We start from the raw sequence: 144,179 nt of genomic DNA, 5'->3' as shown, positions 1-144,179 counted from the left end.
GGGGATGTAGTAGTGTGTTTTAACAATGTTCCAGGAAATTTTACTTTACTCCCTAGTCAACTGTGAACCTATTTCTTATAAGAGGGTTGGAAGCAAACTTTCTGAACAATCTTAAAGTGTTCTTTCCAATCCTTCAAGACCAGCACATTGAAATCACTGGAGATAGTGAGAGAAAGAAACTTGAAAGTCTTAGACAATTCTCTGAGAAATTGTAGAAATCATAAGTAATCAGAATCTAGTCTTTCTCCCTAGACCACTGGTGATTTATAAAAGTTTTATCAAGCTTTCTATATTAAAGCCAGCCATCATTTCAACTCTGAAGAAATATTGCTAACATACAATAATGATAGCATTTTTAGTAAACTACAGGATACAACTTGACCTTCCACAAAAGAGTTGAGACGAGTAAGGGAACACTGCATGCATGGCTTCTGTATTCTAGTTCATGTCAAGTGCCAATTATTTTTAATTACAAAAAGGCATACAGAAAGCAAATATTTGTCCTAGGTACTTTTTTCTTCCACTAGCTTTCCTAATGATCACTAAGGAAGAGACACAATACTGATTCAGTAAAAGCACTCTGAATATTGATTACCTATTATATTTATGATACTTTCAAAACACATTTACTAGCCTCTTAATTTTCTCCTCTATTTTCATCACAGAGATACAAAACTCTGTTAAACAATTTCTATAATCAAGACAAAGGATATAACTTATAAAACTGCAAAAGACCAAGATGAAGGCGTGCAAATTTAAAATATAAGGATATTGTGATGTGAAGGTCACTTAACAGATGACAAGCCAATTCCTGCATAAGCTAATTAATCCTGGGTACTGTGCCTACAGTTATGCTACCAAGTAAGACTGCCTAATATTTTACACACTGGCCAATCAGCTAAGTTCTCCTTAGATAACTCAGTCTTAGGATATCAGCACGTACACTGTAATTTACTGAGAATGCCTTTTGTAAAAGGAAAACAAGATTTCTTTGACAAAACACAAAACACTAATTCTTAATATAAAGCTAAGTGAATTTAAGAAAATATACTATTTTAGAAATGGAAAGACAAAATCAAAAGCTTTTTCTGTTCACTCAGTTTCACTTCAGGTCCCCAAAACTCATAAAAATGACTAAGTATCTCTACATTCTAAAGAGAGCTACCATTCCAATAGCTGTAAGACTTACAAAAATATAACAAAACTGTACCATTGTTTGAGTTCCTCCAAAAGGAGAGTCTGAGAAAAAGATTTATACCGAAGTAATTCATTTAGTAGTTTATACAAGAAAGCAGGAGCAGGAAAAATGAGATGGGGAACATGGAAAAGCCAACATGTGGCACATTACTGAAATTGCTGCCATGGGCGATGACAAGATTCATTCTGCAGGAACCTCTGAGAAACAGATAAAATGCTTTTGATGATGGTCCACCCAAAAGAAGGGGGTCTGGGCATTTATCTACTACTGGTTTGCCCACTGCGTTCAGCCAGGGCGCACTTTCCGGGATGATACGGCAGGCTGCTGGTCCCACAGAGTTTTTTCTCCCTCTTATCAGACATTTGGCTGCCAAACTGCAGGACATATTTTCTAGACTCCTTCCTCTAAAAGTAGCCACATGACTAAGTTATCATCAATGCAACGCTATCAGAAGTAATGGGCACAACTTTTGTCTCACTCACTAAAAATGAAATTGTTCGCCCTGGATTTGCCTCTTTCTTCTTTTCTCTACCTAAGAAACAGAAATATCCATGACAGGTATTTGATCATGCCGGCCAGGGTAACACCTAGGTGACAGTGGAACTATGACAGGGAAGGAACTCCGGTCCCTAAATGACCTTATGAGGCAAAGCTGGACTGAAGTGAGAGAGTAACAAATCTCTGTTTTATTTAAGTCAGTGTTTCTCAGCATTTTTTTTTCATTATTCTTCCTCTGAGGATAAAAAATAAATGTATTTAATTTTAACTTAATTGAATTTCTTCATAATGAGATTAAAAACTAAGAACTAAGATTTTGTTGAGCTTTAAACGGCCACAGATCATTTTACTACCTCAGACGTTTTTTTATTCCTCCCTCCCAAGACCCAATTTTCACTACTATCGAGAAGCCATGATTTAAGCTATTGCTAGGTCTCTTTGTTAGAGCAGTTTAACCTTCGCCCTCACTAATATAGTGAAGGAACCCACTATCTGTAGCCCATGACAGAAGTCTTGCCATGATAAAGGTCACTGGAGAATCAAGAGAGAACTATAAACATAGATAAATAATAAAGCCAGGGAAGTAAAATGGGTATTGTGGACTATAGGTTTGTGTTCTCCTAAAACTCGTAAATTGAAGCCCTGCCCCCAATGCTACTGTATGTGGAGATAGGGCCAGTGAGGAGGTGAAAAAGGTTAAATGAGGTCATAAGAATGAGGCCCTGATCCAACAGGGCCGTTGCCCTTATAAGAGCAAGTGCTACCAGAGCTCGCTCTCTCGACCACGTGAGGACGCTTGAAGATAGCAGCAGCCACCTGCAGGCCAGGACGAGCGCTCACACCAGAAACTGAATTGGCAGTGCCTTGATCTTGGACTTCACAGCTTGCAGGACTGTGTAAAAATAAATTTCTGTTGTTTAAACCGCCCAACCTGTGATATTTTATTATGGCAGCCGAGGAGTCTAATACACTGGGCTTGGACACAGTTTTCCTCATCTTTCCTTTTTTCGTAACCCCACTTGGAGGAGCCAGAAGCAAGGGGCAGGAAAGTAAAATCAGAGAAAGAGGGATGAAGAAACTTTCAAGGGGACAAGAAAACAAGGTTTTTATTTAAACTAAACTAGACATTTTAGAACTTAAAATGTAATCAAAAGCTATGGATTTCATACAAGATGTCACCCAGAAGTGACAATGGGATATCTACAAAGGCAATAGGGGAAGAAAAAGAAATCTGTTTCCTGCATGTACTGTATACCAAGTTCAGGACACCAATACACCTAATTACCCAATATCCAATTAGCAAAGCATGTAGACTGCAAAAATGTAAAAAAAAATGAAATACTTTCTCCCACTGATCTTTAGCTGTTATCAAATCTACCTAATCTAATTGTGATTACACTTTTCTTATTTTCCATATAACTTTTACTTCCCTTCATAGATGCCTACTAGGATTCTAATGTCTGTCCATGGAGATGATTACTTAATAGACCAATCGCCACTCTGCAGCCACTGAAAGAATTTAGCCTCCATTGCCACAGCGGTTGTCTCATTCTCTTAGCCTGAGATTATTTGTCACTCAGTAATTAACTAACGAGGTTTTCTATGAATAATAGAGAATGGTTATTAGCATCATTACTTCTTTATCTACTGAAGTCTGAATGCTTCAAAGTAATAAAAGAATTACAAGTAGCATCTTTTAGAATACCTATATTTTTAAATAATAGTATGTAAATTAATAATAATTTATTTTATAAGACCTTTTATATGTTTCCTAATTGCAGAGGGAGAGAAAATTGCTTTTTTAAAATGTATTTTTAAAGAACTTTCTTTTTTAAGTAAAATAGTGATTTTTTACAAACTGCTATTAGTTGCAGAATTGGACATGTTTTCCTCCACTTATTTATTTCCCACTAAAATTTAGTAATACTATTCTTCCTCTGTAAAGTATAGGTGGTAAGGAGTAAGTAGAATGAAATATTTAACATTAAGTTCTCTGCTTCTCTTTCCTTGGGCCCCACCCCAATTCCTATAAACATAAAGGCCTTTCTCAGTGTAAGGTATTTCCAGATTTAAATGAGAGCAAACAGAGAGAAAGGAAGAACCACTTTTTAAACAGAGGTCTTAAAAACCAAAACATCCAACTCAAAGATGTCATCTGTGAAAACACTTAGATCTTAAAAGCTCACAACCTAAAAAGATAATTAACAACAATAACAACAACAACAAATAATGACCCAGTTACTTCCAAATCACCAAGGGTTTACAAACTCTTCAACCTTCATATCAAAACCTCCCTCCATCTGAATGTTGCTTTTCTCTGTCCCAAGATGAAATACATATCCCCCTGTCTCCTCTGTCTTTCTGGTCCTGTGTTATAAAATCCCATTTCCCATCTCTGCAGTGGCTCGTTCGGCTGCTCTCCACAGCCTTCCCTGGCTTGCTGGCCCTTGATGTTTTCTCCTAGGAGTCTTCTGTCAAAGGCTGAGATGAGGGAGTGCTGGGCACAAGGCCGACAGCCCAAGGAAGGCAGTGGCCTATGAGTTTCTCATAGGCTGGAACCAAGTCTTATTTGACCTATGTTTCATAGTCCCAGCATAGCAAGTATTAATGAAATTTGTTTTTGTTTTTTTGATTTTGCATAAATTGAGTCACTGGGTGAAAATAAGGAAGATAAATTTTGTCTTCTCCCAATGACAGACGACTGTCACAGCACGGGTTCTAGGTATTCAACTCTCTTCCTCCCCACTCCCCACCTCCAGCCTGGCTAGCAACCAAGGCAGCTCCCCGTCCAGCCATCTGATTGACCTCAGGGGCTGCCAAGAAGGGCAGAGGCTGACCACTCCCAAACTACCGAACTATTCTTTGCTCAACGGTCCCTCAGCATGGCCTGATGACACCAAGAAGCTATCTCGAGTCACACTAGATATGCCAGCCATTTCCAAACCAGCAGCCTTCCAAAAAGTTCTCATTTAGATGAATGAAGCAATTTATAAGCAAGAAGGGAAAGACAGAAAGAAGGATGAGATAAAGAGTGCTGTTTCAGCTTTTTCGGGAGGTCCAGTCCATACACCAGTAGCCAGCCTTGTCAAGTACTCACTACATTTACTCGGATAAGCTGTTATCCTGCACTGGAAAGTACTGGAAGTTTTTTTGGCCCATCGCCATTCATTACCAGGAAGAAAAATCACCCTCTTATTTGAAGCTCTTTTTTTCATCATGGCCCATTGGCCATGACTGATGTTGCTTTAAGTAAAGCAGTTAAAACTGCTTAACCTCAGAAAGCCTCATACATAAAAAGTGCTTCCTGTAGTTAAGATAAAATCCAGAGGAGGCGGAACTGAGACGAGACAATCGGTACCTTATTTGATTTCCCCTCACCACCTTTCTAGTAGCTAAAAATATAAGATCCTACTCTCAAGATACAGTTTTTTATACCTCTCATTACAAAAATGTCCAAGAAATCATAACAATACTCTTATATACTCTAAATATACACAATATAGTTAACATCAACCCACCCTTTATATTAGGATCATAGGATATAGAACTTATTTCCATTATAAAGAATAAATACATTATTTTATAATTCACTTCACATTAAAATATTTCTTTAAAAAATCTTATAGTATCATTTTATACTTCAATCCCTTTTTCAATACTGTCCCAATCATTCTTAAATGATTAAATATGTTTTACTAGTTCCAGTTCCCTCAGCAACTATATTCTTTTAACAATCAATTTTTGTACAAAGCATTCTGTAATTTTTATCTTAAGATAATAGCTTCCATTGCAACAAAGTCACTATTTCTCTCAACATACTTGAACTTCATGTGAGGATGGAGCCAACGAAAGGAGGAACACCCTCTGCAGCTTATTAAGATTTAGCACTTCAGACATCATTTATAAGATGGCCACCCGGCATCTTTCATTAATTTGGTCACCACACAATTGCAAAGGCCAGGATAATAGTGGCACATATAAGGAAAAAAAGTTAGAGGGAGTTACTTAAAATTAGCCTAAGATGCATGAAGTAAACAATTTTAAAAACCCATAAATAGACAGCTAGCTAATAGTTATTACATTCAATAATTTAGCATGATATGCATGACGGTTTTGACCTCCAAAATAATTTAGCGCCTTGAGCTGAGATTAAATGCAGAACATTAATTTTTCCCTCTGGTTGTCAAGCCAACCAAGAGACCCGTCAAATCCATTTAAATAAAGCCTGCATCATGTAATAATATTAAAGGGAATAAAATATTAATATGGGCCTGTGGTAGAACATTGGCCAAAAGAACTGCAGTGAGGAGGTGCCTTTAATTTATTACCCTGACAATCTGTCTTTGTACTGAAACTAGGAGTTAAAGCACCATCTAAGAATTATTTTTCGTGGCTAGAAGCAGGACTCATTTAAGAAAGGTTACAGGTCCTCCAAATGCTGAGAATTTTTAGCATCTCCAAGTGAGGAAAGTCATGAGTTCCATTTTAATTGTATTAATTTGAAGAGATAGCAAAGTGTAAATGCCAGGAATCAGGTGTCATAAAAATGAAATTTTTAACTAAAAGGGGGGACACTACTTTGTTAAGTGAGGCTTAATGCGCTTTCCCCAGCAATAAAAGTGTATCTGAATCAATGTATTATTTGTATGCCACATACACCAAACCTAATCAGTCCTTCTTCTACCAAACATTCTGATTTTTATCTCTGAATATTACGCTTTTTGTATCATTTTCCAATGGGTTTGCTTTCTCTGAAGAATGGAGGTTTTAAATACATCTCCTTAAAAGTGATATCCCTGTAAAACTACCTTATTTCGTTTAAAGATTTTAGATTTATGAGCATGGAGGTTATAAACAGAGATAAACAGTGTGGGAAATATGTGTGTGCTTTATTGTACTCAAGTAGTTGCTCTATAGACCCAAATACTCACTAATAATTCATTTTACTAAATGAGAAAACTGTTTAAGGGTTTTTTTTTAAAAAAAATAAGTTTTGTTAATATTACTTTAAACACACCAAACATGTTCTTTACTGCTAATTATGGTATTTTTCCCAGTTAGACCCCAAACTAAATGAAAACCAGAGGCTGCATTCTTGCTTCCCCAACATCCACCCCACAGATCAGTGTGTCTCTTTAAACTGAGCTTCCACTGACTTCAGAGAACCTCTGTGTGATGGAACCAGGCGTAACACATAGGGAGAAACAGAAATCTGCCCCAGGAAAAGAACTTTTTAAAATTCTAATCAAAGAACTGAATTCTCCAAACAGGGCAAGAGCTCAGTAACAATCAGATTAGAACTGAAGTTGCAAATGTTAGAACCGAAGTCAGAGAGCTCACCTCGCGTGGAAAGGGGGAAACAGCGCAGCAATGACACAAAATCTTGCAGCAATTAGAGGCACAGACTCTTAAGACAACTGCAGATCTCTCAGGCTCACCTAGAGTCACTTGATAAAATGCAATGAACACCATTCTGATGTCTCCAAGTGAGGCTGTAATATTTTAGGACATAGAAAGCCAGTTATAAACTCCCTGCATTAACTAATTTGAGCTACATCTATAATATAGCAGTAAGTTTGCTAATTAAACACAATTTGAAGGAACTGCACATTTACTTCACATCCACCTCTGGTATGTACCCCCTCAGGAATGCACCCAGGACTGAGGACATATGTCATTATTGCACTAAACGTTTCTATGGTCCCTTAGCTCATATAATAAATGATCACAGTGACAATCAGCTCTGTGAGGTTTTACTCTTCTTTATCAAAGCCCCCTGGGCAGGGTCACAATTAACCCAAGAGAAAAGGCAAAGAAAGATTTATTAAGTTTAAGTTATTTACCCAGATGAAAGCTGAGAATCATAGAGCAATGCAAAAAGTAGTGCTGTCTCTAAAGGGTCATTAAATCATCTCCTGGAGCTAAGACAGGCACAGAAAGGTATATATGTGCCTATCTTCCTGGGCTGGCATCCTATAGAATCGCCAAGGTGAGTGTATACTCTTTGTAGTACAGCTTTCCTTACAAACTTTCAAGCAAAAAGTCCTTTCTAGGCTCAGAAAGTCTTAATGGGGATTATATTTGAAATATCTGATTATCTGTGGTACTTTCCAGGAGAATTTTCTGTCCATCAATAAATATTTATTAAGAACCCAACACTGCTCTTTGCACTGTAAAGATACAGATATAGCATACATTTGCCTTGAACTTAGAGACCTCGTAATCAAAAATGGTGGAAGGGTAGGGTTGCCACATAAACTACAGAACATCCAGTTAAATTTGAATTTCAAATAAACAATCAGTTGTTTTTCAGTATATGTATGTCCCAAATATTTCATGGGACATACTTAGTAGGCTAAAAATTGTTTTTTTTATCTGAAATGCAAAGTTAATTGGGCATACTATATTTTGATTTGCTTAATCTGGCACTCCTAGGAGGGGAACAGTGATGGGAAAGGAAAAAGATGGGGGAAAGCTACTAGATTACAGTAGCCAAACAGAAATAATGCCATTTATGGGACAGGTCAGCTGAGGAGCACCTGGGAATGGTGCCAGAGTTGCTAGGATATCCCAGGACACAAGTCTGCAATGGTGCAGAAACCCGCATGTCTGTTAACAGAATGAATGCATTCTGATATATTCAAACAATGATTAGTATAAAGCAATGAAAACAAGAGAACTACAGCTACTCCAGCTCATAAATATAATATTGAATAAAAGAAGCCTGACACAAAATAATACCTTTTTAAAAATATGTTTATATTGATTAGAGAGAGGAATGGAGGAGGAGAGAGAAAACATCAATGAGAGAGAAACACCATCGATTGGCTGCCTCCTGCACGCCCCCTACTGGGGACTGAGCCCGAAACCCAGGGCATGTGCCCTGGCCGGGAATCGAACCGTGAATCCTGGTTCCTGGGTGGACACTCACCCACTCAGGCACACCAGCCGGGGCAAAATAATACCTTTTATATGACCCCCTCCCCGTCGTAAAGTTAAAAAAAACAGGTAAAATTCAAGTATAATTTTTAGAAATCCATAGTGAGATGGAAAAGTTAAAAAAGTAAAAAAAGGAAAAGCTTTGAAGTGATTACCATAAAAGACAGGATAGTAGCTCATTTGAGGAAATGGGAAGTGGCAATGATTGGGACAGAGTACAGGAGGCACTTCTGGGTGGGGAGATGCTCTTCATGTGATGTCCCAGAGCCAAAGTGAAGAAGGCAAGGTAGAGGGAAGGGTCTACTGTTTTAAATGCTGCTGATAAATAAAGTAATATATAATTACAGCCATTGGATTTGACATTATGCAGGTCAGGAATTATCTTGGATTATTTGGAGTGAGTCAAGAGGGAGAGTGTGGAAAAAATAGGAGATTGCTGGTATGGAAGACTCTCTTAAGAGGTTCAAATGTAAAGGAAAGGACACTTGTGGGGCTATAACTGGACAGGGAAAGGGTTCTGTTTCGTTTTCAGTTTTTAAATTGTGAGGTAAGAAGTAATAATCTGCTTTAGACAGGGAAACTGATGAAACAGAAGAGAGAAGAATTGCTAAGACAATGTCCCTGAGTAGGCTAAAGATGATGGGACTTTTTGCACAGCAAAGGGGTAAAAAGAATCTGTAGAAGAGAAGGTAGAGTATAAGTGCCCAGATGCAGGTAAGTAAGTATCTGTGGTCATGGGATGTCCCAGAGATTCTTTCCTGAATATAAAAATAAAAACTGAAGATGGGACTGAGAATGGGAAAGGAAGTATTAGAATCTTGAAAATAGAGACGGTATGAAATAGCCATCTAGGAGAGAGCCAAAGAATTAAAATACTAGGGGAAAACAGTGTGATTGCCAAGGGCACTAAGGGCCCACTTGTGGTGAGTGATCAGGAGTGTAAATTAAACACAGACAGTCTGGCTGTGCACATGTTTCTCCAGCAATTAGCAGCTGCAAGCACAAGTGGACAAAAAGTAAATAGGAAGGACAGATGAACTCTGAAAAAGTAGAAGATTGTACAGCATTCAAGACTGCTCTCCAGAACATTCCCAGATTGGAAATAAAATTTTAGACTTAAGAGTAGTAATTAACTATAAAAATAAGAAAGCCATCAACCAAACTAATATAAACCAGACCTATAAAAATCCACACCTTGACACTAATAATCTTTACAAGGTAATAGGATTTAGTGGTATTCAGACATTACTGCAGGATAATCCTTAATAGGAACTAAGGGTTCTAGGGGGAAATTCTGGGGTCTAAGAGTTCAGTATATCAGTTCTCTCATTGACTTAATCCATGATTTCTATCTTCTAAGGAAAGGATTTTTTTCTCCATCTATAAAACACAAGACTAATAACTTTTTTCTTATTAAGTGAACAAATGAAATATTTGCCAGTTTTGTACTACCTGGATTATTATTACAAGGGCTACATTTAATATAACAAAAAAATATGTATTATTAATAGCAGCACAGGTTTGATTATGGTAAATATTTTAATAAATTCACATAATTGCCACACTTACTAAAGATAATAAATATATAAATGCTGGAAGTCTTAACTTTTCTGCACAGAAAAATAATTTCTAGTTTTTTAAAGTGGATTTTATGTTATATAACATGTTTTCAAAAATCTTAGAAACACAGTGGCTCTTCTGCTTGTATGTGGAAAAGTGCCACATTCTACATGAAGGAATAGTCCATACTCATTGAAAACAAAATGTAATATAGATTAAATTACTTTCTAAAAAATTACTGGATATATTTCATTTAATTGAAAATGTTTATATTCCACTCAAAAAATGAAGACTTTTTGGACATACAATATGCTTTTAGTGAAACATATTTAACTTTAATTGGTTCAGAAACATGGAGATAATGGATGTTTTCTTTAAAGCTCCTCACAGAATAATTATATCACTAGAAAAAGGAAAATAAAATACTTCATTTCAGTAATCATTTCAGTAATCCTGATTTAGGTATTGAGAATCTGTTTCTAAAATCCCATTTAGAGATTTGTTAAGAATCTCAAATTACATTCCTTGTAGTAGAGTTAAGGTTCACAGTATCCAGTGTCAAACATTTTGCTATCTTACTCTAGTAGTGTAAACGCTTGTGTGTGTGTGTGTGTGTGTGTGTCTGTGTTCTGTAAGGAAGGATAAAACATAGCTACTGGCTGAAATATAGATAATTGTGTACTTTCCCAACAGGGAAAGAACAAAACTAGTACAACTACATATATTTGTAATAATCAGGGCTGGGTCATTTCACTGAGAAGCATTTTTATAAAAAGGGACAGATTATCATTATTCCAAAAGAGTGTTTATATGTAACATAGGAAAACTAACCAACATGCACTCATTCATTCACAAAGAACAGAAATTTCCATTTCAGGACTGGTTATATAATAGTAAACGCTGAGAAAAGAAAGATAATTGGTATCTAAAGCATTATTAAAATTTTTAATTAAAATATGATAGACTTGTGTTCCTAGTAAATAATAGCAAGACAGTTAAAAATGAACTTTCATTGAATGGATGCCAGTGGTTTTACGTAATTCCCTATTTTGAATAGCTTTTTTTGCCTTGTAATATAAAGCATAACACAAAGCCACAGTCTAGTCTTTGAGTTAAAACAATTTTATAAAGAAGTAAAACAAGTGAAAATAGTCTCAAATTCACCAGCGGCAAGCAAAGGAAGAGGAATAGATTTATGCTATAAATGTTGGGCAATAGAAACATAGAAAGGAAAATAAATCAGAAATTCAAAATTGCTTTGAATTTTTAAAATATGTGCATAAAGTGTATATTGCATTTCACCTGGATGTTTGGGCAGTGCCACATAATCAACACATTAATATATCCACAGCAAAAGCTATGAGCATTCACTACATGTGTGATAAATAAAGACCATAAACACTATGTGGTACAAGACTCTGAACAGATCCCCATTCTCCAAAAAAATTATTAAGGAAAGAACGCAAGCTAAAAATAATCCAAAGAATGCTACTAATCTTGCAGTTTTAGACATAAGCAAACTGAAGAGGTGACTAGGCAGCTATAAGAAAGACAAGGGAAGATTTTTAATAGTATAAATCCCTACACACTCTTAGGGGATCTCAGAGAGACAAGACTAGCTAGTAGGGTTCATCATCTTCAGTTGGAAAAAATAGCCAAAATTAATGGAAGTAGACCCTAGTAGGATGTCAGGAAGCCAAGCCACAGTTGTCCAGAACAAGGATTGTAGATTTCCTTTCCTACCTTTGAACCCTGAGGCTTCAGAAAGATATAACAGACAACCAATCCTCCAAATGTAACAAATCAAACAACTGTCCAAAAGAAGGGAAACAGGGCAAAGAGAATTTACCTGTACTACGTAATAACAGAAGTTTCCAAGCAGAGTACTCTGCCAACCATGAACTGGATACAAGCATGGGGTGGGGCAAAAGTAGATTTATATTTGTTCACATGGAAAATAGTACATTAATAATAATACGATAATAAACTCTGTGTTTCATGTACTCACAACTGTAAACCTACTTTTGCCTCACCCTGTATGTATGTCATGGAGACCATGTAAACACAGTATAGTTAAAAAGAAAAAATCTAGCATGTGAATGACAGATAAAGAGTTCAGTCATACAGAAAACATAACCCAGAGAACAAAATTGATTCCCCACAAGTACTTTACAATGAAAGAATTTTTTTAAATTCAATAAAATAAGAGCTAAAACACAAAATGATAAAACAGAAAAAGGAAAGTTGAAGAGCTAAAGGAAAAAATTGTAAACAAAAAATCTCTATCACTAGAGATCTAATAAATAAATTAGAAACAGGACGAAAAAAGCTAAGACTGAAATAGCATTGAGAATTCTTCAAACATCATTTAAATGCAAAGAGGTAAAACAAAATTACAAGAGGCTTAAAGTACGTTGAAAGAAATTGATAAATGTAAAGGACAGATAGAAATGGTATGCAGAGAAATAATACAAATACATTTCTCTAAATTTAGAATAAAACAAAAATTTAAAAATATGCCTTCTAATATTAAAAAGTTACACAATAATCAAGACTGAAATATATTCTCATTAAGTTATAAAATTTTAAAGATAAAGTTAGAATTCTTCAAGCATCCAGGCAGAAAAAGTCAACATTAAAAGAAAAGAAGAAGTCACATTGGCTTTAGACTTATCAACAATAACATTGCAAAAGCAGAATAATGGAAAATATTAAAAATAAAATAAAATAAACTCCAGGGACAAAAGCATGGCCTAATATAATAATGACCCACTAGTTACTCAAATAAAAAAGCAATCAGCAGACATTCTCAAGCATGCAAGACCACCAGTCTTTCTTGAATAAATTACTGAAAATTTGACAAATAAAAGGAAGAACCAAATATAAAATTTGAGAATGTAGAAGCTTCTTTAAAAGGATTCAGAATTAGCATTGAATGTAAAATACAGAATTAAAAAAAAATGTCTGGGAAATGGTGGTTATCAAATATATACAAGTGTTCTAAAAATTCTTAACAAAATGAAAATAGCATAATTCAAATCAGTAGGATCAACAGAGGGAGATGAGACAAAGAATCGCTCTGCTAATCACTTTAACTTTCATAACAGGGCCAATCTATGCTATCAATTTAAAACCATGTTATTAAGTTGAGAAAAAATTATTCAAATTTCTTAATGGATTTCTTAATCTTTTTTATTAACATTATAATAGTGTTAGGGGCTGATTCCTATTTTGGTGAAGAAACCTTTATCTTTTTTAAGCAGGACTCAAAATTCACTAGCCATAGAGTAAAGGACAATAAAGTTAAAAGGACTGATAATACCAAGTATTAATATGAATGTAGAACAAGTGAAACTTTCTTACACTGCTGATAATGTAAATTTGTACATCTCTCTGGAAAACTAGCCAGTAGTATCTACTAAAGCTGAACATATGCATATTCTATAACCCAGAAATGTACTCTGGTATATAAGTACAACAGAAATGCATGTGTGTGTTCACCAAAGAAAAGCTACAAGAATGTGCATAGCACCATTATTTACAATAACCCAACTAAAAACAAGCCCAAAGTCCATCAATGATAGAAAAGAGATAAGTTGTGATATATTCATCTGATGGAATATTATTCAGCAAAACTATGACTATACACACCACCACCATGGATGAATCTCACAAACTAATGTTAAGCAAAAGAAGACAAGTAGAAGCATATATGTTGTATGAGTCCATTTATATATAGTTCAAAATAGGCAAACTAATTGATGGTGTCAGAAAGAGTCATGAGTACTTTGGGGCAGGGTAGATAGGAGGAGTGGGCAAAGGGGCATTTCTGGGGTACTGTTAATGCTCTACTTCTTGATCTGGGGGCTGGCTACATAGACGTTTTTTATTTTATTAAAATTTACCCAGCTGTACTTTTTGAGTTATGCACATTTCCCTGTGTATATTGTATTTCAAAAAGGTTTACTTTTGTTAAGGCTGAAAATATCAAGTACAGTAAAGCTCTGATGCAAATGGGCCTCTTATCTAGCCCTGATGGCAACGGAAATGGGTAAAATTACTTTGGAAAATCATCTGACAGTAACTTCTAAAGTTGCATATATACATACACTTTTACTCAAAAATTGCCCTCCTAGGTTTATGTCCAAGAGAAACATTTACATTGGCATATAAAATGCATGTACAAGAATGATCATAGCAAAACTATTAATGTACTGAAAGAAAATCCAACTATTGACCATATAATGGAAGGTTCTATTGCAAAGAAAATAAGTACACTGCTACATTCATTAAAACTCTACACTATTCAGAAGTGAAATGAATATATTCATGTTACATGTATTCATGTTACATGTCATGAACCTCACAAACATAATGTTGACAAAGGAAGCAATACACCAAATAATTAAAACAGTATGATTCCATTGATATAGAGTTCATAAACAAGCATACTAATCTATGCTTTTACAAGACAAGGTGGTGGTTAAGTTTGGAGAGAGTGGTAGTGCTATTGATCAGGAGAATTTACAAGGGAGTGAGGTTTCTGAGCCAGCGGCAATGTTGTGTTTCTCGACTTGGGTGGTATTTACTCAAGTGTGATAAATCATCAAAGTGTACACAGATGGTTGGGCTGTTTTTCTACATGGATATTGTATTTTCACTTAAAAAGGTTATTAAAATAAAACATAGAAAGATTTTTTTAAGTATTTCTGCTTAGCACTCAACGCCCATTTCCTCAATAGACAAAAATATGTTTACTGCTTCTCTGGGAGGAAGAAACCCAAGGCCTCCATTACTGTGTCTCTATCTACATCAGGTTTCTCTGACTTTCTTTACTCCAGGAGTTATTTTACGATCCTATCTCTACATTCACTAATTTATAGTTTAAATTAATTTACAGTCTAACATAATCTTGTTACATTAACGATACCATATAAAGTAATATGGGGAAGAAAGAGAAAAAGGAAAGCAAACTATAATTAAAATTTGTTTGTAATAACTTAGTTATAAATATATACACCAAATATCAAAGAAGAAAATATGGCTAGGTGCTACAATTCTTATCTCAACAACTGGTGAGGACCCCATAGTTGATATTTATGACTCGCTTCCTGCACCATCCATTACATGTCTCGTCTGGTTTCAAGCACCCAACTTGTCTCTACCCAGCCAATTGACCCAAATCTTTATTTGTGAGATATCTGAGCCCATGAAAACTAAATGTATAAGGTCTACTATTAACTCTTATCTCTGATTATAGCATTACTAGGAGGCATCCCAGCATATGTCCTTGATTCCATCCATACCCCTGCCTGCCACCACGGTGTGAAAGAAATCCTATTTCCCCTTGGCAGTCAGAATTCACTATCCAACTCTACACCATGTTTCTTTTTATATCTGCTCACCTGGTGACATGAGAAGCCCAAAATCACCAGTTGCTATTCTCAGCTTCTAATTAAAGGGCTCTTTCTTATGTCCCCTGGTGGAAACATGTCTCCCTTGCGTACTAAAAGTTCTAAACCAGAAGAATTCAAAGTCATGGAAGTAGGAAAAAAAACTTTTTGTAACTGGACCACTTATTGCAATAGTGAAAAGTAGCATTCATATTTAACACCCTTTGCCCCTATATTCTTGTGTTCTGACTAACAGAGGAAAAGCATTATTATTGGTCATTGATTGAGATCTCGTAGCACATCCTGTAGGGCAGCAGCCCAATTTCTAAGGCTTTATATCCTAACTTGTGCTTTAACAGTCTTTGCCGTCACCTTCAAATCCCATGAGCATCATCCGCCTGCTCTAATTCTTAAGGTGCAAAGTGAGTTCCTTGGTCAGAGAAATGCTGTTTGAAATAACAATGCAAAATCCATGTCCGCTGCAATGCTTTCAGCTGCAATTAACAGGAGACTCAACAAAAAGGTGGTATAAACAGAAAAGACATTCATTATATCATTTAACAATAAGTTAGGTGGTACGTTTGTTCCAGAATTGATTAATTCAACAGCCCACAAAGCTCTTAAGCTTCTTTCCCACTTTGTTTTTTTAGGTCCTCATATGGCAGAAAGCTACATTCATATTCAGAAAAGGAAAAACCCATGGGATTAATAGAATTAAAACATGTAAAGCACTTAGATTGGTGCCAGGCATATAATAAGCACAGAGCAAATGTTCACCAATATTTTCATCCTCATCCTCATCATCTTTACTATTACAGTGGCACCTGGGTTTCCGAATGTCATCCGTTCAGGGGACCGTCCGAGCTCTGAAACGTTCCAGAACCGAGGGGCCCACCACCGGCCGCTGGGCCCAGGGCCTTGCCCTGAGCAGAAGCCGTGGGGCGTGTTCGGCTTCCAAGGCATGTTCGAAAACCGAAGCATTTACTGCCAGGTTTACGGGGTTCATAAACCGAAATGTCGGTCAACGGACACGTTTGAAAACCGAGGTACCGCTGTATTACTAAACCAGTCCTTGGCAAAGAAAATGGAATCGCCGTGGGTGTGCCAGAGCCCTGACGCAGGCCGGGAAGAGGCCCGCCTTTCCTAAGGAGCGTGGCTGCGTGATGCCGGCGCGAAGCTCGGTGCCAACGGCAAGGAGCAAAGTCGCATCTGGCAAAGCCCTTCGTTACTGGCATGGACACTACACTACCGACATCCATTACTGAGCTATATAATGTAGATAAGTTCATTTCTCTCTAATGTCAGAAGGGGGAGGTTTGTGTTAATAAAGCTTGAGAACACAATGCCTGACAAACACACACATACACACACAGCAGATAGCACAGTGCCACTCATTCAAAGGATGAGAGGTAGATAATCATAATATTTGATTAGGCAAGAAACTCTGACCTCATTTTCTCCACAAAGAAATCACTGACGGCTATTTTTGGAATAACCTATCTCCAGATTTCAAGTCTGTTTAAAATAGTTTTCTAACACATCAAGAATCTATGCATAGTTTATTCAAAATTTTCTCCCCGGTTTCATCTGACCATCTATTAAAGAACCATACTACCCATTGTCTCAGTGGTTTCAGAACACAAAATTGCTGATTCAAGAAAAATTTATACCGCCTGAGTCACGTGTATATAATGAATAATAGGTGATAAATGATCTGGTGTTTTGGATTATTATAAAGTTTCAGTTGGATCATTGGGAAAAGTGGTATTAATCTTTATGCAGATTTCACACAAAGCAAAAATCAATAAAAAATTCAATCATATGGGAAAAGTGCTGGAGTCCACATGAGGCTGCTTCTGGGTTCTGTTCCTTGCTTTGTTATAGAGTTATCCCCTAATTGCTTAGTTGAAGCAAAATGTCAGTAAAAGTAATATATGTAAATAACAATGCACTAACATTTATTAAGTTCTTGCTATATGTTATCCTCTATTTTAATTACTTTATATCATCTTACTATAATCTCATCAACAAACTATAAAGTAGATGTTATTATCAGCCTATTTTATAGATATGTCAGAGCAAAGGTGAATGATTTATTCAAAATAACTCAGCAGGTTAGAGTTTACAACCCAGGCAGAGCCTCCTCCCTTAACTATGTCCCCAGAAACGAGGACATCTACAGTGGTGTAAACTGGACTTGTTTATTGTACTATCCAATCCCAACCTCAAACTTCAGACATATGGTTTTGAGGTCTTGCTATTATTAAAATGACAGCAAAGCTCTACCAGGACTGATTATATGCACAACTGGTCCACAAAATTCCCAGACTAAAAGCTGCAATATTATTAATGAAAAAATTATTTTCAAACAATGGTCAGTTTTCCATAGCTAACATAATGGATATGAACTGACTCATCCAAATGATAACAGCTATTTGAAATCCCTTGTGGGAAATTATTTTGTTCTTATGCTTTATTAGTGGAATGTTTCTACATAGCATGCCCAGCTCAAAAGAAATATCCTATTTCTGAAAATTTAACTTGAAATCACCTTTTATATTACACGTCTGACAATGACCTCAAATCTTCTTATGCTTTAAAAAAAGGTTTTCTGTTATAAGTCTCAAAACATGTAACAATGATTATAGAATGTTTAGGGATTAGGTTTCCACAAACATCTATTGAGAGCCTATTTGTGCTACACGTTGTACTAGGCACCGGGGAAAGAATGAGTAGAAAAGTCCTTGCCCTCATGAAGCTGACATTCTAATAGAAAATGCAGACGAATAAAAGAAGTGAAACTATGACTCTCGGCTCTTACGCCCAAGGCTCCATAACCCCCAAACACTGCTTTGGCACTGTTGTTGAAAATCAATTGCTTGTAGATGTATGACCTTTTTTTCTGGACTCTCAATTTTATTTGTGGAGGAGAGACTGTCCGATGATGTGACCGCTGTGGACCCTTAAGCTAGATCCAGCTAGATCCGGGCCAGAACAGACATTGGTTCCCAAAAATCCCCTAAGAGAGTGTCTGATCAACCCCTACCCTATGCTTCCGGCATGCTGGGTCCTGGAACAGACCTTTGCCCTCCCCTGGACAGAGAAGTTTTCCACTTCTCTGGGGCAAGTCACACCCCAGGACCATTATCCAACCTGCCCTTTGCAATAGAACCCTGTAGTAGCTGCCAAGCAGCATGGAGGAGATCCATGTTGTCTTGATGCTGCTCAAGAAATGCCTCATATGTAAGTCCCCTTAATAAACTCTTGATGTAAAAACAAAAAAAGAGAGAGAGAGAAAGAAAAGGAAAAGAAGTACACAAATAAATTAATTAGATATTGTAAGTACCATGAAATTGATGATAGGGGTCATGGAATATTGTCAGAGAAGATCATTCTCACAAAAATAATATTAAAGGATGGAACGACACTGGCCAGGTGAAGAGCAAGTAAAGAAAGATATAGAGTGACAAAAGAGCATGCACCAAGGTCCTGAGGCAGCAGAGAGACATTTATTTTTAAACACAAACATGTAGATATAATTATTCTAACTAAGCTCATCTCACCCTTCCTATTATTCTATTTATCTGTCTTCTACAGTCCTGAACTGCTGATATGAGTCAGTCACTATGTTCCAGTTCCCTGACCAGGGGCTAAGTTATGATATATATTGTAAATTCACAATATAAAAGGCAATGGGTTAGCCACTCAGGATGCAAAGATGAGTTTGATTTTGCACCAACCTTTGTGAAGGTCAAGGGCATCTACTAACAGAAAACCCAATAAACTCAGGCTTGAGTAACAAGTGTTCAGGGTACATGATTGCTCAGAGTAATACCATAAAATTATGAAAGAATGACTAAGGAAGGTCATCTTCCTTCCTGAGCAATGCATCAAGGGGATTTTTAGTGTCTTCCTTTCTGGCGCGCTATAACCTAACTTAGGAGCTCGGTTGACTCAGCCTACAAGTTCCAACTCTTTTCTGTCAGAAATCTGTCAGCATGCACACTACTGTCTTTTAGGGTGATCTCTGATAGGGTTGAAAATCTTTCTAAACAAATCCTGGCATCTCTTGCTCTCATAGTTTTAGCAAGTTAATTACTGTTCCATAAGATGTGATTTCCTGGGATTCAGTGAGCTGACATAGCTTCATGTTAATTTATTCAAGGCTGAACGGTTACATTGATTAGACAACTCCACAGCATCAGGTCTCAGTGCTTCTGGAGTTGCTCTCTTTGAATTTCAATGCAGTTAATGACAGAGGCCTGAGCCTGGTATGTCCTCTGCTATCGCCTTGGTGGAAAGTTCAGTACACTTTTTTAAGGTTCTTGTTAGAAACAGGTTATCCTTGTGCAGTACTTGGAAAAGGACTCCTAGTCTCAGTAGTACCAAAGGTTAGGTGGAACAAGCTTATTGTGTGGTGCAACTTACGACCTTTCCGGAGAAGGGCTCTGTGTTTAATGAAGAGTATTCCATTAAAAATGGCATTTTGAAGAATGATGGTGGCATGGTGTGCACCTAGCAACTGACGCAAGAAAGCACTAAGGTGAGTTACTGACATTTCTGCATGAGCTGCAAACAGAGTGATGTAATATATGGAGGCAAACTATAGACCAAGACAAAGAGGAGAGCTGAAGAAGGTAAGGCTGCTGACTGGCAAATGGCTCACCCTGCCACAGTTTAAGTGTTTCAGCTTAGTGACTTCCTTTCTTCTTTCAGCACTTTTCTTCTTTCATCTCAGATCATGCTCAAGAACAGTTTTGATCATTTTTAAATGCACTTTTAAAAAGCATAGAGAGCTTCAAAACATTATTCCTGAGAAAATGCACTAGGATTTTTGCACTCAGAGAATTCTTGAGAGAACAGAAAAGATGTCTAAAAAGATACCTAAAGAAATAATGACTTAGGACTCTAATATATCTAATGTGCAATTGCCAGTGGTGGCTCACAGTAATTTTTGCTGTGATTCCCTTCCATTAGTTCAAATATTTTTTTAAAAATTGCTCTTCTCATCAACCTTGGTTAGTGATGCATTAGAGGAGTAAAGGAAGTAGGAAATTGGTGTCCAGTGTATGGGAAAAGAGAAAGCAGTTAGCAGAAGGGGAAACAGAGAAATCAGTGTAAGAAATCAGGGCAAGCAGTGCCCAGAACATGTAGTTCCCAAGAATAACCAAAGGTGTTAAGGAGGGGTAAATCTCCTACACTACAAGAGGTGGAGGTTTGAACCATTCTAGCAAGATATTCAAGGAAAGGGGGCTTGAGAAAGTTGGAGAACTTTGGGTCACTCCTGTACAAATTTCAGTCCATCTATTTAAGTGTGCAATATTTTCTCTTATAACTAAACTTAGTTTTTGTTGCAAACTTTTGGCCTATGGTGAAAGGCTAATCACAAATAACTGCTTGCCAGGAGTTGTGTCTGAGTTCCAGGTGAATATGCAATACCTGTGAGAGAGAGGGAAACCACCGGGTCCTGCTCATCTTTTCATGAAGGCCGCGAATGAGGACACCCTAGTTCCCTGCTGACCTCTTCCATGGGGGGAAATCAGTCCTGTTGCAGTGGCCCTTCTATTTGGTCCATCTGCATTGGTCAACTTAGTGTCCTGGGCAGATGCACTACTGCATCCTTCCCCACAGTGGAACATGAACATGCAGGACTTCTGTGAGGCATATAAAGCAGCTACGTGCATTCTGTGACTGCATGACTTTGTGCAGCACAGGGATCCTTCTTTTCTCCAAGCCTAAAAAGGGAGAAGAGAATCTAGACAGAAAAGTTAATTCTTCTATCACCGTCCTTTTGGGGGAGGGGGGGGAGCCCTAGGTTTTTGTATCACAAAAGCCAATACTTTGGAAACCCAAAAGTCTTTCTCTGCTTTTCTGTAGCATCATGACCCCTTGAGACAAGGATCTGTAACTGACTAGAGAGACAGAAGAACAGAAGGGTAGAAACACACGAAAGGAAAGCATGTGACACTGTGTGATCATTGCAGCATTGTTTACCATAGCCACAATTTGGAAGCAGCCCAAGTGCCTATAAGTAGATAAGTAGTTAAAAAAACAGTGGTACATTTACACAATGGAATACTATCAACCGCGAAAAAGAGGGAAATCTTACCTTTTGCAATTGCGTGCATGGACCTGGAGGGTATTATGCTAAGTGAAATAAATCAGTCAGAGAAAGACAAGCACCATATGATTTCACTTATATGAGGGATCTAATGAACAAAACAGACTCAGAGAGACAGAGGACAGGCTGACAGCTATGAGAGGGGATGGGGGGGGGGTTGGGGACTCAGTGAAAATGGTGAAAGGATTAAGCAAAAACAAACAAACAAGCAAAAAACTCATAGACACAGATAGCAGTATGGTGATTGCCAGAGGAAAAGGCAGGTGGGGGAGGTAGAAGAGGGTACAGGGGGGGTAAATGGAGATGGAAGGAGACAGGACTTGCGGTGGTGAGCACACAATACAATATACAGATGCTGTATTATAGAATTGTACACCTGAAACCTATATAATTTTGTTAACTAATGACTCCCCAACAAATTCAACTTAAAAAAAGAAAAAGAAAGCATATGACATTAAGAAAAAAATATCCCTTGACTGACATAACCAAGATGGCCACGTAAGTCATTCTCAACTAACAACTATTCACAGACAAGACACCACAAAGAAAATCCTAGGACATGGGAGTAAGGTTGAATTACTCCCTGTACCAGACAGATCAAGATAAACCACATTAGAAGAGTAAGAGAACAGCTACACACTGACCACAGTGCCCCTCCCTCAGGCCAGTAAAAAAGCATACTGAGGGGTCTCTCCTTAGCCTATGGTTCTTACAGTGGGAAAAGAGAACGTAGGGTAGACATTCAGCTCCCTCAGCATTGTGAGTCACTTCTTGGGAGTCTCCAGTTTGGTCCTGCCTCATGGGGAGCATGGAGGATTCAGGGAGCTTGACCGCTAGAAATCTGATTGTGACAGTGAAGGGGGACCGAGCTTGCAACAACCAGGGCTCAGATCTTGGCAGACCAAGATCCTACCTACAATGCCTAAGTAATAGTTCCAGCTAGTGGCTTTGCTCATCAGCAGAGCCAAGACAATAGTGGTGCAGTCTGACCAGGGCGTTCAGTAAGTCAAAAGTTAGATTGGGTTCTCAAATGAAGAGCCTTGCCCACCCTGGACCCAGTCTATCTCCCCCACCTGTCTCTCCTCCAAGCAGGAGGGGAACTAAGTCATAGCCCAGTCCACTGATTAGCGTAGCTCCCATCCCTGCCTGACCAGAAAGCCTGGCCAGGACACCTGGATGCTGCTAGTTCAGAAACACTGGAGCAGAGAATTTGGCAGGCAGAGCTGATCATCCACAGAACAAAGCCAGTGACATTGGCCAGGAAGCTTGGTTTGTGAGTTGGCTTGAGTTAAGAACAAGAAAAGCAAGACTTGCTTGGGAATGGAGCTGTTTCCCTAATCCACCCAGGCTCAGGAGCTAATTTATAGCCTCAACCACTACTGAGAATAGCTCCTAACCAGAAAGCATGACTAGGAACATCTGGGAGGATGCTTAGAGCTGGATCTCCTGTTTTGCCTGTCAAGAGAAACTAATTAATAGCCCCATGTCTGCGAAGTATAACTTCTGGCCACTGCTGACCAGAAAGCCTGGCCAAAAACACCTGGAAGCCTGAATAGCCCAGCAACACTTGAGCATAGAGTCCAGTGAACAGAGTTTACTGACCACAGAGCAAAGGCCGTGCACCCATTTGGTCAGGAAACTTGGAGTATAAGTTGGCTTGAATCAATACCACCAAGAACCTTGCCATCCTTGGAGCCATTCTCTTTCTCTGCCTGGTCAGGGAAAATTATTCATAACCCCACCCATTGCTGAATACAGCCCTCAGCCTGCCCACTCAGGGCAGTTAACCAGCGCACTTGAGGAGCCTCACAGCCTTCCAACAGCCCTATTTATAGTGGCATGTGAACAAAGAGCACAGCCTGTGGCTTGCCCAGTCTGCAGAACAAAACTGGTGGCCACATCTGGCCAGGGAATTTAGTGCATACTAATCTCTGATTCGAGTTCCCAAACAATGAGCTGTGCAGACCTTGGGGCCTGTTCTGCTGCCCCACCAGGACAGGAAAGTTAATTCATAGTCCTACCTACCTCTGAGTATAGTACACAGTACCAACTGCTTAGGAGCCTGATGAGGGAACCTAGGCAACCAGAGAGCCCGTCCTACAGCATCTCTTGGACAGGGAACCCAGCCAGCAGTCCTGTCTGACTGTTCTCAGCCAATGGCGCCCTCCTCCCTGCTCAGAGATCAGGCAGTGGCCTTGTAAAAAAAAAAAAAAAAGACCCCGATAACAAGCCCCACCTGCCCAAGAACATTACCAGAAGACATGCCCAGAACACTAAGATGAACTGACTGGTGAAGAACTGTCTCAGCCAAAGAAAACCTGTAAAGTCTGGAAAAGGAGGCTACCTACTCATATGTGCAGATACCAACATAAGGAATCAAGGATCACAAAAAAGCAGGTAAACATGACACCACCAGAAGAAACTAATAAAGCTCCAATAACTGACCCTAAAGAAATGGATTTCTATGAATTGTCAGACAATTCAGAATAATCCCACTAAAGAAGTTTAGTGAACTACAAGAACACACAGAAAACTAAACAAAATTAGGAAAGCAATGCATGAACAAAGGAGAAGTTCGACAAAGCAATAGAAACTTAAAAAAAAAAAATCAACAGAAATCCTAGAGCTGAAAAATACAATGACTGAACTTAAGAATTCAATAGAGAGCTTCAAGAAGAATCAGCCATGCAGAAAAATCAGTGACCTAGAAGACAAGACATTTGAAATTATATAGTCAGAGGAGGGAAAAAAAAAGATGAAGAAAGCCTATAGAACTGCTAATGGGACACAATCAAAAGAAACGATATTTGCATTATGGGAATTCCAGAAGAAGAGAAAGAGAAAGGGACAGAAGTATATTTAAAGCAGTAATGGCTGAAAACGTCCCAAACCTGAGAGAGAAATGTACATCCAGATGCATGGATCCCAAAGGGTCCTAAATAAATAGAGCCTGAATAGGGTTACAGTGAGTTTAACACGTTCCTCACAAATAGACCTGCCTTACAAAAAGGGAGTTCTTTGAATGGAAGTAAAAGGATATTAATTAACACCATAAAAACATAAAAGGTAGCATAAAACTCTCCAATAATGATATATAATCAAAGTTAGATTATGTAATATGAAACTAGAAACCAATAATAGGAGGAAAACTCACAAATACATGGAAGTTAAGAAAGATTCTCAACAACCAACAGATCAAAGAAAAAAATAAAGGGGGAATAAAAGAGTATCTTGAGACAAAAATGAAAACACAACAAACCAGAACTTACGGAACATAGCAAAAAGAGTTTTAAGAGAAATGTTCATAGGAAACGGGGGTGGGGAGGGGTAGTAAAGGGTAAAGGGGGTCAAATATATGGTGGCAGAAGATTTGACACAATGCAATATACAGATGTATCATAGATTTGTATCCCAGAAACCTATATAATTTTATTAACCAATGCCACTCAAATAAATTTAATTAAAAATCCAAGGAAGACCTCATATAAATTACCTAACTACACCTCAAGAAACTAGAAAAACAAACTAAGCCCAAGTTAGCAGGAGGAAGAAAAAAAATAAGAAAAATTAAGATTAGAGCAAAAATAATGAAATACAGAACAGGAAAAGAGGAAGAGAGATGCTCTCCTATCTAGGATGATTAGGAAAGGCCTTACTGAGAAGGAAACATTCAAACACATTGAGACTGATCCATCAAGAGATACAAGCAAGATCAAAGATTATGAAGTAAGCATACTTAGCATGCTCAAGAAACATCAATGTGTCTATTCAGGTTCTTTGCCCATTTTTTAATTGGATTGTTTGTCTTCCTCTTGCTGGGTAGCATGAGTTCTTTGTACACCTTGGAAATTAGCCCCTTATCAGAATCATCCTTGGCAAATATGTTTTCCCAGGCCGTGGGGTTCCTTTGTATTTTGAGGTTGTTTTCTTTTGCTGTGCAGAAGCTTTTTAGTTTGATGTAGTTCCATATGTTTCTTTTTTCTTGTTTCTCTTGCTCTAGGAGATGTATCAGTGAAAATTCCACTACGTGGGATGTCTGTGACTTTACTGCCCATGTTTTCTTCCAGGATTTTTATAGTTTCACAACTTACATTTAAGTCTTTTATACATTTTGAGTTATTTTTGTGTGTGGTGAAAGTTAGTGGTCTAGTTTCATTTTTTTGCATGTAACTCTCCAATTTTCCCAGCACCGTCTACTGAAGAGGTTGTCTTTTCTCCATTGTATGCTCTTGCCTCCTTTGTCAAATATTAATTGACCATAATGGCGTGGGTCTATTTCTGGGATCTCTGTTCTGTTCCATTGATCTATATGTCTGGTTTACAAATACCAGGCTGTTTTGATTACAATGGCCTTATAGTACAGTTTGATATCTGGTAAAGTGATCCCTCCCACTCTGTTCTTTTTCTCAAGATGACTGCAGCTATTCAGGGTCTTTTTTGGTTCCATATAAATTTTCTAAATGTGTGTACAGATGGCCAAGAGACATATGAGAAAATGTTCAACATTGCTAATCATCAGAGAGATGCAAATTAAAACCACAATGAGGTGTCACTTCATACCTGTCAGAATGGCTCCATCAACAATCAACAAATGACACATGCTGGCGAGGGTGTGGAGAAAGGGGAACCCTAGTACACTGCTGGTAGAAATGCAGACTGGTGCAGCCACTATGGAAAACAGTATGGAGGTTCCTCAAAAAATTAAAAATGGAGCTGCCGTTTGACCCCAGTGATCCCTCTTCTAGGAATATATCCTAAGAATCCTGAAACACTAATCAGAAAGAATCTATGCACCCCTATGTTCATAGCAGTGCAGTTTACAATAGCTAAGATCTGGAAACAGCCCAAGCGCCCATCAGTAGATGAGTGGATAAAAAAGCTGTGGGACATTTACACCATGGAATACTATGCAGCTATAAAGAAGGATCTCATACCCTTTGGAACTGTATGGAAGGACCTGGAAAATATTATACTAAGCAAAATAAGCCAGGCAGAGAAAGACAGACATCACATGATCTCACTTATATGTGGAATCTAAAGAACTTAATAAACTGATGAACAGAAATAATTCAATGACATGGAAGCATGGATCAGACTGATGAATCTCAGAGGGATGGAGGAGGGTGGTGGGTGGAGGGGGAGAGAGTAACCAAAGAACTTATATGCATATATGCACAACCCAAGGACATGGACAATGGTGTGGAGAGGGACTGGGGAGGGGAGTGGGATGGGGTGGAATGGGTCGTTGGGGAGAAAAAGGGACATCTGTAATATTTTGAACAATAACAACAACACTATATATATATATATATATATATATATATATATATATATATATATATATATATATAAAAGAAACATCAATGTGGCTGGAGCAGAGTGCACCAGGGAGAGCAATAGAGACGAGGAGCCACCTAGGAACACACCCTTTCTTTTGTTAATAGCCCCCCTGCCCCAGCCTTTTTTCTACAAAAGCCTTCTATTTTGTGCGATCCCTCAGAGTTGTTAGATGGGATGCTGCCAGATTCTTGAATTGCTTAATAAGCTAATTAGATCTTCAAATGTACTGGGTTGAATTTTGTTTTTTAGCCACAAGAAGTCAGGCAAGGGTAGGCACTAGAAAGCCAGTTCAGTGGCTTTGCAATAATCCATGTGGACAGGTGGTGGTGGCTTGTTCCAGGTGACAACAGGGGCTGAGGTTGGATTCTGGATATGTTTTGAAGGTAGCACCCCCAGGATCAGCTGTTAATACAAACCATTTGGGGATCCTGGCTCCATAGATATGTAATTATACCTTCGTCCCACCTAGTTTACATCCTTCCCCAATCACAGGTAAACTCTTAATCCCCTAGGAGAATTTTCAATGAGCATTAGAGTCTGCTACATTTTACACACGAGGGCTTTAATAAGAACAACTTTCACGGGTGTTCCTGAGAGCAACATGCCAAACATTTCCTCACCTCATCTTCCATCGTCACCTTCCACAATCTAACTGCTTCTCACTTCACAAGGAGGTTTTGGGATGGCGTTGCAGGAATTACTCACCGCATTCTCCAAAACAGAACAACATCTGTCCCCAAAATTATATGGCTAGCTGTCTTTCTAAGAAAAGCAGAACTTGCCATGGGCTCCTAATTCTTTTGGGTGATAAAATTCCTGATCTATGCAACGTCTTTTTCCCATCTCTCAAAACTGCATGTTAACAAAAGGTCACAAGCTGGCTCCAGATCCCTGTGTACTTTACAAGGTAATATAGTTCTGAAAAGAAAAGCTTAACTTAAAGGTCAAGATACAAAAATCTATTTTTCTTGACTATAAAATATTGAACATTTCCTTAGATTCATGGACCACGCTTTAGTCATCTGGAGAGTATCAACATTCCTTTAAACTGAGCAGCTTACATATCAAAACATTGGAGAGGAAAACAACAACAAAACTAAATACATAGGGGGGCACTAATGCCCTCATCAACCCCAAAGTCTTCGAAGCCTACTTACTGCTCCTCCTTCCATTTCACAGAAACATACCCACCTAATACGCTTTACGTGGCTTTGCTTAATAATGATACCAATTTCTTTCAGATTTTCAAAGTTGACTTTAAATTTGAATATACTGAATTCTAGCATCAAAATTCAACCACATCTTAAAATCAGACTATGTTTTCCTTAAGAAAATAATGAGTAAGTTGGGGATATGTTTTTAAAAATCAGTGAATCAATCAATTACTTTATTTTTACTGTGAAGATATATAGTTATATAATAAAGGCTTGATTTTTGCTATAACTATACATAGTAACAATAAAATTGTAATAAATAAAATAAAAGCACTGTTTGGGCAAGGTGCATCGTTAGGTATCGCATAGAGAATAAATGAACTGAAGGTATAGTCAACCATTACTTTTAGGTGGGGAGGTGAGGTTTGTTTTAAATGTTTTATCTGTTACCTCTGTGATCCCCACAAAAGCACCATGAAGTAGGTAGCGTTATCTCCATGACTATGGAGAAAAAAAAGGCAAATTGCAGAGGATTATTTGTGTAATTTGTTAACTTCTAAGCTTTCTCAAAAATAACTTGAAACAACATACAAAATGTAAGTTTAAAATATTAATAAAATGCAATATCATTTCAGTACCATGAAAATAAAATATAAGCAGATAAATCATAGCAAGTTCCTATATTGGAAAAAACAAAAAAAGATGTTTAGCAATGAGGTCCCCAAGCGGAGGCAAGTTTTTATTTTACCCCTGGAACCAAATTCTAAAAGAATGCCTCCCATGAGAACTTATAAAAGGCGCATTAAATAACGTAATAGATGGTGTCAGAAGGAAATGAAGGATCAAATTTCACATGCGTCTTTCTTGTTGCGACTGCTGTAAACCAGAGAGAAGGGAGGGTCCAGAAAGGGCAAAACTGATCACCAAGTCCATTGCTTTTCAGCCACAGAATCTGACTCAAGGGCACAACTTAGAGCCTGCTGGGGTGTCGATGGCAATTATTTCCCTGAGATCTTCTTTTCTAATAGATGCTTCTTTTAAAGGAGCATTTCTTAAAATTTATATTTATTTTTTAATTTTTTTTAATAAGTAAAACACTTTTATTTTTTTTTGTTTTTTTTTTAATATATCTTTATTGATTTCAGAGAGAGGAAAGGAGAGGGAGAGAGAGAGATAGAAACATCAATGATGAGAGAGTCATTGATCGGCTGCAGTCCGCAACCCGGGCATGTGCCCTGACCGGGAACCAAACCCCGATCGCCTGGATCCTAGGTCGATGCTCAACCGCTGAGCCACACCCTGCTGGGCAAAATTTATCTTTATTGTTGAAAGTATGACAGATGTTGCCTTTTTTCCCCCACTGACCCCCTCCTCCCTGCTCCAGCCCCCTCTCCAGGTCTTCCCCAAACTAGTGTCTGTGTCCATGGACTATGCATATACGCATATAGGTCCATTGGTTAATCTCTTCCCGCCACCCCCGTCCCTCTGAAATACATCAGTCTGTTCCATGCTTCAATGTCTCTGGATCTTTCTTGTTCATCAGTTTATTTTTTTCATTAGATTCCACATATAAGAGAGATCATGTGATACTTGCCTTTCTCTGCCTGGCTTATTTCGCTTAGCATAATACTCTCCAGGTCCCTCCATGCTGTCCCAAAAGGTAAGAGAGCCTTCTTTTCTTTTCTACAGCTGCATAGTGTCCCATAAAAGGCTGGACTAGAACAATTGGGGTTTATATTCTTGGGTGAGAGCCTAGTAAGCTCTTTCATTTGGCCTCACAGGTAGACTTGCCTGCTGAGGATACCACAAGAAGCTTAACCAGTACATGTATTTTAACCCTGAGAGTTCCCACCCCACCCCTCAGCACAGGTGACCCAGCTAGAAAGACAGGAGTTTCCTCAGGTGGTCTTTTTTTATTTGTCCCTGGAGAGTTTATACATAGTGCATGAGTAGAAACCAACGCTCAAAAGAACTAGCAATACAATTTTAGTTCAGCAAAATGCTTCGTTCTCAGAATTTCTTTACATATGTTCTTTCTTTATGTTCAAAAACATAGAGTTTAACAAAAATGTTTATTATAACACAATTAAGAACCAATCTTTTCCTAAAGATTATTTGGAGGATATGGTTGGGGTTGGTTTAGCAAAAGAATTAAAATGATATCCAAAGGTAGGGTAGAGATGAAGGTTATTTTAAAGTCATATTCCACTTTCATTCCTATTTTTATGTCTAAGATTTTTCTCCTGTTTTGAATAAGCTATATCACTTTCAACTCTATACTAAAGGGATCCGGAGCATACAGAAGTTTATCAACTCAGGCAAAAGGAGGTCGAGATTTTAAAAATTTAGACGGATGACATTACCCTGTGATTCCCTTTTCCACAGTCTTGAGTGGAAAACAGACATTTCAACTCAACTGCATGAATTTTACAGGCTGGAGAAAGATGAAGACGGCAAAACAATAGACTCTTTGAAACCCCTGGAGCAGTCGAAGAATCAAGTTACAGGTTTAGCTGCTGCCTAAGCCAAACCTCAAAGGAGACTAAAGGCAGGCGCTTTCTGAAAACCACAGAGGCGGCTGGAGGCACAGCAGCAGCCCAGTGCCACTCAGCAAGTTTTTCTTCTGCAACAGGCACAATTTGTGTTATCTGCTCCCTCTAGAACTCCACACAATTGCATTTACCTACCTCAGTAAAACCTTCCAAGTACAGGATACCTCGGAGATGCTGTGGGTTCAGTTCCAGACCAGCACAAGAAAGCAAGTGTGGCCATAAGGGGAGTCATAATCTTTTAGCTGGTGGAGAGTCTTGCCTTTAATTTGTAAACACTGCCAACACCTGTGAAGCACAATAAAGCAACGCGAAATAAAATGAGGTCCCTGTACTAAGCCCTTTCTTAAAGTAAATACGTGTTCACAATGAGCTTGTTCTACCTACTATGCTTTACCTAATATTTATTTACTTATTTAGTTAGTTAGTTAGTTTTACCAAGGAAGGTAACTGCTAAGCTGAACATCCAAGGCCCATAGAGCTCAATCAGACAATAACTTTATTTTTTGCTCTACGGCCTGTTAAACTTATCTAAGCCAATTTCTTTTTTTTATCCCTGCATGAAATTTCTGATAAAGTCCATAACATCTTCAATCACTATTAGATAGTAAGAATACCTCCACTCACTTTCAAATGTAAGAATATTAATAAATACATCTAGCCTAGTGCCATTTTCTAAAAAGCCTGAATTTTATGTAAAACATCACGCCTCCCCCAGGATATAGACAAGCTCAGGAGGCTATAACGGGGGTTTGGGGGGAAGGGGACTGTATTGAACTTCTTTTCTATTTTCCCACCTTCCTGCCTCTCCTCCCAGCTGATTTTCTAACTCTGATGGGGTCCCTCCAGGCTGGGAGCAGAGGTAGAAAGAAATGTAAAAGCCAGAACAAGTATAGTCTGGTGCTGGTTTCTTCCAGCAGCGGCCGATGCCTGCAGTTCTCTCTCCCTGGGAGGGAGGAGCACAGCTTTCCTTGGATGACATCAGTCTAGGCTGAGCAAACCAACTCCACTTAAAGAGACAGCAGCAGTGAATGTTCCTCCAGCAGGCACATCTGGTCCTTCTGTCCCTGTACAGCCAGGAGTCCAGCCCTGTTGCACAGTCCTCTCGAGCAGCATTTAAAATCCTTATGCATAGTTGCCCCACCACCACCAACACCCAATTCATCTAAAGGAAAATCTCAGTGGCATTTCTGTTCTTTGCTCTGCCCTGCTGCAGAAGAATCAGAGCCAGGGTTTCTTGATTTTTGCATGATTTCTCCTATTTCCCTGCAAGCCCTATGAGCCATTCACCCATAACAGTAATTCAGGAAGACTGGTTGGTACTGTTTCTCTGATCTTCCTGCGCCCCCTTCTGGATCTTTGCTTCCCCAAAGTCTGCAAATGTGTAAGACACCTTAATTCAGAGCACTCTCAGTAGTGGCTTTCCTTTTCTGACTGGACCCTCCCTAGTTTGGGTGGAGCTGAACATCTGTCACATCCTATAATTTGTCCCTGAACTTAGCTGCAAATGAAGTGAGTTTCCCTATAGTATGGCCCTTTCCCATCCAAAAGTCAAGAAGGATGACCACCTAAAGTTTCTGCCATGATATCAAAATTAAAGGAAAATCCCAGTGGCATTTCTCCTAGTGTATTAGATGTATGTACCTGGAATACCATGTGCTAGCTCCATCATCTCTTCTGTTCAGGGAAATTATCCACAATGTCTTTTTTTAGGTTTTAGTAAACCTATCAGATTAGCTGTCTTCCTGGGAGCACCTCTAGTTACCTCTCCAAAGATTAGGTGAACTGTTTCCTAAGGCAGTTGGTTTTCACCAAAAGGTCTCCTTCAGGGTTTTTGACAACTTGGTGCCTTATATTACCCCAAGGCGCCAGCCTGTGCATGATGGGTGAAGTTTTCCATCACCACAAATTTATTTCCTAGACCCACCTGTCGGGTTCCAATTATTTCCAGCCACTCCAGAGCCATACGACTATGTGTGGTCTCTAGATAAACTGGCCATTCCACTAGACTTAGGATGCACATGGCTCCACATGGAATGGCATCTTCTGCTACCTTGGGCCAAAAGGAGTGTCACTATTCATCACCAAGAGAAAGGATATTATTTTTATATTTTGAACAATGTGCTCTGAGAGTCACCTGCATCAGAATTATCCATGACGCATGGTAAACATGAAGATTTCCTTGCTCACCCCAGAGATACAGAACCAGAATTTCTAGGGCTTGAGTGCTAGCAACTACATAACGTGTTAACACCCCGGGTAGTTCTCATACACACCAGAGTTTGAGAACCCTGTGGTAAACAGTCGAAGACGCAAAAGCCAGAGCAATTACACTGTTTAAAATAATCATGTTCCTTTAAGTCTTTGATTCTGACTTTTTGGCCTGAGGGCCCACTGCTCTCTCTTTTACATTTGAGGCTGACCTTAATCATCAAAAAGTAAAAATTCTGATGAAAGGGGTAGAAGAGGGAAAGAAAAGGTAAAAATAAGAATAGCAAAGGTAATATTCTCATTTATAAAGTGGGGTGCTACAAGATGTCATTTATAGGTATTGAAGCAATAAACAAAAGCATAAGCATACTATTTAAAGCAATAAAAGTCATCCCAAAGACCTCACAGTAGTGAACAGAAGTGCAGGAGCCACAAGAGCATTAAGCAAGCTAAATCTACAGTATGATTTTTTTTTTAATCACAGATCTGTATTATTTTATAAAAGTGCTTAAATATGCTTTTCAAAATAAATTTTACTAGGCACAGTTATTCACAATAAGTCCTAACATTTAGTGTGGCTGATACGGAATCTTCCTCCCTCGGGACTTCAGGGATTGGTTCCAGCCAGTCGGAAACCCCTTCTGGACATGCCAGGACCTTCTTTTCCCTCTAGGTCTGGAATGTTTTGAAATGTCTGCTTTTGAGATCGTGTTGTTAGTTCTTTCCTTGGTGAAATCAGCAAAGGGAAGAGAGGAAGAAAACTATACATGTTTTTAGAAGGTAGATGAAGAGGAACTCCCTGCTCCCACAGAGCAAGGACACTCACTGCCCATGTAACATCCTTACATGCCCCCTGTTAGCAATAGCACAGAACATCACAGTTAAATCATTTCACGCCCTAACATAGCAAGAGTTGTATGTCCCTGGAGCACTGATCGGGTGAAGGCAAAACCTGACCACTGATCACAAGCTTTTATTTTCAGTGAATTCTTTCTAGTGTTGTCAATGGTACATATGTTATGGGAGCTCTACCCCTGAGAGGCCGTGTGTGAAAGACAGACAATTGCCTTAATTTTCATGTAAAATGGGAAGATTGTAAGAGAGGAAACATTTATTGAGTTCTGACATTGTGCTCAATATTTTAATACTTTATTTCATTAATGTTCACCCTGTGAAGTAGATATTATTAATTCCACTAATTTATTAGATTGGGGAGACTGGTATTCAGAGATGTTAAGTAGTTTGACAAAGATCCATTTAGAAAGCAGTGAAGTAAGATTCAATGCTAAGTCTGTCTAAAAATCTATTGATAGCTGTTACCTCCCAAGCCTGTTCCCTCATCCATGTATCCGGCATTGCATCTAAAACTTACAAAAAAGCTTCACAGTATGAGTGCGCAATTGCCAGGGTATTTGTACATAACTGGAGATTTTGCAAGAGTCCTTGTAACTATTGGGCTCACCAAGATCACAGTCATCATTAGTGTTTATGAATGTCAAGGGAGGTCTGGGCCTTGAGCTCTGCGTTTTGATGGGGATTCAGCCTGAGGCATATAGATATAGCTCTGTGCTTAACTCCGTTCACTCCACCAAGAACTCTAATAAATAACTGCAAAAATCCTCCAAACTGATATATGTTCACTATATACCTAAAAGCCCTGGTTAAATTAAAATTCACATTCATGAATCTCATTTTCTTAACAGACACACCAGCACCATACACAAATACATATACACAACTACAAATAAGTGTGGCTGGTCAGTGAAGGAGGAAAGAAATATCAAAACATATTACATCTAAGATTATCAGTTATATGGAATGGAACATTCACACGATGGTGAATATTTCTTGTGCCTTACAGTCTTCGCCTCAGTTTTCTAAAAGTTTCAATCAGCTATTTCCAATGCATTTTCTACACTGAAAATTAATTCAGAGTTTCTGTGATGACCAACAACTTCCATTATAACCAGCAGTATCTAGTTATTGATGTATTTTTATCTACTCCCACTTGCATTAATATACCTTGGGTCCTTTCTACAAACCTCATGGAATTCTCCTTGGTCCCACATGGCAAAGTAATAGAATCAAATTCACTGTGGTCACAGCAGAACCCAGGTGCAATTTTCTTGTCATCTTGAAAGAACTCAGACTTTGCTTCCAGATTCAACTTTCTCTTGAACTTGGATGTGTTTTGCCTGGTTTGCTCTTCAGCAAGTTATCATTTCTCTTGCTTTAATGCAAACCCTGCAAAATGCCAACATAGCTGGACTTTTTACTGACTACGTCTGAACAAAGGTCTGTTTTACTATCCTGACGAGTAGCTCAATTTGTCTTCATGACAGCAAGTTAAATAAGAGCACTATTTTTATATAGAGAAGGGTTTTTTTTAAAAAATGAAATATGAGTAATGCTAAATCTACAATGGATTGGGGAACTTGAGTCTATTTCACTTCTCTGAATTTTAAGCAGTGGTTGCCTCACTTTTTATAACAGTGGGTACCATCTCAGTGTTTGGGAAGCACTCACTGAAATCTTGAAGGCAGATTAGTCAATTAAAGTTGTAGAAGATCTATGGGACTATACAATCTACTCACTTACAGGATTTCTTTAAGTCACAATTGTTGGATTGGTTTTCTGTATCAGGATGTTCATGCTAACATAGATTCTATAACTTCCCTTGAGGAAATGAAAATATAGACACCTTAATATTATTTTTCCCTGAATTTCCACATGACATATTGCCAAATATCATCACATCAATGATCTGACCTAAATATCTTCCAAATCTCCATTCTCCACCACCCATTTAATTTCTTTCCTGTGACATAGAATGTCATTTTCTCGATAGCAAAGCATGAAAAAAAATTACTTGCTCCCTAAGAGAAGAAGCATTTAATTAAGGAAGAAAAAGAAGGCAAAGAGGAAGAAAGAGCTCTGCCTCCTTGACCACAGGCACTCAAAGCCCCGCCTCAGGGCTGGCGGGACCTTGGGGGACAGGCTCAGCATGTGATCCAAGCGTTCTGTGAATTTTTGCTGTTGTTAATCCTCACCTGAGGGTATTTTTCCATTTAATTTTTGTTTAGAGAGTGAAAGGGAGGGAGGGAGAGGGAGAGAAACATCCCATGAGGGAGACAAATCAACTGGTTGCCTCCCACACGTACCCAGACAGCAGCCCACATATGTGCCCTTGACCAGAAATCGAGACTCTTCCATACACAGCCTGGTGCTCTAACCACTGAACCACACCAGCCCGGGCTGTTTTGTGTATTTTAACGTGATTAATGTTCATAAACAACACGATCCTTCCTCTTAAAATTAGAGTGACAGGAAGAAGACAAATAGCTCCATTCTGCATAACCACTCATTTTTCTGCTTGTGATTCTTAACCTGGAACATATGTATGAACTTAGATTGGGGAAAAAATACATCTTTATTCTTTTAAATGCCTCTAGGTGAAATGTAGCATTGCATTCAATGTAGGAAAGACGGATTAGTAATAGCTGTCATTTTGTCACAAATAACATAGGTACTTTCATATCACACTATGGTTGCCACAGATATCTCAAAATATTATCTATGCTCCTCCCTGATTAGAAATCATGGTAGTTATTAGGCCCACTTGTAGACTGCATCCAACTTTCCCGTCTTAAGATGCTTGTGCAACCCAGCTAGCCAACTATTGGATAATTTCTCATCTCGTGGCTATTCCGTTAATAGTGAAATCTCGTACTTTCATATTGGTGGCCTGACAATGACTTTGTTTTCCAGTGACCTACTTCTAAAATTGTCTTTTGACCAAACTTGGAAGAAGATAAAAACTTAAATGTTAAAGTTTTACAAATATAGACAGTTCAAATTTCATTTCTTAATCATCTGCAGGACAGTACAACTTATAAAACATGAATAGGTCACAGTCCACAAGTAGTTAACATTCATGCTGATAAATATTAACAGCTAACAATGATCTTTAACTTGACCATATTTTAAGTGGTTTATCTTGTTAATTGATATATGAATGTAGAAGCACATTTATTACTGAATCACAAAATTGTTTAATCCTGTGTTGAAAGTATTTTAATATAATTTTCTTTTCAAAACTGTGTATTTTATTTTATGCATTTTAAAATACCCTAAGAAGAGATTTATAGGCTCCCCAGACTGCCCTAAGGTGTCTATAGTTGTACCCTATTGTTCTCTTACAAATTTAGAGGTTTAAAAAAAAAAAAAAACAGGTTAATTATTTTACAGATCTGGAGGTCTGAAGTCCGAAATAGGTGTCATTAAGCTAAAATCAAGGTCAGCAGGACTGTGACCCTTCTGGAGGCTGCAGGAGAGAATGCTTCCTTGCTTTTGCAGCTCTGGAGATGACCATGTTCCTTGGATCGCATCACTCTGATATCTGCTTCCATCATTATATCTCCTTCTCCGACCACCCAGCCTCCCTCCTTCACTTATGAGGAAATCTATGATGACATTGCATCCACCCAGATAATCCAGGATAACCTTCATTGCATCTGTAAATTCACCTTTGCCATGTAAGGTAACATATTCACAGATTCTAAGAATTAAGACATAAATATCTTCGGGGTGGAGGCTTTTATTCTGCCTACTGCAATATCCATAAAACACACACACACACACGTTAGGAACCCCCATTCCTACCACCCTTTATGATAGTACAAAGATATTAACAACATCCTCCACAACTCAAAATAATGTGCCATGCTCTGCAATTTTATTAAAAATCTTATTTAGCTAATAACTACTCGAGATATATAGTAGCATGTATTCACAAAATCTGTGACATAAAAAGTCGAAAAATTCAGCGGGAAATGATTACACACAAAGATCTAAGTTAAAAAGTGTAGAATTTACACCAAGTTGGTAAAATGTATTAAATAAGTCAAAAGAGAGCATCTATTTCAAGGTGAGCATCTATCTCATATCCCTCTCAGGTCTCAATGTGAAAGCTTCGGTGAACAAATTCAGAAGTCTTCTTTTCCCCAACAAGAGGCCACCTAGGCAGTCTGTCCTTAAATCAAGGTCAAAGCTGACTGACGACAGGAGCATTACAAAAAAGTAGTTAGAAGAGTTAAACTGTATTCCTTTTTAATTCTGTGAAATTTCTCTCAACTTGCCATGCAGTGTTGGAAGATTTATGCAATGGTCTTTCTCTCACACACACACTCACACTCTCCTGTTTCTTTGCCAAATAAACCTTTCGTTTGCTAAAACAAAAGGTTTAAGTACAGTACCAAGTGTTTATAACCATCGGATCAATTTAAGCTATATCTCAGTCTCTTCTCCACACCTACTCTCCTCCACCTACCTAAGAAAAGAGATGAGAATGTAGTAATTTTCCAAGACCCTGCCTGATTTGATGGCTTGAAATAGCTTTTCCTATATCTTCAATGTTGAACTAATAGTCTCCACTTGGTTCTTTCACAAACATCTGATTCTGCCTTGTATTTATAACTGTAAGTTACCTCATATCCTCTTAGAAATTAGTGGTGACTACCTTCAAAAAATAAGAATTAACATGAATTAGTTTAACCATGTGATTTGTTTACATGACTTTAAAGCTCTAAAACATCTTATTTATGTGAAATAGATCTTAGTTTTGCTCTTTTAATTATAATAAAAAATTTATATAATTACATAAAAATAAATATGATGTATATACCTACACCATATATGTACATATCAAAAAGTAGGATTTTACGAAAAAGGCCCAACTGGCTGAAATGTCTCTACTCCCTGGTATATATATATATATATATATATATATATATATATATATATATATATATATAGTCACAATGCTATGGCTCCAGCAGGGAATATTTTCAGATAGTTCTCACCTTGTTGGTTTTTTTTACTACAAAGCTGCTGCAGAATTTGCTTTGTTTTGAAATAAAAATTACATTATTATTCTCAAATTAAAATCATTCAGTAGAAAAAAATTTCTCCAGGTACCCTTAAACACTTTTCTAGAGTCATGGTTTTTTAGTCAAACTTGAAGCCTTCTAGACTTTAATAGCCAATTTTTGTCTTTTCCCTCATTTACATACAAATTCTTTTTTTCCTACTTAAATGCCATCAAGTTATCTTAAATTAGCGATGAGGTGGGAAAATAGAAAGAGTGGAATATTGTAAGAGATAAAATAATTATTGCTTTTGCAATCCAGTGCAGCTCATTGTCTTCAGTGCTGTGCCAGTTAACAAAGGAAGCTCAGAAGGGGCCATTCTACCTAGGAGTCTGTGCGCCGGGGTGTTACTGCCTTCTTAAGTGATGCATTTGTAACTCTCTCCTGAATAACTTTCTACAGTGAGCGTCGTATTGTGATGATTATTTTGTATAATTCTGCTCCATCAGGTTAAGGATGCAAAAATCAGAATTTATTTGTTTATTTCCTTTTGTTATTCTTTACTAAAAGTTCAAAGAACTGTGGGGAGCTGGTGTGGTAGAATGAGGGTCAGAAAACCCAACTGCTGGTCTCAGGTGAACAGATCACTACTCACCAGTGGTGGGACCTCAAGTAAATCGTTACCTATTGGGGCCTCAGAAACCTCTTTAGGCCCTTGCCATCCCCCACCTCCCACCCCATACCACACTCCAGGGTTCTCAAAAACCATAATATGCAGATTTCATTTTTTTACTCTAATCAGATACATCATTTCTCAAACATTTTAACAAATCTTAAAACAAAAATTAAAGAAGCTCATATATCATCAACACACTACTTTTTGTTTTAAAGTTTATTTAAAAATGTATAAAAAGATGGGAAATGCAATTATCTTAACAGCTGGAACCAAGTTCCCAATTGAAGGTAAATATACCTGAGAATACTGGTAAGACTCCAAAAGACATTGTTTTAGGTGGAACTGAGCATTGTTACATAGGAAGAGAAATTTGCCAGATACTCCAAAGAGAGGGTCAGGTAGAAAAAAAGGAAAGAAAGAATGGGGTGTGAAGCCAAGAGGAAAGTGAAAGAGCATGACTGCTAGGTGACTGCTCCACAAACCGCGCATGGTCACTGAATTATCAAAGCTTGGGCGGGAGGAGCCCCCTCTGGGGACACTGACAAACTAGTCTTTGTCTCTGGACCAGAGGCCAGCAAACTTTGTTCTAAAAGGGCCAAATAGCAAATATTTTAGGTTTTCAGGGTCATTTGTCTGTGTCACAACAGCTCAACTCTGCTATTATGTCATGCCATAATGTAAATGAATGGGTGTGGCTTGTATATGTTCAAATAAAGCTTTATTTTTGGACACTAACATTTGAATTCCATATAATTTTCATGTTTCAAAAAATGTTGTTCTTTTAAATTTTTTCAACCATCTCAAAATGTAACATTCATTCTTAGTTCATGGGCCATACATAGACAGGAGTAGGCCAGATGTAGGCTGTGGGTCATGGTTATAGTTCACCAACTCTTGCTGTAGAACAGAGTGAGAGGCAGAAGAAACAAAGCAGCACCTACCTAGGTGATGAGAAAATGACCTCCAACACCCAGCAATTGTAGCAAGAGTCCTGGACTCTTTCATTGAAATGATCAGATACTAAAGAAGTAGCTCGACTCCAAGGACATTTAGATTACAGGTTGAATAGATTGGAAGAGTTGGCCAAATGTATAAATTTGAACTCTGCAAACAGCTCAAAATAACATTCACTAGTGTGCAAGGGAAAAAACAGTGAGATAGAATTAGTATAAGGGCACATGTCTCACTGAATACAAGTATAGGACAATATGAAGTGAATTTCTAAATTTTCAGGAGAACATTAGTCCTTTGGAGTTAAGATGACAAAAGCCTTGAATTTGGAAGTCATAAGTAAAGGATTTCAGGGAAGAGGAACAGCTTGTGTGAAGACACAGGCAAGAATCAGTTAGAGGTACTATGAATTACTGAGGAGAAATCAGGCTGTGTGTAAGGAAATAAAGTTGACGCCTACCTATCCCCTCTCCTGCCCCTGGGGAACCAGCTCTCTGAACCCCCACCCAGCTTCAAGGCAGGATCACATCTGGGCCAGAATATAGACGCACAAGGCAGATGCTCCCAGGAGCACTTCAGATGCTCTCAGGCAATGCAGCACAGGCACAGAACCTACCCAGGAACCACGAGCCCAAGGACGATCCACCAGCTGAGGGCATGAAACTCCAGACGCAGGAGGCCAGGCCTACGTCAAAGGCTGGTGCAGGCAGCCAAACAGAAAAACACTAAAATACGTAGTACTGACTATAATGCCTGACTTCCAGGAGGGAGTGGTCACTGCTTTTCTTTCTCTACCTGCTCACCACATCCACCACCAAGGAGAAAGAGAAGTCCTAATGTAGTCAGGATGAAAAGGGACTCCAGGGACACTATGAGAGCACTGGAAAATAAGGTGGATTATCTTAGGACACAGGAAGAATCAATAGGAAGCTCTGAGGTGAGTAATCTTTGGGCCTCTGGCCCCTCTGTGCCCATCTGGATGGCTTCTCTCTCTGGGAACGGCTCTCGGAGAGAGTTGCTCTTCACAGAGCAGGCATCCCCAGCTGGGAACACCTAACAGGACTTCTCATGGGTTTTTCTTTCCATGCCCTTTTGCATCCTCAGAGTGACATGACTGTTCAGAGTCAGGATCAGAGGCCTTAGGTCTCTTAGATGAGAGGGAAAGAGCAACCCTGCCATCTCTTTCAAGGTTCACTCACCAGGGAGGGAGGGATGTGAAGCCAAAGTCGTGCCTCCAGGTAAAGAGGCGTCCTTTGCTGGAGTGTCCTCCAAGCACTCTCTCTGCTAAGCACCCATGGGGAGTGGCTGAGCTAGAGCTGGATGATTGATGGACAATTCAGGATTCAGCATCTTAATCAAATTTATTTACATCAGAAACAAGTGAGAGTCTGTGCCAGAGGTCATGCTGGCATTCTGAGACCTGAGCCAGGCAGTGAGTGTAGGCAGGGTTAGAGCACACAAGCATGGCAGGGCGTCCAAGGGCACAACAGTGAAGGAAGGGAGAAAATGGGTTGGGGAAAGGAGATCACTCTGCTCAAAAGAAGTTATTTCCCTTTTAAAAGATTCAATATGTAATCCTGGCGTTGTACCCAAGGGGCTTGAGAAGAAAGACAAGTTTCCCAGGTTGGTCCTCAGAAAACAGTGCACCTCTGTTTCCATGGAGTGCCTCAGGGATAGACCTCTCTGAGATAGGGGCACTTAAAATTTCCAAAGATTGAGCACCTGAATTAATCTGAAATATAATTATATTACTTATAAAATTGTACAACGTATATACTTAGGTAAGCAGGGATTTAAGGGGTTTTTTTTTCCTTAGGCTTCTTTCTCCTAGGCCTTTGCACCCTGCACTCCCCTTGATCCTGGACTGAAGCAATTAAGGAGGTGGCGCACTGTGAACAGTGGGTTAAGATATCACCTTATGGAGACATCCTCAGGTGACCAAGATCAAAAGAATGACCTCCAGGACTGCAGGTAGCTGCATTTCATTCCCAGCCTCAGTTTGCCCCCTATAACCTGATCCCTCAGGCCACTCCTGAAGACAGGTTTTGAACGCTCCTTTGTGCCCTGTCTTCTTGGTTGGCCAGACTTCTCAATAAACACCTTATATGAGTCAACCCTGCCTCGGTTGAATTGGATACAGTGACAGGCAGCCCCAAGCTCCACCAGGGCTTCCCAGTAACATCTAGACACCTATCTGAATGAAAACAGCATCTGGGCTAGCACCAATAGAACAAAAATAACCAGGACTGCCAATCTTCCTTCCTTAGATTATAAACCAATAATTAGTTGGAGAGAGGGAGCCGTTTTGAGATTACATAATTAGACACAGTCTGGGAAGTTTTATGCTTCTCTCTAAGGCAGTCACAGGCTGAAGAACAGATAAATGAGAAAGACTGACACAGGACAGCGCTTCCCCGGCATCTGCACTCCGCATGCTCTGAAGCGTTTAGAATGCAAAGAGTTAGTTAGCCTCACTGAGATGACTGCCATGAGCAGGGCATCTTCCTTGCTCATGTAGGGATGTATTCTGAGGTCATCTAAGACCCATGGGAAAGTGACAGACCTAATTAATGTTCCTGAAAAAGAATATATTGAGTGCAGCTTATGCTCAATGAAACTGTCAGTGTTGCCTGGCCTGGTGTGGCTCAGCGGTTGAGCATCGACCTAGGTTCCAGGCAATCGTGGCTCAATTCCCGGTCAGGGCACATGCCCGGGTTGCGGGATCAATCTCCAGTTGGGGGCGTGCAGGAGGCAGCCGATCAATGACTCTCTCATCATTGATGTTTCTATCTCTCTCTCTCTCTCTCCTTTCCTCTCTCTGAAATCAATAAAGATATTTAAAAAATAATAATTTAAAAAAAGAAACTGTGAGTGTTGATTTCTCTACGACATTGTGTAACATCTGATTTGGAACAGAAAGGAAAATGCAAAAGAAAAAGTCATTGTATGAAGAAGCAAGAAAAACAAAAACTCATAGACACAGACAACTGTATGGTGGTTCCCAGGGAAGGGGGTGGTAAAGGGTCAAGAGGGTCAAATATATGGTGACAGAAGATGATTTGACTTTGGGTGGTAGGCACACAGTGCAATATACAGATCATGTATCAGAGAAATTAGAGTTTATTTGTTTACTTGGAACCTATATAATCTTATTAATCAATGACACCCCAATACATTTAATGAAAAAAAAGTCATCGCAAGTCTCCTGAATGTTTGATTCACCCACTAAAGGCAACAAAGAACCATGAAGAAGGTGTTCTCTACCTTTTGTCTGCAAATTTGGAATATGCCATAGGTTATTCTTAGTCTGAAATGTTAGGAAACAAGCTTTATCAACGGCATCCTTCTGAACAACCTTGAAAGTCATTGGTTCACGAGCTTCATTAAGGAATAATGATGTTTCCTGAAACCAGTGTAATGTAGTTTTGCCTCTGAAAATATGGTTTATAAAATCACTATTCAATGACTGCTCACTTTCTCATCTACATAAGGCTTTATATGTTACATAAATATTGTCTGTTGGACATAAACTTGGTCACACACATACATATAAACACGCACACAAAGATTAGCTCCTTTCTTCAAGGAATTTACAAGTGGTTGGTGATTATTACTGTCACTTGTTACTATAATTATTCAGTCTCATATTAAATCAGATGCCATTTCCAAAGTTATTTTTTCAGTCAGATCTCCTAAGAGCTAATTCGATAGATAAAAAATTCTTTTCAGGAAAAAAAATAACATTGGGAATTTTGAAAAACACAAAAAGCTAGCTTTAGGAAGACTAAAAGTTAGACATCCAAAATACCTAGTCATCATGCTGGGAATATTGTCAATCTCTTCTTCCTTCAGTATGCAGATGTATCTTTCAAATGAGGAAGAGAAAAACAATAATTAAATATTTAAGGTTTTTCTTTTCTCTGAAGTAATTGGTCGAGAACTTGAAAGATGAAATAAGAGGGGAAAATGATTTTTCTTTAAAAAGATACATTTCACTCAACATTTACTCAGTGTAATATTTGTGCCTAAACCTGTTTTCCTGAGGAGGGGCTGTTTGCTCACCATGGAGAAAATATTTCCTGAGAAGGAGAGGACAGTCTCCTCTGTCTTTCATCCATGGCCACACCTCTAAATCCTACCTGCTCACTTGGACATTAATTAACAGAAAAATGCCTCAATAGTCTTTTGAACTCAGTACATCCAAACCTCAACCATTTTCCCTAACAAAGTCAAACTTCTCACGTGTCACACACCTCCCCTAGCAGATCATCATTCCTGGTCCCACAAGCTGAAGACTAAGGGTTAGCTTTAGCTCTTCCCATTTTCTTTCTTACCTCTGTTATGTGTCCAGCCCTGCCTTAAATTCATCTTCTCTTCCATCTTACTGCCCTTTTCCTAATTTAACTCCTTATGACCTTGGGGTGAATAAATGAAAACATTCAGTGTGTCTTCCAATCTCCTCCCTCATTTCCCAATAAATCCTTTGCACTAACACAAAAGCTATCTTCCTAAAACACATGAAGATATGGTTGTGTCTCACTATCATACTTTAAAACCTCAGCTGAGAAACACTGCCAAGCTCTTCCAGAGGTATTCAAGCCTGTTGCAACCTGGCACAGCTTAACATTTAGAGTCTATTTCAATATATGCATCCACACACCTCATGCTACGCTGAACCACATCCTATTCTTCCAAAAGCAATCTAACCTTTCACTAGGCCTTGTGTAGAGGATGCCCTCTTGCTTACACCACATCCCCAGACCACACAGGTCTGAAATCTCTGGTTGGAAGCCAGAGGAGCAGGGGCTTGTGGAAAACTAGCCCCTGAAGCAAAAGCAGGTGGGAAGCCATGATGTGATCAAATATGGGCAACATTTAAGACTAAATGATAAAGCTGAATGTGCAGGGGCCTTAAAAATCTAAAGGGGGTAAATCCAAGAGCAATACTGGAAAAATTTAATGAGGGAAAAGTCATGCTTCCTATACCAGGTATTTAATCGTTCTGAAAAACGGTCATGGACAGTGATTTGTAGTTGGTCCTTCCTTGGAGGATCCAGGACTCAACTCTCATGGGTTTTCTCATAAGCACAGGCTTTAGAAGGCTAGAGTCCAACAGAATGTAACATTACAGCCTGGTCATAGGAGGTGAGCGAGCCTTAGAAAATGTTACTTGCTAAGAGAATAAGAAACTATTTCTCTTAGGTTGACTAATAAGTTGGATTCTAATGTTTTAGGTAGCATTTTTTTTCATAATGTTCTCTTTTTGGCATATTTCCTAACTTTAAGACTTTTTTATATGAAAAAAAATACTGTCATGCAAGGGAGAGCTAAAAACAGTATATGCAATTTTATATAACTAGGCTTATTCTAGCATGTCAGGTCACCTTAATCCCTCAGTGAGTAAGGACTAGTTGAACTACTGAGATATTTCCATTCATTATTGTCTCATTTCTTGAATGTCTGAGGCATTTGTAACCAAAAGCCAATTACCATTGTAGGCCATTAATCATCAGTGTTGCTTAATGCCAAGAACTAGAGTGAATCTGCCTAGGCTGTTTTACTTAAGATTCTCTACAAGATGCACATAAATGAATAGTTTGGTCCCATAGGAGAGGCCAGTCTAGTGTAGGTTCTGAATCAATTCACATTAAGCTTCACAAAAAGTTTCTTCAAACAAAATGTGGTATTTTCTGTAGTTTATTTGTAACTTTTCTAAGTTTCAGCAATAAAGCATAAACTCAAATATCATACATAATATTTTTATGTTTTTTAACATACATACTGGACTATCAAAAACTAGTCAAAGTTTTCACTTATCAAGAGATCAGTTATGAAAGTGTTTGAAAATGTTGATGTATATCAAAAACTGCAGCCTGTCATGTGGCCAATGAACTTACATTTTAAGTCTAATCATTGTAAAGTATATGTTTTCCAAAATAAATACTACTTCCCATATGGAAGAATGTTTATATTTTTTAAAAAGAAATAAGTTAGTCAAGTATATCTAGACTTTTATACTTTTATAGAACCTGAGATGACAGGGTAACACTGGAAAGTGGACACCATTTCTTCAAAAGTAACCTCAAAGATTATAAAAACTAACTTTATCCACAAATGGATAGAAATTCTATGAGATGGATTTTTCAATAATGAAAGACAGTCCTGAGAGTCAGATGTCCTAAAATAGAATGCAGTACCTTGGCAAAGAATAAAAGCAGGGTCAAGGGAATGTAGGGAGGCTGAAGCTTGAGTAGGTGAAACCAGCATAAGTTCCCAGTGCAGACTTTAAAGAACGAAAGAATATATACACCCCTATGTTCATTGCAGCACTATTTACAATAGCCAAGATTGGGAAGCAGCCCAAGTGTCCATCAGTAAATGAGTGGGTAAAAAAGCTGTGGTACATTTACACAACGGAATACTAGTTTGCCATAAAAAGGAAGAAAATTTTACCCTTTGCAACATCGTGGATGGACCTGGAAAACATTATGCTAAGTGAAATAAGGGGGGGGGGGGGGTGTTGTCAGGGGTGAAGGGAATTGAGCAAAGAAGAAAAAAAGGAAGAGATACCAAAAATTTAAATTTAGGTGTTTCCCCGCAATTTAATTTTAGGTGTGATCATCTCCTCTGCTATTTCAAATCTTTAACAAAGATGACTATACAGGACATCAGAGAGTGAAGAATCTGAATGGTGCCCACCCAACAGGGCAACAGGATCAGAGAAGAGACAGCACATGGGAAAAAGGAGTGAAGAATGGAAATTAAGACTCCTGAGACAGTGGAAAATAAAAAGAAGTGTAAGTTTCCCAGAATTCACAAGAGATATTAGGAGCTAATCACAAAATGAAAGATTTAAAACAATTTTTCTTTGGATTTCAGAAGATAGTATGACCTCAGAATACATCTGGGTTACCATTTATTTATCCAAAATTTATTGAGCACCTACTATGTGCCAGCCACTATTCTCTAGGCTTTGGAGATAAGGTATAGCAAGTGATCAGAATGGTGAGAGTGCTGTGAGTGGGGGAAAGTAATAGGAGATGAATCTGGAGAGTTAACAGGGGCAGATTACAGGGCCTTGTAGGACACTCAAAGGGCTTTGCTGGTGAGATGAGAATCTCTGAATGAGGTAGAAAGCCATTGGAGAGTTTTAAAAGGAGGAGTAACATGACCTGACTAACATTTTACCAGATTAGCATCTGTCCAAGGTTTTCAAAATAGTCTAAAGGGAATGAGGGAGGAAACAGACAGACCACATTAAAGGTCAGTAGAATCCTGCAGGTGAGAGAGATGGTGGCAGGATGGTTGTTCACAGAAGAGGTGGTGTGGACATAGTTTGAAAGCAAAAGGTCAGGATTTGGTGACAAATCGGAGGTGGGGTGCAAGAAGAAGAGAAAATTCAAGAAAAATCCTAAGGTTTTCAGAGCAGCTGCAAAAATGGAAATTAATTCAGATTTCTAAATCAGAGACTTTTCACCAGCCTTTAAACTCTAGGGAGAGACAGAAATGAAAATGTACAATTGAACAGTAGACTATCCAAGAATTTTCCAGTCACATTCAGCCTGTTTTCATCTCCAAGGATTCTCCATTTTTACCCTGCTAAGCATTCAGGTTCAACAGTTTTCAATAGTACTTGAAGTGCAAATGATAACACTTCAGGAGTGCTTTCATTAAATATAACTAACAACTTATTTTGACTTTAAATAACTTTTGAGATTTCCCTATTTGCAAATTTCTCATTTGGAGAAAAACTGCCTCTACTTATGAACAGTCTATAAATTTACAAGTTCCTTGGACAATGATTAAGGCGGTTCTAAAAACCTGACTATAGTTTGATCCTGCATTAATTCTGGAGTGGAGAGAGAAATGGGGACAGGGGAAAGTTGGAAATAGGAGACTGGAGCTAATTTGGGCTATGTAAATCCATCTGCTCAAGACATACTAATCTCTGGGCCTGTTTTCCAATTTGTCAACAAACATATATCACAGGATAGATGTGGAAAGGTGCCTTACTCTTCAAATGAAAGTATTTAATGAAAGTACTTTGATATTACCAATGTTTGGGGTATACAAGGTAGGGCAAAAGTAGGTTTACAGTTGAGAGTACATGAAACAGAGTTTTTCTTATGTTATTATTTATTAATTATTGTATTATTTTCCATATGAACAACTGTACACCTACTTTTGCCCCACCCTGTATTTTTACTAAGCAATAACAGTGAAATGTATCAGAGAAGTCGTGAATGCTTACCACCTTCAACCTGATGAGCACTAAGATTTGCTTCCTTTTTAAGTAATATGGACATTTTTAACCATGATTAAATCCAACAACTCCAAGAGGGTTGTACTCAGAATCACATGGTACTGTGCCCACCCCTCCCCCAGGAAGAAGCCTGAAGCCTCCTTGCATGCAGACTTCAGCCAGTCTGCTCCCCACTCTCCACCCCCACACGCAGGATAAAGATAGGACCCATCAGCACTAAAACCTAATCTTACATATAAAATTGCCTGAGCTATGTTCCATTTCTTACTACATTTTTAAAGAAAATGACAGAAAGCCTCTGTCTGCAGCTTTCAAGGCAAAGACAAAAGAAAATTCACATTCCTGTTTGATACCATGGGGTTTAACAAAATCCAAAAAGATTTCAGTCTTCTAGGATGGGTATGTTCAGAAATTTTATATTTCTCTCAGCTTTGTGGTCTGTCAGATACAAACAGAATAAAGTAAAGAGAAAGGTCTCCAGTAGAGGAATGAAAATACAACCGAAATTAGGCTTCCACTGCATGGGGAATGTTACCTGTGTAATTAAAAGAGGAACTAAGAACTATCTTCTTTCGTGTAAATTATGAAGATAAAATCATTTCTTTTCCATGGGGGGTCCAGGATGGATCAATCCTCTTACACCCATTAATTATTAACCTTGCCACTTAATGTACTAGATGACCCTAACACAGAATTACCTAGAAACTTGGCAACTTTGTAGGGTTGTTTTTTTTTTAAAGATTCTAAAGCCCCAGTTTTATCTCTTGAGATGGTTTTAATGTGCTCTTTATTTAGAGTCAGGAAGATGATCTTAATTTTAGACTCTAAAATAATTACTAAACTCCCTTCCAGTGTGTAATTATATGGCTTTCTGCTTTGTTTTAAAAGAAATTATAACTGATTACCACAGCTAAATTTTACTAGATCTTTTAGAAAAAAATAATAATTCTAAACTTTTAAAGTTTCTCAATTTCTAAAAAATTATAGTTGGAATTAAGTTGGGTGTTATTTTCTATTAATTCAATGAAAATGGCTTATTAAATATCAATGTACCCCTTTCAAAATATATTGATTAATACATATTATAACAGCCTACTTTTTGAGTTGGATACTTTCAGCTACAAATAATAGAAAATCTGACTTAAAGTGGTTTATTTATTTATTTATTTATTTATTTATTTATTTATAGAGAGAGAAATGGGGGGGAGGGGAGAAACATTAATGTGAGGGAGAAACATCAATCAGTTGCCTTCTGTATGTGCCCTGACCAGGAATTGAATCAGCAACCTTTTGGTGCACAGGACAACACTCAACCAACTGAGCCACACCAGCCGGGCAAAGTGGTTTAAACATATTTATTATTTTTTAACAAAATGCTGGATGATGCAGTCCCATGGTTGCTCCATGACAACATCAGAACCCAGCCTCCACCAAGGTTGCTTCCTCAGTCTTGTTTTTTTACGCTCAGATTTGCCACAGCCAGTTGGCTGCTGCCTCACATAAATTCCAACAGCAAAGAGAATGTTCCCTCTCAGCCATCTGTCTTCTCAGGATGGACAATCTCTCCTGGAAGCTCCAGAAGGCTTCCCCTTTTATATCATTGGCTAGAACTGAATTTCTTGCCCCCAAACCAATCATGGCGATGAAAAATGAAATTGTCATGATCAGTCATGACTAATCCCCTGGCCCTGGGCACAACTGTCACTCAAATAGCCTCAGGATTCTTTTGGAAAGGAAAGAGTGAGAAACCCAAGAGTGTCTGCCATATGTAACACGTGCTCAATACTATATACATATTTTTTAAATCTTTAAAGAAACATAGTGCATATACTCATAATTCACAGGTGAAGAAACTGAGGTTTCAAGAAACCCAATGATGACACAGCTCATTAAGAGGCACGTCTGCACTGAGGCCTCACTGGCTGGAAGCCTCCACGGGAAGCAGGCAGTCGTCGACACAGCCACACCATGGAGGAAACATGCAGCTTGAAAGGCAGTGAGGCCAGGCTCTGCTTGCCAAAATAGGATTAGAGCTTCAGACTGTTTCTTGGGGAAATCTGCTCATGTGTATCTTCACTATATCTTCCAAACACTAATATATTTTTTTCTTGCAAAGAAAAACTCTCTCTGAAGTTGCAGTGACAGGGACCATCAGTTCCAGAGAGAGAAAATACGACGCCTTCCAGACTTTCCGTGAACTGGTGCCGTGGGCCCTGAGACCCGAACAGGTCATATGTCACAGGTGGCATCTTTTTGATGATTTGAGAGCCTCGTAATTGTTTATTGACTCGGGCCCAGCTTCACTTCACTTCTGCTTTATGAGAAACTATTTTTCTATAATTTAGTGGTAAATGATTTTTGAATAATGAGAAGTTCGAGAGAGGAAAGAGGAAGTTATATGAAGCGAGGCAAGTAATTGAAGATTTCATAATGCAAGTCACTTTTCTCCAGAAATTGCACCTGCCGGGTTCCCTTTCTTTCTTAGTTGGGGAAAAAAATAACAAAAAGCAAGCTCTTTGTTGTTTTAACATATTGATGCTTGGGTACACGAGGTGGCAGAGCGGCTGCTATTCATAAAAGTAGGCAGTAGCAAAATTTAATGTGTCCACAAGATGCTCGTTATTTCTTCTGTTGATATGTTCTTACTGAAATGTCCTATTATGTGCCCTATCTTCTGGCCTCAGTCTTTCATCAAGGAAAATTATATAGCCATCATTCTTTGTTTTTGAGATAATGTTTTAGGCCAAATGTTTATTTAAGAGTATGTTTAATCTGAAAGGCTAATAAAAATATAACGATATTGACAAGTGAGTAGAAGTAAAAAAGAAATGACACTGTGGGGCCACATTCCCAGCATAACTTTGAACTTGCTAATTGATGTTGTTCAGAGGTAACTCTTTATGTCGTATTCCCTTTTTCTTAAAAAGGAACTTGTTGAAACTGCTTTAAGGAAACAGTTTATTTTGGCATTGGTGGCACAAGAGGTTGACAGAGGAAATAGCCACACAACAGACCTGTCCTCGATGCCTACATGCCTACTTTTGCAGGTGAAAATACAAAAACAGCTCCAAGAGGCAGAACTAGGAATACAGTGGACTTCAAGTGTTGGTGAGAAATGAAAAAAAAAAGACAAAAACAAAAACTAAGCCATCTTTAATTTGAAATTATGCAAAATATAAATCCCATTCTTCTGTAATTTCTGTGATCTATGCTTTTTCCAATATATGCCAAGAAAATTGTTTTCAAGTTTGATATGATATCTAAAGAAATTTGTCAATTCTTTCCGATGTTATACTTTTATTCGTTCCTATTATTTTAGAAATGTGGTTTTAAGTATTTTTAAGTTTGGAGATTCCTCAAAATATTAAATATAGAGTTGCCACATGATCCAACAATTCCAATCCCAGGTATACATCTATGAGAAACAAAAAATATAGACAAAAAATTGTCCACAGTGTTCACAACAGCATTATTCATAACAGCCAAAAAATGAGAACAACATAAATAGTCACCCACTGATGAATGGATAAATAAATGTGCTATGTCCATACCATGGAATATTATGTGGAAACAAAAAATTATGAAGTACCGATACGTGCCACAACATGGAAGAACTTTGAACCATTACCCCAAGTGAAAGAAGTCAATCACCAAGGACCACATATTGCACTGATTCCACACGTCCAGAACAGGCACATCCATAAAGACAGAAAGTAGATTACTGGTTGCCTAGGGCTGGGGAAGCAACTGTGAATGAAGGCAGGTTTCCTTTCCGCAGTGTTAAAATGTTCTAAAACATGGTCATGATTGCACTCTGAATATGTTAAAAAATACAGAACTGTACACTTTAAATCAGTGAATGGTATGATATTTGAAATATATCTTAATAAAACTGTAAAAAAAAAAAAGTGTCTTAGTTCAGGCTGCTATAACAAACTACCGTGAACTGATTGGCTTAAACAATAGAAACTTATTTCTCACAGTTGTGGAGGCTGAAAGTCCAAGATCAAGGCGCCAGCAGATTTGGTGTCTAGTGAGAACCAACTTCCATAGCTAGCCATCTCCTCTCCATATCCTCACACAGTGGAAGAGTAAGGGAGTCTTTGGAGTCTCTTCTAAAAGGACACTAATCCCATTTATGAGGGCTCCGCCCTCATGACCTGATCATCTCTTAGATCTCTACCTCCAAATACGGTCCCATCAGGGATTAGGCTGTAACAAGCATGAAAATTGGAAGGGGTCACAAACATCCAGTCTACTGCATCTAGCACACACGTGTCAAGCCTTCTAATTTGATGTTGAAGATCGACTTAGTCAAAAGGCCTGTGTTTACATCTTGGCTGTCTTAGAAAGGAGTGTGTGGCCTGGGCTGTTGCTTCCTCCTTTTCTGCAAAGTAAGGTTTCACTAGTGACTGAAGATCCAGTCTAACTCTACAAAGTTAGGATTAGGTTGATCTTTACTTTCAGAGGCAGAGTAAAAAACATTTCTTATGGTACAGACAGACCAGATGGCACACCATGTGTTGCTCTGCCTGCCTTTCCCTGGGGGAGTCTCAGACACTGTTAGAGAAGGGTAAGCTATTGCTAGGGCGGCTTTACAGTGAAGGGAAGTCGAGTTAATCATATGGCTGCAACAGAGCCGAGATAGGTGTGCACCTAAACTTTACTTTTTAAAAATCCATTACAGCCTGGCCTGTGTTGCTCGATGGTTGAGCATCGACCCATGAACCAAGAGGTCACTGGTTCAATTCCCAGTCAGGGCACATGCCAGGGGTTGCAGGCTTGATCCCCAGTGGGGGGCTCGATCCCCAGGGGGGAGCAGCTGATCAATGTTTCTCTCTCATTGATCTTCATCAATGTCTCTATTCCTCTCCTGTCCTCTCTAAAAAAAAAAAAATCAATAAAAACATTTTTTTTAAATCCATTACAATGTATGCCTGATATTCACTTCTATAATGTCAACAGACTTTATATAATCTGTAGACATATGGAACTTGAATTGGAAATATTTTGTCCTATTTTACCTTTATGTGTTTCCCAGACTATGGAGTCTATGCTGGTTTTTTATATTTGTGAGAATATATAGCTCATTGTTTTAAGTAAGTAAACTAATATTTCAGTTGCTCATTCTGATTATTTTAAAATGAAGGGAGCCCGGCCGGGCGTGGCTCAGCGGTTGAGCGTTGACCTAGGATCCAGGCAATCGGGGTTCGATTCTGGTAAGGGCATATGCCGGGGTTGCGGGCTCTGTTTCCAGTTGGGGGCGTGCAAGAGGCAGCCGATCAATGACTCTCTCATCATTGATGTTTCTATCTCTCTCCTTCTCTTTTCCTCTCTCTGAAATCAATAAAGATATATTTTTTAAAATTAAAATAAAATGAAGGGAAAATACTTCCCTTTGCTGTACAACAACTTGGCTTTTAACTTGCTATAAATCAGCAATTTCAGTTAGTTCCCTTTCACCCACCCCATCTCCATTTCTGTCCCACTCTCCAAAGTACAAGGAAGTCTAGAAATTAACAAAAACAGAAAGGGTTTGTTATTTGATTAGCTCTCTAACCACCAGCAGCACAATATGCACATACACAAATAATTAGAGTGAGAAATAGTGTATGAGTAGCAATCTGAAAGATATACAGACGTATTAATGTCACTAATGTCTGTAAATGTTCTCAGCAGGCGTTTATTTTAATGCATGAGACCCCATTCCACAGGTGGAAGATTTAGATAAGACAAGGTTATGCCTACTTTCTCTAATCCTCTAGAAGGAACAAATCCATTCACTCTTGAGAGAGGATAACGGGACTGTCAAGAAAAGAGCCAGCTTTTCAATGCTCTGAAATCATACACATCTCTCCCTCAATTCCTCATTCTCCAGGTACCCATAACCTAAAACACAAAGCATGCACAGGAAACACTTGAGATATGGTCCTATAGTGCATACCTCACCCGAAAGAGAGGCAAAAATCAGCCTAAGGCTCAAGTCCCAAGGATGCATCCATTCTGATATCTAAAATGAAAAAAGAAAAAAAAATAGGGTAACTCGGTGAGTCCAAGAGTGTGGTTTGATTTTCACCCTATTTGGTAAGCGTGCTCTAACTCCTTGCTACAAGAGGTCATATCTTTTCCCTCAAGCTGCAAGAATCATTGTTTGCAAAGCTCATCAAGGCAAGCTGGGAAAGCATGTTTCGAAAACAAAGGACCTTTTAATTGCTGCTGACATGAATGAACTCTCTGAAACAACAGCTGTGTCTTGAGATTACATTACAAGGCATGTGAGCAGGATGCAAAGCATCCTCATAAAAAGCCAAAGCCAAAGAAGCCTTTCATTGCTTCTGAAAAATATTCCCAAGCCTAGGATATCTAATTTCAATTCCTGCAGGAAGCAGCAATCATATGTTTACAAAACAAATTGAGAAGCAACCTTTATATTTACTATGGCTGATAAAGAGCAAAATCCAGGTAGACAGTTTGGGCAGGACTAGGAAATCAATTCTGAAGGTTATCCTCGTGCACAGCCTAAAAGTTGGTTAGTGACAATGACATCTGGCTATTAAAATATTGTCCCAGGAGATTATTTCCTTTCTGTCTTTCTAGTCACAGAATGTCTGCCGCTAGGTATAAATTATGGACAAAAGAACTCATTTGGAGAAATATTGACCCAGTCATACTTCATAGGTTTATTACTACCCTGAGAGAAATGAACCTTGTGAAATTATAACTGCTGAACTACAACCAAGATCCTTTCAAAGACAGACCTCAAGGGGAATGGAAGAGAAGGTTAAGGTGGGGGAAAGGAAAATCGAGAGCGCTTAAAGAAGAGAGGAAAGGGCCAAGGAGATAGGGATTTAGTGAACAGACCAATGGATCTGACACGAAGGAAATGATTCTAATACTATTTCTATAATTCCATTCATCAGGCAGCTTTACTGTAGACATTCAAGTCTTCAGGGTAAGCGTTTCCACCAAAACTGCACACGAAATGTGATGAGAATGCATTTTCCCTTAACCTTCCTCGGATTCTCAGAGGCTCCAGGAACTAAAAAGTTAAAAACCATTGTAGGAAGGATTAAAGAAAGCTGAAAGACCTCTGATCCTCCTTCCATGGAGAATTTGGTCCTGTTTTCCCTCCCCTGGAATCTAAACTGGACTATGGCGGTTTCCACCGACAGGGAGCTTCAGGGATGACGAGATTCTGTTCCAGGCTCCGCCTGGACAAGCAGCTTCTGCATTGGTGTCCTGAAGCCCTGAGCTGCTATCCCGAGACCACTGTAAGTGAGGAGCTCAGGCCACATGCAGAAGGCCCGAGAGGCCAAGGAGCACGAAGGCACCAGATATGTGATAGTGTTACCGGAGAAACCCCAGTGGGGCTTGGGCTGCCTGTCACTGCACCCAATTCAGCGGAGGCAGAGGTGAATCATATAAGGCGTTTATGGAGAAGGCCGGCCAGCCAGGAAGACAGGGGGCCTAGGAGCAGCCAAAACCTGTCTAGAGGGGTGGCCTGAGGGATCGGTTATGTGGGGCAAACTGAGGCTGGGAATGGAATGCAGCTACCTGCAGTCCTGGAGGTCATTCTTTTGGTCTTGGTCACCTGGTGATGTCTGGATAAGGGGATATCTTGACTCATTGTTAGGTGGGTCTGGCCATGCATCTTAGTCTCAATAAGGTCATATCCTAACCCACTGTTCATAGCTGCGCCACCTCCTACATTACTTCAGTCCGGGATCAAGGGGAGTGCAGAGTGCAAAGGCCTAGGAGAAAGAAGCCTAAGAAAAAAAACTTAAATCCTTGCTTACATAAGTGTATGTGTTCTACAATTTTATAAGTAATATAATTATATTTCAGATTTATTCAGGTGCTCAATCTTTGGACACTATAAGTGCCCCTATCATTCCCCCTCTGATTAGGTAAATTAGTTGATATCTATCAACCTTATACTAAACTACATCTTATTCTTAAATCTATCATTTTGCTGTGGTGCTCAAATCTCTGCTTCTGCAGGACGGCGATTACCTCTTCTAGGTCTTATGAACTGACATGTGCTAGAAAAGAGAGACTTACACTGAATACAACAAGATATTAGACAAATCATAATAAAGGACAAAAAAAATGAGGAAGGCTTCCTTTATGCCAGCCCAGCTGGGTAGCCAAGAAGTAAGAGCAGCAAATTCCTTAGTAAAGAAGCCTTTCCTTTGTTTAACATGGGAAAGAGTACCTTTGACTTTCTGTAACTTATGCTCTATGAGTTATCAGAGTTATCAGTTAGATTGAAACAGCACATACCTTTAAAATCTTCACACCTCTGCTTGTGCCTGAGTAATAAGTAATCAATGGCAGCTTGATTTTCTAGGACGGCTTCTCTTACTTACCCTAGTTCCTGACCCATAGCCACTATAGCTTGGGAGGTGGAATTCAGAGCTTTTACCATAGCACAAGCCAAAGTAGTTACTTCAGCATTCAATAGTCCTTCCATCACTGGAGTGACAAATATAGCCATAGAGATATATTCAGCCTGGCTGAACAGATGTGCTTCACCATCGCAGTTCTCATCTAGTGTGAGCTCACAGCACACTCAGGGAGGATGAGGCTTCTGGGGCAATATTACAGTCAAGTGTCCAATGGTGCAAGGCCTCCAGCACTATTCACAGGTACACAAGAATATGCTGTTAAACCACAGAGCAGGAACCAACCAGGGGGAAGGCAAACATGCCCATTTCCATAAGATATGGAGGAATTTTCTTTTGAACAGTTCAATTGCTGCTGATTCTTCAAAGACAAACAGTTTCCTGGACATCCTGTAAAGTATACACACGTTCCTGTGGAACCCCCTGCTACTTTAATAGAAAACATAGTACGATCCCTTTCAACAACAGGGCAACTGGTAGCATCTGGCCCATGAGCAGAGGAGCCTCCTAGCACAGTTTTGGCTCTCAACCTTTCCTGAGGCCTAGATGTTACCTCTACTGAGGAACGGTCAGGGAGTCCAAACCACATGACCAGGAATATGCTAAGCCAGGCCATCCTGGTGAGGAAGTCCCACCCTACCCTACAATTGTTCCTTACTAGGCACCTGGAGCTTTCCACCCTGATGACCTTCTGTATCTGGCCCCTTGTCCTTGCTCTGCTCATGTCTGTCTGACTGCCTACTACCTATCTCCTTAGGTAGTACCATTCTCTTGTCCCATACCTGTGTCTGCAATATTTCTTCCAGAAGAAGCCTTCTAACCAGTTATTGCTGGCATATGGGAAAGCAACTAACCATTGTCTATTCATTTTCATCTGGGTATTATACTAACAGTCAGCTGGCCAGAGAGCACAGGGCAGGGTTCACCCCCGGGCATGAGACCCAGGTAAGTAGGAAAGCTTTGGGCATCAGAAACCTGGTCACAGACTGGGTTCCTCTCTTGAGTAACAGTGTTGATAGATTTGAGACCTCCTGTGTTATTACTCTTGAGCTCACATGCATAACCCAGCAATTATCTAGAGAGGGGACAGAGCCCCTAATATCACCTCCAAGTGAGCTCTCATAAGTAGGAGTGGATGAGACAACAGAGTGACTAGGCAGTCACTATGGAGAGGTGGAATGCACTGATCCAGGCAGGGACTATCAGATGTTGTGAAAAGAATGACAGCATTTCTAAATAAATGATCTACATAAAATTAAGGCCACTGGCAACTTAATATATGCACTTAATTACCTCTGAGTGTGCTATTTAGATGAATGATCATGAACACAACTATTCCAATGTAATGAGGTCATCCAGTGGAAAAACATGGTCACATGAGAAAGTCTGCATTTAGTACCTAGGCAATAACTTTGCTTGATGCCTTCAGCCAGTAATAGAATTGCAGTCTATCATTGTTAACCTATTGGAGCTTTGGTCATTTTCTTTGTTTTTCTCTTTGTTTCTACGGTGTCTTCTTTATATATCTGACCTTCCTTCCTTAAGTCTTTTTCTTTGTTGCATCCTGGCATGCTTGAGAGCCAGCAAGCTCAGTATAAAAGATAAATAAAATCTCAGAATAAAAATTCCCAAAGTCAATCAACTGACTGAAGAAGGACACCAGGTTCAGGGGCAGGAAAGGAGTTTCATTATTTCAAGCCTGGTGAACCACAGCCTGTCCTAACAGAAACATCCATGGGCCAGAGGTTTGTGACCAGAGGCCATGGCCCCCATTCTCAGGCTATTAGAATAGGACTTTAGAGGTCAACTTTTCCAACTCCCCCATTTTATAGGCCAGGGAGATGTAAATGCTAGTTGCACAGCTAGCTAGTGACAGAGTTAGTACTAGAATCTGCTCTTTGCTTAACCCATAGTTATGGGTTGAAATGTGTCTCCCAAAAAAAACATATGTTGAAGTTCCACCCCCACCCCCAAGTATCTCAAAATATGACCTTATTTGGAAATAGGGTTATTACAGATGTAATTAGTTGAGGTCATACTGGAAGAGGATGGGCCCCTAATCCAATATAGCTGTGTCCTTATATGAAGACAGCCATGTGAAGACACAGAGACGCAAAGGGAGCATGCCATGTAAAGATGGAGGCAGACACTGGAGTTGCCCAACTGCAAGCTAAGGAATGCCAAAGACTTCTGGCAAAACACTAGGAAGTTTTTCCAGAAGCTAGAAAGAGGCAAGGAAGGGCTCTCCCACAGGTTTCAGAGGGAGCATGGTTCTGCCAACGCTTTGATTTTGGACTTCTAGGCTGTAGAACTATGAGATAATAAACTTTTGTTGTTTTAAAGCCACCCAGTTTGTGGTACTTTGTTTGAGCAGCCCTGGGAAACTAATACACACACCCTCAGAAAATGTCTGATCCTTTCACCTCACTCATACTGAGCCCTGGAGATGAGCAAGAGCCTTACTGAGACGCTGCTTCTGAGTAGAATAGTCTTGTCTTTATCACCACAGAAATTGCAGAAATACTATTCCACACCCCCATCTACCGTCCCCATATCAGCACATTCACTTGCAGACACAAAAGTTCACATACCTGCAAGTGCAAAAGTCAACAAGCAACTTTTTTCTTCCTCCTTTATGCTACATTTTAGGTCACATCAGGACCAGAGGAGTAGGAGTCACTATCACACTTGATTTAAGGGATCAGGAAAATATTCTTAATGCCAAAACATCTCCCTTGCTCTTCTGTGATAGTGTGTCATCAGACAATAAGCCTTGTAAGTTAACCCTTGAGGGTCTTCCCAACTACAAGTCCACCTGGGAATGGCCATACATGTTATCCCCAACACCTCTTTGTGTACGAGTCCATCTGAAGTTCTCAGATAAAAGAAACATACAAAACAAGGCATCTCCAAATAAGGGGCAGCATGGTGTCATGGGAAAAACATAAGCCTTCGAGTCATAGAAATTCCAGCTGGAATCATGTTCTGCCCTGCGCCCCTGTGAAAAATGCTTTATTTCTCTGAGGCTCATTATCCATAGAGATAATAATAGCCACCTTCCTGGGTTCATGTAATGAGTGTACATAAACTATTTAAAACATGTAGCCCACTTAAATATACAATAAATTCATTAATGTTATTTTGTTGATACTTTTATCAATATTTTTTAAATCCCAGTCCTGGACAAAGATCTTGATGAAAAATCTAATTATGCCCTCTCAGTTTTTTTCTACCCTATATTGGAAGCATGAAACAGAAACACAAGGGTCCCATCTGACAGGTTTACCTGTCCTAGTAGGCTGCATATCTGTGAGTCCAGGACCAAGGCTATTTAAATCCCTGGCCCTTAGCACAGGTCCATAGTAAGCAGTCAAAAAATATTAGCTGCACGATCAATTTTCCTCAGTATTCAAAATCGAACAGTTATTTTAAATGGGCAAGTTAAAGATTCCTGTCCTAAAACACTAATGCCTTTTGCTATTCAGGAGCATCAAGTACAAACTTCATCCAAGTCTACTTGGACTCAATCTCGTAAAATAAGTTGCACTGCACTATAGCCTCCCAGAACTAATGCTGAACGAATGACATTTTGCTTTAAATACATTTTTAAATAAGTCAAAGTCCTTTGTATGTGGAACACTAGGAATGGAATAGTCACACTTCTGGGATGTTCTTTGCATGCACAGGTTTCCAAACACTCATTCTTCTTTGCATGAGTTCAACTAGCCTCGTTGTTGTTGTTTTCTGAAAATTAGTACCCAAATGTAAATCAAAATGTCATGGTATCTTAAAGATGTAAATGTTAGTATTTGGGGGAGAGAACAGACACAAGGGAATAGACAAAATAGACACATTTCTGATTAAGACATCTAAGTCCTATACACTGTAAATTTAATTAATAGTGTTCAGCTGTGAGTAGCTATTTCAACTGTAGAATTATTAAATGTGCTCAGTGTTTGCAATAATTATCTACAGCTCAGAATTATTGCTATAGTCTGAATAGGAAGAATAAAAGCACAACTATGAGACTAAAATGATGCTTAAGAAGAAACAGTTTTGAAATGCTAAAAGTCTGAGAAAAAAGGTTCCTATCACATTCCAAGATACCAGTTTTCTTTCGAGCATGAAAATGCCAGTTCTTTATATGAACTCTTATTTACTAGCCTCAGTTTTTAAATCTGAAATCTTCAAAGAGGCTACAGTGCACACAAAAATGTGACACCTGGTAATGTGGAATGGGATCAGATTTTAGTCCACTGGTTTTATTTCCCTGATTCTCTACAGACTTGTCATGTTCCGTTCCTTCTTGTCTACACGCACAGCCTTAAGACGTGCATCATTCGCTGTGCTCAGCCGCTGAATCTCAGCTATGTCAGTTTCCTGAGTTTAACACTCCCTTCCCCAGTATTTGGGGACTCAGGAAACCCTGCTGTGGAAGCAGAAGAGCATTTTTAACTTGGCTTTCACCAAGACCAGTTTTTAAAACCCTTGTACTTGACTGCCATCTAGAGAAGACTAGAGATACTGACATTAACTAAGCGAATCTAGTATCCTGCTGGGTTTACTTTTCTCTAATCCTTTGGTAAGAAACCATAAGGAAAAGCAGTTGAAACAAGAAATGTAGAAAACATTTAAATGTACTGTGGCTTTGGATGGTGTCATTAATTGGTTGTTTTACAAAACAACCAATTGCATTGTTCAGCAATTGCATTGTTCCTAAGGAGAAATGAAATGACACTATTAGTAATAGTAATCTTGCCTTCGAGTTTATTTCATGGATTCCTTATGAAAATATACACCAAGGTAATGTAATTATTATATCTGCACATTTATGATTCTGTAATTAAAACTGGGTGGTTGTTCTCATTAAATTCTCCAAACTGTCTGTGGCTTATTTCCTCCTGCCATGAGAGTTTTTATCTTAAAACAGATTTCAGAACCTCTCTAGGCTGCTCTTGTTATATTAGTGCTGATATTACTGGACAAGAAATTGCTTCAGCTTTATAAAATGTCTGTTTAACAATTTTATCATGAATTGGCTTCAATAAAACTTAAAGTCACAGGGAATTTAAAAATGACTTCTCACAGAAAATCACCCTAAAGTTTCTTGTTTATACACAACAAAGGTGTTTTTCTTCTGTCATCTACTACGTTGAAACCAAAAGAATTGGTGGTGTTCACTAGGAACTACCTGCTACCAAGTGCCAAGAAGTCAAAACTTGAACTTATCGAAATTCTGGACCATTTACATGACAAGAGTTTTATTTGTCACAGTTTGCAAATAATGGTGATGAGAATGTTAAATTCAGGAAACTGGAAAACTGAAATACATTAGGGCGAATGACAACGAATGATGCACATCTTAAGGCTGTACACTGAAATAAGAAAGCATGAAGGGCCCGGCCAGGGGTGGCTCAGTGGTAAGCTTCGACCTAGGATCCAGGCGATCAGGGTTCGATTCCCGGTCAGGGCACATGCCCGGGTTGCGGGCTGCAGCCAATCAATGACTCTCTCATCACTGATATTTCAATCTCTCTCTCTCCCTCTCCTTTCCTCTCTCTGAAATCAATAAAGATATATTAAAAAAAGAAAGAAAGAAAGAAAGAAAGAAAGAAAGAAAGAAAGAAAGAAAGAAAGAAAGAAAGAAAGAAAGAAGGAAAGAAAGAAAGAAAGAAAGCATGAAGGGACACGAAGAGTTCACAGAGTATTAACTAAAAAACCAGGGACTAAATTTTGATCCCATCTTAAGTTGCCAGGTGTCACATTTTTTGGTGCATTGCATCCTCTCTGAAGATTTCAGACTTAAAAACTAAGAACACTTGAGCTTATGTGAAAGAGAATGCATATTTGAAAGTCAATGGATGCAAATTTGGGGCAAGAGGAAATCTAGAAATTGTAAATATTCCATTCTTCATCTTCTATGTCCAAAGGACATTGACTTATTTTAAAATCTGATTAAAGCAAAGTGTCACTAATGCAACACTGGTATTGAAAAGCTCTAGTACAAGGTAATTTATTTTATGATTGACTCCAGGTAAACTTAGATTAAGGTGCTCCCAGTAGGGGGTCAGAAAACTTTTTCCTGAAGGCTCAGTTACTAAAATTTTTGTTTTCCTGATGATAGGGTCACAACTAATCAATTGCCACTGTAGCCTGAAAGCAGCACAGGCAATGGGAGGCAATAAAACTCTACTTACAAAAACAGGCAGCCAGAGTTTGCCTACTGCTGTGTTAGAGCAAGAATCTTTAACTTGCCCAGTGTAATGACTGTCAGATTGTGAAGCCTAGGAATTCTCTATACTCAAGGAGTCAAACCTTAATTTAGGAGATTTTAAGCTCAGCTTATAATGACACCAATCTACTAGAACTAGTCCCCCCCCCCTTTTTGTTTTTCATGCATCTGGTACATCGTCTAACAATATCAAACTTAAAATAATCTCAGTAAAAATAACTTTTTCTCAGTGAAGAATTCACCACAAACTCAGATACACACACACAAACACACACACAGACACACACAATACTCTTCTCAGAACAGTAATGCAGCAGAAGGTGAAAGACAGTAAATTTGGGGTGGACGAATACTTTTCTATTTATGTGTATCTCCAAACCTCTTTTAGATGACCAGCCGTCTCCCATGACTGGATTCTGTAAGAACTATCAGGTGCAGTTTCATCTGAAAACTTAACTTCTATTTCACGACCGGTACTCTCCCATAAGGCATGCCTATAAAAAGGAACTCAGGAAAGAACCATTCCCCTAAAATCCTAAGCCCTGGAGTAACTACAGCCCTGGGAATTTCCTTACAGCCTCTTATCGTCCTTGCACCTGAAGAGCTGTTGCTATCAGATGAAGCACATTTGCAGACTCAGGCTGTAGAGAAATTGAAAACAAGCAGACACTGAGAAGTTCCGATTTAGTCAAGTGCAATGTTTTCCCATGTTGTTTTTCCTCAATGTTTTACCATCTCAAAGACAATAACAGAAAGTTTGATCGCCCGTTTGACAGATTCCCAGTTTCACCCCTTTTTTTTACTCTTCATAACTGCGCCCTCCTCTCTGAAGGCACACTACTATGAGTTCCTACGATCATTTACATCCGTGAGACTTTGTTCTTTCTTGCCTTTAGCGGGCAATGCGGTGTACAGAGCGAGCACAGACTGTAAAGAGGGCCGGGCCGAGCTGAGCTGCAAGCCCTGCTCCCACCCGTAACGGCCCTGGGACCAGGGGGTGCTGCTTAGCCGCTCCGACACTCGGTTTTCTCTGTATGAAACGAAGATAATACTAGGTATTACCAACATGTTGCTCAGAGTAAATGAGAATATTTTGTGAGAGGTCGTACATATTGCTTAATGAACGTTAATCTCCTCTCTCCCACCCCCTCTCTAAGACATGGACTGCTGAAGTCGGGAACTGATGTACCCATATCCCCCTCCCTACGGGGTCGGCCACTAGATTCCACACAGAGCAGGTGCTTCACAAACGTTTCTGGAATGAGCAGTGGATTCACATCGTTTCCGCTGCTATCGAAGATCTTACCATTGTAAGCGGCTATGAAGATGAGCCAAAAGGTATTTTCTGAGTCATGTCAAGAAAACACATTTCATAAATGAAAAAAAACAAAAGAGCATCCTCATAACATCGGCTTGCTACCCATACAGCAGGCGCTCAAACGTCTGCTGGAAAATGACACAAAACTGTGTGCACTGCATTCAAAAGATGCAGCCAGGCTATTTCACTCTGCTCCCGAGGGAGATATATGATCCACATTATTATCAAAACTGTGGAATAGCAAGGTGCTTTATCATGAGGTTTTACTACTTATTGTTAACTTCTGTAACTCACACCATGGCTCATTGGTCAAATTTACACACTGCCGAGCGTGGCCCAAGGAAGAATATTTATGTTTATGCTTCCTGTCAAAACTGGCCTCACATTTTATTTTTGTTTTCAATCATACCAAGTACTACAGGCTGAAAAGTTTGTGGAAATGTCATTCAGGGAATCATCAAGATTAGATGTGACTAATTTGGAGTCATCCAGACAAAGGAGTTTTGGTCAGAAGAGGAAATTAAACTAAAGAATCATCTAGAGGATAAAAATGGAAAGAGAATAGGACCCAGAAGTTATATAAGGGCTTTATCATGAGGAAAAGAAATAGAGCCAGAGTTATTGAAAACGTGAAAAAAATCACTAGCTGTGGGGCACATGAACAGAGTAACTAAGATGCCAGTAAAAGTAAAATGGGATTTGTGAAATACCAAAAGGTATATAAAAAGAAACCAATTCAATTGAAATTTCTTCTTTGTTTTTCTGTATCCATTCTGGCTCTAAGGGATATGAGTTACAAATTTGTTTCCCTCTCCTTGCTTTTCTAGTTCTACAAGATATAGGAGAGGCTAGGTATGCTAAGAATTAAATTTTTATTAGCCACTCTTCAAGCTTAAAATTTTCTCATGAAACATAACTACTGTCTATTTTGGCTATCATTGTATATATGATTTTCTAGAATATCAGCATGAAAATAAAGTAAGTTGTCATACACAGGTTCTGATTATATTAATAGCCCTCCAAAACATGTATGGTCCATGCTGTACAGCATCCCTGATAAGTTATCAGTCTAGACCATAAAAGTAAGGAGATGTCTGCAAAAGTGATTTTACTTATCAAGAATTAACTATCATTGCATCCATTTTAAATTTAAATTTTTTATTTTATTTTTAAGTTTATTTATCTTTGTTTGCATCCATTCTTAAAAATCAATATGTTCTTAGGTTATTTTGTACACAGGAAAAACAACCTCCATTCTAGCCTGGCAAAAACCCTAACTGCTCATGCCTCCCCCTACCTATCTACAAGTCATTGCACAAGTACTATCTGAATGGCTCTGTGAAATCCTAACCTCTCCCATCATTTTAAAACTAACTATGCATTAATTATGCTTTTTTTTTTTTAATGACTCTCTCCCAGAGTGGACAACAGCTACATATCTAAAAGGAGAGAGGACTTAGGAAAGAGAAAAGTACAGCTTTATCCACTGACAGCTTTGCCTGGGAGTAGTGGTTTCTCCAAAGAAATAAAATTCCATACACACAGCAGAAGACAGTCATTCAGTATCTGTTCATGGTACTAGGTTCTTCAGCATAACTGATATGCCCTAACTGGTTTGCACCTAAAACCGTCAGAGCTAACACTTACACCGTGTGTACTATGTGTCAGGCACTGTTTTAAACATGTTTTACATCATGAACTAATCCAATGTTCACAGGAACCTCAATAAATACGTTATCATAGCATCCTCATTTTGCAGATATAGGACCTGAGACCATATGGTTAAGTAGCTTACAGAAGGACACACAACTGGTAACACAGCCATGTTCTGACCAGGCAGTCTGGCTCCCAAGTTCACGCTCTTAACACTGTTCTCCCGGCGGGGAGGGAATCTAATATCTTAGAAAACCAGTTTAGGATAGCTTACCCATTATCGTAAAAAAACACACAAAAGCACACACAAGCAAACCTTAAAGAAAAGCAAGTTAGCTAGATGGAGCATCTTTCTAAAATGGTTATATAAAGAAAGAGCAAGAGTGGAGGAAAAGGCTGTACCATTAAAACCCTAAAGAACAGGCATACAAATTTCTCCAAAAGCCTGTGAGCATTTTCCTCTACAGAAGGATAGTCAAACTTCTGCATTCCTTAAAGTTAATCCATGATTCAGCATAATGGAAAATGTCCCACGATGCAATGTCCTTAAAACAAAAGCAATTAAACAAATCACAGTAAGAGAAACACTCTACTTAACGGCTTAAGCAATACAAATGCTTGAACTAAGGCTTACAATTAACCAAAGGCTTTACCTCAGACTGATTAATCTGCAATTGTAATTTTTTTTTTTTTAAAAGAATTGTTGGTATCAAAGAGTAAATAATGGAGAATGTTCTATCTGCCCTTTTTCAGTCAGACATTGAGCCAGTGTTACATAAATTTTTATCAACACGTTCTCCCAGGGTTTAAGAAAGAACACAGGCAGGATAATGTAATATATTTCCCAACTTAATCATTTTTAAAGAGCTACATCTTTCCCTTAGATTGTTTTTTCATTTATGCCGTCTTCTTATAACATGTAATATCTTCATATAAAACAATTGCGAGTAATTTTCCAACAATAATCATCTTGAATGATCTTGAAACCTTAAATGAAGGTTTTGGTCTTGTTCCTAAATATCTTCCAAGTGAATCAGTCTTCACAGTTATACAACAAGAAGAAGGAACAACTGACCCACAGAAGCCAAACAACTCCACTATGACCCTGATTTGAGCTTGCTGTCAGATGAAACTCAATAGTAGCTCATAGAATATCAATCCTTTGAGCAAAAATCCCCTCTGGGTCCCCACTACCAGCAGAATGAAGTCACACTATCCCATGGAATACTGTGATTCCTCTCTCAAGTTTAATTCTCATCACTCCCTTCCTTGTTCCCTTCCAGCAAAGAACACTCTATAATTTTTCAGACACACTCTGTTTTTTCTCATTTCCATCCTTATTTCATGTTGCACCTTCCATTTCAAATATTCTTCCTCAACTCTTTCTTCACACTTCAGCTCAAATACAATTTCTTACACATACACACATTTCTCTAGCTATTTGTATGTGTGGTGGTTAATTTTATATGTCAACTTGGCTAGGCCATAATACCCAGTTTTAAGTCAAACACCAATACAGATGTTGCTATGAAGGTATTTTTTAGATGAAATTAACATTTAAATCAGTAGACTTTGAGTAAAGCAGATTACTCTCCACAATATGAGTGGGCCTCATCCCATCAATTGAAGGCTTTAAAAGAAAAGACTGAGGTCTCCTGACCCAAGGCTACAAGTCTTTTCTGGGTCTCCAGCCTGCTGGCTTGCCCTGCAGATTTCAAACTTGCCAGCCCTCACAATCACGTCAGACAATTCCTTAAAATAAATGTCTCTCTATCTCTAAATAAATACAGACAGAAATAGACCATAAACATAGATAGAATAAAAGATAGACAGATAAAGATATATATATGTATATACATACACACACACCCCAATAAAAAGTTGTGTATGTGTGTTTATAAGATATATATTTTGTATTGGTTCTGTTTCTCTGACTAATACAGTATGATTTCTGATTTCCTACTGGACTGTAAGCCCCTCAAAAGCAATCATCTTTATATTCTTCAAAGAACAAGACTTTAAAAATAAAGAGTGTTGCCCAGCCGCACATGGCTCAGTGGTTGAGCATTGGCCTAGCATCCAGGAGATCACGGTTCGATTCCCAGTCAGGGCACATGCCCGGGTTGCGGGCTCCAACCCCAGTCAGGGGTGTGCAGGAGGCAGCCAATCAATGACTCTCTCATCATTGATATTTCTATCTCTCTCTCTCTCTCCCTCTCCCTTCCTCTCTCTGAAATCAATAAAGATATGTTTAAAAAAAATTAAAATTAAAAATAAAGCATGTTTAAGAATTATTAAATGAATGATTGAATGTTTGGTTAATGAATGAATAAAATTTGGTCAATTCCACCTGCAAAATAACTTAATGTTTTCTTCTCTTTCCTTTGGTAGTATTGTAATTCCTACACTTACCTTTGTTAGCTACATTATTTGAGATCCCAGATGCTTACAAGCCCTATCCAAGCATATTCTACGCATTGCCACTTAGATTTCTCTAGAACTCCTCTAGAGGTCTCATCATTTCCACTCTGCCTTCGTGGCAAGTTTATCTTGCTAATCTCTTACACAAATGCTCTTAGTAGGCTGCTTCATTCAAAACAGTTTTCTGTGTGAATTATTTACCTTATCACTATTTAAGGTAACTGAAGAAAAAGTGATGGAGAGGTTTTAAGCTATCTCCATTTTAGGAGTATGGCCTTCATTATACTCTCCCTGAGGGCTAGGCTTTGGGTTGCGTGCTCTACCACCTTGGCACCTATGTCTGCCTAACAATTGCTTACTTATCTTTGAAGTTAAGAGGTTACGTCCTCTGTGAAAGCGTCCTTCCCTTCCTCATCAGGTGATTTTCCCTTCATATATATGTCCCATGTATTGTTGGTGTGTTTGCCGCACTACAGTGTGAGTTCCTCCCAGACTATATTCCCATCTCATTAATTTTGAATCCCTGGATATCTAGCCTATTCTAGCCAATTGCCTGAGATAATCCCCCAACCACTCCCTAAAGTACATTTTTTGTTTTTGTTTCATAAGCATGCAGAAATGTGTTAAAGTTAGCGGCAAACCACAAATTATTGGCTTTTCTTTGGAAATTCTTTCTTAAAACCAGGGAAAAACTCAGGCAACATGAAGCACCTGATGCTGTACACTAGGGAACATCTGATGCTGTACACTGGGCATTTTGACATGGGACAGACCCAGTTGGTTATTCTGAAATTGCAGCCTCTGGGCTCCTCATGTTTGTTCCTAAAAGAATCCAAGAGTTGCCTGTTTTGCATCTAAGAAGACTAACCACTAGACAACTGCTATTAGTCCTATACAAAGTTTAAAATGTTGTTTGTGGTGTCATCCAGACAGTAGCCATGAGTTTGCCAGGTTAAATGGATAATATCACCATTCGTTGGAAGTACTGCTGTTTTGTAAATGCCTAACTTTTAAGATGGCTGAGCACAAACAAAGGCAGGTACAAAGCTGAAGTCTTCTGATAAATGTCAAGTTGCCATTAGAATGCTGCTCAGAGACTTTAGGGCACAGTCAATGTCATCACTCTCACCAAAGGAGCAATTGCTCCCTCTCGATGCCTTGACAGATCTGCATGAGTCCACAGATTATCACTGCCCTCTGAACTCTCTATCATGTTTAAATCTGTTGAAGTATGAACAAAATCAAGTGTGCTTCACAAAACAGGACCATAAAAATGAACTTGGCTAGAGCGGCCTTTGATGGAAGATTCTGAATCATGTCCCATACAAATGAAAAAAGAAAGAAAAAAAAAGATGGGGAAGTCAGCTGGGACATTAGTGCAGAAATGCTAAGGAGAGCAGCACATTAAATGCAAGGTGACCAGGCTGCTCAGTTAAGGGCAGACAAATCTCTGATACAAAATAAAACCAAACTTTTGAGGAAATTGCCGTACAATCATGTCAGTATAAATTAATCCACATTTGAGCACCTGCACAGCTTAGATGTATATTATGTACCTTAGATAAATGATTAAATACTGTTTTCATTCCATATACAAAATGAGATCTCTTCCCTGCCTTCTGCTTTACCTACTTGCTCCAATAGCTGAAGTTACCTGTTCCTCTGCGACACATTCTGAGTGATCACAACACACGGATGCTTCTCACTTGTTTTTATACTTTTCCTTTCATCCACACTATTTATCAATTTTGCTTTTTCACAAAATTATACTTGTCCTTAGATCTTGCTATAACTAACATTTTATTAAACATTATGTAAACTGATCAAATGGAAATGTAAAAGGAAAGGGGCTGCTGTCTCGATTAAAGCCAAGTTGAACGTAAGAAAAATCAATGAAATGGAGTCACTAAAAACATGCTATTCTTTGATGCCTGGTTGAGACCATTGTAGCAGTAAACACATAAAATTCAGTAGTCACATTGCTTGACAAAAAAGAAAAGAAAAGCCAGACAAGACAACGCCATGGAGCTGCCAAAGGGATGTGCCTTTGGAACTCCCTTTGTGCCTTCCCAGTCAAGGGGCCACAGCACTGCAGTATTGAGTCTGCTCCGGTGCTTCATCTTTTCTGTCATATTCCAGGCTTATTGAGCTGTCCGTGACTACTACTAATAAGAGACATGCCCTTTCCATTGTTACCTCAAAAATATGCAAAAAACGCTCCACTGGGCTCTCCAGCCTCGCCTAATTTCCCATCAAAGAAATAGAACTGCAGCTACTTGGCTGACTTTTCATATTGAATCCTGAGACATCAGAGATGCTTCATGTATCTGCAACACTCAGGGAAATAAAATAGCTCACTCCTGGTCATATTTGATGTCTGGATTCACAACCCTGTCGTTTTAACATAATTCATTACTTTGCTTTCTATTTCACTTCCCCTGGTCTTGATTCAGATACCAGATTTCTATCTTTTTAACCTCAAAAATGTACCAACTATGACAATTCCAAATATATCAAAGTGTGTAAAATTAATGCCAACTTCTTTATCGGCTGAGAGAGAGAGAGAGAGAGAGAGAGAGAGTGTGTGTGTGTATGATGTCTTGGTTTCTTTCAAACTTGAATTTTAGTGGGTGTAGTTTTGACAATTTTGGAATTTGTAGGGCTTTTGAATATAATGATTTTTATAGAATTATGCTTATGAAAAAAATTTTAAACCCCTCAGATTAACAATCAGAAATCCTGTTATTTCTGAAATGAAAGAAACTTGTTATCCTTATATTTGGAAAAGAGTAATCAAATGGAACTTCAGTGAGTATACATGACAAGAATGAGCTTGGCCCTTCTTCCATCCCCTTGTGTGACATATATGCACACAATAACAGATAACAAAAAAGAAATACTGAACAATAAAGGGCTAATAACCCATAACTGCTAATCTACCGGAGCAGCTAGGGAATAAACTATGCTAAGCAGTTTAAAAGGCCTGATTCCCTGTGTGGCTTGTCACATAAAGAACAGGAAAGAAGCCAGCAACATGGAAATGAGTCTGAGAAGCCAAGAAGTGAAATTCATTCAAGAAAATGGGCACTGACAAAACCATGGTGAAGACAGGGAGGGGATGTTTAAGACTGAGACCACTGATTTATTCTCCCATTAAACCACACTGTGAATTTCTGTGCTAGAAACTGCAAATAGGTCAAACTCTCTGCCCTCACGGAGTTTACAGCCTAGGAAGGAGACAGAGGAGCAAACTAAATACAATGAGGAGGGGGCTGCAGTGCAATAGAGAGGCACATTCAGGCATGGCCAGGAGAGCAAGGTCAATGGTTCTCCCAGCTGGTGAGGAGTGTTTCTTCACACTTCCTGCTGAGAGATAAGCGAGTCTATGGACTGAACAGTGTCTCCCTAAAAGTCATAGCTGAAGCCCTGAACTCCATGTGATGGTATTTGGAAATAGGGCCTTTGGGAGGTAATTAGAGTTAGATGAGGTCATGAGGGTGGGATCCTCATGGTGAGATTAGTGGCCTTTCCAGAAGAGAAAATAGCATGCTTATTCATGCTCCGTGCCCGACCATGTGAGGAAACAATGAGAAGGCCACTGTCTATAAGCCAGAAAGAGAGCTCTCACCAGAAACCAACCATGCTGACACCTTGAACTGGACTTTTAGGCACCAGAACTGAGAAAAAACAAATTTTTATTGTTTAAGCCACCCAAGCTATGGTATTTTGTTAGAGCAACCTGAGCTGGCTAAGATAGTTAGCATTCTTTATAAAAATTAGAAATAGCCCTGGCCGATGGCTCAGTTGATTGGAGCCTCGCCCCATACAACAAATGTTGTGGGTTTGATTCCCAGTTGGGGTGCATACTTATGTTGCAGGTTCAATCCCCAGTCCCGGTGTGTATGGAAGGCAATTGATGTTTCTCTCTCACATCAATGTTTCTCTCTCTCCCCTCCCTTCCTCTCTCTCTAAAATCAATGGAAATATATTCTTAGTGAGGATTAAAATAATAATAATAAAAATTAGAAACCAAAACATGGGAAGGAGCTGGAAAAGAATATTCTGAAGGGTAAATAGAAATCATTATCAACCTGGTGGGCAAGTAAAAAACTATGATATTGTAAATAAAGAAGAAACTCTATCATAGGGAAGAGCTTCCAACTCCCTAGGAGGAACCATCTCATGTCCATAGACCTCTAAGACTGTTCAGGACGAAAAGGACTACATGTTACTGGGTTACTTCCCACCAATAAGCACAAGGTTGCCCCAAATAAACTGCTGGAGGAAATGAGAAGGCGTGCTTTCTTCCCAGAGAGAGGATGAAAGTAAGACGCAGGCCCGCCACAGCCAAGGCCACCGTGCTGTGCACTCCAGACTCGTGCAGGCACAATCTGCCCAAGCCCTGGCCACAGCACACCAGACTCATCAGTCATTGCCTACCCACACCTACTGAGCAGAAGATGAAGGAAAGCCAGAAAGCTAGCACGCATCGCCACGCACCTGAAGCTCAGAGTGGGACGGGAGGACTCATAAGCCCAAGGACTGCTTTTACCAGTTCCGTCACGTGATGACTGTGACTAAAAGAAGAAATAATGGTCTACATGCAGGATATTAAAAGAAAAGAGTTTGGCTTCCTGAACTTTGGTCGATAAAACAATAACGCACTCCTGATAAAAGACTAGGTACGTCTTACATAAACTGAAAGAGTGTATTTGTCCAGAGACTCAATTATCTCATGAAATAGCTCAAAGTAGATTTTAACATGAGGAAGGAGAAACAAAGAGTGGGTCGGGAAGCAGCCAGGGTTTGTACTCAGAGAGTTCAGCTCCAGGGTCTGCACTCCTAACAAGACACTAAACTGTAGAGAAACATGAGGCCTAGTGAGCAACAAATTGAGACCATAAGGGCCATCTCAGAAAACCCACAATTCAAAAGGAAAAAGTGACAAGAACAATGCCGGGAATCCATACAGCTTCCCCTTTTCAGAGAAATTGCTACACCCTATGCCCTGTGCATGAAGTGCCCCAGAGTGCCCATCCGGCTCCGGGAACACGGAGCAGCCAACCCAGGATGAACTGCCACAGCTCCAGGAAGGTGGTAAAAAACACAAACCTGATTCCAAAAACCGGAAGGATTTCAAGTAACAGTCCTCAAAAATGTCTCAGTACTAACTCTAGGTTGAACATATCTACTCGGACGTGAACAGAGACTACACAGCACAGCAATTTTCCAGTCAGAACCTGCTGAGGAGTGACTCCATAAGACAGTATGCTCTTAAAAGGCTAAGGGTAGAACTGAAAAAGCTCAGAAGCCTAATTCTTTGTTTTTCCAAACTCGTGGGGAAAAGTGAGAATTCACTGCCTGAGAGTCATAGTTGTACAAGTATATATTTTATTTCCAGGCTACTTGGTTTCATTTACTTTCTTTTATCATCCTGTGCAAATTCTCTATGATCTGCAACACTCTCCCATTAACATTCATTTAGATCCTTATAAGCCTCTGGGGATTCGCTCATGGCATTTCTCATCTACACCGCTTCCTACTTACATTTATCTACCCATTTCTTACCCAGCTCTCAAATATAGTTTCAAATTCTATCTCATCTTAAAGTCTCCCATGACAATTCTGGAAATGGTTTCTCCCTCCTATGGACTTAACTAAATTAGTGTTTGAGCACATTGGAATCTATAGTTCACATTTGACCTTCAATTGTTTACTTCATAGGGTAGTTGTAAAATGATATTGATAGTTAAAATAATTAATGTAAAGTGTTTAGGACAGTTTGTGGCCTACAGTAAGATTTCTGTGATGCTATTTTATGATGGTTTCTGATATTTCTCCTATTTACATTACTTTATACTATAATTAATCTATGATATTTAATTTAATTTAATTTTATTTTATTTAATCCTTTGCATTTCCAACAAGAATAAAGTGAATATTATATCTAGTTTTCCCATAATTCCCCAAACTCCTAACATTGTACTAAACACAGAATATATTGCCAGTAAATACTTAGATGGCTAAAAACAGGACACTAAAATTGTTGACAAATACTACCTTTTACACTCTGCAATTTCTGAACCATGTTCAGGTAGTAAAACAGGTGGGATCATTCTTACCAAAGATTTACAGCACAAAATAGTTGTTAAAATCTCTGTCAAAGCAATAAACTGTCATTCCAAGTAATAACTAGGTGGTCTTGACCCCAAGATCTCATGTGAGCCATAAATTCTAGGGAGAAGATGATTTATAGCCAACCATCAATTTGTGAACATGTTTACACATAAATTTCAGAAGGATTGGTTGGCTCACAAGTTTCATCATCAGATGTAGTCCATAAGATTCTAAAACTAAGCAAGCAGACACATTCAACAATGTACATATTTGTGTTTTAGAAATATCAATCTGAAAACAGCTTAGAAGAAATGAATTGCATGTGGACAGATGGAAACAAGAAAGGCATTAGAGGCTACTGCAAGGGCCCAAATGAGATACACTGAAAACCTGATCTGAAGCAATGCAAGTGAGAATCCAGAAATCTGACATGCTACTTGCATCTTTCCAAATGCTACTTTCTCTATATTCAAGTCCCCCTCCTTTATGAAGCATTTCAGTCTCTGGATTCCGAGTGGAATGACTTCTACCACTGTGGAGGTCACATGTCTCCTATCATAGATCTCATAATTTTTCTCATAGCTTACAAATTAACTTCTCGTTCTTTGAGTTCACTGATAGTCCTTAAAGCACAGTTCAGCTCTGAGACTTCCCATTTGGTCTCTTCACTCTACACAGGTCTCATCAAATGTCCTCAATCCACAGGCTTTGCATATGTAGAGAAACAAAGACTTTGGGGTATTTACGAAAAGAAGAACTATAAAAAGATATAAATGAGTGACCAAAGTCATGAAAAATGAAAGTATATTATACAGTATTTACAGACGTAAATGGTACTGTTTCTACATGTCTCTAAGTAAAATGGAAAATCAATTTGAAATGCACACAAAAAAATAAAATACAAGAGTTAGTAATTGTCAAAGAAACAATGTGAGTTTTCTATTAGTTTAAAAATTCTTGAAATAAATGAAATTGAAGAAGTCTCAAATAAATGGAAAGATATCCTGTGTTCATGCATCAGCAGAATAAATATTGTTGAAATGTCCATACTACCCAAAGCCATTTATAGATTTAATGAAATCCCTATCAAAATTATAATAGCCTTTTTCACATAAATAGAAAAAATATCCTAAAATTTGTTTGGAACCACAAAAGACTGCAAATAGCCAAAGTACTCTTAAGAAAGAAGACCAAAGCTAGAGGCATCACACCTTCTGATTTCAAATTATAAAACAAAGCTATTGTAATTGAAACAGTATGGTGCTAGCATAAATACAGACACACAGACCAATGGAATAGAATAGAGAGCTCAGAAATAAATGCTCAGAAATATGATCAAGTGATATTTACAAGAGCATCAAGAATGCTTAATGGCGAAAGAATGTTCTCTTTAATAAATTGTGTTGGGAAGACTGAATAATCATATGCAGAAAAATGAAATTGAACCCCTACCTTACACTACTCACAAAAACTAACTTGAAGTGGATCAAGGACTTAAGCATGAGACCTGAAACTGTGAAATTCCTAGAAGAAAACATAGGAGGGGAAGCTCCGTGACATTCGCCTTGGCAACAATTTTTTAGATATGACAACAAAAGCATCAGCAACAAAAATCAATAAGTGGAACTATATCAACTAAAAGGCTCCTTCAGAGCAAGAGAACAATCAATGAAATGAAAAGGCAGTCTGCAGAATAAGAGAAAAGACCTGCAAATCATATATCTGATATGGAGTTAATATCCAAAATATGTTTTTAAAACTCATATAGCTCAACAACAAAAAACAAACAACAACAACAAAAAACTGGATTAAAAATGGGCAGAAGAATTGAATAGATATCTTCAATTCCAAAGAATTGAATGTCTTCTTTCCAAAGAAGATATACAAATGGCCAACAGGTACCTGAAAAGATGCTCACTGTCACTAATTATCAGGGAAATGCAAATCAAAACCATAATGAGATATCGCCTCACACCTGTTGGAAGGCAATTATCAAAAAGATGAGAAAAAAAAGTACCGGCTTGGATATAGAGAAAAGAGAATTTTTGTACTCCGTTAGTGAGAATGTAAATTGGTTCAGCCACTATGGAAAACAGTGTGGATGTTCCTCAACAAATCAAAAATAGAACTACCATATAATCCAGAATCCCCACTTCTAGGTGTATATTTATAAGAAATAAAATGAGGATCTAATAGAGACATATGTACCCTCATATTCATTTCAGCACTATTTATAATAGCCAATACATGAAAACAACCTAAATGTCTATCAATGGGTGAATGGATAAATGTGATATATAGATATAGATAGATAGATAGGTAGATTATATAGACATAGATAGATACAGATATAGATGATATAGATATATAGATGACATATGTAATGGAATATTGTTCAGCCATGAGAAAGAAGGAAACCCTGTCATGTATGATCTTGAAGGCAGTATGCAAAGTAAAAAGTCAGGTGGAGAAATACAAATACTATATGATCTCAGTTATATGTGGAATCTTAAAAAAACAGAACTCTTAGAAACAGATAGTATATTGCTGGTTGCCAGGGACTAGGGGGTGGAGAAAAAGGGGAGGTGTTGGTCAAAGAGTACCAACTTCTAGTTATAAGATGAATAAGTTCTGGGATCTGATGTACATCATGGTCACTATAGTTTAAAATACTGTATTATATGCTTGAAAGTTGCTAAGAGAGTAAATCTTAAAAGTCCTCACCACAGAAAAAAATGGTAATTATGTTAAGTGATGGAGGTGTTAATCCTCCCACGGTAATCAGGTATCATTCCTCAATATATAAATGTATCAAACCATCACGTTGTACACCTTAAACTTACATAATGTCATATTTCAATTATACCTCAATAAAGCTGGAAAATAATAAGTAAATTAGTTAATTAATAATAGGTCTCTAATGCTGGGGGGGGCGGGCAACTTAGGTTGAAGACTTAGGAATTGACAAGAGAACAATGCCAATTTTGCACTAGTTTAATATTTTCCAGTCCAAAATCTCTGTCCTTCATCTTCATTTATATTCCTAACAATGTCCAGTGGAAGCTCCCTGCCAAGATCTGGGTGATAGGGCGCACGAATTATCACATTACCAGAAAGAACATCATGCAAGAGATGTTCAGTATGCATGCTTGCTTGAGCACCAACTTTCAGAGAATCTCCACATTTTCTTAATGCTGGATTCATCCTGGATTTAAAGTGGATGACAAAGTCCTTCTCACAAATGATTCTATAGCCTTTGAACATGTGAACTCAGTCAATTTTTTTTTTAAAGTCTAATCTCAAAAGAGTAGCTTCAGTAAGAAAACAAACTTCTCTTGCTACATGTTAAAAAATGTCATACTCCGTCTCCACCAAATTGAAACAGCTCCTCCTTATATTACAGTGTTCATTAGAACATGCTCATGCCGCATCCAGAAACCATTTAGAATCATTAGAGGTGAAGACGGAGAACCACCTAATTATGGTTAATCTTTTAAGTAAAATGAGAATTCTAGAATTCTAAAATCAACATTCTTCTTAGTCACATTGTGTGAGTTACAAGAAAAAAGAAAGAAACAGATATCTGAATCAGTAGAGGAGTAAGAAAGAAATGTACTTTATTTCACGATGGCCAGCACCTTTAGAATTCATATCAGTGAATACCTGTGCCATGGAAGATGCATATATCAAAGTTCATGCTGCAATTAGAGTCCCACTATACTATCCATTTCAAATGACAATCTGAGGTGTTTTGCAACAGCATTTGTTAGAAGTCACTTCATTTCTTATTTTTAATTTTACTTACACTATATTGTGTTATTGGGCACTTCAATGATCTTTGCTCCATCTACTTTCAGCTTTCATAACACGGACAAAAATTTGCTTTGAAAGATGTCAGAGTGATAATCTACTTAGCAACTGCAGCCTAGCTAACCCAGTGAACTCTGCTATCTGGGGGCTGAACCACACCTTCTCAAATGAGGTCTGATCCTTTACAAGTTCTTCCTTCCTGGGGTACTCTTCAGAAACCCTCTGGAAAGCAATTTGGGGAGCATGTTAAGTCATATTACTAGATTCCCTAATTCTAAACTATACTTTCATTTTGGAATAAACCCCACTTGTACTAGTCTCTTGATATATGGCTGTATTCTGCTTATATTGCTGTTGATTTATCATTTGTGGCTCCTTGGACAAAGAAGAGCATAAAAATATATATATTGTCTGTATTAATTCTATAATCACCCATCAAGTAAACGGTCTTATTCCTAATTATTTTTCACTTGATACTTTTGAGTTTTACAAAAACACAATCATTTCAATTGCAAAAAAAAAACCCAAAATGTATAATCTACTCACTGATAACAGTGATGACATTGAAAAAATTATGGGTGGGTAGGGTGCAAAACTGAGGTGAGCCGAAAAGAATTCCTGTTTCAGAATAAAAATGTCTTTTGTCTGTACTCACATACCCTTATGCATGTGTTGGTAGATAATTAGGAGATTCTACAAACTGCTCCACAAATCAGGATAAATATATGGCTACATCTTTAATGTTCTAATTAATTAACAGTTTGAGTAACATTTACTATATTAGTAGGAAATCCAGTATTCATTTAATCAGCAAATATTTATTGAGTGACTACTATGTACCAGTCACGGTTCTGTGCATAGGACACATCAATAAACATCTGGAAACCCTGCTTTCAGTTAGCTTACATCCTACGGGTCTTGCTCTGGAGGCAACCCCTCCCTAAATCACCCAAAACCCAAGAGTTTTCTTTGTCCAAATGTGAGAATGTCAGTTCAAGTTTCACACAAACATAGAGAATCTGTATCCTTCTGACAATTTCATTATTGCCATAGCTTCTTGCTGTCACATTGTGGCTGATACCCCTGGTCCCCAATAGATTATGTTGATACTGATTCTGAGTTTGATGCTGGTTGGCTGGGCTGAGGCCCCAACTAGATCTTAAAGAGAGGGTAACCCTGCTCCTTCCAAATTAGAACAAGCCAGATCAAGGCTCTCTATTGCCTAAATTCCCTTAGTCACTAATCCTCAGTCTGCTCCAAGGGGTCAAGACCAAGAGCACCATGCTTAGGTATCATCTCTTTGCAGGCATTGAGCCACCATCCCATTTCCCTTCTAAGAAATGCACACCCTCAGACATCAGGCAGGTGCTCCCTCCCATCTGGGACACCCAAAGGGTCTGATTATGCCTTTCTTCTTAGAAAATAGAAGTATCCTCTTCAACCTCCAGAAGGCATTATACTATTCATTCATTCGTTCTTTCATTCATTCACTTACCAAACACTTGTTGACACCTCTGTGTCAGACACTGCTCTCATCCCCAACCGCCTCCAGAAAGACACTTTGTGGAGGAAGCTGCCTTCATACCTACAAAGGATGAAAAGAGGACTTTCTGGCAGTTCTCTCCCTAGAATAAAAGGAAAAAAAGTCATAAATTGGACCTTCAGCTCAGCATCCTGTTACATTTGTGAATGCATTATAAATAACAACAAAAAAAAAAAAAACACAACACAACTGTCTACAATTTTTAAATGTCCAGGTGATAATGAACACAGAGATGATGAAAATTATTAATTCCTTTACAAAAATTTCTAGGAAGAAAATCTAAAATTTACCAAAAAACACCCAAGTAAAGATAATCTATAATCCAATTGGTTGGATTATGTATATTTTCTTCCTAAAATTAGGAAGAAAATATACATAAATTTTGAAATAAGACAGCTTTGCAGCTGGGTGTTTGTTTTTTTTAAAACCCCATGTAAATTATTTTCTACAAACATGAAAAAACAAACAATAAAACATTATCTAATCAGGTATTCATTTCTTACAAAAACTTTCTGCTTAGGACAAAGCATTGACTCAGAAAGTCAGAAGAGTCTAATCCAGTTCAGTCCCCGAAATACTCCCAACCACATTCCTTCTAAGTGACCATCTGCTTGAGCTTGTGCTGCCAGGTTCAGGCAGCCCTTGCCCTCAAGTCACTCTCAGCCCTATTTTAAGAGCTCTGGCAGTGACCAGTGCTTCTGCATCACACTGTCTCCCTCTAACTTCAAACCACTGATACGAAATATTATATTTTTGAGGCATATAATTTCTCTTCTCTTTATGTGAGGCCTTGAAATAGGTGCAAAAGCTTTGAATCCTCATTTTTTTCTCTTTCAGCTATTTTCAATTATTTTCTTATAACTTTCTCAAATGAAATAGTTTCTAGTCCCTTCATAAAAATAAAATAAAATAAAACCACTCCTGAGTATTCTTCATTCGTCCATGTACCTCTTAAAGAATGACACCAATGCCCTTTTGATACAGAATGTATACTTCTAGGGACCTTCTTTAAGGAAATAATCAGGAAAATGAGGAAATATGTATCCATCATAGTGTTCATCACAGCATTACCTACAGTATTCAAAAATAATAGTATGGTGTAGTATACCTACATGATAAAATTAAAAGGCATGTTGAAGAAATAATTGAACAGCACTGAAATACTTAGTATATGTTGTCAAGTGGGAGTAAAAGGAGATTACAAAACTTGTTAGGTCATTTATGTGTATGTATCTGTGTGTGTGCATAAGCCTGAAATAATATACAACAAAATGTTAACACTAATTCTCTCCTACCAATTGGATTATAGATTATCTTTACTTGGGTGTTTTTTGGTAAATTTCAGATTTTCTGTGGTGAAAACACATTACTTTGTAATAAAAACAAATAATGAATGTTATTTTTAAAAGAAAATTGTATTGCTAAAAACTGAAAGCAAAAATTGAAATATGGAAGTGGATTACTATCCATTCACTCTAATCCACTCCCACGAATACTATATGACACACTGATGGGTCTGCAGCTGCAATCCACAGTTGATTCATTTTGAGAATATTCCTAATTACAGCCTCTAAACCATTTTCACAAATATTATTGCTAAATCTCTCCCATCTTGTTACCTCAAAATCTCTCTCACCTCGTTCTTGAACATTAGTTGTTTTTTTTGTTTTTTGTGGGGGGTTTTTGAAAATCATAAAATGTTTATTCTTAAAGTAAGTAACTTCCATTCGCTGCCTTGCACCCCCACTAACTTAACCAAGCCTCCGCCATGCCCACCATGGTAAGGGCTCAGCAGCAGCTTACCCTAGGACCCGTCCCTGAAACTGGGGAAGAGGCGGGCCTGGCTCTGAGCAAGGTGATCACCAAGAAGTTCAGCAAATAGGACACCCGAGTAATGACTAGTGACAGTGTAAGAGAAAAAGCTGTCCATATCATAGAGAGTGACTGTGAGGAAATTAAGATAACTCAGTGGAACCTATCATCCTGATCAACACCTGCAAAATCACGTCATCATCCAAAGAGATGTTTCCATATGCCCAGCAAGATAAAAAACAAAAGAGAGAGAAAAACCACGAGCCATGCTTCAATTTCTGCAAAACTTGTAACCAAGACAATTCCAGTAGTAGGGAGAATACACATTTCTCACATACACACTTCTCAGACACAGAGCTCTTTTTTTTTTTTAATATTACTGTGGATAGTTTATATGCAGAACTACAGTCTGCAATGGATTCAAGAAAATGTTGCGGAGTGAGGAACTTTATCATGACTTCCCCTCATGCAAGTGGTTCCAAAAGTGTTACCTAATTGCAGACAAACAGATCCAGTGCTAAATGTATTTTGGTTTACAAAGAGAGAGAAACAGTCAATGAGATAGATGGCGTGGTTTTATTTGGTGACGTCAAAAAGTGTGTGGCTATCCTTGTGAATGACAAGACTGATACTTGTAGCCCATATGCGCAATGTCGATAAGCTACTCTGGACTGGAACAAGTGAAAGCTGAAAACATTCTTACTCATGGAATCTTCTCTTACCAGCTATTTCCAGAGAAAAGAAGGCTGACTTTGAGGCCACCATCAAAATTGTAGTTTCCAAAAAGAACAAAATGAAACAGTCCTCCAAGATTCAGGCTGTTGCTATTTTAATGATCTTGGTGAGGAGATCTAGAACACACACGGCGAATCTGTGTCTTATCTATTTAGCCATGTCCCACCGTAAAATGTTGTGTTTTGAACTATTATGCTAAAGTAATAACAATACTATATGTGTTTTAATTGTATAATTACGTCTTTATAAGTACACATGTTTTGAACTAATATACTCTGGTATGTTTTGCTTGGTTTGGTTTTGTTATGCTTCTAATGTTAAGACTCAATAATACTAGAGTAAAAAAAAATTATATATTGCTTGCTATGTATCCCTATCAAACTGTTTTTACAGTTTGGCTCAGCTCTCTACCATGTTAAGGTCTGTTTCATCTGATCCTGTCATTTAGGGTGTTTTTCTAATCCTCTTAACTCCACATCACTCACAAATATGATGAGTGTGTCCCCCACACCTTTATTTAAATCCCTGATGAATGTATCGAACGGAATATGGGCGAAGATAAGCCCTGACACCTGCAGAAAGCCGTCATCAGATTTCACCTCCCGGATGCAGGTGTTCATCCAGAAACTCATCAAGCCAGCAATATTATGTATGATTCAGGCTACACTGCCCCCTCTGCTGGATGTCATATATCAACAAAAGACTTTATAGACGATATTTGACTTTTTCAAGAAACTTAGAAAGTGACCTTTTTTGTTTCATAGTTATACCAATGAACTCAGGTCAACAATGTTTTAAAACACAGTGAAGCCCCACCTGAGGGGTGAAGAGACCTGTCTCAAGCAGGTAAACATTTCACACAATGCACTCACCTCCTGACCTGCCGTTTCACCGCGGACCCGCAGTATGTCCTCTGCCCCGTAAGTATGAATCAGACAGAAGGACCAAGTCTGCGCCATCTCCATTTGTTCCACAAGGCCTAGCATACAGCTCCACACACGATACTGCGGGGCCTACTCCCTGCCCTTCTCAGGTCAGGATGCGCCAGCCCAGGTAGAAGCTCCTGCCACCGCCCTCCTACTACAAGCCCAGGAGTCAACGCAGAGAGAAGCAAGTGCATCGGCTGCCCAAACACGGGCCATGCTCAAGGTAGGGGCACAACACTGATTCCCCACTTAGATGTGAGATAATTGACTAAAGTATCTCTATGCATAGGCAGGGAGATGTTGCTACTACTATCCCGTTAACATCCTACTTGTTGATATCAGCACAATAATGCCTTCATTTAATAACGATAATGAGGAGAAACAAGCGGGCAACGTAGGTAACAGCTGCACCCGCCGCCTCCCGCAACCACATCAAAATTACAACTAAAATCCAGAACCACCGTCACTCAGAGCCTCCTGAGATCTGGCTGCACAGAAGCCCCACAGCCAGGGAGCCGAAGGAGCATCGAGACCAGGAGGAGGGGCGGAGACGCGGGCGGGGCGGGGCTGAATCAGGGAGACGCGGCCTCGGGCCCACACCCAGTGCCTCGGGTTAAACCCGGGAGGGAATCTCGGGGTGGAGGTTTCCCGGAGGAGGGAGGGGTCCCAGCCCCACAGCAGGCCCCCAGCCCAGGGCTCCAGGGCCGGGAAGAGACGTCCCCACAACTCCGGGTTGTGAAACCCACAGGGACTGTCGCTGAGGGTCTCGGAGGCTGCGGGAGCCCCAGCAGCTCCTCTAAAGGGCCCGGCACGGACTCACTCGGACGCTCCCTCTGAGCCCAGCGCCGGGCAGCAGCCTGAAAGGACCCGGGACACTCGGGGAGGAACTAACCTGCCTGAGATCCGGGTGAGAGGCGGAGGGTGGCTTCCTCCCAGGCAGAGGAGCTGGCAGAGGCCGTGGCTCCTTTGGCGAGTCCTCCCCGCACACAGCCCGCAGGCAGGCGCCATGTTTGAATCGCCAGCACCTGACTCACGCCTTTGGCCCCGCCCCGTGATTCCCGGAGGCCCCGCCCCTCCCCACCTGCAGCTCATCCAGGCCATTTCCAGGGGCTTTTCTGTGCAAGTGGCCTCTCGAGCCCCATGCTTAGGACTTTCCTAAAATCTCTCAAACAAGCAGCATCGTGCCCCATACGGCTTGATAAGTGGCCCCAGGCCTGGCACTAGCGGCAGCCTGCATTGGCTCATAGCTTGGCCTCTCCTGGGCACCTCCAAGTCCAGCGCAAGTAGCAGCCAACTACGGTTTGCTGTGTAGCTCATGCTGGGTGGCCCTGGGCAAGGCACTGGCAGAGGCTGACTGTGCACCTCCCAGGAGGCCCCAGAGACAGTGCACCTGGTGGCCAGACTCGACCACACTGGATTACAACCCTACCACATCCACAAGTGACACTCAAGGGGTGCACTTGGTGAACACCAAAGCTCCACTGAAGTAAATCCTGCTCCATAGGGGTTTCTCCAGCACAGCAGCTCTCTGGCTGTAGTTGCAGCTGGTCCTCACAGCTGATTGGCCTGGGGGTCAGTTCCTCCCAGTGATGCCAACAGCAACCAAGGCTTAACTACAACAGGACAGTGCACACAGCCCACACAGGGGAGCACCTAGAAGGCCCAGCTCAGGTGACTGGGGAGGCTAAGGCACTGGACCCTACAGGACACCTACTACACAAAGCCACTTTACAAATTCCAGGAGACATAGCAGCTCTACCTAATACATAGAAACAAACACCTGGAAGCAGCCAAAATGTGGAGGCAAAGAAACAGGTCACAAAGGAAAGAACAGAAGAAATCTCTAGAAGAGGAACTAAATGAAATAGATTCAAGCAAGCTAACAGATACAGAGTTCAGAATAATGGTTATAAGGATGCTCAAGGATATTTGTAAGAGTATGATGAAAATAATTGAGAAAATTGATGACATAATAAAGGGCCAATTTGAAATGAAGGCTACACGAACTGAAATGAAGAATAATTTACAGGGAATCAACAGTAGAGAACACTGAGAATCAAATCAAAAATTTGGAGCATGAAGAAACAAAAAACACCCAACCAGAGGAGTAAAAAGAAAAAAGAATCCAGAAATATGAAGGTAGCATAAGGAGCCTCTGGGACAACTTCAAGAGGCCCAACATTCATATTATTGGAGTGCCAGGAGGAGAGGAAAGAGAACAAGAAATTGAAAACCTATTTGAAAAAATAATTACAGAAAACTTCCCCTACCTGGGGAAAGAAATAGACTTACAAGTCCAGGAAGCACAGAGGGTCCCAAACAAGAGGAACCCAAAGAGGCTCACAGCAAGGCACATCATAATTATAATGACAAAGGTTAAAGACAAAGAGAGAATCTTAAAAGCAGCAAGAGAAAAGCAGTGCATTACATACAAGGGAGCACCCACACGACTGTCAGCTGATTTCTCAACAGAAACTTTGCAGGCCAGAAGGGAGTGGCAAGAAATATTCAAAGTGATGAAAAACATGGAACTACAACCAAGATTACTCTACCCAGCAAAGCTATCATTTAGAATTGAAGGTCAGACAAAATGCTTCTCAGACAAGGGAAAGCTAAAGGAGTTCATCACCACAAAACCAGCATTACAGGAAATGTTGAAGGATCTTCTTTAACAAGAAGCTAATGAACAAAAGAATCTGATGAACTAAATAGACCCAGAGACATTGATGCATGTAACAGACGATCATATTTTAGAGGGAAGAGGGAAGGGGGTGGAGGGTGGGAAGAGATTAACCAAAGAAGTTATATGCATATATGCATAACCCGTGGACACAGACAATGATGGGATGAAGGCCTGGAGATGGGGTGGGAGCGAGGTGGAGGGGGTCAATTGGGGGGAAAGAAATGGGACACCTGTAATACTCTCAACAATAAAGATAAATTAAAAAATAATAATAATAATGATAATGACCCTTTACCTGAGACAGTCAGCCTACCTAGGTCATCCCAGAACCACAAAGCTTGCACACAAGAATGGCATGTCCATTCCTGGAAATCAGTCACTATTGGCCCACTCAGGAGTATGAATCCAGGCACTGCCTAGCCAAGCCCATCCTTCTGCTTACTTTTCTCCCCTTCAGAGGTGTCTTCCTGCTCTGTCCAAACCCGTTTCTCCTCCCACAGAAAAGTCCTCATTCTGTTACTTTTCTTTCCTCACAATAAAATTTAATGTTCCCGCTCCCCAGAGTATTAGCAGCACAGAACATATTTCTCCTTTTCTACAGTAGACAATGCATATTCTATAGAAAAATTGGCCAACCGACACACTCTGGAGGGTAAAGAGATCCTTTATTATGGTTTGTGGAGTTTCCATTTCCCCAAAGATTTTTCTAAGCACATGAGGAACAAAACCTGTGATTTCACATCAAAACATAAGATGAGCCTATGCTGTGAATGGACCTAGAGGGTATTATGCTAAGAGAAATAAGTCAGACAGAGAAAGACAAACACCATGTGATTTCACTTGCACGTGGAACCTAAAGAACAAAGTGAACAAACAAAATAGAAACAGACTCATAAATACAAAGAACAGACTGACAGTTGTCAGAGGGGAGGGGGGTTGGAGGCTGGGTGAAAAACGTGAAGGGATTAAGCAGTTCAAATTGGTAGGTACAGAACAGTCACAGATGTAGATTACAGCCTAGGGAATATAGTCAATAATGTCACGATAACTGTGTTTGGGCCGGGTGAGTACTTGAAGCATGGGGGGGGGGGGGGACCACTCTGTAAAGTACATGGTTTCCTAACCACTTTGCTGTACATTTGAAACTAATACAGAATAATACTGAATTAAACTCTAATTGAAAATTTTTAAATAAAAAATTTTTAAAAAGCATATTCACATATTAAAAGATTCAGACAAGGAAAAAAATGAACTTATGCTGCACACACAACACAAACTCAGTAAATGCTCTGTGACTGAACCAATGACGATATTTTGGACCTAGTGAGTTAAAAGAACTGTGGATGGGAGTCTAGGCATGTTACCTGAAAGGACACTTGAGGGAAAAAAAAGAGCAAAAATGTCAGGCCAGGAAGCAGTGACATGGGGAGAATCAAGGAGTTCTCTCCTTCAATAGACCAGGGAGCTGAAGGAAGAGGAAGGTTTAAGCAGGAGACTGGCACAAACATCAGAGACGAATGTTTAAGCGCAGGGAGAAATTTCAGAATTTAACCCAGCCTTGCTGCACACTATGGCTAAAAGCAAGCACAGAGAGACACCCAGTGTTCCGGCGCGAAAATGCAGCTTGGGCTCAACTCTTCCTTTCCGCGCCCCCCTCTCTGTACCCTTGCACAAGATACAAATTGATGTTTTAGAGATTAAGGCATCAGAGGTGTGTTTAACCTGTCCCATTCCATAGCCCATCCACTCTCTTAAGATATGAGAAAACAATTCAAAAGAGAAAACAGCTGGCTAGATAGAAGCCAGGAGAGAAACCGGCAGGACCAGAACCCAGAATGTCTTCCCTCGCTCACCTTAAGATCTGCCTTTTAAGAAAAGGAGAAATTTGGACACAGAGACAGACATAGAGGGAGAATGACATGTGATTATGATGGCAGAGATCAGGGCAATGCAACCAAAAGCCAAAGCACATCAAAAATTGCCAGCAAAACACCAAAACCTAGGAGAGAGGCACATTGCAGATTCTCCCTTGCAGCTCTCAGAAAGAACCAACCCTGCCGACACCTTGATCTTGTACTTCTAGCCTCCAGAAGTGTGAGAGAATAAATTTCTGTTGTTCTAAACCACTCATTTTTGGGTGCTTTGTATAGCAGCCCTAGGAAATGAGTACATTAAGTAAATGAAGCACTTTGGAAGCAGATCATCCAGTCCCAACCAAGCTTTCAGATGACTGCAGCCCTGACCCCTATCTTGACTGCCTCTTCTTGGGACACTCCGAGCCAAAACCACCAGATAAACTGCTCCTGAATTCCCAACCCACGAAAATTGTGAGATTAATGTTTGATGTTTTAACTTCTGTTGTGGACCTAATTGTGTCTCCCAAAATTCATATGTCGAAGCCCTAACCCCGAGATGACTGTATTTGGAGATAGAGCCCCTAGGGAGGTATTATGGTCAAACGAGGCTGTTAGATGGGGCCCTAATCCAATATGACTGGTGTCATTTTAAAAAAGAGGAAGAGATACGTGGGGATACATGCAGGCACAGAGAAAAAGCCATTGAGGATACAGTGAAAAGGTGGCCATCTGCAAGCCAAGGAGAGAGGCCTCAGGAGAAACCAAACCTGCCAGCATCTTGATCTTGGTCTTTCAGCCTCCAGAACTGTGAGAAAATACATTTCTGTTGTTTAAGTCACTGTTTGTGGTGTTTGGTATATGTAACATAACTAAAGACACAATTTGCCTTAAAAGTTGTCACATAGTTTCTTTAGCCAATATTTGGAGGCTGATTCCTTAAATTTTGCTAAAAGTATTGTAACTACTCATAATAACAGCTAAAATTCACTGAGTGCTTTTACAGTATACTGGCCACTGTGTTAATGAGTTTAAGATAGATTATCTCATTTAATCCTGCCAATAACAGGCCTGTGAGAAAACTGATGCGCAGAAAGATTAAGTAACTTGTTCAAAGACATCCAGCTGGTAAATCAAGTGGGATTTAAACCACTTCAAATCTCTGAATCCAGAGCTCTACTGCCTCTTAGGTTTCTAGCAGCTTTACTAATGATATTCCCTTGTTACTTAGCTGCTGGCATAAATATTTCACTCCTTACCTCATCTTTCTGTTGCAAGGACTTAGACAAAAATAGTTATGTAGGTTTTATCTGAACCAACCTATTTATGTCTACAAGGAATCCCTTTGGCAGTGTGTCCTTACTCATCCAGGAAGTAAGTACTCAACATTTACTGAATCCAGTTTTGCATTTGTTAAAAATAAATGACTTTCTTACACTCATTAAAGAATAAAAGGAGAGATTGTCTCAAAATCATCTCCCACGTGCTCACATGAAAACCCTGTGCATTCCAGGTTGGTGATTCAGGAAGGAGAAAACGGGGTGGGAGGTGGGAGGTGGGGAGGATTATTCTGTAAGAAAAGAGGGCAAGGCGCTTGACTCGAGTAGATGAATCCCTTTGGGTACACACTGGGTAAGTCCATAATGAATGGTCAAAAAAAAATCCAAGGGGAAGAGAGACTCTAAAATTTGAGGAGACCCTTAACGTGATCCTTCCAAAATTTTTATCAACATTCCACCCTCCCTCAAAATACTCAGATCCTGGAGACAGTGACATTGGAACTCATGTAGGTCGCCTTGTTGACTTCCAGAATAGTGCCTAGAGTTGTGTTTTTAAAAGGGCGGTATTTGACGCACAGCGGTCCGCGGGGCACCGCGCGCCCGGCTCGCGCCGCGGCGGCCGGCCGGGGGGGAGCGAGCGCGGGACGGCGGCGCGGCGGGCCGGGTGGGGCGAGCGCGGGACGGCGGCGCGGCGGGCCGGGTGGAGCGAGCGCGGGACGGCGGCGCGGCGGGCCGGGTGGGGCGAGCGCGGGACTGCGGCGCGGCGGGCCGGGCGCGCGTTCCCGGAGCCGGCCGCCGCCGCCCGAGCGGCCGCCAGACGGGGCTCGCGGCTGAGGATCGCGGTGGACTTCCGGCCCCGCCACCCCCGCCCCTCGGCGCGACCTCGGCCCCCCGACTGCGCGCGGGGAGCCTCCTCGCTGCGACTCCCAGGTGCAAGGTCAAGAGCCGCGCTACCTTTGAACTGCCGCGGGCGCTGGCCCGGGTCCCGGCGGCTGGCGCGCCCTCCCCCAGCGCCCGCGCGCCCGGGCGATCACCCGCGGGGCGGGGGGGGGCGCGCCGCCGGCCCGCGATAGGCTGCGGCGCGGGGCGGGCGGGGAGGGGTCGCGGCCTCGGCGCCTGCGGAAGCCGCGGCGCGTGGGGTGCGGGCTGGCGAGAGCGAGCGGACCGTCCCTCGGAGCGTGGACCTGGCTAGCCTTGCCAGCCTCCCCCGGCCAGGTCGGGACCCGGCTCCCAGCGCTGCGCGCAGCCCCGCACTGCGCTCGAGAACTCGGCCCGGGCTTTATCGAGGTGACGTTTCGAGAGCAGGGGGTGGCCCCTGACGCGGCTGTTGGGTTGTTCTAGTTTCCAGCTACTGAAGTGCTCGGTGCCCGGGTATCCCAGACATGAATTACGCACGGTTCATCACCGCCAGGAGCGCCGCAAGGAAGCCTTCTCCCATCCGGATCTTGAGTGAGTGCTGGGGCTGCGTCTCTCCTCGGGTGGGGCTGGGGGCTCGCAGAGCCTCCGGGTGGTGCCCACAGTCACCCCTCTGGGCAGCCATCCATTCAGCAGCGAAGGCTCGCGGGGAATCGGGCTCCGGGTGCGAACGCGCCCTGGGGCTGGGACCGGCGGGGGAGGGAGCAGCGCTAGAGGAGCGGCTGTTAGGGACGCGGCCGCGGAGGCCTGCTGTCTAGGAAGGCTCTTCCCCAGCCCGGGAGGCCAGACCCAGGGAGCAGCCGCGCGCGAGTGGGGCGGGGCTGGTCCGCGGGAGAGAAACGCGTGAGCCGCGAGGCCGGACGGGCAGGTGGGGACTAAATGGAGCAGCGTTTTCTGTTATTGTGGCCCTTTGTGTATCTTCCTGACCCCTCTGCCGTCTTAGTTGGGCAACTCCATTCCCTAGTTCCTCCGCCAGTGAGGTAGGTCCAGACAAACTTATGTTTATTTTAGATTAGCATCCTATCACTAGAAATTGTTAAACTTGACAGTTTTATTGAGTGTGATGCAACATACTGAACTAGGAACGTTTTCAATACAATGTTTCTTACTCTCTTCCATATTTATTGTAGCTGACTTACTGAGCAGTGCGCCAAAATCGGTCATCTCCTTGGCTACTGGATCACCAAATCCGGACCTGTTCCCTTTTAAGACTGCTGTGATTACCATAGACAATGGAAAGGCCATCCGATTTGATGAAGGGATAATGAAGAGAGCACTTCAGTATTCTCAAAGTAGTGGGTAACTATAGATAATATAAATTTGTTGGGGCGCTGTTAAAGTGACTTGTGTCTCCCCCCCCCCCCCAACAGTTAGGAAGGTTTGGGGAAGAGTTTTCAAAGAAGAATTAAGAGCAACAGGATATTGAATGCTTAACACTCCTTAGGGACTTCTCACCCTTACGGGACTGGGAGAGTCCAACGGCCTCTGGAAGGAAGTACTATATTGACCTGAAATTGAAAAAAAGAGAGAAGATAGCTAGGTAAAGAAGCATGTTAGGAAAAGGGAGGAGAAGGATGATCCAGGAAGCAGCAATTTTAAGTCAGGGGGCAATTTTCTAAGAATTCTGTTCCCTTACCAGTAATGCAAAATGTTGCTCTCAGTTCACAGTCTTTAAATCTTTTTATTTTTTAAGTCCTCATGCACGGACATGCATGCTTAAAGAGAGGAAGGGAGAGAGAGAGAAACATTGATCAGTTGCCTTCCATAAGTGCCGCAACCCAGGATAGAACCTGCAACCCAGGTATGTGCCCTGACCTGGAATCGAACCAGCAACCTTTAGGTGCACAGGACTACGTTCAACCAACTGAGCCACTCCAGCTGGGCAAATGTCTTTAATTCTTAAAGGCAAGCTGGAACACATTACTTAAGATTTTCCTTAGCTGATCTTCTAATGATAAAGGATAATTTATAGAGTGCCTATAAGTTATACTTTATTAAAGCCTTCTTTATTCTGTGATGGAAAACTATATTGAAATATAATATAGGTTATATGTGTATGAATTAAATGTAATATATACATAGGCCTTTCCTTCCACCATACAAAGAATTTTGGGGGCCTGAACTTCTAGGTGGCTTATGGAACTTTTCCTAAGAACAAAGAATCAATTATTAAGTGAGTGCTCTATTTTAAAATAGGCTGTAGGTTTTTAAACAAAGAAAGATTTAGGTTCAAATATCAGCTGACTGACTGACTTTATGAGAATTTCTTAATCTCTAGGTCTGTTGCCTTGTCTTTGAAATAGGGATATTAATATTCACAAAAAGTGTCTGGGGATTTTGAAATTGAATGTATAAAGTACCTAGTATATAGCTACCACTTAATTCCTCTCTAATATTATGATTTTTACTACTATAAATTTGAAAATACATTTTATGCTTTAGAATCCCAGAGCTGTTGTCCTGGCTAAAACAGTTACAAGTAAAGTTGCATAATCCTCCCACCCTCCATTATCCATCCAGCCAAGGACAAATGGATATATGTGTCACAACTGGCAGTCAAGAAGGTCTTTGTAAGGTAAGATTAAAAGGAAAGGGTACCACACATTAAAAATCAAATATTTTCATAAATACAGGCATCTCTCACTGGCCAACAAAAAGATCGTGTTTTGTGATTTACTGGTAGTCTTTCTTGTCTATACCTAGAGTTATAAACAGCGATCCTAAAGACATTCACCAATCTGATTTTTCTTACACATAGATCATGTTGTCAGTGACCCAGAGCTATGAGTCGTTCAAACAGAATTCCTATTAAAGGAGTACTCAGCTCCTACCAGAAGCTTTAATGAGCACTGCTTAATTTCACCTAGCTCAGAGATTCAGGTTACATTTTGTTTTATGCTATTTTAGTTATGAAATTTCAATATAATTTTTAACTTATTTAGTGGGCATATCCTGATACTCTTCAGATGACATATGATTCCTGTTCATGTCTGCTTATGTAATCATCTGTGCTCGCCGCTGCTGTGTCTTGTCTTCCTCCTGGCTATGCTTCTCTAGATCTGTACATGTCTGTGTCTCTGACTTTTCTCTGGTCTGTCTCTCTCTTTCTCTCTCTCTCTTTATTACATCTGCTTCTCTCTTGGGTACCAGGAACTTCACAGATGTAACCACCACTGGGTAGTTTCCACAATAAAGAGACTGTACCTATAGTTCTCAATTTCATCTATTTTTTTTCTTTTCTCTTTTATGACTAATTAGTTCTGGGTAAAGATTCTCTATATTCAATCTTTACATCTAGATTAAAATATGACTACTATTTATCTTAAACCAGAGGAGCTTCCTTTTTCTTCTTTCTTTATATAAATATGAAAGCTGTAATCTGGTTAACTTTAATGAATTTTAGTTAAATTATTATTACAGAATAATTGAAGGAATAAGAATCTTTATAATTTTTTCTCCATCTTTTTTATTTAATTAGGAAAAATAAAAGTATTAGCTACTGTTTGAGTTTTTGCTTGAAAAGAAACATTTGTGATTCCACAGACTAATATAAAAGAGTTATTTGCCGTTAAATTCTTTTCTTAGGAAGGTATACTATGATTTTTTTCCCCAGAAAGGATTATTCTGTGACTTATGTAAGATTTAGTCATAAGAGACCCCTTTGATTAGGCTGGAAAGATCTATTGTCTGGCTCTATTGATGTCAGTAGGCATCATATTGTCTGCAAACTCTCCTAAGATCTGCCAACCCTTGTCTTACTTGACCTCTAAATATCCTTGAACACTTTGACCTCCCCCATCCTTTTGAAAGGCTCTCCTCCTCTGGTGTTCTCAGGACCACATGGGGCAGCTCTCCTCTGGCCCACCTGCCCCACCTCCACAGCAGTGACCTCTACACAGCCATTATTTATTGGAGTTCCTCAAGGCTCAGGCCTGGGGCCTCTGCTCCCCTTCATCTGTACACTCTCCCTGGGTGCTTCTATTCACACCCATGTGATCAGTCATGTGCTAGTAACTTCCAAGGTTCTTCCAAGTCCATTTGTTCATCTGTCCACCTGACATTATTACAAGGTGTTTTGAAGGCACCTCAACCCAAAATACTCATCATCTTCTCCCTCAGACATGGAAACATTTTGGCATCACTCCCACCATCTATCTGATTCCATAGCCAAACATCTAGGAGTCTTCTTGACACCTTCTCTTCCTCATACCCCTATCTATAGTCCATAAATTCTGTTGATTTTGATTTCCTAAATATCTCAGTTCTCCTCTCCAATTCCACCATCATTACCCTAGTTCAGAGTACTCTTATCTGCCCCAAATAATCATAAAAACTTCCCAAACTTTCCACATATATTCTCATTCCTCTTTCATTTTTTTCATATTAAGCCAGAATGATTTTCTCAAAATGCATATCTGATGATGTGATTCCCCTTCCCACACTCTACTTAAAATTCTTACTGGCCTCACTTGGCCCAGTGCCTACATGGTTTTCTACATGGTATGGTTTCTGCCCACTTTGTCATATCTCACTCTCCTCTCCTCTTTATACTCTGCTTCAAGCCACAGAATTCTTTCCAGTTCCTCAAAATGTACCTGTTGTCACCCTTACCCCAACTCATCACTTCCTCAGGGAAACCTTCTCTGAATGCCCTGAGTTTCCTCAATTCCCAAGTCTTCCTACGATGAGCTCCTATAACATTGTACATCTATACTTAATAGCATTCATCACTGTTCTTAAATATACAGTTATTGGAGTAATTATTTAATTAGTGTCTAGCTTTCCTGGTAGACTAGTGCCTCTATGAGGGTAAAAACTGTGTCATTATATTCATCATTTGATCACCATACCTCATATTGGGCTGGCTCATGGTAAATATTTAATACATTTTCAAAGAAGGAATAAAGGGATAAAATGAATTTTGGGCCTCCAACCAGTTATGTTATTTTTCATCTAACTCCAGAACATAGGTTGGCTACTGTGGCTAGAGAGGCAAATCCAGCTTTCATCTGATTTTGTAAACAGTTTTATTGGAACTCAGCCACACTCATTGGTTTACATATTGTCTGTGGCCCTTTCTCACGACAGAGGAAGAGATAAGTAGGTGCATCGGAGACACTGTGGCCCCCAAATATGTACAGTCTGACGCTTTACAGAATATTTGCCAACTCCTACTCTACAATCCTAGTGAGCCAGAACTAAAAAGGGGGTGCAGGGGTTCTAAAAATGGAAACAATACTACCCAAGCTAATCTATGCTTCTTTTGTTAGGTGTTTGAAATGATCATTAATCCCGGAGATAATATTCTCCTAAATGAACCTGTTTATTCAGGAACACTTCATGCTGTGAGTATCCATTTCTACAAAAGGCAGCTCTCTTTCTTATAATAAATAAGAAGAAACCATTGCACCTTTAGAATTATCTGTTCACTGAAAAATAAAATAGTGTCGTTCACCTGTTAACAGGAGAATCTTAAATGATATGTGCAAACTGTGTTAAATATACCCTCTGTTTTTTTTTAAATATGTCTTTATTGATTTTAGAGAGAGGAAAAGGGAGAGAGAGAGAGAGAAACATCAATGAGGAGAGAGTCATTGATGGGCTGCCTTCTGCACGCCCCTGACTGGGGATCAAGCCCGCAACTCGGGCATGTGCCCTGACCAGGAATTGAACACACATCTCCTGGATCATAGGTCAGTGCTCAACCACTAAGCAACACTGGCTGAGCTATACCCTCTACTTTATAAATTTCTTTTTACCAAATTTAAATGAATGGGTGTGAAAATTAGGTTATGCAAAATGATGTCCAGTTTCCTTAATATTTCACTTGAAATGTGACTTAATTAACAAAAACTTATTTTTCATTACAATCTTTAATTACCATATGCCTAAGTATAATCATGTTATATGTCAATTTACTATAACTGTAAACTAATATGGTATAATTAGGACTTTCCACTCCAATGTTAAATTAATAGGACTATAATGACCAGAAAGAGGAAGCTGATCATCTGGCTCTGCTGTGCACTGGTCAGAACACACTGCTGAGAACTAGGCTTGTTTGGGGCACAATACTTTAGGATAGATATGTACACAAACTAGAGCAGCAGTTTCCCGGAAACTGGAAACCATACCGTATGATGAATGGTTTCAGGAGCTGTGGCTCTTTTTCCGGCAAAGCAGAAGACTGAACAAACATGAAAACTGTCCTCAAATACATAAAAGTTAACCATGGGACAGAGGAATTAGATTTATTGTGCCTGTCCTTAGGTTGAGAGAACTGGAACTCAAGGCTGGAAACTACAGGGACACAATTTCAACTCAGTATAACAACTTTCTGACCATCAGCCTTACCTGACTCCCTAAGCCTCACCTGACAGCCGAACCTGACTGCCTATCACTGCAGGTGCTCAGTTATTCTTGATTGCCAGCAAACACAAATTTCGCAAAAGTAATTCTACCCTAAAGTAGGGGAGTTGAATGAGATGATCTTTATACTCTCTTGATTCTAATTTCATCTATTCTCCTTTTTATTCTAATTTAATATTGTCTTTACAAAAATCAACATATAAAGCAATTAGCTGGTCTTAATGAAAGGAATATTTTCTCAACATTCCTAAATAGAGATAAAATTGATATTATAAAAATTTCTTTTTTCCAAAGAACAATCTGAAAAGAAAATTAAAAAACAATTTTCATTTATAATAACATCTAAGAGCATAAAAGACATCACCTATTCATGGATTGGAAGACTTAATATTGTTAAGGTGTTAATTCTGCCAAAGCTATCTACAGATTCAATGCAATCTCTATCTAATAGATAGGCTAATAGCCTTTTTGTAGATATAGAAAAAGCCAATCCTCAAATCACATGGGATTGGAAGGGGCCCTAACAATCATAAGAATTCTAAAAAGAAGAACTTAGTTGGAGGCTTCACACTTCCCCATTTCAAAACTGACTGCAAAGCTACAGTAATCAAGACAGTGTTAACTCAACAACAAAATCATTCAATAGGAAAAGAACAGTTTCTTCAACAAATCATGATGGGACAACTGGATTTCCACATGAAAAGGAAAGAAATTAGACCCCTACCTCACACCATATAAAATTTTAACTCATAATACATCAAAGACCTAAGTGTAATAGCTAAAACTATAAACTCTTTGAAGAAAACATAGGGGCAAATCTTGTCCGTGGATTTGGCACTAAATTCTTAGATATGACAATAAAAACACAAGCAGCAACAACAACAATAAATAGATAATTGGACTTCATAAAGAATTAAAATTCTTAACCATCAAAGGACATTGTAGCCCGGCCAGATGTGGCTCAGCGGTTGAGCATCGACCTAGGATCCAGGCGATCGGGGTTCGATTCCTAGTCAGGGCACATGCCCGGGTTGTGGGCTCAATCAATGACTTTCTCATCATTGATGTTTCTATCTCTCTCCCTCCCTCTCCTTTCCCCTCTCTGAAATCAATAAATATATATTTAAAAAAAAAAAAAAAGGACATTGTGAATAAAGTGAAAAGACAGCCTAAAGAATGGGAGGAAATATTTGCAAATCATATATCTGATAAGGGCATAATATCCAGAATATATAAAGACCTCCTATAACTTAACTCAACAACAAAAGACAGACAAATTTAAAAATAGACAAAAGACTTGAATAGACATTTCTCCAGAGAAGATATACAAATGGCCAAGAAGCTCGTGAAAAGATACTCGACATCATTAGTCATTAGAGAAATGAAAACTGCAGGGAGACACTACTTCACACCTACTAGGATGGCAATTTTTTTCAATGGAAATATTGGTGAATATGTGGAAAAATTGGAACCCTTTTACATTGTTAGTGAAATTGTAAAACGGTGCAGCCACTGTGGGAAACAATTTTTCAGTTCCTCAAAATGTTTAACATAGAATTACCATGTGATTCACCAATTCCACTCCTAGTATATACCCCAAAAGAAATGAAAACTGAGACCCAAACAGAAACAAAGATGTTCACTATGGCATTATTCACAGTAGCCAAAAGGTGGGAGCAACCTGAGTATACATCAATGGGTGAATAAAAAACAATGTAGTATGTACATACAGTGGAATATTATTCAGCTATAAAAGGAGTGAAGTTCTGACACGTGCTACAACATGGAAAAACCTTGAAAACATTATGCCAACTGAAAGAAGCCAGACACAAAGGACAAATATTGTATGAAATATCTAGACTAGGTAAATTCATCGAGAGAGAGTAGGCGAGAAGTAACCAGGGCCTGGGGGAGGGGAGAATAGAGAGTTATTGCTTAATGGGTACAGAGTTCTATTTGGGGTGATGAAAAGCCTTTGGAAATTGGTAGTGATGATGGGTGCACATATTGTGAATGTAATTAATGCCACTGAATTATGCACTTTAGAAGCCACATTTTTATTTTATAGACTTTCCTACAGTTGAAAAAACTAAAGTAAAATAATTGCTTTTTCCTAATGATTTGACACTGGTTATTATTTTCCTAAACTCCTAACACTTAAGACTACATAATGCCTACAAATATATAACTTGTGTCTAAATGAACAGCATGCGTGCATGCATGCAAAACATTTTCACACACCCAGATAGAAACCATGCGCCAAGCTATGAGAAAATATGCTAATAAGCAATATGTGTTTATTTCATGGCCCAACAGTGATTTGTTTTATTCATGGTATGTGTGCATTTTAAGGCTAAGACCTTTTATTTTATTTTTTATTACATTTATTTGGGTGACATTATACAAGTTTCAAGTGTACAATTCCGTAATGCACCATCTGTAAATTGCATTGTGTGCTCACCACCCAAAGTCTAGTCTCTGTCCATCAAAGACCATTTAAATTTGTCATAAGTTAGGGTTTGGATTGTCCCCACTTAGTACATAATTCTACAATTGCCTGCTAAAAACAGTGTTAGCTTATCTTTTGAAAAATTCTTTCTGAAAACTTCACTCAAATATTGTTATTTCTTAATTTCTGACTTTTTAAATGTTTTCATCCGTGAATAGGACTCCACAGATTTTTATAAAATCATGTCTATAAGCAAGGCCACTACTTGCCAGTTCAGCCTTAGCCATTGGTAAAATATTGAAATGCTTCCACACTCCTTGGTAAGCTGCTGCCCTGAACCCCTCAGTACCCCATCACACCCGGGTTTTCTTGGCCCCTCTCCTAAGATCACCCACCCTGAACCTCCCATGATACAGAATTAATGCTGGCATGGCAGGAAGCCTCCAGGACCCCCTTCCAGCCTATAGATGTATCTGACGTACCCATTGCTACACAACTTGTTAAATATTTTGAATATCACTTCTACTTATACCTGTTTTATGTATTAGCATAATAGATGCTTTACAGAATTAATTTATTCTGCAAAAAAAATTTATTAATAAACACCTAATTTATGAACCGGTTCTAAATATACATATAATGATAATTCCATCACAAGAGGCTAGGTTGTGCTGTATACCAAATGACCCCAATATCTTGGTCACTTCAGCTACAAAGACTTACTTCTCTCTCATCCTACATGTCCACTGCAAGGCAACTGTAGCTGTGGTCATGTCATCTTTATCTCCAGCCCCAAGTTGACAGAAGCAGTCTCTTTTGGGAACATCATGAGTCTTGGGAAAAGAGAAACAAAGAACCACAAGCTGGATTTTGAAGCTTCTGCTTGAATGAAACATCACTTATGCCCACGATTTATTGGCCAGAGAAAGACACATGGCCAAGCCTGACATACATGAGCAAGGAAGTAGAATCCTTCCCCCGGAAACTGATGGGATATTCTTGAATGGTAATGGAATCTGCCCCAGGGCAACAAAAAAATTAGAATATACAACCTAAACCCTCTGGAGGTAGAGCTGACTGCAGGTTATATGTTTAAGGGTATAGAGGGTAACATTCTCGGTTCATGTAAAAAGAATCAATGACACATTTTGTAATCAGGTCTGAATCTTGGGCTTTCTTTTTCCTTCGTGCTCAACAGCTGCAACCACTGGGCGCCAACATGATAAATGTTTCCAGTGATGAATATGGGATGATTCCAGACTCCCTCAAAGAAATACTTTCGCAATGGAAACCAGAAGATTCAAAGAACCCCAAGAAAAACACCCCCAAATTTCTTTATACAGTCCCAAATGGCGACAACCCTACTGGAAAGTCATTAACAAGTAACCGCAAAAAGGAAATCTATGAGGTATTTTAAAATAATGTGTTATGTGGCTATGTTCCTGTTTCTTTTTTACCTTTTAGAAGAGTACTATGAAAGTTTCCTTTCTTATTAGCCTCTTGCTTTCCAAGAAGGTAATTTTTAAAAAGAGGAAATCATCTATGCCAAGGGTCCTAATAAATTTGAACACAAGAAATTACTACATCCTTTGTTAACTATAAGATTTTTCCTTCCTTTTAACTGATATTTTCATAAAAAGAAATAGCATTCTTGGCCTGATGTTAAATTATATGAGTTCTTTTTTTATATTTGACCCCAATAACTGATTTTCATTATTTTATATTTGTATTTTCAACTTGTCTCTTTTCTTTCTTACTCGTTGTCATTTCAGTTTACAAAGAAATTCTTTGATGCCTAAGCATTTCACCATAAACATTTTTTTAAAGTCTCAAACAAATATGGAGCTATGCAGAAATCTTTGAAAAATAAGAGAAACATGCCTTTTTGTTAAGTCTTTTTTATGTACCTGATTGTGGTCCCTAGCCTTTCACTATGAGTAATTTTTCAAAATAAGTACCAAGCCTACGTTAAAATAGTACAGAATTTAATCACTGCAGTGGAATCATAAGATTTTGAACAGTTCCTTTTACCATACATACACACACACACACACACACACACATATATAATCAAAATATTGCCATCTTCTTATTTTTCACACACTCCTGGCTCTGCCCCTCATCCAGCTCTATGCCTGTAAATTGCATTCTGTAATGGAGATGCCTGAACTCCAGGCTTCTCTATCCAACTTCTGTATCCAACATCCAACATGAATGTCTAATAGGCATTTCAAACCTAGCATGCCACACAGAACTCTTGATGTTGTCCAGCCACACCCCAAACCTCTCATCCACGACCCCTCCCGTTCTTCATGTCCATGCATGTGCCAGCATGATCCATTACCTTTTATTCCTCTCTTTCCCTCTCCCCTCCCCGCACCCGCTGCATCCAACCCATTCTGTGGACTCTACCGACAAATTTGCCCAAGTCCGTCCATCCATTTTCCTGCACGACCACTGCTCTCACCATCTTCTCAACGCCACCTTCTTCCCTCACTGGTCTACTAGGACATTTCCTCACCGGACCCCTGCTGCCCTCCACTCTTGGCCTCTAACCATTGTTCACACAGCAGCCACTCAAGTCCTTACCCTGCTGAAATGTAAATGTAAAGCCAGTCTCACAGTCCTGTTTACAGTCCTCCAGTGGCTTCCCCTTGCAGTTAAAATAAAATCCAAAAGCTAGGCGACCTGGTCAGCTATTCTTAGCTCTTATCAATGTTGTTGCAGCCCACTGGCCCTCTCTCTAATGTGCCAAGTTTTTGTCTCACCAAGGGCCTCTACTCTTGCTCATCCCTCCTTCTACAAGCTTCTTCCCTGATATTTGCACAACTGGCTCCTTCCTGTCATTCTGAGATCTTGTGGTTCCCAGTGGTTCAACCTGAAATAGCTGCTCTGTTTTTCTCTCTCTAACATCACCCTGTTTAATGTTCTGCCTAGCCCTTAAGTCCCCCACCTAATATTTATTCTGTTCATTATCCATTGGCTTATGTATATTCTGTCTTTCCCACTAGAATGAAAGTTCCAAGAGAACAAGAGCCTTTAGAGCCTCATTTCTTTGTCTTCATTGTCTAGACAACAGGCATGCAATAGCTTCTTAAGTGAATGAGTACAAAGAATTAGGGTTCCAAATGCTTTTAATTTTAGATAGCTCATAAGAAATAAATGTACTGCTTCAACCTTTTTTTAGCTTGCAAGAAAATATGATTTCCTCATAATAGAAGATGATCCTTACTATTTTCTACAGTTCAACAAGGTAAGTGATGATATGAACTTATTTCACAATTAGAAGATAAATTATTGTAAGTTATTGCTCTGCATTTGATTTTAACCTGGCTGCTAATCCACTTTTACATTGGAATTTAAAAAATTATTGTTAATTTGCTACCACTTCAACTTTTAGTTTTATTATGGAATTAGTACTTTTCATTTCTAGTATTACACCTCTTTTCAGAAATTACTTAGCTTAAAAATAGTAACTGGCTCTCTGTACCATACATTTGGACAAACAGAGAAAGTCAGGGCTAATGGTCTTGAACTCTAGATCCTGGAGCATAGCTCCTTAATCATAGTACCAGGAATCTAAAGTGGATTTCCTCTTGGGCATCAAATATAGTCTGTTGGTAGTGGCTGACTGGCATGATGTCTGAGAAGGATTTGGAAGCTGTGTTCGAGCTGAAAGAGAAGGGCTGTGCTCAATGAGTGATGTTCATTATGGATGTAAGATAAGGTGTAACTGGCAGCAGGACATAGTTTCTATTCCTGTCATGAAGGTCCTGGGTCGTACCTGCAGAAGAATGGGTTTTTAGATTCCTTCTCACAATATCTGTATACCACTTCTCACAATCACTTTTTCCTAATGGACAGTAGCAGTGATGCATGCTCCCAATGCCTGATTTTTTCAAAATCAAACACTAACTGTATTTGTTCTCAGGGCAGCAGAGAACACATACTTGGATTTGGTTCCTTCTTTAAATCTACAGAAAAGAAAAACTCTTGACTTTCCTGTATGTATTCCCTGAATGAATATCATGTCTGCCTACCTACATCCTACTCTCAACATGACCATGGCCTTTTCTTGTATGCATCTACTTCTTAAGTAAATACTGAAGTCAGTATTTCACATTGACTACATTTTTCACCTTCAGTCTTACCTTCTTTTCTTTCTAGTTTACTTCTAAGAGGCAGCATTTTCTCCATACACAATCCTGGATGCTGCTGGCCCCCTTTGCTTATATCTTACCCAAACTAGTTTTTCTTTCTTTTTCTCTTTCTGTCAGGCCAGCCGGGCATCATGGTGACCATATAGGATTTCAGAACCTTGGTTCTCAGCAAGGCCCATGCATTTTCCTTCCTCTAAATCTTTTCATCTCGGACTTTAACTCTTGGGGCAAGGAGGGGCCTAAATTCATAATAATGTCATCTTGAACAAATGAGTAAACCCTTGTGTGTGTTTTCGGCAGAAAAGTCATGAGGACAAGCAGATACTAATAAAAGAACGTGCATCTCTGTTTTTACTCCATTTTAAAAGGTTGGGATAAAGGTAGTGGAAAAGAGGTTGTGTTACTGTTATCCAAATCCATGGCCTTTCCAGTCTCTATGTGAAGTAATTACATAGTCACTTACAGAGTTCTCAGACCAACAGTATTTATCTTTTCCATTTCAAGCCCTGGGCACCAACATTTCTTTCCATGGATACTGATGGGCGTGTCATCAGAGCTGACTCTTTTTCAAAAGTCCTGTCCTCTGGGTAAGGCCCTGTGTCTCTAACTTAAGTTGGATATAACTGAGATAGAAACTGTGCCTCAGTAGCTTTCAGTCCAGGCAATTATTTTCATTTAAGATGCTTATATTCTACTTATCTTAAAACACCAGTTAAACTACTAATATGAATATAGGCCTTTTCTCTCTGTTCATCTCCAGTTGTCAAAGGAACCTGGGCATTAATCTAAAGTTGTAGAGGAAGTGATGAAGTTTGGGGTTTCCTATATGAAAGCGCACATTGAGAAATACTTGGTCAGACTTTCATTATATTTTAAATGTACACTTAAATTTAAATTTGAATTTTAAATAAGAATTAGTTTTATTAGAATGTTTTAATTGCCTAGATCCATTTGCCCCCAAGTCACAGTTCTCATCCTAATGAAATTGGGAAAATGACATGGATTCATTGTTAATACGGGAGTGGTATTGTGCCTTTTCTCTTTTCTTGTGTAGGTTGAGAATAGGGTTTATAACTGGTCCACAACCCTTGATAGAGAGAGTTGTTTTACACACACAAGTCTCAACATTGCAACCCAGCACTTTTACACAGGTAAGGACAATTTAGGAAATAGATAAAAATTTTAATTAGGTAAGAATAGAAAATAGATGTTGGTAAATAAGATTGAGTTAAGGTGGCAGGAAGGGAAATCATTGATACTGAATCTCTAGTTCCAATATGTACTCAATTAGCAAACCTGGTACTGCAGATGTTGATTCTAACAGACAAATGAGAATTGAATTAACTTGGTGTTATTTTGTGGCATAGACTAAACTTGCAAGTCAGGCTGTCTTATTGTTCTGATGCCTCTAGCATCTAGCCCAGGAACTCCATAGAAACTGTTGAAAATAACGGAACTGAGCTTGATGAAATAATGTAACTTGGGCTTCTTTGTCTTAAAATCTAAAATGAGAACAAGAATTGGAAAGCTGTCTAGTGACTTATTGCCTCCACTGAACATGTGTTAACCTGTCCTAAAGACACTGGTTGGTATGTAGTTTAATTAAAATAAAGTTAATTTTAGAGAATGTATAAATTTTCTCACAAGCTGTGAGAAATTATTGGATCCATCCCTAATGCAACCATGAGAATTAGGTCTTAAGGATAGAATTGCTACCTAAGAACTCAAAATGCATAGAAAAGTTTATGTAGAGTAGGACTTTTGTTTGATATTGTACATCCCATAAAGTGCTGTATCAAGTTGGGGACTCTTTTCTTTTTATCTGTTATCAACAAAACTTCACTATCCATTTATGACATTTAGAACTTACATTTTAGATAGAAAATCTCCAAATATAGTATATAACTTTATATATTACAACCACTATTTTTTTTATATTTAAAGAGGAAGTACAGTATAGTAATTGATGGCATGGACCAGGAGCCGGACAGTCTGATCTGAATCCAGGCTTAACCCTTGTGCCTCATTTTTCTCATCAGTAAAATAGAAATAATAAGCCGCCTAAATAAGATTATTACAAGATTAAATTAGCTAACATATATTAATATATTACAGTAGTTTCTGGTACATAGCAATTACTATATAAATATTTGTCATTTTATTAGCATTGTCATTGTTATTCATTAACATTTATTCTAAATCACTGACCGTATAAAGCTTGGTTCAGCTTGCTGTATTTTGTTATGGTGGTTTACGTGTACTCGGGAGTGACTGGCAGAAAACACATTTCAGGTGATGAACCATGACGTTTGTTATTGTCTTACCTCCTGTAGCTCATGGTATCAGAGCTTCTTCACCAATGGGGAGAAGAGGGCTTCCTGGCTCACACAGAGAGGTATTGTATTTCAGGTCCCATGTGTTACATGGAATTTGGCTCCGCTTTATAACTTTCCATTTTTAATTATTCCACGGTAAAGGAAAAACATAATGGTAAAAACTTTACCACCAGGCAGGTTAAATAAATATGCTCTGTTCCCTTATCAATCATTCATTTAATCAAGATAGAAAACAGATTCTTACAGAGCCTCTCAGTTTCTACAGTCAATGCACGAAACATCCTTTTCATTGTTTCCTTCTTCTAGGGTCATTGATTACTATCGGAAGCAGAAGGATGCGTTACTGGCAGCTGCAGACAAGTGGCTAAGTGGTGAGTGGAATGTAGACCCCGTCCTGTGATGAACGGTAGCGCCTGTATGAGTGGGTGATAAACACTGCATGGTATTATTAATAATCCCAGGAGAAAAGAAACAAGAGTCCAGGGGTATTCTTGTCACGAAAATATTTCCCATGCCGGCCGGTTTGGCTCAGTGGTTAGAGCGTTGGCCTGTGGACTGAAGGGTCCTGGGTTCAATTCTGACCAAGGGCACATACCTCAGTTGCAGGCTTGATCTCTGGCCCTGGTCAGGGTACATACAGGAGGCAACCAATCCATGTGTCTCTCTCACATCGATGTTTCTCTTTCTCTCCCTTCCATTGTCTCTGAAAAGCAATGAAAAAAATATCCTCAGGTCAGGATTAAAAAAAATTTTTTTTTAAATGTTTCCCTATAATAATCTCAGAAGTAACAGTCTGCAAACCCTGGCCCATTTTCTACCTATCTCTATTTTGCCTGTCTGCTGCAAAGACTTTGTGGTTCAAAAAAAAGACCAATTAGTCTTATAATCAACCAGCAACAAGTTACTTAAAGCTAAATAACATCTATGCTCAAAAGTTTTTAGAGTTATTTGAAAATTTTCCCCTACATGGAAGAGGAATTGTGAAACAAACAACATACTCCTTTTCTAACTGGATTATATAAAGACAAAATACTAGTACAATCCATGGAGGTGTTCTCATTACAAATGATTTGCCTTTTAATCACTAGCCTCGTTTATCTGTTCTAATACTCTCTGTTGCTAATTTGATTGCAGGATGGTTTAGGTTTAATTTTCTATTAAAAATAAGAAGGTAAAATGAATTACATGGCTTTAATTATATCATTAAAAATGCCTTTGATGTGAATAATATAGTAAGCAAAATGTATCAGTTCCTTAATACTGTCATACCTTGTTTCCTAGGAAATCTTGCTAAAAATAGAATTATTTTTTTGATAAATAGTACTAGTCTACCATTTTGTGCCGTGGAGCTTAAGAAAAGGTTTTAATCAACAGCAACAAAAAGATAATAATTAAAATCAAAATAATTATCCTTCCTTCTTGGTTTCTCTCTCCTGGTGCTCAGTGAAACATAAAGCCTACAAATGCACCTAGAATTCCTGATTTTAAGTACTTCTTTTCATAATTAATTACATTCCAATAAACCTTTAATCCATTGGATCTCTAAACTATCACATAAATGATAGGATTTACTGAAGCCCTAGAAGAATCTAGAAAGAGTTGAAGACTCCTTTTCTAAAACTGAAAGAGTCATATTTAGGTCAGGTATGGTTCTAACTAAAGGAAGTAGACATAGGCACTCGATTTCTTGCACCCCACTCAGACTGGCTAAAATTGTAAATATGCACACACTAGTCTCCTTCCTCACCTTCACCTGCTCTCTCACTCACTTTTTTAAAAATTTGTCTTATTGATTTGAGAGAGAGAGAGACATGGATTTGTTGTTCCTCTTACTTAGTCATTCACTGGTTGATTTTTGGGTGTGCCCTGACCTGGGACCCAACCAGCAACCCCGGAGCATGGGGACGACGCTCTAACCAACTGAGCTACCTGACCAGGGCTCGCTCACTCTTTTGAAATAACACTCAGAACATCAATTTTCAGGACTCATTAAATTATATATTTTTTAAATGCTATCACTGAAGGAACTTTTATGGAAATACTAGTTGGCAGTCACGGCAATTATGTCATTAAATGATATGTGTGATATCAAATATAGCTGCAGGGGATATTTATTCCCTTCTTTTATTTATAGGTCTGGCGGAATGGCATGCTCCTACTGCTGGAATGTTTGTGTGGATTAAAATTAAGGGCATTAATGATGTAAAAAAACTGATTGAAGAAAAAGCCATTAAGAAAGAGGTAAAAAGGCGGGGAAAGTTATACTTTTTCTTTAACGTAATTTCTTATTTGAATAACAACTCATAATATGTTATCTCATTATTAAAATCAATAGATTTTTGGGGGGTTACATAATTATTCTTCTGGTTTAAATTAGTGGAAATACAGTCATTCATCTCAGCTACGGGTTGGTTTAGTGGCTAAGAGCACAGTTCCAGGAGCCACACTCCTTGGGTTTGAATTCCAGCTTCACCCTTTACTGGATGTGTAGCTTGGGAAAAGTTACCCTCCCTGAGTTTTATCTATAAAATAGTAATAATGAGACTTTCTCCCTCATAAGGTTGTTATGATAATTGAGTTAATAAGTATAAAGCACTTAGACTAGTAAATGCTCAATAGGTATTAGCCATTAGTATTTAAAATGGAGGGGTTTTTCCCCGATTATGAAAGTAAAGCATATTCATGGTAGTGAACTTAGAAAATGAGCAAAAGTATAATGAAAAAATTTTAAATAGCCCATAATTTCACCACCTAGATTTTATCAGTATTTGTGCTGTATTTCCTTGAAGAGCTTGTATATAGCTGGTATTTTGGCTGTGCAGTTACTTTACATGGTTAAAATTACACAGAAAAGTTTCTGTCCTGCTGTTTTTACTTCAAATTAGCCCGTGATGATTTCTTGTGTTTTTTTATTCTCCTTTTGTACTTAAATCATAGGTATATTTAGATTTCATTCAGGGGCATTGATTAAGCTCAGAAATACAAATACTTTTCTGTGTAGCTTTCCAATTTACCAAATAAATTATCCTTTCTCCATTAATTAATTCCCTTCTCATGGTTGTCATTCTTTTGTAAACACTAAGATCTATGTCTAGTATCAATTTTGTCTTGAAGCAATAGAATAGATTGTACAAAAAATCAGATTGGTGTTGACAGAGTACCCTGCTAGTGCATAAGAGGTGAAGCAGTCTAAAGATTAGGCCTGGGACTGTAACTGGCTGGCCTTCAGGACTAGCTCTACTCCCTTGGGAAACTCATTCATCCTCTCTAATCTTACTGGAGGCCAGGATTCATGTTTTATTAATTGTTCTAATCCTAGTAACAGCACACAGTAGATACTCAATAAATACTTAACTGGTTTATTTCAAAGAAATACATTTTAGTATAACATATCAATTTTATATTTTCTTTGCTTACATATCAATGCCATTATCTTTAAGAACATTTGATAAGCGGCTATTTGTATGTATCTCGGAGCTACGTGCTAAGACTACAGACTTCATATTTTATTGTAGTTTTTTTTTCAGTCCTCTTCATTTATTCCATATATCCTGTTGCATGTACTTTTACTTTTTCTAAAAAATCCCCAACTTTCCCAGCCAGTGTTGCTCAGAGGTTAAGCATCGACCTATTATCCAGGAGATTACAGTTCAATTCCTGATCAGGGACATGCCTGGGTTGCGGGCTCGATCCCCAGTGGAGAGTATGCAGGAGGCAGCCAATTAATAACTCTCTCATCATTGACATTTCTATCTCTCTCTTTCTCCCTCTCCCTTCCTTTTTCTGAAATTAACAAAGATATATTTAAAAATTAAAAATAAAAATCTCCAACTTTATTACCCCTGCCTTAGTCCAGACTCTAGTCATCTTGCAAAGAGATTTTTTAACACTCCCTCTTTCTCTTACAGCAACTTGTTTCTAGCACATCCCCAAACTTTTCTGCTATATTGAGAAAAATGATTTTAATTTTATTGTTATTAAGGACACAAAAACCTATCTTCTGCCTTGAAATCTTTTCCCCAGAGTGCCTCAAATCATTTCACTCCCTACTCATCTTACCTTAGCAGACAGCGCCCAGATTTATACCATGTGACAACAAGCAGTTACTTAATGCTTTTGAATGTCATGATTGTACTACATAACCAACTTGAAGATTTAACACAATTGAAGTTTATTTCTGACTCACATGAAATTTTCAATTAAGTGATCTTCAGGCAGCTGTGCTCCAAGCAGTGATTTAGACCCTAGTTCCTTCCATCTCCTTGCTCTTCGGTCTTCAACACATAGATTCCACATGGCTATAAAATGGAAAGAGCATGGTGGATCACACAGGGGAAGAATTTTATGGGTCAGGCCTAGAAGTAGCACACGATTTCACATCCATTGGCCATCTGTGCACATATAATTAGAAAGAGGCTGGGGAATAGAATATATTTGTATGCCCAGGAGGCAGAGGAAATGTACTTTGCCACAGTGAGCTATCTGCCACAGTAGTCATCAAGAATCACAGTGGTTCTCACCACTGTGTCTTGACACACTTACTCAACATTGTTTTATGTATTAAATTTTTACCTCCTTTCAGTTCTTTGAGGGGGGCAATATTCTTCACATCTCAGGGCCCTTATACTCTGTTATCTTCTCCCTAAAATATTCTTCCCCTACTTTTTGCTTGGCCAATACCTACCTGTCTTTCAGATCCCAGACTAAAAGTTACTTCCAAATTAGATAACTTAATAATCTTATCTCATTGTTTGAACTTACATTACCTTTCCAGTTAGGTTAAACATTTATTCATGTTTATTACCATATCTATTTCTTTTGTAAGCTACTCTTTGCCCATTAAAGCTAGAATTCTAGTGTTTTTCTTCTCAGTTTCTGTGCAATCTTTATATGTAGAGAAGAGGTCTCATTTGCCATATTTATTGTAAACATTTTTCCAGTTTCTCTGCTTTTAGTTGTTTATTGTGTGATATACAGAATTTTTATATAAATTTATTTTTCCCGTGTGATTTGTTCTTAATTTTAATTTTAAATTGCCTTTAATTTTAAAAGCCCTTCCCCATTCTGAGATTTGATTTACCTGTGTTTTCTTTCAGTTTTTCTTTAATGGTATGTCCCTTATTTTCTATAAACTCTTAGGTATTAATGGTTCCTGGAAGTGCTTTCTACATTGACAGCTCAGCTCCTAGCCCTTACTTTAGAGCATCCTTCTCTTTGGCTTCTCCAGAACAAATGGATGTGGTAAGTACAGTATTTTCTTTGGAGTAACACTAGATATCAGTTCTGTTTTTTGTTAGATATGTTCATTTTGTGAGTTACAATATACTTTAAAGTCTTCTTGTGTTTCTGAAAAACAGGTATTAGTTGAAGAGTCATAAACTACCATTAAAAAATACATTTTACCTGGTTGCTAGACTTCTATAGACAAATGAAGAGACTGGGTTGTAGTTTAATTTTATTGTTTTCAAGGATAGTTTTTAGACCTACTAAACAGTGTTTGCCGATTACTAATACGTTATGAAGAAAATCTCTTTCCTTCCTTCATAGAATTAACATGAGCCAAAAGTACAAATTGAAGTCAGTAGTCTCTTTCATTGAGGAAAAATTTATCAGCAAGTCAAAGAGAATAATATTCTCAAATTAATCACAAAGTCTAGCTTTACCCAAAATAACAAGAAGCAAAGAAACAAGTTCCTAAGAACCATGTGTCTGGGAATCCAAACAAGACCCATAAATTGCACGGTGCCATTAACCTTAAGATGAGTTTATGCTTATCTTTGGAAATGGATTGGTTCTATGTGTGTTATTTGCTTGCTTTCTCACATCATTAAATGTGCTTTTAATAAGTTATTTTTGTTTTCATATAATAGAGTTGGACAATTTAAACTATATAGAATGTATATGCAGATAAGAGATTATATAAAAAAATAACATAATATGTGGTATGGAGAAAATAGAAAATGATGGCCTTGAGGGCTATAAGAACGACAGAAAAATCCTGGGACTCTAATATGCTTATATCTACATATATTATGACATTGATGGGATCCTACCATGATAAAACTGATGTTAAACTTGGTTTTTCATTGCCTTATCTCAAGCTTAGATGGATACTCATTGTTTGAATTTTTAAACTTCTGACAAACTTTTCCTAAATAGCATCCTAATTTCATTAATTCTTATCTATTTTCTATTTTAGGCCTTCCAGAGATTAGCCCAACTTATAAAAGAATCTTTATGAAGACATCAAACTCTTCATAGTACTCATGGGTTTTTTAGATAAATTATTTCTATGTTTTAGCAGCAAAAAATGATCATTGGTTTAGACATACATCAAACATGTCATATCTTTAGAAATTTAACTAGACAACTTTTCAAGTGCCTTTAAATCCACCAAATTGCCAAAATATATTTATAATCCACTTATACCTTTTGATAAATTTTCAACCTGCAAAAAAATTATTTTTACCGTGAATTTGTTGTAAAGAACTCTGTAACTGCTTTATAATTTCCTGTAAATTTTCATTGAAACTAATTTTTACAGTAAATTATTTTGAAAATGTAAGAAAATAAGTCCAAAATGGTCTGTAATATAAACTTTTTCTACTTTTTAGGAAAATGTAATAAAATCTTGTTGCAAAAATTGTTAGAATTTGACCATTATAAAATGATTTCAGTAAGACTACCACAGATACTATGTTATGCCATAAAAACCCCTTTAAAATAAAAGTCTGAAGCTAAACATACCTAAAGGCATCAGACCTATTAATTCTAAGTAAGAAGGAGAGATTGGGAATTAGATTTACTGCCTTGCCTTTTCGTAATACTACACAACTTACATTTCCCAGAATCTCCTGCTCCACTGAAGTCATCCAGTGAGAGGCCTGAGACTGGAGTCCCTGTCCTCTGGGAGTTGTTAAAGCCAGAAGGAGTTCCAAGTGGCTTCTGAGGGAGCTCTTTGAAAATTGCTCACATCAGGGATAGTTGGTGGGTGCATGTTATTCCAGCAGCTTCACAGCCTTATGCTGCAGCCTGAGAGTTGGTGGAGGATCCTGCAGTGGCTTCCTGCATGTGCTTACTGCCGGCTGAAACAGGAGTGATAATTTTTTTTTAATTTTTATTGAATTTATTGGGGTAACATTGGATAATAAAATTATATAGGGTTCAGCTGTACAACCTATAATAGATGGTATTGTGTGCTTACCACCCAAAATCAAGTCTCCTTCCATCACCACTTATCCCCCCTTTACCCTCTCCTACCTGCCCCCACCCCCCTTTTTCTCTAGTAATCACCATACTGTCGTCTGTGTCTGAGCCTTTGACAATTCTTTTGCCTGTTCCTCCCCAGGCCTTCTCGCCATTGTTTAAACTTCCAGTCCCCTGTATTCAAACCCTTCATACTCAGATGCATAGCACATCTTCTGGTTTCCTGACTTATAAAATATCCAAATGGAGATGTGAGTGGGCAGTTGAAATGTCCATCTGGAGTTTGGGAGAGAGGTCAGAGCTGGAGATGAGATTTGTGAGTCATCAGCAAATATGGATGTTTAAACCTTGAGCTTGAATGATCACCAAAGGTAGACAGAAGTTCAAGAACTGAGCCTGGAGCAAACCAACATGGACAGTCCAGTGCAGAAAAGGAGAGACCAAGTCAGCTGAGGAGGAACCAATGAGGCAGAAAGAGCCAGGCCAGTGTGGTGCTCAGGAGAGAGTGACAAACTATGCCAAGTGCTGCCGAGGGCTGAGAATTGGCCCATTGGATCATGCAAAGTGGAGGTCATTGGTACGAAAGCAGTTTTGTGAAGAAGAGGGGGTTTGAAAAGCTGATTGGAGTGGGTTTAAGAGGGAATGGGTGGAAAAGTATTGCACGCAGCTATGTGCAGTGCCAAAAGCCTGTTGGTACATGTGGAAATGTGAACAAGCAATAGCTCTGGGTTGTGGGATTACAGGTGAGGTTTTACCTCCTATATCTTCTTATTAATTAGCTGAAATGAACATGCAGTCCTTCTATAATAAATAATAAAATTATTAGCAACATCCCTCTCTTAATGCGTCAACCACTGAGCTGTCCTGGCCTGAGGCTGACTCTGAGTTCCAAGGGGCTCAGGTCTTAAGAAATAAAAATAGAAAGTTTTGATGTATGAATTTCTGTTCCCAGACATTGCTCTGCCTTCCCAAGAACAACAATGATGCACATCCTGTCTGCTGTTCCCAAATTCAATTACTGAGCACTTTGAAATTAAATGGTGCCCTGACAATTTGAAAATTCTTTTCAATAATTAAAACAAATGTTTATAGAACACTTTGTATGTAGCAAGAACTTGCTAAATACCGCATTTAAAAAGATGACTCTGCATGCCAGACGCTTAATTTACACCATGAACACCGTTTATTCAGGACTGCCAGGGACCCACCCAGCAGACAGAGCTGTCAGCTCTATTGCGGAAAGAGGGCAAATGCAAGAAATTTCAGGCACTTGAAACTTGCAAGACCTAAAAAGGTGCAAAAGAATAGCCAGGAAGGACATGTTGTTGGGGTTAAAACAGTTAAGAGATTTTCGTGAGCTGCTTCTGGAAGGGCTCGTCTCCTCATCTTGCATCCCAGCACCTCTCCCAGTAACTGTTAGCATTTATTGAACTAATTACCAAACTTGCTTTTCTTCACCGAAGTCATGATGATTATCCCCTCTTTCTAGCAAATACAAAGTTAGTTTTAATGAGCACACACTAATTAACAGAGGAGAAAAGCTAGAGAAGCTTCAAGTGCTCAGAGGACCCATGGGGGCATTTCTCACCAGCCTCCGGATGATTTCTGTCCTGTTGTGTTGATGAGCTAAATTTCTAGGCCCTGGGATTGCAAAGTCTGTCTGGCAAAGAAGGGGGTCTTCAAAGTACAAAAGGGAAGAAAACCAGGATAAAAAATGGATTAGACAATATAGATGAGATGAAAAGTCTTAGTCATATCTTGGCGAATCTTCTAACTACTGATGACAGATACATAAAGTCTTCTAAGACTAACAAATAACATTAATGAAGCTAAGTGCTATTCATGCATCACCTAGTTTAATGCTCAGAACAACTGGAAGCAGCATTATTAGCCCTATTTTACAAATGAGGAAACTGAGGTTCTGAGCAATGGGTTACCACAGGGCTGTGCTTAGGGCCAGCCAGAGGAGTGGGAGAGAGCTGAGGCCTAGAAGGAGACACAGCAGCATTACCAGTATGTTTGTACAGTAGTGGTCAGAAAAAGAAGAGGCAGAGTGTAATTCTGCAGGAGGTTTTTCAGCACTGAGCAACCTCTCACCTACAGGTATGTTCTTGGCACACATTGCTCAAGAGAAAAAACCTACATTGTCAGACTCTATGGCAAAGATTCAGAAATATATAGCCATCGATTTGTTATTTATGGTCATGCAGAGGCAAGAATAAACATGGAAGGTTTGTAACAACCTAGGAAATCTCAAAAGTCTGTATGTAGGATTGCTTCAGACTGTATTACCTTCCTATGCTCTAATGAAAAACGTCGTTTACTGTATTTGAAATTAATATGAAGTAACAAATCTTAACCAGCAGGTGTCACAATTTCTTTAAAAGCTTGCAGGAAGGATTACAGTAAATTTTTTATTCTGAGTGATATCGTTACAAAAATCCAAATATATCTCATATTTAGCATAAATTGTGAAAACAATATTATTTAATAATATAATGGCCTGGAATTTCATGACTAATGCTGACTAAATCTGTTCATTTAATTAAATGCAGGAGTACAAGATAATACATTCGGGTATTGAGAGAAATCATCAAGACATTTCTGTACACTAGATATAAAGTACAATGTCTAAGCCATTCTAAGTAACAGTGGGTGGAAAGTAATATATTTAAATATTGATTTTCCCATTAAAATATTTAATAAATTTTGTGTTCTCATGTGAAATCTGTATAATTTTATATCACGTACTCCTGTTTCATTAATCCTTTAAAAATGTTTTCATTCATTCTAGAGAAATATTTAAATTAATTTTTAACTTTTTAGAATGGTTAATATGTGCTTTCAATTTTTACAATATTTTAAAGTATATTTTACATACTGTTCAAAATTAAAATGGCAAATCCCATTGGATAATCATGGTAAATTTATGCTTACTCTCAAAATAAGATAACACATTTTTGTTTATTGACCTTATTTATTATTAAGACAATCTCTGGCTTCACTATTTAACACAACAAGTTAACAAGCATGCCCTGCCCCAGTATGTAGGGCACTTAGAAGGAAAAGGGGTGGTTCCTATCTTCAAGGAGCACATAACCTTGTTATAGAGACAAGACCAATAGAGTCTGATGTCCCTGGGAACTTTCTAAATATCATTACACATACATCCCCAACAAAAGGCTTACATTATCAAAGTGGAAAATTGCAGCTAGTTTGACTTTTGGGTAAGGAATGGTTAGCTAGGCACTCATTAACTCAGCTACTCTTACCACCTCACCCCCCAGCCTGACTCCCAAATACCTTCACACATCTACTCTTCAAAATTCAGGTGATTAAAACTTGTCTCTCAGGAAAGTTTCCTGTGCCTAACTGTTGGAGTTCCTTTTAATAATAGAACCAGAAAATGTTCAATCCACCAAGGCCAGGAGTCTAATAAGTGCATGGAATAATAAAAACATAAGGTGACATGTACATCTCAGATGTCCGTTAATAAAAATCAGGACACAGGATGGGCCACGTTGCTAAAGGCTTGTGGTGCAGGGTGCAGAGTTGGGCAGTCCGCTGGTGAGAAGAGCTAAGGAAGATTTCCCGACGGTGAGGAAGGAGAGGGGATGGTGGGGGAGATTCAGAGACCAAGAAAGAAAAGGAGACGGCCACATTTGCATTGGGAGAAAGACATGAAAAAACATAGAAAAACTTTTTTTTTTAAATATACCTTTATTGATTTCAGAGAGAGGAAGGGAGAGGGAGAGAGAGAGAAATATCAGTGATGAGAGAGTCATTGACCGGCTGCCTCCTGCCTGCCTGTTGAAGGGGGATCAAGCCGGCAACCCGGGCATGTGCCCTGACAGGAATCGAACCCTGATCGCCTGGATCCTAGGTCGATGCTCAACTGCGGAGCCACGCCCAGCCAGGCGAAAAACTTTTATTATGGAACATTTGGAGGATACGTTACCTAACTTAATTTTTAAAATATATAATGTATCTTTTACTGCCCACTGATCTCATGTGTAAAATAAGGGGGCTGCATCCAACAATCTTCCAGGATCCTACTGGTGCTGACCCTCCATAGTTGACTGTCTTTATGCCAATCACACTATTAGTGGCTGGCCTCCCCCCACCCAATTTATATGCTGAAATGCTCACTCCAAGTACCTCAGAATGTGACCTTATTTGGACATAAGGTTGTAGCAGATGTAATTAGTTAAGATGAGTCACAGTGGAGCAGGGTGGGCCACTAACCCAACACGACTGCTGTCCTTATAAAGGGGAAAGTTGGACATGGACAGGCACCCAGAGAGAATGCCATGTGAAGGCTGCCGTTACGCTGCCACATGTCAAGGAACTACCAGATGCCAGGAGAGAGGCTGGGAGAGATCCTTCCCTGCACCTTCAGGGGGAGAACAGCCATGCCATGCGACCCTTGATCTTGAATTTTTAGCCTCCAGAACTATGAGACAAGTTCCTGTTTAAGCCACTCTGTTTACGGTGATGCTACAACAACCCTAGCAAACTAATAATACACCTCAACCAAAATTCACTGTCTTTACATCAACATTTTATATGTATAAACATATAAGTGAAATCCAACTTAAGTACTCAAATGCAGTCAGCACATTAGAATTGAAGATTAGGGGGCAAACTGTTTCATGCAGAGGCTGTATAAATTCAAACACTGGGTGAATCCTCTCTTGCCAATTTAAAATTAAGTGTGGCTGCTGATGGAGGCCAGTGCAGTAGCAAAAGGGAGCAGGTGAGGCTACTCTCTGTTTCTAATCATGTGGAGGGCCGGCTGCACAGCTGGTCTACCAACCATTAGTGTGTTTGCAACGAACCTCAGCTTGATGCTGGTATTCACTGCTCTCCTTGAGTCTCTCCTCTTGTTCCTGGTCAAACAGAGCATCCACTGGCACACGGAGCACCCTGTGGGGCAGAACTGGCTGTCCTCTCTGACTGCTAACTCGGAAGATGATCCAGGGTCGCCCTGACCCCAACCTATGACTCTCCATCTGCAGTGGCCATACTGTGCTAACCTGAAAAACTGTCCACATCTCTTTGTGTATTTGGTGATTTATTTCATTGATATCCCTGTTTCCAAAAAGGACTTGAGGTGACTTAAAACAAAAACACCTGGCCAACAGGTACATACGAACTGTGTGTTCTGAAATGGACAGGGTGGTTACACATTCTGTGAAGGCTGGGTTTTTTTGGAATTGAAAGGTCTTCTCAGATACCTAGTGGACATGGGGAGTGACTTAAAAATTGTTAAATTTTTGATAAATTAATCTTTTAGAAATTTTAGAAAACGAGAATTTTGATGAGAGCAAAAATACTCATAGGCCTTTTCTGTAGGAGATTGTCTGAATCAGCCTCATGTCCCAAAACAAACAAAAACACAGAACCACTTCTTCAAAAGACACACATATGGTACAGCTGCATTCTAATCTCAATTCCATATATACCATGTACAAACTACTCCATGGCAACACAGCCTGCTCCACTCTGAAAGCTGCATTAAATTGCATCCTTACAAAAAGGAAACTCGGTCCCTCATCATAGCAGCACACTGCACTAGTGTGGCACGAATGTTGGCCCCTCCTTAAATTGTTACAGTTGTCGTGATGTAAGCTGATTCCTCTGTATCGGAAGACATGAGTCAGAGTAAGGATGACACTATGTTCTAGACAAATGTTTACTGGAACCATACCATCTTAGTCACTTCGGGCTGCTTTAACAAGATACCATAGGCTGGGTGGCTTAAACCACAGACATCTATTTCTCATAGATCTGGAGGCAGGAAAGGGCAAGATCAGGGTGCCAGCATGGTTAGGTTCTGGTGAGATCCCTCTGCCTGGCTTGCAAAGGACTGCCTTCTTGCAGGATCCTCACATGCAGAGAGAGAGAGATCCTCTCCTAACTCTTCTTATAAGGACACAAACCCATCCTGAAGATTCCATCCTTAAGACCTAAATACTTCCTACCACAGCCTCCTAATGCCATCACACTGGGATTAGGGCTTCAACATATGAATTTTTGAGGACACAGTTCAGTCCATAGCACAGATACAGGATTAATCCAGTTACTGCCCCTTCGAGGTCCTCTCCCATGTAAATTACTCATATCAGCACAGTTGGTACACCAACCCAGCAGGACTCAAACCAATGGGTTTTGAGTCGGCACCTCTGGAAAGATGGCACTACATGTGTCACCTCAAACATGGTGGTACATTGCATACATTTGTATAAAGGGCTTTACAGTGACCATTGATACCCCATACAGTCAGCACGTCCATACACAAGACCACAAGCGCCTGAGGAAAGGACCACTCTGCCCATTTTGTAAATGGCAGGAACACACAGGTGGCAGGAGAGAAGCATCCACGGAAGGCAAGCCAGAGCACACTGGCAGGATTCACAGCGTGCAGGCAATCCTCTGACTCCTGAGTGATTCCGCAGGTAGAGGCCCAGCACTCTGCCACCAAGGAATGCCAGGCCTGTTGGACAGGGATTCATTATATTCCACTCCTGGCTATAGATACGAAATGTAAATAAATGAGAAGAGCACAAAACCTCATGGAGCTCGTGGAATCCATGCTCTCCAGCATTCAGTTTTTACCCAACAACATGGCAAGTAGCAGTGCTCTTGTGATCCCCCCAGAAAACCACTCTGTAGCTGAAGCTCCCTGTAGTCCTGTCAGAAGTAAATCTCGTTGCTAGAATAAGCCAGCATCACCACAGATACGTGGAGTCTCGTTCCTGGCACCTAAACCAAGAAGTTGTTTCAGGATAAACCTTGAAAGGGCTTTGATCATTCAAGTTCCTTAAGCAAGTTACAAACAGGCCGTGGATGGCACTTACATTAGTAAGGATATCATTCAAGGAAAGGCTGAGAAATGTACGACGCGCTCACACAAACAGAACAGGAATACTACATCTTCTGTCCAAAATCATTATTAATGATGAACTTCAGTCAGATAATCAACCTCATACAGCCCACCAGATTTTACATTTTTTCCAATAATAGTAACAAATTGCACTAATCCCCTATGCCTTATGCAATCTCCCCATTTAGACTCTTAAAACGGTTAAATGACGGAGTCTTCCTAAAACCAAAACAAAATAAGATTAAATTCAAACACAAATGATGTCTTGGTTTTACTGTCCTGCCACCGTGTGTTGTGATCTGAGAGCAGTGACCAACAGAGCAGGCCTTCACCAAACAGTTCAAGCTTAATCAAAACCTCTCTGTGCCAACCCCGCTCCGGAATGGGTACAGCACAGAGCTCCAGCGACTCTGAAACCATTTCATTAAATCAAAGAATCGCCACGGACTTCCAGTTTCCCTTCACATCATAAGAGAGCTCTGTAAGACAGAGGCAATGGAGTCTCTGGCTTCAGCATCTGACCCTACCGTACTACATAAGATACAGAAAATGTGACTCCTTATTAGGCTGAACCCTCACAGCGATATGTATTAAAGTTATAAAGTTTAATATTAAGACAGAATGGAGGAAATCCTGTAGGCAACAGAAACTCTTGGACATCTCTCTCTAGCCTCTTTTCACCTGGGATCTTGATAGATATCTTTAAACAGATGGATATGACAGCCCAGACTTTTGTATAGAGACTCTCATTTCATCCCTCCCCTTGGAAATAGATTATATACTCAAATGCATATGTTAAATTTTATGGTCAACGTAAGGGATTTTCTAGATGAATTTTGACTACATACTAATTTTAGAACCTAACCCTATACGAGAAGCCACCTTCCCAAATACCAACTTGCTTCTAGCCAAATATTCATTCTTTTATTCTTCTTATTTTTATTATTATTTATTATTATTTTGGTCAACAACTATTCAAAATGAAATCATTGCCTCTCTTTCATATTCTTCCTTTCCTAATATAGGCTAGTTTATTTGAACACTACATAAATCACTATGAAGTTCATATTTTATTCAACAGACATTTAACAAGTACCTACTATGTGTAGGATAATACCCTGGATGCAGGGGCTGGATGTGGCCTCTATCCTCAAGGGGTTTTAACTAGTTTGGGAGTATAAGCAATGTATGTTAAAGGTACTTTGCATGCTAAGGTAATTTTAATGTACCAGATAAAAATAAAATCACTTAATTTGCTGTTTTGGAAAATTCTTTAGACTGATTTAAAACGTAAAATTCATTATATTTTTATTGTTGCTGTTATTTATTCTTACTGTAATCCTGTCACTGAAAAGTCATTCATCATGCTCAATGTTTTTTTTAATCTTCCACCATAAATAACTCATGGGATCAGAGTCACTCTCCAATTTGTTTTATAGCTTAAAAACAAAGGGCATCCTAGTTATTTCGTAAATGAACTGTCATAATAAATTATGCGATGTTCCTAAGTTGTTAGAAAAATCTGGCACATTTATTTTATAATAAATTAAAATGTATGCATTAGGCTTGGTTTTCCCACTTATTTTCAATATTAGCTTCACTGTCCAAAATACTGCATCTAATCCATTCTAAAACTCATGAATTATATGACTAATTTCTTGTGATGACATTGAGGGCCAATCATACTGGAGCTCATGTAACACTGTCCAATTTACCACTTCATCACAGGAGTGCTGGTGGTCGTCATAACGTTTAGGAGGACACAGGTTGACAGTTAATGCAACAAATGAAAAATATCCTCCCTCTAAAACTATCGATATGCATTTGAATAGATACTGAAAATATTGATCTCATTTCAAAGTTGCACTCAGTAGACAAGAGTATGAAGTGAAGACATACATATCCCCTTCTTAACTTCCTGTTTCCTGTCACTCCACGATCCCACCTCTAGACCTCTCAAGGAACTCGTGGCTCTAACTGCAACTCCAGATCCAGCTGCAACTCTGAGAGGCCTCCTGGCTTTTGAGGGGCTCTGAAGAGATCCCCAGGGGGACCCACAGGAGGACAGGTATCTTTAACAGGACTGGGTCAGATGTAACAGTGCCTCAGCACCAGAAAGTAGCAGGTGCTTGATGAAGCAGAGATGATAAGAGGACAGTGGGGGGGGGGGCATGTCTGCCCTAATATCAGGCTTCAACCTGGTGCCACCATGAGGATTTGGGAAGTTGGAGGGAAGTTAAGGGCAGTGGCAAATGCCCATTACATTCTTCTGTCACCGTCAACCGTGATGGCAGTAGTCAGGGGCCATGAAACAGCTGGAGCCTGAAGCAAAACAGAACACTCCTGATGCACGGTCACCTTGGGCACCCAGAGGTCCGAGCACCCTGTGTCTTTGGTCTTCAGAACCTTGCTTCCAAGCACTGACTGCAGAGAGGTCCACTTAGACCATGGCCTTCTCCTAGATGAAGTGAGAGTCAGGGGGAGGAGTGTCACTAGGAAAAGCTGGGAGGTTGAGCAAGGAAAGCCTAAAAAGGGATCTGACAGTAATGAAGCCTCGTGGAAGTTGGCAATACTGATTTGCTAACATGGATTCTACAATTAACTGCATTAGTAAGTAGATCTCACAAATACAAATACCAAAAAAAAAAAGTGTATTTTCACATAAAATGCTGGTGTCAAAAAGCCAGCAATCTTTAAATTACATAACTTCCATGACTTGCCTGTGATATGACATTTTTAATACTTAGGTTAGATGCCTACTATTTAAAGTAAACCTGTGTCTGAGTCAGAATCTTACAAGAAATGAATCAATCCAGCCATTTAAGCACGTGGTATTTGGGAACTGTCCTGGAAGTCAGGCCAACGGGAATGCTGTCTGAGGGCTATAGCCTGGCTTCCGACAAGTCTCTCGGATCCTTCCAGTAATGACTTTGGTTCCTCATTTCCCCATAGGTCTTCTCATGAATCTTCCCATAACATTATGAAAGGAAAGCAAATAACACTCTCAAGAGAAATAAACAGAATGCGCATACACGTCAAAATAAGAAAAAGAGAGAAAAAAATAAGACCTTTACAACCAAAGCACCTAGTTCTGAAAGAGTACACGGGAATTTCAACATGCCAACAGCGCCAAGCTGAAAGGTTAGTGTAAGGCAGAGTATGAGGGTGTCATTTTTCCCAGGGTTGTCTATATTGCTGCTCTTTTGTAATACTAACACCTTCTGAACTGTTTTTGGTTCTCCTGCATCCCTGGGTCCAGTGCTAAGCGAGTGATAGGTCGGTAAAGGCCTAACGATGACGGGCAGTTCTGCTCCAAGAGAACTCATTACCTACCATGTGTCTTACGGGCAAAAAGCAATAGAGGATTTTTAATGTAATTAAATGTAATATTCATGTAACAGTCGAAGATTCCTGAAGACAGGCTGGGTATTCCCCTTTCAAGTGTAGTCCATTTTCAGTAATTAGCGCTACAGGCCAAAGCACACACAGAATTATTAATCACTGCGATCAATCCCATCGAGTCGGGTCTTCAGAGTCCTTTTATACTGTACTCTGCTTTCTCCTGTCACTGCCACATCCAATGTCATCGTGCTTATTAGCAATTCCTAGCTGCTCTTCTGAGTCACCATACCCTACTTTGAGCAGCAAATTGTAACTTTTATTCGGTTTAAGGAAACTGGCCCATTTAGTTCATAAATACAATCACAATATCCCTCAAGTTTTAGGGGTGGTTGACTTCAAGACATCTTTAAAATTTCTATTAAAGCAAAGATGGAAAGCTCATTGAAATTAATAGCAGAAATACTCTATTAGCATAGAGAACCCAGGAACCATGATACTGAAAAATAGACATCATTCCTTAACCTTGTCCTTCATAATTTTTCATGCATTTAGCCGATTCATCCACAGTTACTATCAGCTTTGCCTTTTTGTCAGCTGACCCAAAGCAGGCAGAAATGAGCTGGTAACAGATCTGAAACATGCCTTCGGGAAGAAACGCAGAATCAATACCATGCAGAATGAGGCCGAAGTCTGAACAGCATTTCAGACCAACCAAGTGACTGATGCTATTTGAATTTTAAAATGCCTGCCTCCGAGATACTCCAACATGTAGTTCTAATACCTATCTCCAGCAAGAAATTCAACAAAATTTACTGGCATCTACATGTACCAGAATCTATACCAGATCAAATTGAAAAGACTACTAAAGAGAAGCTGCAGAGCTTACAAATGCCTGGGAAGCAGGTGTGGCCCAAATAAAGAAACCTGTTTCCTCAGCTGGATAACTACAGTTCTATTATAGCCACCGCATGGTCCATAAGTGAAGGGGAACTATTCATAAGCACAACTCATCCATAATGGAGAACAAACCAAGCACAGTCATTCCTGTAATTACAGGTAGAAATGGTATCGATGATGTGGGAGGTGAAAGGATCATACGGAAGGTGAGCACATTTTGGACTGCGTCTTTTGTAAGGGGGAAGAAAAGTTTCAAATTGTTAAATAACTTCATTCCTCAGGTTGGCTCAAACCACAATTACAGGAATATCAAAGGTACATTTTAGTCTGGCCAGCATTGCTCAGTGGTTGAGTGTTGACATCAGTGGTTGAGTGTTTACCAGGAGGTCACAGTTCGATTCCCGGTCAGGGCACTTGCCTGGATTTCAGGCTCAGTTCCCAGTGGGTGGTGTGCAGGAGGCAGCTGATCAATGACTCTCATCATTGATGTTGCTATCTCTCTCCCTCTCTTTTCCTCTCTCTGAAATCAATAAAAACGTATATATTTTTTTAAAGTACATTTTAGTCCCCACTTCGTCCTTTCCCATGGTGAAAATTCACTAGTAGATGTCCAGGGCCTTCGTGCTCCCTGCTATGTGGTCTCTCAGGGCAGCACCTGGCCTTTGGACAGCAGCTCCCTGATCTATCCAAACATCACTCAGCAGAGGGGAAGGCCCGAGGAAGGAAGCCGGATAGCCACAGACAATAGGGCTTCTTAGCCTCCTAGTGTCCTTCAAATCTTACCAAACGAAAACCAGCTGCTTCCACCTACTGCCAGGCCAACCTCTCACCCTCATCACTGCTGTCTCTGTAAGAGTCCTAAACCTCCCAAAGGACTCCTACTGCCCTGTCATCCACCTCGCCCTCTGGCCTCCCCGCCTTGGCCACTCGCCAGGGCTTCTGCCCAGCCTCTGCCCTGGCAAAAAGCCCTCTCCGCCATGTGCACACCGAGACTGGGTGTCACATGTAACCACAAGATAAAAAGAAAAAATATAAAATTCACTATCCTCTTAATTCTAGTCAATAACTACTTATAAAAGAGAGAGGCTTGAAAATCACCTGCATAGAAAATCACAATTCAACTTCCGGAGTTTACTTTGGACTTTTCCCCTCATGCAGGTTTCTCAGGTCATTCCTGCCAAGGTTGCAGTGAAGCTGCAGAAGCTCACCTGGACTCCAGGGGCCCTCAGTTCTGAGCGATGTTCCAAAGTGAGCACTGTGGCTTCCCTGTCAAGTGTTGGGGCAAAGGACTGTCCTTGTGGGCCACGCTCCTGGACATCATGCTGGCTTCTTTGGGTGTCTGTTTTCCCACTTGTTGCCCGGTGACTTGTTTGTCTGTTTGTTTGATTACCTGTTTGTTTGATCACCCAACTTTGACTTCCTCTATCCTATGGTGGGAAAGTGGATGTCTGGCCTTCCGTCCATCCCGAGGAAATTATAAACCAAAATAACAAAACTGCAAGCTATGTATAAGACATAACCTTCCCAGAATCCAAGGGAAAGCACCTGCAAAGTCAAATTTATACAAAGGAGTCCCCCTCTAGGAGACTCACCCCATTTCCCTAGTAAGGCTCTCCAGGGCTCTTTCACACCTGTTTCACAAGGAGAGTCCCTCTTCCAACCCTCCTATGCAAATATCCACCCACTGTCAGGAAGTCCCTACACACAGGAGACTTGGCTGCAATGTCCATTAATGTCCCAGGTTGGGAAACTGTCCAGGAGAGCAGGTCTTTGGTGTGGTCTCAGAGGGAGATCCAGGAAGGGCATGCTCCTTCAGGCTGGGTCTTCTGCCCCACTCGAGTGGCAGGCACACCATCTGCCCTCCTGATTTTTGCATCTGGCTAACTGGTTAGACCCCACACATGCACACACACACCTCCAAAAGACCAACACCGATGCTCAGTCTAAAGCCATAAAAAAGAGGAAATATTTTCCTAACATTGACTAAGACTTTTTAAGAAGCTTTGTTTTCTTTAGCAAGTCACAAGATTATAGGGAAGTTTCTGCTTCCTTTCATTGCTCCCCCACCCTCCTTCCTAACTTTGCCTTTTCAGACTCCCAGGAACAAGAAAAAGGCCTAATGTAGGGTTGCACGCCTGTGATTGTCCACTTCCAGGAAGGAGGTAAGATCAGAACCTCCACTGTCCCATCACCCTCTGTCAAAGGAGGTTGAATTTAGGAAAGAAGTGCTGGAGAGTAACACCGGGCCTACATGAGTGACCCATAAAATCCCCTTGTCGGTTATCACGTGGAAAACAAGCAGCTCCCTTACTACATACATACTATGTTCTCCAAACTCTCTAATGTTACTAAGCACGAACATGAATAACACGTTTAACAAATGGGCCAATGTTCTTCCAGCCCACGTACATCTTTCTGCCAACAAAAACCAATCCAGGGGCTACCTGAAGTTCTGAGCTAATAATTTTGTTTTTGTTTTTCTTTTATCCATATGACTTAAAACTGTGTCTCTCAAGTATATTATGTGCAATCAATAGGAGGGACTATTAAAATCACAGTCCCTGAACCACTCTATCCAGGAGGTCTGGAATAAATTCATCATCCATCCCCGGTTAACCTAAAGGAGGCAGTCAGTCCATCCATACTTAACTCTGGGTGCTCTCAGCAGGCAATGGGAGCTGATAGAACCATAAAAATTATGTTCATTCCTAAATGATTAATCTGCCCTCCCAGAATGCCATACTTTCAACAGAAAAAATAAAATCTATTCTAAGACGTAAGCACACAATTAGGAGGTTATAACTACACTGTGGAAGGAAACACAATGAGCGAGAACAATGGACTTTGTGGTTAATTAGCAAGACAACGCTGAGCTTGTGCAGCCACAGATGGATAAAATGGGGACATCAGACTAGCTCACAAGAAAGCTTCCCGATTTCTGAAGCTGAAGAAAATCACTGGGTTTAAGATCAAATCCGAGACCTCGCTTATATTACTCAAAGGAGCATAACCATTCAGCAGGTTACACACCATGTGACTGTTATTGTATTTCTTTCTCTTCGCTCTACTTACAATTCTCAGGAAGAATTTTAAAAATTAATAAACTTTAAATATTACATGCGTACATATGTCTATTACTCACTCATCAAGTAAAATTTTATTGAGGACTGAGAACAAAGACACAAAGATTGTTGAGACGAGCCCCTTGTGGTCACGCTGCCTACACCATAATGGAGGAGACAAAGGAAAACAAATCGAGGTCAGGTGTCAAAATGGAAACAAGGCAGACCCTGCGGTTGCTCACACCCCCTGGGTTCCTGCTCCCTGTGGTCCCGAGGACTTGGGCCAGGTAAGCCCCAAGAGTAGGAGGTGGAGGCAGAGGAGGAGCAGGTCTCCAGGTCCAAGTGCTGCTGCAAGAATCGGGAGGAGCAGCAGACAGCAAGGACAAGCCCAGGAACAATGGCATCCAAAGAGGAACAAGCGGTAAAAAATCTCAACATGGAAAATGCCCAACTGGAAAACGAAGGAGGGGACAGGGCCCCCGTGCAGAATGGAGAGGAGCCACGCCATCTGGGGGGTGGGGGAAGCCCAGAAGCTTGGAGGAACTGTCAGGCTGGGGTGGGTTAGGGGACTTGTCTTTAATTTTCCATGGGCCATATCTAACAAGCACGTTGATCACGATGAAGTCGGAAATGATGCAGAAAAGATCGTAGTGCAGCGAATGGAAACCAGGAGAAAGACTAGGGGGCAGCAAATGAGACACACTATGCTCTTCCAAACTCCTGAGTCTGGGAATCATTATGACTTTTGCCTTATACCTTGAATATTAAGGCTTTCCCTGAGGTTAACCATGTGGCCTCTGCTCTAAAAGCTAGTAGTTTTGGGATTTACTTTTCTATAAACTGTTTGGTGTTTCCTCTTTACCAGTTTCTAACAGAATATTGTTTTGTCTCCATATAAAACTCTCTGTCCAGCAGGAAAATTTCACCCACTTTTGGGGAAGAAAAAAAATTATTCTTTTCATTATGTGAAATCAATAAAGCAGTCTAAAAATAAAAAATAAAAAAATGGAGACAAGGCATATGGTGCAGCTGATGTATTCAAGAGGAAGTGACCTTGGGGAGGTCAGAGGAGACCAGCCTGAACTGGGTCTCCTCTGACAATGTTCGCCAAGGGATGAGCAAGGGGGCAGGGTGGAGAGAAGCACGAAAGGAACACAGAGGTCTGAACCTGCCTGACAAGTAAGTCGGATTGCTAGGGTAGGGGACTGTCGGGGGCGCTGGTGGGAGTGGACGCAGGGACCAGTTCATGTCTGAAAATCAGATTTTATCCTGAAAGTACTATGAATCCATTTAAGGATTTTTAGCACATATATTGAAATATCATTTGCTTCGGAAGAAAATCTGAGGAGGCACAGAGGATGGATTGGCGGGAACACAGAGAGAGGATCCTTCTGCAAGGGAAGATGGAAGCGGAGGGCCTGAACTCAGGCGTCTAAGGGCAGGGCGGACCGCGCCAGTGACAGGCTAGATGAGAGGGGAAAGGCAGATGGAGGAGTCTAGGATAACACCCATATTTGCGGTGTGCATGGCTGAGAAGGTGGGGGGGGGGGTCCCGGTAAACAAGTTAGGTCACACAGGCAGGAGAGCAGCTACAGCTCCAGAGTCCTATTTGGGACATACGGGGTTCAAGTTTCCTGAGGGTGACAGCAATTGAGATAACGGTAGATTACATATACGTGTCTGGACTTGGGTAGATGCATACAAGAAGTTATGGTTTGGGGCAAAGATAATATTCCAAATATTAACAACTGGCATGGACAGTCAGGAATAGACACTGACTAATCAGAACAGGTGCCTGGCCCAGCGGGGCTCAGCGGCTGAGCATCGACCTAGGATCCAGGCGATGGGGGTTCCACTCCTGGTCAGGGCACATAGAGGGGGGGGCAGCCGACCAATGGCTCTCTCATCATTGATGTTCCTCTCTCTCTCTCCCCCTCCCTCTCCCTTCCTGTCTCTGAAATCAAGAAAGATATATTTAAAATAAAGTTATACAACCTAAAATTGTTAAAAAAAAAAAAAAAGAACAGGAGCCTGCTGGACCAGAAAGGGCCCCAGCAACGAACAACTAGCACGGCCTGTGCGCACAGCCAGCTGACGGCACCCTGGTCCTGACAGCGGCACCCTGGTCCTGACAGCGGCACCCTGGTCCTGACAGCCATCGGAGCGGGGGAGCCCTCAGGGGCGAGAAGGGAAGCGGCCCCAGGACAAGGCACCCACCGCGGGGAGCGGCGCCAAAAGTGACCTTAAGCTTAAGCGGAGCCGGGGCTCCAGGGGAGAAGACACTGCAATGGAGCCAGCCCTCGCCGGGGTGTTGCCTGCTGGGACCCCCAAGCCTCGCGGGGTCCCACCTGCCGGTCTACCTCCCCCCAGGAAGAACAGACCACGCCCCCCGGGTGGCTCGCGCGAGGCTCCCTGGGCGGGCTCCTCGGCAGCCCGCGAGGCCCCTTCTCCGCGGGCTCTCCCCTCCGTCCTCTCCTGCAGCGGCCACGCGCGAGCGCACCCGCCTCCGGCGCAGCGCGGGGCTGCGAGGGCACCCTGCGCGCTCCCTGAGGACCCGAAAGGCGGCAGGGGGTCCGAGGGAGAAGGCGGAGGGCCTGAATTTCAGAAAAAGGAATATAATATTGCAAGACTATGTGAGAGCAAGGACGGAAATCCGGTCTTTGGTAAAACAGGTGCAATTTTGGGGTTCGAGTGCAACTGTAAAGAATGCTTATTAAATATTTGGGGGGAAAAACTTGAAAGAAACCAGACTGCAAAGTTCTTAGAGTTAAAATGTGTTATTCAAGATGCCATAAAAAAAAGGGGGGTATGTTAAAATATGATTTCCAGTGTCAGTCTTTTAGGGAAAAAGCACGCTTCGATTCTCTTGTAAACCAGATCCCACGCACGCACGCGCACCCCCCCCCCCACACACACACGGGCCTCGGCGCGGGCGACCCGCCCACGCGCGCGGGCCGCGCGCCCCCACGGCCCTGCCTCCACCGGCCTCCTGACCTGCCCGAGGCGACGAGCGAGCGCGCGGCCACCACCACCCGGGCGCCCGCAGCGCAGCTCGCGGCGGCGCGGCGCGGCCGGAGCATGCTCAGTCGGGCCCTGACCCACTTCGGCGGGCGCGAGCTCGCGGCAGGGGGTCGGCGGCGCGGGTCCGTCGCCTTTGCCAGGGACCGAGCGAGGGACGGAAGGAGCGGAGAGTCTTCAAGCCTCCTTTCTCGGTGACAGCAGCCCCTGACCCGGCGGCGGAACAAGCCCGGCCCGGCGGCCGGAGCCGCACGCGTCAGGGGGGCGTCCGCCTCTCCGGGTTTTGGCTGCAACCGCCGGAGGGGGCGGGGCGGGAGGAGGGGCTGGGGGCGTGGCCAGGGGCGGGCCTAGAGGAGCCCGGGAGGCGGAGCTCGGCCCCGGCCGCTGGAACAGACTGTCCCTGGCAAGAAAAAAAAAAAAAAAAAGTGGGGGATGGGGTGGGGCGCTTACAGGGCAGGGTATTGCTGCCAGACTTCCGCAGGCGTTTTCGACCAACCCATCTTATTTAAAAAGCACCGTACTGTACATTAGAAAAAACTTAGAAACTACAATAATCAAAAAAATAAGAAAACTTAAAATCCCTGGAACCGCACCGCTCAGAAGCCGCGGGTGAACGTCCTCGGTGTTGTCTTCCGGCCTCTGCTGTGCGGGCTATAGAATGGACAGCAGTCCCCCGGGGAGGCCGGCGGAGCTTTGACCGCAAGGCGGCCTCGGAGACAGGGTAGGTTCAGGGGTTGTGCGGTTGGGTCTCTCGCGTCCCAGGATGGGACTCTAAGGAACCTGTTCCCGGGGGTCCCTGAACAGCAGTGAGACGCGGCGACGCTCAGAAAAGTTGCGGGGAAGCCTGGTTGTGCCCTGCCTCTCGGCTACCAGTCACGCAGCCCGAGCACGACAGCATCAGAAATAAGTGCCCTCCGCTCCCGCAACCACCTCGGCGTGCGGCGGCGGAGCCCCGGGGCCACCCAGTCCCGCCGGGAGGCTGCGCGGACGGAACGGGGGACTCCCTCGCACGCTCAGCCCGCCCCCTACTCTGAGGGCGGCTCCGCAGCTCCCACAAGTTCGCCCGCACCGCCCCGCGCGTGGCTGCTGCGAAAACCCGGCGGTGACACCGCGCCCGGTTCCCCGCCTCCGCGCCGCCCGGGAGCCGCACTGGGCATGCTCAGCACCGGCCGGCTCCGGCTCCGGTGGGTGGGAAGCTCCGCACTCCCGGCCGCCCGCCCGCGGCGCAGCCCGCGGCGCTTGCAGGGGCTGGCGGAGGCGGCTCATCCGCAGTAGGCGCCGCCGGTCGTCGGACGCGGAGCGGGGCGCAGCGGCGGCTCTCAGCCGGCCATGGCGAGGGGCGCACGGCAGCCACCTGAGTGGCGAGGCAGCGTCAGGTTAGCGGGGGCGCCCGGCGAGACCCCGCGGCGAGGGGCGGGCAGCAGGGAGCCCGGCACCGGGTGGGCGGTCGAGTCGCCTCTGCGACTGTCACCGCGGAACTTTCTCGCGCACTTAGGCTGGGGGAGCCTGCGACGCAGGCTGCGCGCTGGGAGGCGCGGCGAGGTCCCGGCAGCCAGCTCCTGGGGTCGCAGGGATGCTTCAGTATCGGTGCGGGGCGGGACTGGGGGCGGGTGGATGGGGACACCCGCCTCTCCGGCTTATAACGTGAGCCTCCTACGGCGGGGAGCGCGGTGTCTGCCGCACGCTGCCGAGGAGCCTCCCGGGTCTCCCGGGGGAAGGGGATGCCGAGGTGCGGCGGGGGCCTTCGCCTGACTCCAGGTCGCCCCAGGCACCGTGCCTCAGTTTCCCCGAAACAGGGGGTAGGGTGTAGTGTCCTGGCGCCACAGGCCCTGGGTGCAGGTTCTAGGTCCGGTTCCGGGAGAGCGCCGTGTCCTGATGCCGCAGGAGTGCGGGAAGCTGTGGGTGCTTCCAGCCGCCGCCTCGCGACTGGAGCTTTCAGAGTTTGTCGCATTTGACTCCATACCAAGTTGACATCGAATTGCTTCATAGCGTGGAAAGGGAAACGTGCTTCTTTCGGCTTTAAAAAAACAAAGTAATTGCAGAGCTGATTTATTTTACGCTCGACCTGCCTTCCCCTCCAAAAAATTGAAGCTTGCAAGTTTCAAGATGTATAAAGCAAGCTAGCAAAAAAAGGTCTGCAGATCCATTATCTGCTCACACTGTAGGAAAAATAACCTTTTATGTTTGAATTGCCATTGTTTTTAAAGATACTTGTTAGGGAAAAGTTTGGTTACTGTAGCAATCTTTTTGTGTTAGCTTTACATTAAGAAGTTGGAAGGCTAGCGTTGCAGAAGTGCAATGATATTTGTCAAGTTTTCCCACTTTTTCTAGATGAAACACTTTTTTTTCCAATTGCTACTATGCTGAGCATAGTAAAATTCTTCAAGATGAAATGCAAGATGGAAGATTTATTTTCAGAAGAGTGCATTAAAACAATGTAGTTCTACTGGCATTTTACTTTTATTTTATTTTAAAGGCAATTTGTAGATCCCACTGTGGTTTCTACTGTTGGTTCTTCCTAAAATATTTAATACTATCACCATTCTTAGGATTATTGGGTCTACTAAGAGTAAGGTAAGCAATCCTTGTTTTAATAGGAACTAGTTCTACCTCTAAAGCTAGAGTCTCAAGCCTATTTCCATAAGTACCACTTAGTGGGTTCAGTTATTTTTATATTATTATTAAGCTTATTACAAAACTTCTTGTTTGTGTTCTTGATAGACCTTAATAGACTTTAAAGGTGCATTGACTTTTCATTAGATTGTGAATAGCTTTCAGTGTTTGTTTTGCCTGCTATGGCTCCAGCTGTAATTCCAGCTACCCTGGACGGTTTCCCCAAGTGGGCTCTATGCTCTGCCTAAACATAACAAATTTAATAACAGGAAAGGCTCAGAATGTCCAGACAACGTGATTTCTATTTCTACAAGTTAGACCTATAGTCCTCCATTTTAGCCAATTAATGTGTTCATTGCCCCTAAATGCATTTCTAAATACATTTATAGAAAAATTTAGACATTTGAAAAACCCAATACAAATATTGAGAACTTTTTCTAAAAATATGCATCAGGTTAAAAATCTGCCATGAAGTAACGACGCATGTGCGTACAGCTTGTCCTGTACAGCAGGTCTGGTGTTCTCAGGCTGCATTCCCAAGTGGGAGTGAGTACCGGCTCCCTCCACCCCTGGGATTTTCCTGACCTAGAGGAAGCAACTAAGCCTTAGTTTTTTCTTTGTGAATGTAAGGTTTAATGCAGATCAATAGGCCCCTTCTGGATCTAAAAATCATATCAATATATATATGTGTATATATATGTGTATATATGTGTGTATATATATGTGTGTATATATGTATTTCAGTTAGGGAAGACAATGGAATTTAACAGAAGACATTTTAAACACCACTCTTGGCTTCAAGAACTCCACACTCTCTTAACATAAAACTAACAAAACCAACGGGATTTAGATTGAAGAGGGGTTTCATTAGTGCTAAAGAAAAAGTAGCGAAGTAGATTTTGTATTCAAATTAGGGAATGAAAGTATTTCTTTTGTACCTAACTGTTGGGTTCTTGCAGCTCAACTGCCAAGCACGTAATTTTTTTATTTTCATATCTTTAGATTTCCATACTGTGTAGTGTTGTTAGTGACATTAGATATTCGTAGCGAACTATTGCCTTTCCATAATACAGTTAAGCCTCAGTTCTCCAGCATCTCTCATCATGAACAATCTGGTTCTTGGCCAAGTTCTCCATGGAACGGATGTCTCTGCTATCACACAGAACTCTGGTTCTCGACCCCACCACCCTTTTGTGCTGATAACCTGTCCGATCAGTCACGCGTCTCTCAGGTGACAGACCAAGGAGAGAATGTGTGAACAGGAGTCACACATTCATGTCTATTCGTGAATATTTGTCTGGTTGTTTTTTGGTTTTTGTTGCTGTTTATTATTATTACATATGTACAGTAAGTCACCATGGGTCCTAAGGAGGTTAGTGATACCAGCAAAGCAACAAGGAAAGCTGTGAGAACAAGGATAGAAGTTAAAAAAGAATTGCAAAGAGGTGTTCCAGTGTCCGATCTGGCTTCCGAGTGTGCCATGGCGACATCGGCCATCAGCCCAGCTTCAAACCATAAAGAGGCCGTCAAGAGTGCTCATGTTGCTGAGGGTGTGAACGAGCTCCTGAAACAGCTATCACAGGCACCTGAGAAAGGTTAAAACTGGGACTCGTCTGTGGGCTGGGAACGGATTCATTCAATTTATATTATTTCTAATGGGGGGGGAAATGATTCGGTTTTCGAGCAAGTCACTTCTCGAACAGCCTTCCTGGACGAATTAAGTCCAAGAACCGAGGTTCCCCTGTAGACCTTTCCCCATTTGCGTGACCTTAATTGACTCAACTCCTTGTTTGGCTTGCAATTTAAATATTTGAGGCTACTGAAACTTGGCTTCATTTGAACTTTCTGTTCTGTGTTTTGAATGCAAAAACTTCCAGATTCTGAAATACCAAATATTGCTTACCAGAGTTGCTTTTAACCTCCAACACAGTACAGTCAGATTTGTTAGGTGAGTGTCTTTTTTTTTTTTTTTAATTCATAAATCGTGCAGATGACATCTGCACTAACTCAACATCGAACCAAGCACCTGGGGTGTGGCCTGTCCTTTTCTAGCCAAGCCCTGGAGGACACTGAAAACTATGACAATATTTTGTGACCCATGGCAAATCACATTAAAGTTAAAAATGGCCTTAGAGGCAAGTGGTTGGTTGTAAGTGAGCTCTGCCACCTCTCTGGAATGGTTAAAGGAGAAGGGAGTTGGCTGATTCTGTGATGATAACCAAGTAAGAGCTGTCAGAAGTCGTTTCTAAATTGTTCTCAAAAGAGAAGTCCTGTGCATTTATTGGTCTTGCCTCTGCCTCCACCTGAGGTCCTTTCTCATCAAAATATCACTATTCATTTTTCTTCCCCACAATCTTTTATAGTTAAGCCCCTGAGGCTGCAAAATGATTAAGACAGTGACTCACAGTCCAGTCAGAGAGACATGCTTGAGGACAGATAAACTATAGTGCAAAGTAAGTGCTGCAGGAGAGGTGGTTGTACATGGAACTGAGGAGACTTAGGAATGAGCTCCTTGGGCTGAGGAGGAGAAGGGGCCTCATGAAAATAGTGGCATTTCCACAGGACTTTAAGGAGTGCCTAAGGCATTGGGCAGGGGTCTTCTAAGCAGAGAAGCAGACTTTCCAGGCAGAAGGAACGCTACTGTGGTAGTTAAAATGATCGTTCCCCTCCCCCAAAATATATTCACTTTGGGGCTTTGCAGGTGTGATTCAGCTGAGGATCTTGAGACGGAGAGATTTCTTAGGATTATCCAGTGGGCCCAGTGTAATCACAAGAGCCCTGGAAAGTCAAAGAGGGAAGCAGAAGTCAGCATCAGGGTGATGCCACATGGGAAAGACTTGACCAGCCATTGCTGGCTTTGAAGGTGGGAGGGGTCCACGAACCAAGGAATGAAGCTGGCATAGGCAAGGAAACAGATGGTCCCCTAATTAACCCATTATGACCCATGTTGAACCTCTAACCCACAGAACTGAAAGATAATAAAGTTCTGTGTTAACTCACTAAAGCTGTGACTTAAGTGCCATAGAAAGGAGCCGTAGAAAGCAAATACAGCCACATGCAAAGAAGGATTTGGGGTGATGGAATAGTGGGCAGGGGCAAAGGGGAATGAAGTGTTCCTTTCCTTGTGAGAACCTCAACGTCATGCACAGGAGTGTGGATTTTATCCTATTACGGATAAACAGTGGGAAACCTGCAGAGGATTTTTAAACAGGAACGTGCGGTGACCAGACTGCTGCCAGAGTCATCTTCCTAAAACAAAGCCACGTATATAGCTCAGTGTCAGGTTCACAGGGCAGTTTGACAAAGGGTGCCCAACCAGAGGTGGGCAGTGACGGATAGGGATCGGGAACCAGCGCGTTATGTGATTCGGCTCTCTGAATTGATCTGAAATGACATCCGTGGGCATGTGTGAAATTAATAACTTAAGGAAACTTTCCCTCGCGATTCTCAGTGGAAGGGCACAGAGGGTAAAGCAGGCAGGCCAAGTGGCATTGGACTGCTTTGTTTCTGCTCATCGTAGCAGGCAGCCGCTCTGCTGGCTACATCCCGTGCAGACCCGAGCGGGAGAGCTGCGAAAGCTCAAATGTAACATTGTTAGCTTGAGAATGATGTTATGTCATCCGAACCAACTCTGATTAGTTAGTAGCTGCCTGTAGAGCTTGCTGTAGGCTTGCACAGGCTCAGCTGAGGAGTTGCCAGGGTCAATTAGCAGTCTTTCCCATGGGCTCCTTATTTGCTGGGGGATGGCGACAGCTATAATACTAGGTGACCTAAGTTCTGTGTTTAAATATATGGAATTTAATAATTCTTTCCGGACATATTTATTTGGTCTCTTTAATGTTCAAGGGCTTAATATCTGTCCTGTAAAACCTTACAGTTCGGTTGAATTGACATCTCTGTGTTTCCGGAAAACCTAAACTGAAGAAATCTTCTACCTTAGTGTTACAAAAGTGGCTTTGAATTGAAACTAAACTGTATGTTAGGGAAAAACTGAGTAAGTGAGAAACAAATTTTTCAGACAGCATGGTAAAGGAATCCCTGGCCTGGAAAAATCTGATACTGGAAAGAGCAGTAAGACTTAATTAAGATTTATATTAATGAAAACAATCCATATATCTGTATTGCATAGCTTTCATTTGCATAATTTTGTAAGATTTTTACACAAACTTCCCTATATAATGATGCAATAATTATTGTTTTCTGCCGCAAGGGAAGAGCTCAGTGTAAACTGTTCCTCTTTTTTGAATCTCTTCTGCCTTGGTCTCTGGGATTCGTGCCTTAGCCTTTTTTGTTGTTTTGGGGGCTTTTTTGTTTTTGTTTGTTTTTTATTGCTCTTTCTCTGAGTTTGTTTTTCCAGTTTCCCTAGGTTCTAGACTTCGTCTTATCATCTTGTGGCCCACTCTGTTCTTTCCAGGTAATTTAATTTTTCCTCAACTGTGTCAGTCACTCTTACACCAGTGTCTCCAAATCTATATCTTCAGATAAGCCTCTCTTATCTATTCATTAATTAATTCACCAATTCATTCAACAAATATTGATAACCCAAGAGCTTATAATCTAGTGGAGGGACAGATGTGCAGAGGACCATCACAGTGAAAATATGAAGTTGTGGGTAAAGGTCTGTAAGAAAAGGAGTGTCGGGCTACCTGGGGCGTCCTGGAAGGCTTTGCACCATGACTTGAAGGCTAAGTAGGGGTTCACCAGATGTGCAAGGTTCAGGAGGGCAGCGTGGTGAAAGGCACAGAGGTTCTGGGGGTCTTCAAGAAGCTCAGGAAAGGGAACATGATGGGGTCAGGGGAGGGGATGCTCCAGAGATGAAGTTGAAGAGGTGGATGGGAGTCAGGCCATGAAGGATCATGCGTTCCCTGCCAAGGACTTCATAGTTTTGTGCTACTGGCAACATGAAGACAGGGAATACGTTTTAAATCAGATCTTTTAGAGTCAGCCGACTTCCTCAGCAACATGGTATATGGACTGGAGGGCAGGCAAGTCTAGAGGCAGGTCAGCAAGGAAGGAGTCTATTAAGTGCTGCCAGTCAGAGGTGATGAGTGCGTAAACCAGGGAGTGGTAGCCGTGTGGCAGAAAGGCAAGGATGGAATTGGATTATCTGTGTCAAGTACTACAGAAGTGTGTAAGGCATACCCCCTCAAGGGATTGGGGCTTAGAGCAGTTTCTCAAAGGCTCTCCTACCAAGTGCAAGACTTTGCGTTACCAGAGACCAACTTCCACTGCACTGGCTTAAGGCAGAGGGACCTAAAGTAAGGAAAGTATACACAGAGCGGTGTGTGAGGGAAGTCGAAACATCATCATCACAGGGCACAGACTTCGTAAGGGAGGGTGGAAGAAAGACGGAATTAATTCCCTGATGGTTCTCCAGCTTCTGGACAGAAGCATTTGGGGTTTGCCAATGAGACTGAAAGAGAATTAGTAAGGGGTGAGCTTCCCTAATTCTGGATCACAAAGTAACTGTTTTAGAGTCTGGGCTGAAGTTGACTCTTTGTAATCAGTGGGAAAGAGGGAGCTTGCTGAGCAGATTTTAAAATATAATTCCGACTCTTTCCTTCGGTTGAGGATTTGAGTGGCTCATGGTGCCAGGAAGAGTGAAAGCGAAGGCTTAGGGAATACTTAAGGAAATAAATGGGTTGGAGTCCAGTGCTCGTGAATTACCCATTGAAGGGGCCCATCCAGTCTAAACAAGGCCAGAGGAGCCTGGGGCTAATTCAGATCATTCTTCTCTGTTCATTAAAGCAGTTCCTCTCCTAGACTAGATGGGATGCTTCTGTTTTGGGGTCTGTACTTTTCTCTACCCTCCTGAAAGTACCGAGAGCTCTGTAATATTTGTAACAGTGGAGACCATCCCTAGTTGTCCAGCAGTTAACTCTTTTCCCAGAGGCCAGGTGTAAAGGGGTAGGTAGGCAGACAGGGACTGTGCTTTCTTAAAGGCGTGTAAAGTGCACTTTCCCTCTCCTCAGCGGAGGAAGGTATTTGAGTGAACACTGCATTAGTGTTTGGCTCCAAGATTCACCCAAGACTGGTAGTAACCATTGATGTTTCTTGCTTCTCAGCTGCTATGGTTAATTCCATTTTGTAAATTCCTGCCTCCCTGCGGAAGCCAGGCACTGAGCGGCTTTGCCCTGCCGCTGGGTGGCCTGCACTTCTGCTCCTGCCCTCTCCCGGCCCGTCTTTTTGCCATTCCTGCTGCGAGTCCCAAGTGGGAAGGAAGGTTTTTCCCTTCAAGGTTCAGACAGCCCTAGATTACTTGGTCTCTGAGTGAGTCTAGCTCTTGTTAGACTTCCCAAAGTTGTTCTCCTTTCTAAAACACTTTGGAGGAACTTGAAATTAATTTCAAGAAAACATTTGAGTATTATCGATCCTTTGCTTTACTATAAGTACATCTGAACCCAGGACATAGAGTGAACTTTTTGATCCTATCCTGCCTTTACAGGGCATCTCATCCCTACTCCAGGTTATGGCCATCTCCCCTTCTTTACTGGGGTGGTAGTTTTTACTTCCTAAATAATGGATCATCTGTCCCAAAGTCCTCTTTATTATTTCTCCTAAGAGGCCCTGGAGGCCTCTTATTAATAGAATTTCTGGAGGGGTGCCTAGTACCAAATAGAGTTCTAGAGATAGGCCTTGCTAAAAGATACTGTAACAGATTTTTATTTTTAATTGGCATGCCATGTTTATTTTCACCCCTGCTTATCTAAATTGCCCTGTCACCTTTATTCATCTTTCAGGACTTGACCAACCCCAGGGAGCATCCTGTGACCTTTCCAGCTGGCCCTCCACTGAATTTCTGTGGTATTTACCCAGTATGGTGCTTAATTATATATGGCTCTGTATGCAGATAGCATCAAAATTCTGAGCACTTCTACGGTAAAGACCTGGTCTTAAAGTTTTTAAATGTGCCCTGGCCGGTGTGGCTCAGTTGGTTAGAGCATAGTCTTTCTCTCTCTCCCTCCCTCTCTCTATCAAATCAATAAAAGCTTGTCCTCAGGTAAGGATTAAAAAAATAAAAAGTTTTCTAATCCCCACAGGAATTGGTACTAAACTGATGATAGTGGCCTCATAAATACTTCGAGTTCAGTTCATTGATATGACTGGCTCCTAATTTGTTTTTCTCACTTAGATGAATTCTGACTGCCCAGCTGAGAAATCACTGAGAACACCTAGGAAGTGTGCTTGGACCAGCAGGGCCTTTTCCCATCAAAAGTGATAGAAAAGCAAACCTTCCTTCAGAAATTCTCTGTGGAAAGCATTGAATCCACATTTCCAACTTTCTTTTGCTGTTTTGTTTAGTTTATTTTCCATTTGTCACATTGAAAATCACTTAACTTTGGGGAAAGACCGATCTTAGTATATGTGCTAAAGTATTGCTCTTATGTACAAAATTTTAAAACCATTTTTTAAATAATAAATCACAATATTTTGAAATTATCTTTTAAAATAATAATTGTGACAGTTTGGACGTTTGTGTGGTGTTCCTGTATTGACAAGTGTGTGCAGGTTACAAGAGCCCCGGACTGAGTCAGAAGGTGTGTTTCTATGAGGGCTGGTGGCTCGGCCTCTGCTTTCACTGTCACTGTGGATAGAGCCACACACGCCTGCACGTGTCATAGGGCAGGGGTAAGGCTCAGAGGAAATCGTTTCTGTGGGGGTGTTTTGTAAACCAAAAGAATATAAGGGACACTGATCATTGTTGTGCTCTTAATGATAATTAAATCAAGTAGAATTTAAATTACAGAGCCTCTTCTGGGCTGTTTCTCATGAAGATCCAGTTCTTAGGGAGAGTCTGTTAAAAACACTTGGCATGAGTGATCCGGAGAAAGGCTTATTATGAAATTCCACTTTGTGATAATGGGCTGGTGGAGGAAGGAAACTAAAAAAACTAAAGCTTTTTAAACTATCTTTCCAGTTATAGAGCATTTTTCCCCCCAAATAAATGAAATTTTATTCTGATAAAAGAAGAAACCCTGGGTGATCCAGTTCTGTGCTGTGGCTCTGAATGGCCTTAATCAGAGAGCCACAGAGACAAGGAGTGATGATTGGTTTCGACATTCTGAAATCTAAATTAAGTAGGCAGTTGCTTTTCGTTTCAACAGTGGGAAGGATGTGTATTTCGGGTGATGGGGATGGGAAAACTTTCCCCTTTCCTTCCCTGTTCGTTCTTCTGGCTGCTCGAATAATTAAAATGACACAAGGCAGATGAACAGGAGAAAGTCAAGCTTTAAAAGTGTACACGGGGCACCCTAGCCAGTTTTGCTCAGTGGTTAGAGCGTCGGCCCATGGACTGAAGGGTCCCGGGTTCGATTCCAGCCAAGGGCACGTACCTCAGTTGCAGGCTTGGCCCTGGTTGGGGTGCGTGCAGGGGGCAACCAATTGATGTGTTGTCTCTCTCACATCAGTGTTTCTCTCTCTCTCCCCTTCCACTATCTCTGAAAAAGCAATGATAAAAATATCCTCAGGTGAGGATTTTTTTTAAAAAGTGCATATAGGGAATCCACGTAATCATGAAAATTCCAAAGACCGTAAGGCAACATGAGGTATAGTTGTCATTCTGGACTAAGGAGGGGAAGTAGGGGTCTAGGACTTTAAAGGGATGAAGCAATTCACGAGGAGATGAAAAGAGTTAATGTTTAGTAAACAAACATTTGCTGGGCCCTCTTGAATCCAAGACACAGGGCGGAGGACTGGCATGAAATGGCTTTGCCAGGCTCCTCCCGGCCCACTACACCTCGATCAGGGTCAACTCTGGTGACCTATGACGATAGCTCCCTTCCAGGAGGAAGAACTCTGTCTTAAACTCTTCTAGGCTATAAGGGAGAAGGCCAGAGGTTGTTCCTGAGCCTTCTGGGCCTTGATTGTTTTCAGCTCAAATAATGTGCCTGACAGAGGGACACATCTCAGGGCAGCTCGTTCTGAACCCTGCACAGGCATAGAAGTTAGTCCCCACAAAGTTACTTCTCTCAGACCACAGCTGGTGTCCTCTGACAGGCCAGATTCCCACAGCCTCCTTCCACGCTCTCTAAGCCTCTGCTCCCAGGGCCCAGTTTGGAGCACCACAGCCCCTCAGGGCTCATGTTAGGGAAGGATGCATTTCTGAGCATTGATTTCTAAAGAAATCTTTGTAGCTGCCCAGTAAGTCAGAAATATGTCTAAGTGAAAGGGCATAGAAGTAATATAAATTCACTCAGCAGATATTCAGGTGCCTGGCTGTGCACGAAGCATGTTTCTAGACATGGGAGAGGCGACAGTGAATAATGTCTACAACAGAAGGCAGCCCTCTGGGAACTTACATCTTCACAGGGGCAGGGTAAAGGTGGACAGCGAGGGATGGGGTGTGGGGCCCACTATTTTATGTAAGATGACTAGGGAGGGCCTGCTGACAGGTGACATTTGAGTCAGAAAGAAAGTGTGGGAGTGACTCTTGTAAGTACCCAGGGAACTGCTTCCAAATGAAGGACTGGCAAGTGCAAGGGGTCCGGTGTACGTGGCACGTTCCAGGATTAGCAGAGCCCGGTGTGGCAGGTGGAGAGTGAGAGATGAAGACTGCGAGGCAGCCAGGGACCAAATATCAAAGAGGCCATGGAAATGTACGTTGTAATAACTTAAAGAGGATTCATGTTATATTTTCATTTTCTTGAAGCATTCCCCATGCACAGATTGTTAGTAATCATTCGAGAAAAAAATGGTAATGAATGCCTCCTGCCTAGCACAGTCAACAAATATTTGAGCACCAACCACATTTTGTTATAGGGGAATTTTCATGATGAAAACTACACCCCAAGTTGCAAGAGCAGACACAAGACCACTCCGTAGTGAATTATCAAGCGAAATGAAGGTTTTAAGGCCCCAGATGTGGGTAGTGATAATCATCAGCCCTTCAGTGCTACAGCAGAGATTTACACAGCCAGTGGTTCTGGGTCTGGAGGGGAAAGGTTGGGTCAGTGGCGTGGCCACAGGTACCGGGGCGATCACCTGCATTAGTCCAGGTAGCAAGGTGAGAGCAGCCAGGCTCAGTCCCTGTACCGAGCTGCCCCAAGAGTGGGTTTGAAGGGAGAGGCCCGCATCTATAGCCGTGAGGGGCGTCCGTACCTGGCACCCTCCCAGCTGGCCCATCCTGCCTGCCTTAAAGAAGCCCTAGAGGAACCTGAGCTGATTCGCCCCTGCAGTATGCTGAGGACAGCTGGAGGTTATGAGTGGGGTGTTGGGAGGGGGCTGGGGGGTCCACAGGCATTGGGAGCTTGAGTCTGTTTTCTCCCTCATCATATGGTCCAGGATGTAAGGAACACGCAAGAAGTTGCATTTTCTATGGAGAACAAGTTCCCTTGTACTGTGTGGTGCACAAGCTGACTCCTGGGCCATCCACCAAGTCACAGATGGCTTGGCGATCACAGTGCTTTGCCCTGGTTGAAATCCCTCCAGTGGGATCTTCATCTGTATGTGACAAACCCCTTGCTTTTCCCCTCCTCTCTCCTCACCTCACCATTTCTTTCCTTCACCCGCCACAGCCACACCCCTGGCTGTTGTGGTCACAGAATGGTAGCTGTGGAAGGGACCTCAGAGATGGGTCTGTGGCTCAGAAGGACAGCTGGCTGCCAGAGGTCACCTACTCATCAACGGCAAAACTGAGGAAAGTAGCTAGTATATCACTCCCAGTCTGTGGGTCCTAATCCTAAAAGGCTACACTGGTCTTCTCTTCACACCTGACCCCAAAATTTCTATTCTTGATCTTGACCTCAGGGCCCATCTCATATCTCAGGAGCCTAATTTCACCCTAATTCTGACCTCAGCTCCCTGGCCATGGGGAGACCTGGAGCAGGTTCCTCTTCACGGTGGCTGTCCTTTGGAACACTGCAGGTATTCCCATTGCTCCTCTCTCTTGGTTAGGCTCATGTTAGTACTATCCTTCACACTCGGGAGTGAGTTAAGTAGCATTATCATGGGCAGTCCCACCACAAAGTAGCCACCCTTTTAAGAATATCCCTATGAAGACCTGTCATCCCAGTTCCAGACAAGTGCTCTGTATTTGGCCAGTTGGGAAGCCATCTGTGTAAAATCACATTCGAGAAAGGCACTTTCACTATCAAGGCCTTAAGAGTTTGCAAAGTGTGCCAAAATCTGCAAGAAAATGTAAACTCACAGTTGCGTCAGGCCATGAATCATGTTTAGGAAAGAATGCTAAGAATATTGCTCTCTGATTTATAGACCAGGGGGCTCTGCAGGCTGCCCAGGGGATATGGGTTTGCCTACTCCGCCGGGACTTGCAGGCAGGCAGCCAGGGCAGCCCTTGAATAAAACAGCTCCTTGACGCCTGGGAGGCTCTGGCCATCTTTCCAGCCAGAGGAGAGCTCGGACTCATTGAGGTGTGCAGGCCGCCAGGGGTCCATCCGCTCCTGACTGGCTTCCCTCTGG

The 144,179-nt window shown here is 40.5% G+C and overlaps 1 protein-coding gene and 2 long non-coding RNA genes across 4 annotated transcripts; 1 reads left to right on the top strand and 2 right to left on the bottom strand.

Moving 5' to 3' along the window:
• Positions 1 to 50,066: 50,066 nt before the first annotated feature.
• Positions 50,067 to 90,536, bottom strand: LOC308556789. The gene is made up of 4 exons (XR_013998758.1): positions 90,463 to 90,536; positions 80,172 to 80,301; positions 54,665 to 54,730; positions 50,067 to 52,135 (listed from the first exon to the last, which is right to left on the bottom strand). It is a non-coding gene; the product is annotated as an uncharacterized lncRNA (long non-coding RNA).
• AADAT (aminoadipate aminotransferase) lies at positions 89,788 to 112,583 on the top strand. Of its 2 annotated transcripts, none has more exons than XM_081136375.1 (14): positions 89,788 to 89,860; positions 90,850 to 90,957; positions 91,554 to 91,722; positions 92,866 to 92,998; positions 95,694 to 95,768; positions 100,440 to 100,649; positions 102,429 to 102,494; positions 103,906 to 103,988; positions 104,456 to 104,552; positions 105,735 to 105,796; positions 106,044 to 106,108; positions 107,872 to 107,978; positions 110,877 to 110,978; positions 111,937 to 112,583. In XM_081136375.1, the coding sequence occupies exons 2-14, from the start codon at positions 90,891 to 90,893 to the stop codon at positions 111,976 to 111,978; spliced, it is 1,278 nt and encodes a 425-aa protein (XP_080992501.1). In that variant the 5' UTR covers positions 89,788 to 89,860; positions 90,850 to 90,890; the 3' UTR covers positions 111,979 to 112,583. The 2 variants fall into 2 exon arrangements, with proteins under 2 accessions (XP_080992501.1, XP_080992500.1); XM_081136374.1 differs by lacking the exon at positions 89,788 to 89,860 and adding an exon at positions 90,256 to 90,438.
• On the bottom strand, positions 102,361 to 130,447 carry LOC308556788. Its single transcript, XR_013998757.1, has 5 exons — positions 130,125 to 130,447; positions 112,577 to 112,822; positions 109,924 to 110,035; positions 105,726 to 106,440; positions 102,361 to 103,025 (listed from the first exon to the last, which is right to left on the bottom strand). It is a non-coding gene; the product is annotated as an uncharacterized lncRNA (long non-coding RNA).
• Positions 130,448 to 144,179: the final 13,732 nt, after the last annotated feature.

This window comes from Miniopterus schreibersii (assembly GCF_964146895.1).
Source record: "Miniopterus schreibersii genome assembly, chromosome: 4".
Lineage (NCBI taxonomy): Eukaryota > Metazoa > Chordata > Mammalia > Chiroptera > Miniopteridae > Miniopterus > Miniopterus schreibersii.
The sequence above is the reverse complement of the archived record's forward strand: the minus strand, read 5'-3'. Positions and strand labels throughout refer to the sequence as shown.

What these genes read in the sequence shown, in the direction of transcription:
- AADAT (XM_081136375.1), top strand. Translation starts at nt 90,891, where the DNA reads ATGAATTACGCACGGTTCATCACCGCCAGGAGCGCCGCAAGGAAGCCT. An exon ending in TTCTCCCATCCGGATCTTGA is followed by an intron (nt 90,958 to 91,553) that starts GTGAGTGCTGGG and finishes TATTTATTGTAG; the next exon opens with CTGACTTACTGAGCAGTGCG. An exon ending in GTCAAGAAGGTCTTTGTAAG is followed by an intron (nt 92,999 to 95,693) that starts GTAAGATTAAAA and finishes TTCTTTTGTTAG; the next exon opens with GTGTTTGAAATGATCATTAA.